At 47.1% G+C, this 129657-nt stretch overlaps 2 protein-coding genes across 3 annotated transcripts; both read right to left on the bottom strand.

Annotated features, from left to right (window-relative positions):
- Positions 1-56829: 56829 nt before the first annotated feature.
- AMOT (angiomotin) lies at positions 56830-115022 on the bottom strand. 2 transcript variants are annotated; one of them, XM_068205208.1, is made up of 14 exons: positions 103751-103917; positions 103231-103533; positions 89863-90028; positions 87546-88464; positions 79711-80164; positions 78162-78306; positions 76739-76831; positions 74055-74200; positions 64466-64615; positions 62741-62931; positions 60754-60876; positions 59881-60113; positions 58888-59112; positions 56830-57895 (listed from the first exon to the last, which is right to left on the bottom strand). In XM_068205208.1, exons 4-14 carry the CDS (start codon positions 88415-88417, stop codon positions 57795-57797), a joined length of 2733 nt encoding a protein of 910 aa, XP_068061309.1. In that variant the 5' UTR covers positions 88418-88464; positions 89863-90028; positions 103231-103533; positions 103751-103917; the 3' UTR covers positions 56830-57794. The 2 variants fall into 2 exon arrangements, with proteins under 2 accessions (XP_068061309.1, XP_068061310.1); XM_068205209.1 differs by lacking the exons at positions 103231-103533; positions 103751-103917 and adding an exon at positions 114842-115022.
- A 2885-nt stretch (positions 115023-117907) lies between these two features.
- On the bottom strand, positions 117908-129295 carry PGK1 (phosphoglycerate kinase 1). Its single transcript, XM_068205202.1, has 11 exons — positions 129131-129295; positions 126570-126620; positions 125558-125713; positions 125297-125441; positions 123155-123258; positions 122314-122433; positions 121388-121502; positions 120925-121104; positions 120212-120389; positions 119942-120040; positions 117908-118373 (listed from the first exon to the last, which is right to left on the bottom strand). Exons 1-11 carry the CDS (start codon positions 129193-129195, stop codon positions 118333-118335), a joined length of 1254 nt encoding a protein of 417 aa, XP_068061303.1. The 5' UTR covers positions 129196-129295; the 3' UTR covers positions 117908-118332.
- Between the last annotated feature and the right edge of the window lie 362 nt (positions 129296-129657).

Genomic DNA, 129657 nt, shown 5'->3' with positions numbered 1-129657 from the left:
TGCACCATATGCTTGGTATAAAAAGAAACATTCATCTGAAAAAATTAAAGCAGAGCATGGGCTGAATTTATCTGTTACTCTTTGTAGACTCCGTGGTTAGGTTTTAATCCCTGATTTTAAACATAAGTGTAACTGCAGTGAGTGATAACGTGGTGCTCCAACGTCTTCCTTGCTCTCTAGTAGCAAGTCCTTGCCTCACTGCTCTCAAAATGAGACTGTCTCTGTGCTGAGGCGGTTTTGTCAGCAGGAAATGGGCTGGTGCTCCCCACCCCATTTGCTGGTGGCAGATCTGAGCCAGTGCCCGGGGCAGAGGGATCTGAGCCAGCAGATCCTGACCTTTCCTTTGGCAAAGGCCAAGAGATGCCTCCTCACACATCCACAGCCAAGGCTGGTGTTTCTGCCAGGATTATTGTGGCTGTTCTTTGCTGGGTGTTCCTTAGTGGCAAGAGATGCTGAATGCTTGAAATGTGGGCTCACAAACTTTGTTGATAAATATATCCCTTTAGTACCATGCAGGGATGGCCATCATTCCTGGTCAAATGCCAAAAGCAGTTCAGGTGTATGGGAAATTCTGGACCCCCTATGCACCTGATCCATCCCTGGGCACACATTCACTGCACAGAGTTGGAGTTGCAGAGCCTGAGTCACTGGGATACTCAGGTGAGCACAGGAAAGTACTGAGTACAGGATACTCAGGTGAGTGCCTGATGCTTGGCACGGGAAAAGTCCCACTGGAGTTGCTGCACTTGCTGAAAATCAGGTGCTTACTGAAGTGCAAACCCTAATCTGGAGCAGTGATCAGGTCTGAGGGAGCAGGGAAGCCAAAATGCTGCTCTGGGTGTCCCTTGAGGATGTGAGCTCTGCTTATGCCACGAGATAAAAGTGGCTGGGAAGGCTAATGACACAGACAGGAATGATGACTCTGCTCCCACTGGGGCAAGGGGAGATTTCCCAGCCTTAGTGATGAATTTACAACATACAAAACTGGTCATTTGGAAATGTAGCCATTTTCCCCCTCTTAGCCCTACCTGTTCGCTTGTTCTCTGGGGCAGGCACTAGTCTGAACAGCAGCTTCTTTCAACCACACTCACCTGAGAGAACAGGAATTTGTTTGGAACAGGTAGAGAGGACATTCAGCCCATTTTCATTCTCTTCTGACACTCCAGAATAAGACAAGAGAAATGTTCTATTTTCTTATTCATCCAGATAAGATTGCTGAGACAGCAGGGCCAGAAACCCCAAAAATTTTACCTGGCTGAGCCCTAGGAAAGCTTCACCACAGACAGTGAATATAAAGACACTTACAGTACAGCTTGTGTGGAAAACTGGCATGGGGAAGGATTTTTTGGTTAAAAACTGAGCTCATCTCTGTTAAGGAGCACTGAGGTGCTGGGTCTGTACCTTCCCAAAGATCACTCATGAGGCACCACTCAGGAGGGGCACCTCCAAGGCCCCAGTGCTTGTAGTCAAATCCTGCTCACACCTGGTTTCCATGGCATCATACTCAGGATATCAGTGCCTTGTCTACACCAGGGGTCTTATCAGTTTAACCCAAATTCCCTTGTTCTTTTTGTCTCTGAATCAGAACTTAGAGACCCTAAATCCCATAATTTCTTGCTGGTTTGGGTTCATATTGGTTATGTGCAGCACAAGTGATAGAGGCGGTGGATAAACCCTTCCCTCAGAAGTTGGCAATGTCCATGCTGGATCGTGCTGGAGGTCACTCTACCAGCCAGGAGAGACTACAAAGGGGGCAAGCAGACAGCAACACTTGCCTAGGAAATGCCCCCAGACCCTCACATGCACCCCTGGCACTTCCCAGCCAGAGATTCTGTCCTGGTATTTGAGATCCCGCCGTGTTGTTTTCTTCTGTAACTTTCCCCCGCTTGTTTTTGAGCTTTGTAATCTTCTAGCACCCACAGCATCCTCTGACAAGGAGTTCCAATACTAATTCACATATTCTCTTAAAAACTCTTTTTAAAACTGATTTTCTGCTTGTTGTATTCCATTCCTGGAGTTTTGATTGACTCCCCACAGGCAATCCCATGACCCTGGATGTTCCTGACTTTAGGATGTGTCAGCAGGATGTGCTTGTCAGGGTTGCAGAAGAGTTCCATTGGCATAAGGCTTGGTCTCTGTATTCCCAAGCAGCAAAATCCCACTACATTACTCAGCAGTATATTCATGCTATAAATACACTTTTATTTTTTTTTTCGCATTAATTCATCCTTATTTACCACAGCAGATAACAGAACTCCGGGCTCAGATCCACACAGCAATAAAAAACGACAGAAATTTCTCTCAGATTATAAAGATTTGTCATGTTGTCACTACGTTTATTTTCTCCATCTATTTCTCTCCTTTCTGTGCATTGCTTTATGCTCTGCGGGGCCCTCAGGGGAGGCAAAGAGGGTATTGTTTTGAAAAATATAAGGGTTTTTTGATTAAAGGATGCAAAATTAATTTGCTTCACAGAGCCTGGAAGCATATTATTTGACAACTGTACTTCACTGAACAAACACAGCACACATGGCCAAATTCATCATGTTGATCACCAGACCCTGGCCATTTGTTCTCCAGACTGGGGCATCTCTTTTGCAATTAGAGAATGTGAGTTTGGTAAAACACATGGAAACAGGGGTTGTTTTGTTCATAGCTTGCACAAGGTTGGAAGAATGATGTGGCTTCAGCTCCCACTTGTCATAGTTGAGATGGAGACAACTCAAAGCAACACACTCCATTTTCAGGAGGCTTCAAACTGGTTTCTTTATGCATTCTTACAAAACTCATCAGTTTACACTTTACTCATTGGTCACAAAAGACAAACAAAGTGCTTTTTGGAATAGGCAGTTGCACGGTTTCTCTTATTTATCCTTCTGAATGATCATCTTCACAGCATGCTCTTTGAGGGTCCATGCTTCAATCCACCGATTGTCACCCACTCATCCTACTTCAGCTGTGGAGCCACCCATCCTGTTCCTTCCTATATACTCCAGATAAGAGCGCAACGAGCAAAAACCCAGCGAGGGCCATTCTCTGTCAGAACACACATGTCCCTTCCTTCACATTATTAATTCCCCTGAGCCAGGCCACCTTCCAGTAATCAAAGCTTTAACCCATATTTCTTTCTTGGTTTCTATGTCAATGACCTTGGTAGAAAATTCTTTCAGGGGTAAATATGGATCCTCTTATCAAACTTCTCTCCGGCTCACAGAAGTCACTGTGAAGCCTCTTCCACACCCACTGAACTGGGAGGAGTGTTGGAGCACAGCACTGACCACACTGGGGACACTGGACACCACAAAGACCAGTGCTGGAGACTGCACCACCCTCACTGGTAACCCCAAATTAGGTTCATTAGCAGGTTTAATTTAGGGTTGGGTCCCAGCTAAGCAGCAGAGATAGAAAAGTCACAGTGGTTCTCTCTGCAGGGTAGACTTTTCCCATTTAAAGGATTGGGAATTGAAGTTCAGAGTCACACCTGAATGAACAGCAGAGCACCATCACTGCCCTCATGCTAGTGCCAGGCACTGCACTCTCAGGTTATTTTGGATATCTGATGCTCTCAAAACAGAGCACAGCCAGTCCTTGCACAGACACCATTTCCAAGTGGGAAACAAAGCTGAAGACAATTTGCTTTTTTGGGGTATTTATACACCAGAAAATGAGGGAGGGAAATCTGTGTGGCTGCCCTGCCCTGGGAAGGCACATCTGTGCTGTGCTGTCCCTGTGGATGCAGCTCCACTGGGACATCCCCTTGATGCACAACAGTCACATTGCCTGCTAAGCCTCTGTTTTGCTTTGTGTTTTTGAGTGCAACAAGGAAGAGCCCAAAATTACTCACACAGGCAGAAATGTCACTATGGAAACAAGGAGACAGTTTAGCCTAGTTTGGCCAGTATTGACAGAGCTGCTCTAATAACCCAGAAGATGGTGCGACCCTGGCTGTCTGCAGAGAGCTCCTGAAGAGCACAAATCCTTAAATCTTCTAAAATGTCTCTACATTGGGCCTCACAGACATTTATCAACTCTTTCCTATTCTCACAGTGCCTTCCCATCTCTAAAGGACTTTGGGAGTGCACAGATGGGATGGGACCTGAGCAAGCCTTGTGAAGACACACTCTTTTCCCATCCCAGCCTTTCCACTGGATCAGATGTGTCTCTCCATCAGTATGTGTTTAGAAATCACATGATGTTTACATGCACTGAGCAGTTCAGGTCTGTTTTCTGCAGCCCCAGCCTGGGCTCAGGATGGAGAGTGGCCCATGGCACCTCTGAGCACAAAATACAGTCTGGTGGAGCACCAGCAGTGACTCCTGCCACAGCAAACACATCTCGTGTGTACAGCACAACCAGTTCTGCCAACCCAAGTGAAAATAATGTTATAAAAACAAGTTGGATGAAATCCTGCTGCTTGTGAGCCCTGGAGAGAGTGCACATCTCCATCTCCCTTCTTCCCGTGATTTATTTGCCTCCATTTGCCTCCATTCTCCCTGTGATTTTATTTGCCTCTCTCTCCATGCAGAGAGCTTTCAGGAAGCTGCTGCTGTAACCATTTTTCTCTGTAGATGTGTTCTCTGTGGGGTCTTACCCCGTAGCCAATTGTCTGAAAGATGAATATGAGAAATGCATGGAGATGAGACCCTTCCTGCAGATCAGCACCAGCTCTCCCTGCCAGCACAGACTCTCACACCTCCTGTGGTATGAAACTAATTTAAGTTGAAAATACAATTAGAAGCAGCAATTCTTCAGAATGCCAATGTTTTAAATACCTTCCAGACAACTCTGTACCAGAGAGAAACTCAATGTAGCATCCAAGTGGATGGTCCCCAAAAAAGGCTGAGTGAGGCTCCTAAGGACCCCCTCAGGGACATTTTGGATCTTTATTCTTGCCAAAGGTAGGGAACATGCTCGGGGCTCCCACCAATCCCAGAGACCCTCAGCTTGAGCCAGCTTCCCTGTGGCAAACAAAGTAATGAGTCTGACTGGGATGGTTTTGCTGGTTTTTTTTTTTTTTTTTGCTTTTGGGGCTAAATTATTGGTGAAGAAGGAAAAGAGAAGGAAAACACAGCTTTTAACCATTGTGGGCACATCAAACCTTCTCCGTCCTAGAATACCAGGTCCTAGAATACCAGAAGTGTTTGGTGGCCCCAGAGCTCCTGCAGGGAACCAGGACCAGACCTGCTGCCTGGGAAGTGTTTCCAACCATGCTGGGAGCTGCAGGGGAGAGCTTCAGGGGAGCTGCTCTCCCCTCAGTCCATGAGCCACACTCAGCTGTAGCTCAGCCTTTGAACACAGAACTTGCTCCACTGCTGTCAGTCACCATCCACCCCCAGAACAAGGTCTTTTCAAGCCTTGCCCCAGCTCAGGTCAAAGTTAACCTGCAGGGATGATTTTTGTCACCCTCTCTATGGAAGCAGCTATGCCAGTGCAGGGGTTGGAGCTGAATTTGGGAAGAGGAGTAAGAGAGACACATTCCCACCCGAATTTCCTTAGCATGCATTAGAGGATGCTTTCAGTACAGCCAGAGAGCTGTGATCAAAGGTTGGCACCATTTCAGAAAGACACTATTTCCTCCAAAAAAGATATAGTTTTTAAAGATAATTAATTGACCCATTTCAGCTTTTGCTTTTATTCTTTTTTCTTTTATCTGTTATTTCCTCAGCCCATCACTCCTAATCTGTAACTGTGTCATCTTTTACACAATCACATTTCTTACAATAGGCATCTTAAAAGAAAATTAATCCTAAAGAGTCAAATCTATCCTGGTCCTTTCTAGGCTTGTGTTTCTGATCTGATCCATTTTTTCCATGCTGCTCAAAAGCAGTGGAAACAAATCTTCCTGCAAATCACTGCCTCCTTCAGCCTGTGAGTCCTCGTATGATTAATTTCGTTCTGTATAGGAAATAAAATGAGGCGAGATGATTTTTTTTTTTCCCACTAAGGCAAGTTTATATCGGGACTTCCTGGAGTCCAGCACTTCTTACTCTCCTTACTCTCAACGTGATACTACCAAAAACACACAGGAAAGTGAGCTGGTGAAGAAGAACTGTGAAAAATGTGAGGGTTCTGCCAGGTTTCTCCATGTTAGGAAACACAAGGGTTTTGTCTCAGGCTGCTCTAGTAAACAGAATGTAAAAATGCAGAGTGAGAGATAGAATAATCTCCCATAGACAATATAATTTCTGTGGGAGGGAGACGTCTGCACTGTTAGTTATACTGAACATGCTCTGCTTTGCCTGCATTGTGCTTTCGAGTCTTGAGTCTCAGAAAGATTCCCCTTGGAGAACATTGAAATTAAAGACTGAATCAAGAATGAATTAATTGTGCTCAGTAATTGTAATTCTCACATTCCCTGGTCCTTCAGAGCAGTGGGAAAAGCAGCTGCTGCTCTGCCCTGGCAGGTTCTGCTCCCTGCAGCCAAGAAAGAGCTGAATGTTGGATTTTAATGCATATTCCAGTCCCAGCACCTCGGGCAGCACGTGAAACTTTGCTGATGCCAAAGTGGTCCCTGCCCTGGGATGAGCCTGGGCAAAATGCAAGGTCCTGCTGAGCTTTGCCAAGGTCTTCTCTACTGCAGAGGCACTTCACATCGAGCCAGGAAGGCTCTGGCGAAGGAGCATCACATACAAAATGGTATTTCAGCATGTCAGCTTTCAGCCCTTTTCAGCTCTCCAAGTCCCTTTGCAGACTGGAGGTCACCCTGGCAGGTTGACCAGGGTTGCCACCTGATCCACCTTCCCTCTGGTGACCCCTCCCATGCCAGCCTACCATGGCAGTGAAAGTTGGTGGCTTCAATTTAAGGTCCAAATAGTGCTGTGACAGCTCCACTCTCCCACTGACTATCATCCTTCCCAAGCCCAAGTCACTTGCCACCAAATGGGGAAATTATTCACCTTTGTTGGACACTTTGGTGTGACACTTAGATGTGAGGCAGGCAGCTCCTCCTCTTGGAGCACCATGTGGCTTCACACACAGCATTCTCTGGGCCTGGTTTGTGGCCAAGAAATCAGTGGGAATGTCTTGGGTGCATGGTGAGCCCTCAGTGTGCCTCGTCCTGGGGAGAGACTGCAGCATCCCGTGTCATCAGATGTGGCAGGGAGCACTCTGTAAAACTGGATGTGAAAATAAGAATAGTCCCAAAAGGCATGTGTCAGCGTTATTGCCCACAGAACCTGCCTACTTTTAATTTTGGAAGCGTTTCTGCTGTGCTGCTCTGAGCTTATCAGATCTTCCATTCAGCTGTCTTCGACTAGTCCAGAGGTTACTGAGCACTCAGGATGTGCAGTGAGGGAGAAGGAGAGAGAAAAGTTCTGGAACTTGAATGTTCCCTGCAAAGAGGTGCTGCTTGTCACCCACAAATCAAGGGCTCTTTGAATTTCCAAGGCTCACCTCCTCTTCCAAAGTGGCACAGAAAAGTCCCCAAGCTCTCAGAAGAGCCTTATGCCCATTGACTTTACAGTACATTGGAGAACAATCCATAACGAACATAGATTATTAAAAAAGTCACAGAGATCAGCCTGAGTGAACATTTTGGCTCTGGATGCAGCAGTGCCAAATTAGAAGATAAGCAGACACACAAAACTTAACTTTTTTCATAAGAGCACACTTTAAATGGATGTCATCCCTATATATTTTTAGCTTTTAATGTGAAATGTCACTACTTTAAAATTAACTTCACTTCTGACATATAATGATGCGATTGTTCATCACATCTTCGATTCTGCATTAGCTGTTGGAATTCAAGGCTCTTTTTTCCACTTTTTTGAGTGTGTCTGAATAACAAAGTTCAGTTAAAAAAAAAAAGAAAAAAGGTTGTCTTCATATGCATTTCCCATGCGTGTGTAAAACTCACAGGCAGCTTCAGAGCTGCCTCCTGTTCTGAAAGCCCTCCACGAGCTTTTATAAACTCTACAATATATCGCTGTCATTTCGTATCTAACAGCAGGTGCTATTAAAGGACATAAAACATGTCAACGTAACCCTGGAGGAAATGGGAGAGGAGCGTGGTGGTTGCAGAGCTTTGTGTGCAGCAGGAGTGACAAGTGGTGGGTGTTTGGCTCTGGCACGTTCCCCTGGCAGGCTCCTTGCCTTGAGGGGTGCAGAGTTACAGCACCACTCATGTGGCACCAGCTCTTTACGTATGAATTGCAAATTTAGATCCTCCCTCTTTTGGGGGGAGGTTTTACAGAGGAAAAAGGCAGGGCACTACTTCTTGTTTAGCAAACAGATCTCCTGGTGTTCCCAAAGGGGGAGGGAAAGGAAATCCCTAATGACACGGGAGTCATCAGTCATTGTCACACGGCACCAGCTGGGCTGTAAAGGCATCATTATCATATCAGTGTCACCCCTGGGCTCCGGGGAGAGGGTGGGGACAGACACTGGGACAAAGTCAGAGAATCCCAGGATGGTTTGGTTTGGAAGGGACCTTAAATCTCACCTCATTCCAACCCCCCTGCCATGGGCAGGCTCCCCTTCCACTAGACCAGGTGGAAGGTCTTGGAAGTCACACCAATGAGTTTTACTGCAAGCTGGAAAACTTCTTCCCAAGCAGTAAACTTGGAACAGATAGAAGCATGAAAGATTCTGAATTTAGATCCCATCTCTGAATTTCACTGAAGCTGATATATCCCTGAGGCTCTGGGCTTGGCAGAGCAGAGGGTGCTGATATTACCTGCATTTCCTAAGTGCAGGATCTCTCCTCTGCAGTTGCATTTCAGACATTTGACGAGATAAAAAAATTCTCAGTGGTTCTCTACACATGTATGTGCGTTTATACAGATATATATATTAAAATATATACTCATATGTGTATATCCATCCCTAGTATGAATCTAGAGACAATGTCTCTCTAGCCCAAATTTAGAGAGCAGAAACTTGGTTTGCATAGAATGGATTGGGTTGGAAGAGACCTGAAACATCTTCTACTCCCAAACCCCCTGCCTTCCACTAGACCAGGTTGCTCAGAACTCCATCCAACCTGGCCTTGAACACTTGCAGGGATGGGGAAGTGTTCAAGTGCTCATTTCATCCTGGCAGCATCCGACAACGGAGGCTTTGTGCCTTTAGGAATTTTCTGCTACAGCTGGGCTCTTGCTTGTAGAGCACATGGAATGCAAGCTACAACCTAAAATACTCAGAGGAATTAAAAGCATAAAGGCTGTGGAGTTGTAAAGTGAAAGAAGGAAAACATTGGTTCACTGGTAAAAAGAAGGAAGGATTTCTTTCCTATTTCATTCTTACTGCATTGTGGATAGTGTCCGTGAAGGCAAAATGCAAATGGCACCAGGGAGAACAGGAACTTCCCCTAAATGAGGGATTCTCACTCTTTAAGGGGAGAGCAGCTCCCTAAATGAAACCTGTCATGATTTTGGTGTAAGAACAAGGAAGTGCAAAGGATGGCAAGAGATGTCAGTGTGAGTGAGGCATGGGGTGTTGTGAAGCTGGGGAGAGGATGCGCTCTCGAGCCAGAAGGTTGTCAGAAGACAGGGGTGGGGCCCAGAGGGGCTGCAAACTGCCCAGGACTGGCAGGAGAACACTTGCCTGCTGCAGGAGAACACTTTCCTGTCTCCTGTGCACAGCTTGGATAATACAAAGGAGGCTCTGGGGGAGATAAATTACATTATTAGCTGTTTCTCACTTACTACCACGCTCTGCCTGGAGATTGCTCTCTCCCAGGGACAGGGATTGGGAAGCTTCACCCTAAAGGTGTTGGACCCACAGAGGGTCTGTGGGGTGTGGGTGGCAAAACCCACCCATCCTCAGTGGTACAACAGAATAAATGTACACACATACACAGAGGTATATATGTGCACTTGGGCCTGTTAAAATGCAAAAAGTAAATGCTGTTACAGAGCCACGTTTTTGTGGTGTCTTATGTTCTCAGTATTATATAGAGGACAACAACAAAAACAGGGAAGGAAGCAGTGATTTTTGCTCCAAGCAAAATAACTGCAGCTTTTGACATGTATTTAGCTGGGAAAAGGCAGAATTATATTAAAAAAGTAATAAGAACAGAAAAGCAAAAGCCAATTTTTCAAGTTAATGAAACAACCATAGCAGCCCAACTTTTGGTAGACTCCTTTGAAGAGTTATCACTCTTGCTTTAAAGCTGACTGTAAAGCACATCCTTTATCTTTGCTCTCCCAGCCACCTGCTCTGTGTAGATGAGTCCAGCTGCAGTCCAAGGAATTGCAATAAAACATGCAAGTGGAGCAAGGCAGAGGAAAGAGGATGAGTCCATGTCACATGTCCAAGGATCTCCTGGCACAATATGAGGAGTCAGTCACGGGTGCTGGGTGCAGCTGAAAGCCCCAGATATCCCCAGTGAATGTGGCCTACAAATAAAAGTTGCCCCACTGTGCTGGGATGGCTCCAGAGCCTGCTGGGGTGCTCACAAGTGGGAAAAAATGGCATTTTCAGTGTCATTTACCAAAGTGATCCATTTCTGCAGCCTGCTTCATCTGAGGCTTTCCAGATGCTGCTGCTGTGCATTAATCACCGACAGAAAGCCTGAGGATGGCTGGGGGAGCTGTGTGCTGCTGAGGCAGAGAGGAAGAGCTGCTGCACACAACTGGAAGGGTTTGCAGCATGGCTTGACTGCAGCCGTGCTGCAATTTTTAATGTGCCTGTGATGTAAGGGCACAGAATTACAGAATGCTTTGGCTTGGAAGGGACCTTCAAGATCATCTAGTTTCACCCCATGGGCAGGGACACCTTCCACTGTCCCAGGCTGCTCCAAGCCCTGTCCAGCCTGGCCTTGGGCACCTCCAGGGATCCAGGGGCAGCCACAGCTGCTCTGGGCACCCTGTGCCAGGGCCTGCCCACCCTCCCAGGAAAAAATCTCTTCCTAAAATATCCAGTCTAACCCTGCTGTCTGCTTTTTTTGCAGCAGAGAGCAGTGGGTGACACTGAGATGAGGGTGTTGGTGGGTGCCCAGCGTGTGTGGGTGCTGCAAAGCAGCATTTGAGGCAGCAGATTTTGGGGTCCCAAAGGGAGCAGGGTAGCTCCTTCCTCCTCACTGGAAAAACAAGAGATCTTCATAAAGACAGAGATTTCTTTCTTTTTCTCACAACTTGCAACAGCACTGACAGCCAGGGCAGGGGGCTGCAAACAGGGAAATCATTTGGGAGCTGGAGGAAGCCCAGGGAAAGCCTGGCGAGGTCAGGGGTGGATGCTCTGGCAGGGCTCAGGGCACCCTTGCAAACCCTGCCTTTTGTCCAGGTGGCTGAAACTGCAGCTTGGCAAGACAAAATCTGCATTATCCAACCCCACCGAGTTCCTTGGACGGAGGCCAGAGGTTTTCTGGCTGAGTGCGTGCACATTCCTGGCCCATAAAATGTTTTGGGGGACTATGGGCTTTGAAAGTGGTTTTGATGCATGCTGGCAACAGGTTTTTTAATGGGGTCACTACCCAGAATGGCTGTGATGGTCTTTATATTGTAATGTATATTCTGAAGGTATAATTTGCTGGAATTGTAACATTTATGAGGAAATCAATAACGTTTTGAAAATTCTTTAATGTTTTATGTCACATATAGCGCTTAAGTAAAATAATGGGCTTCATTCTCATTTACCAAGAATGATACCTTCATATTGAAAACCAATGTTTTAAAAAATTCATTTCCACATCAGACTTGAAGCTGGATATTTAATATATAGATATTAGGGCTTTTGATTAATATCTTAGTTCCCCTGTTCACAGAACAGTGTTATTAATAACGACAAGCAAAATGGAGGCATTCTTCATGCAGGTTTTTAATGGAACATTTTATTTGAAAGTTTATCTTGGAACAACAGGCATTTCATACATGAAAAAAATTGGTTAGTTTGCAGCCAGTTATCCTACCAAAAATCTCTTGCTCAGAAAGGTTTTGCTGAGCTAAGGGCTATTTCCTTCATCATTTCTCCAAGGAGGCAAGGGCATCTCAGCAAATTCTGCTGAATAGAGCGTTGACAAGAGATGCAGATTGACATTACAGCCCAGAAAACGTCTACAAGCAGCTGTCACAGCATGTTCTTATTATCAAATCTCACATTTTATTGTCACCAAAAAATCTTTATGGCCCTCCCTGACAACATTTCTGTGTCAAATGGGAGGTTCCTATTCCCAGATCTAATGAGCCCTGAACCTGCCAATGGCCCCAGGCAGAACATGGCCCAAGCTGGATTTCAACAACACAGAATTTTGATAGAAATTTTGCTTTTTAGATGGGAAGAAGGGCACATTTCTGTGAAAAGTGTCTTTGCAAAGCTGGGGAGGGAGCTGGGAGTGCTGGGCTACGTGCTGCTCTGGTGGCCAGAGGTGCATCAGGCACACAGCTGAGCACATGGCTGTTCCATTGACTGCATAAACAACAATATAGAGGATCTGAGGATGCAGACAGCCCAGCTGTGATTTGTGCCTCCCACAGAGCCCATCCCCACCAACCCACCGCTCCCCAGACGCCTCTTTCAAAGGCGGCAGAGTCCAAAACCCTCACTTGCCAAAAAAGTTTGAAACTGGCAGGAACCTCTCTCAAATCCCTTCTCCACAGCTGAATTCCCATATCCTCCCGGCAAGTGCCTCATGTGCTGTGAACGTTTTATTGGCTCATTCCCTGGAGCAACCTACACACGGCTCCTGCCCATCCCTGCTGGCTCCTGCCCTGGGGAAATGAGCCTGGAAACTCAGGAAAACCCTCCCAAGCTCTCAGTCCAGCCAAACAGCAGTGTCCTGTCCAGTTAAGCAGAGGAAGGTGAACTTCCACGTGAGCAGAATAGGAAAATAACAAAAAATTGCAAGGAATTCAGGAATATTTTTTTTTTCTTAAAATACCTTTCCAGGTGATACTGGTTTCTTAAAATGTTTCTCAGATTTTCTCTTGCTGGACCGTCCTGGCTTGCTGGACATGCTGCCTGAGCAGCTTCTTCACAGGGCTGATGCAAGCCCAAATCCCCCAGCCCATCCTTTCCCTCCCTGGGGAGAGAGGCAGGCACGCCAGCAGAATTCAGTAAAATGAGAATTTTCAGGCACACCGAGGTGATTGCAGCCAGAAGGACCAGAGCAGAGATTTAATCAGGGCAATGTGCTTTTAATTTGGTTTTTCTTTCCCTATTTGTAACAGGCCCAGTGAACAGCTTGGGAAAAGGAATAATTAATACATGAGGCCTGAGAGCAGCAACTGCAAAAATTTCATTGAAAGCCAGGTTTAATTGTGCCTGCCAGCTCCCTTGCAGCAAAGTGCTGCCACACCAAGAGCTCTGCAGGAAAAATGGGACCATTTGCTGAGCAGCTTTGATGTTCTGGGCTTGCTCAGGCTGCCCTGGAGGACATTTCATAGAATCACAGGATGGTTTGGGTTGGAAGGAGCCTTGAAGATCATCTCATTCTGCCCTCTGCCATGGCAGGGACACCTTCCACTGTCCCAGGCTGCTCCAAGCCCTGCCCAGCCTGGCCTTGGGCACTTCAGGGATCCAGGGGCAGCCCCAGCTGCTCTGGGCACCCTGTGCCAGGGCCTCACCACCCTCCCAGGGAGAGATTTCTTGCTGATATCTGATCTAATTGACAGATTTTTCTCTGCTGGGGAGCCACAGAGAGCTCCAACTTCTCTGCCTTGGTGTCTGAGACAAAAACTGGGATGAGATGCTGTGGAAGCTTCCATGTGGCCTGAACCCAGAGCAGCACAGAGCTTTAAAGAAAATCAAGACCCAAGGTCTTGCCACAGGCTTAGGGGACAAAGCTGATGTTGTTCTCTTCAGACTTTTTGAAAACTAAACTTTTTTTTTCCTGTAGTGCAGTGGGTTGTTTGTTTTTTTTTTGTTGATGAAAATCTAGGAAGTCCGGAACCCCTTCAAAAAATACAAAATTCCCTTTCTCCCTTTTTTGCAAGCCAAAGTTACTGGAGGTACTAAAATGAGATTCACCAACATCAGTCTTCTGATCTGTATTTCATGAAGAATAAACTCACCTTCAAAATTCTCCTGGCTCTAGGCAAACCTGTAGGAAGCAAACAAGTGAGAAATTTTTGCCTTCTGATGATTAAGGCATCATTGACATGATACTTTATTTAAATTATGACCTGTCATAACTACAGATTGCCCTCCACCTGCCCCAATAGTCCCTTTCCAGTCTGTGTTGTCAGAGCCCTTAGGAAGGGATCTCCCATTGCCCTCCCCACTCTGCATTTGCCCTGCAAATTCTGTAAGTCTCTGGAGCATTTCAATCACGAAAGAGAAGAGGGAGGCCAGGAGCTTGTTGTGCTGCACAGAGAAAATTGCTTTTCTTTGCACCATTTTCGTCAGATGCCAGGGAAGGCAGTTTTGCTCCCCCTTCAATCCTTGTGTTTCATAAACTCTCTGCAGTTCTGCTGGAACAGAAATCAGCTCCCAGAAGACATTTTAAGAGCAAACGGTCCCAAATTTCTTGGCAGGAGCCTGTTACCAGTGGCAGAGCAGCTTTTAAGGCCACAGTGCAGGGTTGCAGCTTTAGCTCAGGGTGAAGCAGTGGCTGTGTGTGAGCAGCAGCAGCAGCTCCAAGGCTGTGTGAACGCTGGCAGGAGGCACCGCAGGGGCTGCACTTCCCTCTGATCCCAGAGGAGAAGCAGAGTGTCACACTGTGACACAAATAACTCACAGAAGCAGGCTGGATGCAAAAGGAAAGAAAAGAACCCAGAAAAGTAAACTTTATTTTCTGACTCCACTATATATACAACAGCAAAAGTGACAGTGGATTGGAGGGTGAAACTGCCACCTCTCCAACCACGCTGGTCACACCAAGAGTCCATCAATCCTCTCTACCCACAAAGAAGAATGCAAACCAATCATTATTTACATGAACAGTGTGTGAGAAAACTCAGCTGAAATATGTAAATATCAGAAGGCATAGGAACTTTTAGAAGAACTTTAAAACTTTCAAAAGAACAGGCAACACCCAAGTCTTGGACTAACACCTGGATAATAAGAAATCTCAGCGTGGAAACATTCCAGTAGCACAGGGCAGAGCTAATACTCATCTCCCAGTGCTGGGTCCTGCCAGTGCTGGATCCTCCCGGCTGCAGCAGCACAGCTCTGCCTGCTCCTCAGACATCACAGGAACTGGCACGTTGGAATTCCCAGTCAAGGCATCCCCACGGCCCTGCTGGTGCTTGGCTCAGGCTCTAAAACTCAGACTGGGAGGGGAAGACCAGGACAGAGAGCACCAACTGTGCTGGCAACCTGGAGGCAGATGCATCATCCAGGGAGGAAATAACATTCAGTGGTTAGTCTGGGGACATGGCTCCAAATTTCTCTGTGCTGCTTGAGCTCAGTAACTGACTGTGACAAACGTTCCTGGGTGGCATCAGTTTTTCCCAACTTTGTGAAGCATGCCCTGCTTCAGATGGGCATCAAAACCCAGAGCAAGGCTGGCTATTTGAGGTTTGTTGTCTGGAGAACTGGGAAATTATAACAGCAAAGGAAATTACAGCAGAGACAAAGAAATGTAATTTTTGAGCAAGACGTTGTTACCTGCAAAATCCAGGTGGGCCCTTCCCTCCCCACCTCTCCCACTGCAGTGTGCAGTCTCCTGCTGTAGCAATGATATGATTGTGTGTTCAAACAGACCTTTTTAAAGGAGGAATTAGCTACTTTCCACCTTCAGGAGAAAATGGAGGTCAGTTGTGCAGGGTGACACGGTGAGGCTTGGCAGGGACAGCAGCAGATGAGGGACCTGGGCTGCCAGGTCCCCAGCCAGACTCTGGTCTCTCCCAGCCAAATTGCTGGTGACTCAGTCATTTTTTTCCATTTCCTTCTGCATCTCCAGCAGTTGTGAGCTGTAGGGCTAAGGGCAGTGTGATCCCCAGACCCAGAGTCCAAGCAGGTTTCTCCGTTCCTAAATTCTCGGGTAGATTACAAAGTAATTTTTGTTGTCATTTTTGGGTTCATTAGTAGCCTGTCAGACAAATTATCCCTGATCTTGCTGATGACACTTGGTTGGGCTCCAGCTCCAAGCAAACCACAACACTGCTGGTGGCTGACTGTGTTATTCCCAGCCAGTTGTCAGCAGGAGAAGAAAAATCATTACAAATTTTGTCACTTTCATTTGGTCCAGATTGGATAGACTATGATGGAAACTTTAATGTCTCAGTAAAACAGAGCCATTGACTGTAAGTGGCATTAGCTGGCTTTTCCTCTCTGTGCTCTTTAGAGCCATCTCTGAATTGTTTCTGAGCAGCAAGGGTTGGAGTTGGAAGGGTTGTCTGCTGGCAAACACGATCACCCTTCACCTGGCTGTGGGGGTTCCTATGAGAGACTGGATTTAAACTAAAAGAAATTTAGATGGGGAAGGTATTGTTCCCTGTGAGGGTGGGGAGGCCCTGGGACAGCTGTGGCAGGAGCTGTGGCTGCCCCTGGCTCCCTGGAAGTGCCCAAGGCCAGGTTGGACAGGGCTGGGAGCAGCCTGGGACAGTGGGAGGTGTGGAACAAGGGGTGGAACAAGATGAATTTTAGAGTCCCTGCCAACCCAAAGCATTCCATGGTTCTATGATTTAACCATCAATGTGTGGTTGCAGGGAGATAAAATGAGAGTCAGAAATGATCAGCCTAAAGTCTTCTGCCTTTTAATTTATTTGTGACCAATGAGTGACTCGTCATTACAACCCGCTCCCATTTTAAAGAGCATTTGGCAGGTTTCCACCCCCTAATACCATATAGATAATTCTCTCACAATGTACCATAGATAATGCAATTAGCCTAGAGTTTCCACAGACATGTTTTATATTATCTACTTAAAATAATCCTGTTTCCTTGCTGTAATCTAATCTAGCTGTGACTTGGTGTGCCCTAAACAAGATATATGGTTGAAGACAAGATGGAAATAATAAACAAGGGGAGGACAGGAGCTGTACCCTTGTTTTCAATTGAGACACTATGGATTCAGAGTAGATTCAAGGCTACATCTGCCTTGGGTGGTACATTTGTGTGACAGTGAATATTTTAAAGGCATTGCTGATCACAGAACCACAGAAATATTAAGGCTGGAAAAGCCCTCTGTGGTCATCAGGTCCAATCTCTGCCAGCCCAGCACTAAACCATGTTCCTGAGCACCACATCCACACATTGCTTGAACAGTTTCAGGGACAGCGACTCAACCACCTCCCTGAGCATCCTGTTCCAATGCCTGGCCACGCTCTCAGGTGAAAAAATGTTTCTTCTCCAAACTCAGAAATATCAAAGCACGCTGCTGGAAGAGTGTGACTGAGCCCTTTAGTCAGTGCAGCAGCTCCTGGCTTTGGGAAGAGGGCAGTGGAATCTGTGCATCTTGTGAGAAATGCTACTCACATCCAAAAAATCTAAAAGGTTTATTAAACCCTTATCAAAAATACAACAGAAGACTGAATGGAGAAAATATTATGGTGCCGGGAGCAGAGGATTTTCCCCACCATGTGCTCACCCACCCAATGGAGGTTTTGCCTTTTAACCCTTTAGCCCCTCCCAAAGTTCTGTCCATGATTCCTCCTTCACTGTCCAGTGTTGGAGATCACTTCCTGACACCTTGATTGGGTTCAGCTGTTGCCATGGTGATGAGCTGATCCTCCCAAATGTTCCAAACCCAGGCCACCCCATAATAACAACGCAAAGAGGGTAAAACATAACTGTAAATCTATGAAACTCTTAACGTATATCCATGATACTTGCCTTTTAATTGTGAGAGTCAGCCATCACCTTACTCATCTACCACAATCTGAAGGGTTATTCCTGCTTCAGAGGACCTGCCAAAATCTGTGAGAAAAGGTGGTGAAGCCATGTCCATGGCCTCAGCCATCACTTCTGCCTTCCCCTGGCATCCAGCTGATCCTGCTGGTGTCCCGCGGGGCGTGCAGAGGGGTGAGCACTCCGAGGAGCATCCTTCAGCAGCTCCTTGGCACTGCCAGAACACAGCTTTCCCTTCAGCTCAGCTGGCACCATGATAAGTGGCTCCACCATTCCCAGAGCACAGGAAGGGCCCAATGCAAAGCAAAACATTAACAATTATTAGTATTGGAATAAGATTTGATGGTATGGTTAGCAGGTAAGTAAGGATTGATGGGGCGTAGCTGCCAAGCTGAATGTGTTTGCTGTGGGAAACACACATTTTCCACATTTCATGTGCTGGAGATCTGAGTGATCATGTGAAATGTCCTGTACCATACCCAGGAATTGCCAAAAATGTGAAAAACTCCCCCATCTGCACCACAAAATAGGTTTGAGGGCTTTTGTTCCTGTATCATCCTCTACATCATCCTATATCATCCTGCTGTATCATCCTATCTGCGTGCTGCAAAATTAATTCGTGTTTGGCTAAAAACATGGATGGGCCTTCAGTATCTATCAAAACTTCCCAGTCCAACATCTGCCCTCTGCAACCACAGGCATCCATCACTTTTCTCCCTCCCTGTCTTCAAAACATCTTGTCGTGGATGGGCAGGAAGTTTGGAAATTTAGATGGTTTATATGGAAAGAAAGAAAATCTCTTGTTCACATGTCAGACAAATTCTGCCTTGCATTTTCATGCACCCTGTGTAGGGGTCAGTGCCACAGCTCCTGTCCCCAAGGCAGGGACTCCTTTTTGTGCCCAGGGCACTCAGCTCTGTCAGTGAAAATCCTGGGAATGGGCACTCACTCCTCCTGCCCTGAGCCACACAACCTACAAATGAGCTTTGCTTGTAGACATGTATATTTTATAGGCAAACATTCAGCCTGCACACTCCAAACATCCTTTAGAGCTGTTGTTACAGCTGGAAAATCTGATGGATGTAGGAGGGCTCGCAGGTATAATACAAGCAGTGCTTTTGCCACAGTTTAAAGTCAGATTAGTCAATATAAATGGAGGGCCTGGTTGTGCTTGTAGCATCAGAGATGCATCATCTGTTCAAGCTTCTGAGGGCCCTGTTCAGCAAGGCACTGGAGCATGTGCTCAGCTGCAGGAACATGAATCCCATCCCTGCACCCTGTGCGATTCCTGGCTGTGCTTAGAGATAAAAACACCTCCACAATGGCTTCAGTTCTGCATGAGCAGGGGTGGGCTGGCTCTTCAAAGAGGTTTAAGTTTCAAGATGTTCGTGTTTGTGTAGAGGAGGCTGAGCACCCAACCCTGCTGTCACCTGCTGTCTCCACAAGCCACATTTATCCCCATCTGCCTGAGCAGGCTGACACCTGCCTCGGACCGTGATTTCCACTTGAATCCATTCACTGGTTGGCTTCCCTGGGCTCCAGTGTCCCAGTCCAAGTGCACATTTCCTTCAACTCCCCTCAATGAGAAAGATGGTTTTCCCCATTTATCGAGCTCATGGAGATAAAAGAATATATACCATAAAAATAATTCCTGATTTAAACTCCTGCATTTCTCCCTCTCTTTCTTTTTTTTTCTTTTTTTTTTTTTTTCTTTAAAATTACTCCACCACCACTCAACTGCAGTGTCTCTAATCCATGTGTGGACAAGGATGCAGGAAATCCAAAGCACCTTCATAATATACAGTAATTTCCAAAGCAATAATAGCAGACACGTATTATGGCAGATGCTGTAAAGCAGCAGGAAAATCTAATAACATGTAAAGGAAGAGAAAACCGTACTCCAGAAAGCTTTTTCCGAGTTGAAGAAGGATGATGCAAAATCCAGTGGGAGCAGCATCTGGAGATGAAGAGAATGGGCACGTGGAGATGCTGCAGAGAAATGCTGAGCGCATCCCTGGCACGGCTCAATCACCACTTCATTGCTGGGGAAGGGTCGCTTTGTTCTGCGGCTGGGAGGGGGTCCCAGCCCTTCTCCGCGTGCCAGCAGCAGTGATGTCCCGAAGGCAGGCGCTAATGGCAGGATTTGTCACTGCCAGCACACTGCGTTACCGCGGTTTAGTGTTTAATGGAGCGAGCAGGGGCTCCGCGCTGCCTCGGCCCCCGGCTGCCGCTCCTGGGCGCTGGGATGGGCGCTTTAAGGGTTAATTTAATGAGCCTGGCAGTGTGACAGCGCTGCTTGGCCTCACTCGTCGGGAAATCAGAGCTGGGCCAGAGCTGGGGTGGGATGTGCAGAGCCCCAGAGTGGTGACAGAACCCCAGTGGGATGTGCAGAATCCAGGTGGGACGTGCAGAACCCCAGGGGGGACGTGCAGAACCCCAGGGGGGACGTGCAGAACCTAAGCTGGGACATGCAGAATCTAAGCTGGGACATGCAGAATCCGGATGGGATGTGCAGAACCTCAGGTGGGATATGCAGAATCCAGATGGGATGTGCAGAATCCAGCTGGGATGTGCAGAATCCAGATGGGATGTGCAGAATCCAGATGGGATGTGCAGAATCCAGATGGGACGTGCAGAATCCAGATGGGATGTGCAGAATCCAGATGGGATGTGCAGAATCCAGATGGGACGTGCAGAACCTCAGGTGGGATGTGCAGAATCCAGATGGGATGTGCAGAACCTCAGCTGGGATGTGCAGAACCTCAGGTGGGACGTGCAGAACCTCAACTGGGATGTGCAGAATCCAGATGGGATGTGCAGAACCTCAGGTGGGATGTGCAGAACCTCAGCTGGGATGTGCAGAACCTCAGGTGGGATGTGCAGAACCTCAGCTGGGATGTGCAGAACCCAGGTGGGATGTGCGGAACCTCAGCTGGGATGTGCAGAACCTCAGCTGGGATGTGCAGAACCTCAGGTGGGATGTGCAGAATCCCAGTGGGATGTGCAGAACCTCAGATGGGATGTGCAGAACCTCAGCTGGGATGTGCAGAATCCAGATGGGATGTGCAGAATCCAGATGGGATGTGCAGAATCCAGATGGGATGTGCAGAACCTCAGCTGGGATGTGCAGAACCTCAGGTGGGATGTGCAGAATCCAGATGGGATGTGCAGAACCTCAGGTGGGATGTGCAGAATCCAGATGGGATGTGCAGAATCCAGATGGGATGTGCAGAACCTCAGCTGGGATGTGCAGAACCTCAGCTGGGATGTGCAGAATCCAGATGGGATGTGCAGAATCCAGATGGGATGTGCAGAACCTCAGGTGGGATGTGCAGAATCCAGATGGGATGTGCAGAATCCAGGTGGGATGTGCAGAACCTCAGGTGGGACGTGCAGAATCCAGATGGGATGTGCAGAACCTCAGGTGGGACGTGCAGAACCTCAGCTGGGATGTGCAGAGCCTGGGAGCTGCAGCAGCCCCAGGTGGGATGTGCAGAGCCCCACTGTGATGTCTCGTGGCACAAAGGAGGCAAAATCTGGCCCCCAAAAAAAGGGAGCAGGAGCCAGACACAGCACCCACAGCCCCAAGGGACCAGCACAGAGCTCATCCTGCAGGTCTCTCCCTGGCCCAGCAGGAGGGATTGGAGGATTTATGGTTTCTGCAAGTTCTCCCTGATCAGGGCAGGTTTATAAGAGTGTGTATAAACATGAACACTCTGTGATGAGCAAATAATGAAAGTATCTCTGTGGAAAAAGGAGAAGAATGTACAAATGGTTGAGCAAGCAATGAGCAGTTCGAAAAAGTAGAGGCAGAAGCTAAAAATCCTGCTGCATGATGGTGTTTCAGATGCTGGTTGACACACACAGCAACCCAGCCAGGTAATTTGCTGCCCTTAGAACTGAAACAACTTCATTTTTCTTGCTTGAAATGTTATCTTGGTGCCAGCTGCTCTTGTACTGCCTCTGTTGTGCCCGGCCTCCCATCAGCCACACTGCTCTGCTGTGGGGAAATGTCAGTTTGAGAGACCCTACAATCTATTACTGCCCCAATTAATCCAAATTCTTCCAGCTACTTCAGTTATAGGATCAAAAAGGGCGCAGAGAGCCTCAAATTTAGTATCCAAGTCACATAGCACATGTTAAAAAGCTTGGAGAGTTAAGCCAGCTTCAGCTACTCTGCTTTAATTTTTTAAATGCCAAAGCTCCCCAGAAAGCATCTTTCAGAGGAGAATACCTACTTAAATCCTAAACACTCTGATAAAAATGTTATTTAAAACATTGGGATATGTGAAAAAGAGGCACTTGAAAGTGAATAAAACATTCAGCAAAGTAATTGTGCACACACATAAAACACTCACCCCCTGCACACTCTGCTGGTTTTGCATTCTAAGCTTCAAATGATGGCCCATGAATTAGTGCTGAATATAATGTGAAGGTTGTGGGATGAAATAAAGCACAGCAGCAAAAAAAAAATCCCCAGAAATAAGCCCTGCCTGCTGTCCTGAGCTGTCCCCCAAACACACATTCTTGTTCCGCCCATGAATTGTAGTGCCGGTGTACTGTCCATCAGGGATTTCATTTCATTATTTCATCAAGGGAAGATCATAAAACCTGATTTTACAGCTACTGAAGAGAGGCTGAAAAGTGCCCAGAGAGGAGATGGAGCACACTGTTACACCTGATTGACTCGAGCCAGTTAGATTGATTTCATCATGAGGGGAATAGTTATTAATGCCTCCTCAGCCGCTAAATAACCGGAATGATTTAGAGGCTGTGCCGGTGATACAGGAAGTCACCCCCACCCTCAGCAGCATCCCCTGGACAGGTCTGGTGAGCCTGAGGAGTTCATATCCCCCTGCAAGGGTGAGATTTTCATCTGTAGCACATTTAGCATAACATGTCGCTGTATTTCCTGCCCCATCTTCACACTCAGCCTCTTGTAGAGGCCACCTTGTGTATAAAATTAACTTCTATTGATGTGTCAGGTTTTGGCTTTTATATTCCTCAGATTCTGAGCTGCTTTAGTGTGAGGGTCTGGGCTTCATATTATGGGATGGGGAGCTCTCTTTACAGAGCAGGGAGACAAAACAATTCCTGCTCCAGCTGGGGACCAAGGACAAACGATCCAAATCTCAGGCCCAAGAGCACAAACAACGTGGAATGAAGAGAGAAAAACAAGGATGGGACTTCATGGGCTGAAGCTGGAATTGGACAATGAACTCCAATATGAAAATGGAGCAGAACTGATCACAGCGAGAGCCCCCGGGAGCGCTCGTGCATTTTGGAACCATTTGGGTTCATCTTGGGTGTAGCCCTGGCTGGGCTCTTGTGCTGCCCAAGGTGGATCCATGGAGGTGATCCTTTTAATAAATCCCTGCTTTATTCTGTAGCTCTGCCCAGTCTCTGTTCCAGGTCAGCCTGCACAAGGCGTCAGTTTCTGGTGACCACTGTCACACTACGACACGGAATAACTCACGCACTCACTCAAGATGCAAAAGTAGGAAAAGAGGAAGTTTTATTTCTGACCTCGCAATATACAGAAATCCAAAAGTGACAGTGGACTGGAGGATGAAATTGCCACCTCTCCAACCACACTGGTCAAACCAAGTCTATCAATTCTCTCCCCCCACAAAGAAGAATGCAAAACCATCATTGTTTACATGAACAGTGCGTGAGAACTCCAGTAGAAATATGTAAACATCAGAAGGCATAGAAAACTTTTAAAAGAACTTTAAAACTTTTAAAAGAACAGGGTGACAGACCATGAAGGGACAGAAGGCATCTGGGAAACCTCTGGAGCAGAGCCTGAGAAATATCCCACCTGCACCTTCAAACCTAGTGGAAAAGTCTGGGTGAATCACCTGGATGGCCCCAGATCTCATTCAAAGGCATCTTCATAGATGGCATCTTCAAAGATTCTGAAATAAATGAAGAAGAAAGGCCAGCCCAAACCAGCTCTAAATCCCGCTGCTGTCAAATTGCTTGGGAAATGTAACTTAGGAACCTTTACTTTAAAATAAAATCAGACATCTGATTTTTCTCTTCTGAATTTAAACCTCATGGCCATCCCTTGTGCCTTCCTGCAGGCGCCCAGCTCGGATTCCAGAGGTGATGGATTGTCTGTCCCTGCTGTGAAGGGCAGCTCTGCTGCTCTAAACTAGAACTGTCCAACAGGTTTAGTCTGAACCTTTTTTCCTTTCACCTTTGAAAATATTAAATCTAATACTAATACGAGGTCTGGTTTTTAGGCTTCTTGTTCCCTGCTTCCCAGGTGCAAACTGGGCTGGACCACAGCAGGGGTCAGAGGGGCAGAGCTCAGCTTTCTCTCTTCTCTCAGTCTCCATAACCTCTCCATCTTTCCAGTCTGGATTTTATTCCATGCCACTTGGCACATGACAGCCTGGCTCCTGCAGGGAAGCAGTGAGGGAATACCTTCCTCAGGCCCACAGGGGATTTTGCCCTGCCCAGACTCTGTCAGTGCCTCAGCTTTGTCCTCTTCTCCATGGGAAGGACAGGTTCACCTGCCTTCAAATCCTGGGCTCCTGTTCCTCAGCCGAAGGATGAGTTTCTCTGCTGGAATGGCGGGAGAGGGTTACAAAGACCACTGGCTGGTTTGATTTCCTTTAGGACTTCTTTAGGGTGACACTGAGAAGGCAGCATGGCCACCCCAAGTCCTTTGGCTCCAAGCCAAGCTCAGACACTGCCAATCCCAGGGATTCCTGTGATGGTTTGCTTGACTCACAGACAGAAACTCTGCCAGAAATCCTCTCAAAACCCCTACTTTTGTGTTGAGAAGTGGAGGCTCAGGGCAGGGCTACCAACCCAGTTTTAATTTAGAACCTCCCGATAAGCTGGTGCCACTTCAGTGACTGAGCTGGACCCGTGCTCCAAGGAGCTTCCATTGCTGTCTGCCCCTGCAGTTGATGTTTGCAAATATTTCTATATTTCCATCAATCATTGTGAGACTTCTTGTTTCTCTTAGCGTGCCATGTGCTGGAAGCATCCCCTCAAAGGGCTGCCAGGGCAAATTCAGAACCCAATCTTGTAATGAAAAAGCTTCAAAAGGGCCTCAGGTTTGAACACATTGAAAATTAAAATAAAATTCCCCTTGGCATTTGAATGTGCTAAGTTGATCCCTGAGCCACACTGTGCCCACAGCTCGTCCTGGAATTTCTCCTTTACTTATGGAATCATGGAATGGTTTGGGTTGGAAGGGACCTTCAAGATCATCCCATTTCATCCCCCCTGCCGTGGGCAGGGACACCTTCCACTGTCCCAGGCTGCTCCAAGCTCTGTCCAGCCTGGTCTTGGGCACTTCCAGGGATCCAGGGGCAGCCACAGCTGCTCTGGGCACACTGTGCCAGGGCCTGCCCACCCTCACAGGGAAGAATTCCTTCTTAAAATCTAATGTAAATCTGCCCTTTTTCATTCCCCCGTGCCCTGTCCCTCCATCCCCTGTCCCCAGTCCCTCTCCAGCCCTCCTGTTCCCCCTTCAGGCCCTGCAAGGGGCTCTGAGCTCTCCCTGGAGCCTTCTCCTCTCCAGGTGAGCACCCCCAGCTCTCCCAAAGCAGAGGGGGCTCCAGCCCTGGAACAGCTCTGGGGAGGTGCAGATTATGGGATGTAACACTCAAATGAACCCTGAGCTCTAAACATGGATCAGGACCCCCAAAGCAAAGTTTCTTATCTGGCTTTGGTGATTGCCAGCCCAAACTGCCTCTGCTCTGAAGAGACCAAAGCTGAAACTAAGACGTCAAATCATTACACCAGCTCAGGCTTTGGTTCAGGCTTCCAGCCCATCCAGCCCTGCTGTGGATTCACTCTCCTGGTGGAGGAGATGCATTTTTCCAGGAATTAACAGCACTTTGGTACTAAGGTCTGGCCCAGCCCTTCCCTTACAGCAGCACTACACAAAGAGGGATCTGAGGAGAGCTATCAAAACCAAGAGGTCAGAAGGGAAGCAGAAGAGCTCAGGTACCCAAAAGCAGCCCAGGGCATGGCTTGCATTGCGTGACAGCTGGTAAGATTAAACTGTTCAGAGAAGAACAGCAAAAGCTTTTATTGCCTTTTTGTTGTTTTCCCCCAGTACTGTTTTAATCAGTTTAGTAGGAGAAATGTCTGCAAGGCATCTCTCACCAGTTTATTTCTTTTACTGGTAAATATGTATGAAATGACAGATTTTCCTATGGAAACTTGAATCCTGTGGCCACTTGGCAAGCTGTAGAAAATTAGGCCAGGGGCTTGTAACAAGTGATATGCTCATTACCTTACCCATGCTGAGATAGCAGGAAATACCCACCTGGCTTTGTGAGAGAATTTCTGAGGACAGATGTGTTGGTGTCTGCAAAGCCCTTAAAGTTCCAGCTGCAGTGCCAGTGTGTTGTTTGGAGCTGGGCCCTGTTGCCCATGAGGACAGCAGCAAAGCTGGGGCCCAAAGGTGCTTTTTTAAAATTCCCAAGCTCCTGACCTTCCTATTTCAGCAGTATTTAACATTGCACTCACATACACACACATATATAAGATTTAATCATTTTTTCCTGGTACTCATGCAGCTGCACTATTCTGGGAATCACTTTATTGCAGCATTCAGGGGCAAATTAGTCTTGCCAATAATTGCTGTGTTGTGTTTTCTCCTGCTGGATGTTTCCATCTCTCCCTCCCCTGTATTTAAGCACAGAGCAGCACTTCTCACTTGCTGTTCCTCTGCACTGAGGAGCAGAGCTGTGACTCTTGTCTGGCACTGTCAAGGCAGATGGACACCTGGGCTCTCTTCCCAAATAGGTTTCTGCCAGATTAAAGGATTCCATGACTTGGGATTTGGTTGCTCTGAGATGAGCCTGGTGCCACCCTGCCAGCCCTGGGGATGGTTAGCCCAGAAAAGGGATGTTCATGCTCCCAGTCCTCAGAGTTCAACCAGCCACTTCTCCCGCTGTGTGAATGCTGAGGCACCCGTCCATCCCTGGAGCTGGTGCCCTCTTTCCTGCTCACTCCACGCCTCCCACAGCTCGTGGAAGCCAGCACTGCACTGTGGGGTTTGCATCCCCTGTGCCTGTGGCACGCTCCAGGCGCTGGGATGCCTCAGGGTTGGGTGTCTGGCCATGCCTGGGGTGGGAGAGGCACAAAGTTCACAGAATCACAGAATGCCCTGGGCTGGAGGGATCCACAAGGATCATCAAAGTACACAACTCCCAAGTTCAGTGCTTCTTCCAAAATCTGAGCTGTGAAAATTGGGTGATAAGGGGAAACACCTTTGGCCTGTAACCAGGAGTGTGTTTGCTACCTGTGGGATGAACAAAATGATGGTTTTCTGCTCCTGAAGATGGACCCCCAGTGCCTGCACCCAGTGCCCTGCCTGGGGCAGCTGGGTCAGGGTGCAGAGCCTCTCCCCACTCTTTTTATTCCCTCCCTACTGAAGTCAGAGCAAGCTTTTCCCTTCATTCCCCCTCTCTTCCCCATCAGGTAGGGCTGCAGAGATTCAGGATTTATTTCTAGGCACAGGCAAGTGGTTTATACCAGAAAGCTTAATATTCCTTGGAGCCTCATCCCTCCAAATCAAATTTTGCTCCTCACCAAGGTCTCACTCCACTCCCTGTGTGCTGTCCTGCATTGCAGGCAGTCCCATCAGGGCTCTTACTCAGACCTGCAGCTGAAATAAAATCCTTCTTTGGACAGAAAACACTTTTCCCAGAGCTAGCCATGGCACCACGATGGAAGCAGAGGATGTGGATGCTCTCCTGAAGGACCATGGCCACCCTCCCTCAGCCTTCAGCCCTCGCTGGGGCTGGGCAGTGCTGGATGGGGACCAAACCCTGTGCTAGAGCTGCTGGAAAGTGCCTTTTTCAATGTCAGGGCTCAGTCTGTTGGGGAGAAAAACTCTTTGATCAATTTTCCTGGCATTTGCAACAGAAATGCAGCACAAACCTCTTCCTGTGGGAATTTTCTACTCGTGATACCAGGCTGTTTAAGATGAGCTGGAGATCAGCATGACAGAGGCAGCTCAGCTTTTCTTTGGGTCATAAAAATATTGTCAGGCACAATTGGAGGTCAGGAAAATATGTGGTGGAGCAGGCAAGAGCCTCCAGCCTCTCTGTCCTGGCTGGAGGGGCCACGGGGTGCCCTGTGCTGGGGGTATTACAAACCACCCCAGAAAACCCCTATTGCAGTCCACAATATTTTGGCTGCAGCTCTCACAGGAGTGGCTGGCACACCTCACCCCTAATCCATCCCTTCCAGCAGCCCTGCCTGCCTTGAGAACAGACCAATTTGACCCCGTTGTTCTTCAGGCTCTTGACCAACATGATTCCCAAATTACAGCCCTGGAAAAGATTTTGACACCCTCAACAGGAGTGGGGGGAGTGAGGAAGAGACTGAGACCAGCCCCCCAGAGCTGTAAGTAGCTAATGAGGAAACTGCTAAGGATGAGGTTAAACCTGGGTGTGTTACTCTGAGCACTGAATTCTGGGGTCTGGGAAAGCTCATTTTTGGGCTTCAGGGACTGTTTTCTCTGCAAACAAGATTTACAGTGTCTACAAGCCTAAGTGTTATCAGCAGAGGTATGAAACTACCATGTCTGCTTATCAAACCCAGGAAACTGTGATCCTTTAGGGGAACTCCACCCTCCCCAGTGCCACTCCCTGCCACACCAGCATGCCCAGGGCCCCGTGGGTTTTTTGAGGGGAAAGGCTGTGTGCAGCCACCTCCAAAACCAGCCAGTGTCACCTCTGAGTCCCCAGCAGGGACAGCCAGGTAAGGCACTGGAAGTTGTGTGGGGTCTCCGCCAAGGGATGCAACCTACAGGGAAGGTGACCCCGTGGAGGGAGCAGTGATGGATGTGGCTAAACAAAAGCCACCCCTCATGATTCTTGGTAAGGATGGGTTCATCTCCCCCAAGAGGTGCGAGGTGCCACTGGCTCCTCTCTGTGTCCCTCTCCCCTGGGGGACACAGCCAAGGGACCCCAGGGTGACGCAGCCCCTCTCCCCCTTCCTCTCCTCTTGCCCTCCTTCCTCTTGCCCTCCCATGTTAACATTCCCAGCTTCTCTCTCCGTTCCTGAATAATTAATACAGCTGGAAAACACAAGTTGTAGGTGTTTGATTTCCTTCCTGGGGGAATGTTGTTGTTCTGTGCCATGGCTTTTCCCCCAAGCTCTTTCTTAGTGCCCCCCTGCACATCCCTGAGGGACTGCTCGGGTGCTTCATTAGGGGCCTAATTACCTTGAATTGAAATCTGGTCTCCTTTTCCTTTTTTTAACACTAACCCAAAATTAAGGCATGACTAAAAAAAACACAAAAAAAACCCCATTTTAGTTTCCTGCTTGAAACTGGAGGGGGATTGACTGAAACAAGCTGCTGAAGCGGGCTTAAAATTGGGGATAACTCACCTGTATGTCACCTCCTGACACGTGGAGCACAGCACACACCCATCAGCCCCAGCCCTGCTCCAGCATGGGCATCGAGCAGTGAGGCAGGTCTGGAGGAAAGCATCACTGCTCCACGGCGAGTGGAACCCTTCCCAGTCACTCCTAAAAGCCAAATCACTTCTAAGGAGACTTTAGTGCTTCCCGGAGCAGAGCTGGAGCTGTATTTCTGTGTCATCTTCTCTGGTAATTGTCACTTGTTTGGGCCCGTGGCGGCTTGGCAGCGAGGATGGGTAGGCAATAATGTAGCAGGTTATTAATTATGCTGCTTTAGAAACTCTCCATCTTATCTACAAGCAGATCTTTACTCTGACAAGGAGCCTGTGCACGCAGGCACGGGCAGCTACAAGGTGATATTAATTGTAGCACATGGCTGTTAACAGAGACACAGCCCCGCTCCCACCTCCAAAGGGATTAAAGGAGACCTGGCCCAGAAACGGGGGTGAAAAATGGACCTAAAATGAAATTCTTCACCACGATGCTATTTTTAAGCCAGAATTGCATTTTCGCTCTACAGGCACATCAGCCCCGCAGCAGGGGCGTTAGATTAAACTGCAAAATTTAAATAAATGACACTTTAAAAATGCCCCGGAGCCAGGCAGCTCCCGGAGATGAGATGTCTGCGGGGAGAGCAGCAGCGTGGTTGTGGCGTGGGCATCTCTGCTGCCTGGGGAAGCTGCTCCTGCTCTGCCGGGCCCAGCCCAGCTCCCAGAGCCCCACCCGAGCCGGGGCAAAGCCTCTTCTGGCCCCGAGCAGTGCTCAGGTAATCCTTGCACACCTCGGAGCAGCTGGAAGGCTTGGAAACTCGCTTTTAAGGTGACCATGGCTGAGGTGGCTCTGGTCAGAAATGACCCGGCGCAGGAGCTGCCACAGCTCCCTCTGACCCGTTCCCAACCCAGGGCCATCGTTTTCCCAACAGAAATCCACAGGGGTTTTACTTCTGCTCTCTTCCTCCAGCTGGGTTTTGCACAGGCTCAGAAATCTGGCTGAAATATGGGAAAGTCCTCAAGACTCAGAGAGAATAACTTTGATAAACTTCTTTGTTCTTATTAGCATTTTCCCAAGAAATGTTTTGTCCTCTCTGGTAGGCAAAGTGTCCCTATTTCCCCAAAATACCCAGGCTGCCCTCAGCCCCATCCTCCCCTCCTCGAGCTGTTGTGATAACACAGACACCCATTTTTACAGAACAGCTCACCCTTACTGATGTCAAATGTTGTTAAAATAATCTTCTTAGAAAGCTGCTTGATTTATGTTACTTTTTACTGCTGGGCTTTTTTTTTTTTTTTTTTTTTTTTTAAAGAAAATCAATCCTTTTGTGTTTTCCCCTTTGAAAAATTCCTCCAGTAAATTTCCTCCTCTGAACTGCTCTGACAGAAATCACTTTCCTGCCCTTTCTGCTTTTCAAGAAATGGGAAAATCAGAGACAATAAATGACAAACCTCTGAGCCTCATTGACAGAAATGGGATGGTTCCGAAAAACAACTATTATTTATAGTTATCACTATTTTCCTAGTTTGTTCCTAGTTTTCAGCCGTGTCTCCTGAGCTGTGCTGCATCTCTGGGATGGCATTTTTGGCCTTTTTTCTCTAGTTACTGGCAGGGACACAGGATGACATCCCACGTCCCTGTGATGGTGCGGCAGCTCAAATCCCCGTTTTTACTGGAGCGCACCAGGGGCTGCTCAGGAATTCCCCAGCGTGCTGCTGGGGGATCAGGCAAGTGGTTAACTGGGATCCCCAGCTGCTCCAGAGGCTGCAGGATGGCTCAGTGCCTGCACCAGGCTGTGGGAGCTCAATTGCTTCTGTCCTTGTAGGGAACCGGTGCCATCAGCCCGGCTGCTGCACGTGACAAGCAGCTCCTCAATCATTTTATGCAAAAGTTCACAGTAGGACAGTTTTATTTTTGGATATGGCACTGAGTGAAAGTTTGGCAGAAGGAGGCAGGATTGGGATGGAGGAGATCAGACAGGGCTCCACCCCACGTCTCTCCAGCTTGGGGAATTTTAGGTTTGAGCGCTGACGCCTGTTTTCTTTGCACACAGCAGAGCTCTGGGACTGAAGCCCCAAAGGAGACACTTAGGAGGCTTTTGGGAGAGCCATATTTTTTCCAAATCCCCCTCCAACACGTCACTGGGAAGGGACACCAAGTGAGCCCACCTGGAGGGACACCAAGAACCCCACCCTGTCCTTCCCAGCTCACACTGTGTGAGGTCACCCCAAATCCTACCAACAAAACACCCCTGCAGAAAATAATTGCCAAACCTCAATCCAACCAGGAGCTCTGCTGTCATCTCTACATCCATCAGATGCACCTTGTAGGAGGGGAGAAGGCCTGAGATTAGATTGCACTGCAATCTTCAAGAAAAACTGCTTTTTGATGACAAAAGTGATGAATTGCTGTCTGTTCTGGGAAGATCATATCCGTGTGTGGCAGTCAGAGCCGTTCAGTGCTCTGAGGCTGAGGGTGATGAATCAGTAGAGTGGGGCCTGGAACTCATCCAAGGGAGGAAAAATATCTCTATTTTATATATATATATATATATATATATATATATATATATATATATACACACATACCTCCACACATGGGTATCTTGAGTCTGAAGCCCATTTTCTGCTGCCCAAAGAGCAGCTGTTCTCCATTAAACAACCCAAGGTTTCACCCACTCCTGCCCACGCCTTTGTTTGCACCCAGGACAGGATGTTATGAGGATGAGGAGGGAAGTTAATGATGCCCCCATATAATGAGGTTTCATTAATGAACTGTTTATCTCAGTGACACATTTTTCCCCAGACTGTGACTGGTTTAGGTTGGACAGGGCTTGGGGCAACCTGGTCTGGTGGAATGTGCCCATGGCAGGGGCTTGGAACAACACAGGCTTTAAGGCCTCCTACAATTCTGTGCTTCTATCATTCTGCAATTGTAGGATTTCACAAAAGCAGGTATAAAACACACAACCCCTTCCCCAGGCAGCACTATGGTTGAGACATTAATGGAGAAGAAATTGCCAATCTATTAAAAGACATCTGCTTTTAAAGATAAACCCAGCTCACTTTGCTATTTCCAAGGCGACTCTTTTATTCCCAAGCCACCAGCTGAAAACTGCTTGGAGGGAGGCTGGGGGTGAAGCAGGAGAGATCATTCCTCCTGTGCCCCTGCCCTGTGGAGCTGCTCCCCTTGTCTGGGAGGAAAAGCTGCTGCTCTGGCATCTGCTAAAGCCTGGGCAGGTTTTAATGCTGCTCCTCATTTATGGTCCAAGTCCAGGAGTGGCTCTGGCCACGTTGTCTGTCATGGCAGCCTGGGCAGCCTGCCCATGTGGGAAGGGGTCAGGGTATGCAAAATCTCCTCCAGCATTGCTGCAACAGGTTGTAAAATACTGACAGCACCTGCAAGCCTGGGATCTGACAACACCGGCTTTTCTCTTCCCCAAACAGAAGAATAAACAGCATTTCACAGAATCACAGAATAATTTAAAACACTCAGAGCCTAAGATCTGCTGTCAGGGTCAAATGTCAGGTTTCCAAACATCTTTACAATGGCCTAAAGAGTTGCCAGGAGGTTTTGGGGTTTTTTTAAGCCTTTGATCCCTTGGACAGAAGTGATCAGGAACATCTCCTGGGGGCACAATGCAGCCCCACTCGTGGAGGAACCTCCTTCTCTGAATAGCATCCTACAATGGTGCTTGGAGGGACCCTAAAGGTCATCCTGTTCCACCCCCTGCCATGGCAGGGACACCTCCCACTGTCCCAGGCTGCTCCAAGCCGTGTCCAACCTGGCCTTGGGCACTGCCAGGGATCCAGGGGCAGCCATTCCCTTCAGTACACCAGGAAATTCACAGGCTTTGCAATGCAGTAAATCTGGATACAGGCTGTCTTCATAAGACAGAGGTTTGGGTGGATAATTTATAAAGGACATAATAAAACAGACTGTGCAGTTTAGATCTTAATAAAACTGTGATGCCTTTTGTCTGATTTTTATGGACAAATTTTATTAACTTAGTACCTTTGTACCAGAGAGGTCTGACAGGTTTCTTATGGCTGAGAGCTCTCCTGGGCAGCAGCAGAAGATGATGAGAAATACTTAGTGCCTGACAGCAGGAGATCACAAACCCACCCTCCTTGCAAATCCATCCTCCTCAGGTGGGTCAGGGCTGGGATGGAGCTGCAGGAGAGGGGGAGTCACAGAATTAGGGAATGGTTTGGGTTGGGAGGGACCTGCAGGAGAGGGGGAGTCACAGAATTAGGGAATGGTTTGGGTTGGGAGGGACCTGCAGGAGAGGGGGAGTCACAGAATTAGGGAATGGTTTGGGTTGGGAGGGACCTGCAGGAGAGGGGGAGTCACAGAATTAGGGAATGGTTTGGGTTGGGAGGGACCTGCAGGAGAGGGGGAGTCACAGAATTAGGGAATGGTTTGGGTTGGGCACCTTCAAGACCATCCTGTTCCACCCCCTGCCATGGGCAGGGACACCTCCCACTGTCCCAGGTTGCTCCAAACCCTGTCCAACCTGGCCTTGGGCACTGCCAGGAGTGGGGCAGGCACAGCTTCTCTGGCCTGGAGCCAGCCCGGCTGGCAGCCAGGGCTGGCAGCACTCAGGGACAGCTGGTGCCGGGGAGCACCAGGAATTAGGAATGGTTTGCTAACAAATCTCATTCCAAGGCATAATCAGCAGCGCTCAAGCACCCATCCGCAGCCTCCCTGCGTCCCACCCCCACACCTCACATCAGAGAGCGTTTCCCAAAAGTGTGGAGATGAGTCCTGGCTGTGTGGCTGTGACAGAGGGATATCCCTGCTGGAGGATTCATGGGGATGGGTGTGGGATAAGGCCATGGCTGGGAGGCCCTGGGGGCACCCCAAAACCAGCTCTGCTTGCCCTGCCCATCCCAGCTCCTCCCTCCAAGGAACAAAATCCAGGTGAGAGCAACAGGTCCCAGTGCACTGCCCTGCCTCATCCCAGCTGGTTCATGGGTTGTTTATCTGCTACTAATTATCCAAATGGTTTGCATCTTCTCTAGGACTAGGCCCAGCTCCCTTTTGTGAGTGATGCACCACCCCTTTGTTCTGCCTCGTTAAGTTAATTTAGGTGAATTTCTGAGGTGCTGATTCTGACACTTGTGTGCAAGACTTTGCACCCTCCACCATGGCCATGGGATGGGGGAAATGGCCTTGGGGAGCTTCCCCACCAGGAACATCCATGAGATTTTATGGTGTTTTCCTTGGAGGGTTCATCCCCACACATGACACAGCCCTTACAGAGATCATCTGTGTGTTTTTTCTCTGCTCTTTCCTGCAGGCAGGACAATGCCAGCAGACATGGGAGGGTGGTGGGGTTTGATTGGGACCCACAGCCCATCCCAAGGCATCCACACTGCTGAAGGACACAGCCAACATCCTCCTCCCTTGTACTCCAGGGTTAAAAAAACGGGGGGGGGGGAAAGGGAAGAGAGAGCAGCAGCATTCTCGTTTTGTTGCCATAGCAGCCTTCTGGATTATTTAGACTGATAGCATTTGTAAAAATTCAACAAAGGGTAAAGGATCACTTGGAAATGGGAGCAGATGTAACAGTGCGTGCCATATGCCACTGGGAAAAAAATCCATTGGCAAGGGCAACATCATCAGAACGAAAGCCTAACCCATATTGTGCCACGGAAAATGTCACTTTCTCTAGATTACAGGGTAGAGCTATGAAGCAGAGAAAATTCTGCTCACATGTATAATTGCTGAAAGCCGTCCTCGGCGCAGAGCCACGGGGAGCGGGGCTCGCCTCCCCTGCAGGCCCTGATGAGCCACCATGTGACACAAAGGAAAGGTTGTTAACATTAAAAATTAATTAACCCTCGCACGCAGCTTGATGGAGCGCGCTCCTGAGGAACCCTGCCCGCACAATGGGAATTCCAGGGGGCTCTGTGAGTAGCAGAGCCCGTGGAAAGGCGCTGGCTTTGCACCCTGAGCTCTGCTGCAGCAAGCCCTGCAATGCTGACGGAGCCTCTCGGAGCTCCAGATCAAACCCAGGAGCTGCTGAAGGCTCCAGGACACCTGATGGTGCTCAGAGAGTTACCCGGAGCAGGAGTCAGGGCAAAAGCCCCCAGCTCCAGAGAGGGAGGGGCTGGAGGCGAGGTTGGTGAGGAGTGGGGAGGCTGTGGGTGAGGAGGAGCTGCTCCCCAGCATCAGCCTCGTCCCAGTGCTCCTGGAAAGCACAGCCAGTGCTCCTCATGAATCCAGCTAACGCCAGAGTCCTGCCAGAAAGGCACTGAGGGATGAAGAGAGGCCAGCACATCCAGTATGGATGAGGCTGGACAGGGCTTGGAGCAACCTGGGATAGTGGAAAGTGTCCCACAGAGGAATGGAATGAGATGAGTTTCAAGGTTCTTTCCAGCCCAGACTACTCTGTGATTCTCTAATACTTGGGACGAAGAAGCCTGGCAGGGGAAAGCTCTGTCTCACCCCCAGAACCCTTCTCTGCAGCTCCCTGTAATGGGAGGCAGATAAGCAAGAGCTCCCATTGCCACTAGCCCGGGACTGCATGGGGCTTAAAAGGCTCTTATTTATCAGATCCTCATTATGAAAGGGGCTGTTAAATGCCCAGACCTTCCTACAGCAGTCTGGGCATCAATCCTGGCCATGGCCCCTTGCTTGCTTCTGCTGCTGCAATTTTAAAATAAATAAATAAATAAATCAGAATGACCACATAATTATAGGAGATGGAGACACACACATTAGGCTGGAGCAGCAGGGAATAATTATTTGCTGTCCTTCAGCACCCCGAAGCAGACAGGAGTGGAGGGGAGGCTTGCTGAGGGTAGGAGCTTTGTGTTGCCCACCCTAGAACTGGTACAGGACCAAGCCCTGGCAGCCAGGAACGGGAAGCAGACACCAGGGATGGTGTTTGGCACAACCACAAGAGCCAAAACCACGTCCAGAAGGGAGGGAAGGACATGGCCAGAGGCACAGCAGGGGTGGAGAAGATGGGGAACGGAGCAGAAATATTCCAAAGTGGAGCCCACAGAGCGCCTGAGTCACCCCGAGCAGGGAGCTCTCAGCCCAAGGGCAGCGAGACACAAGGGCCAGCCCCCGCAGCTCCTCGGGTGTCCATGGGGGTGGGACATCACCAAAGCCAGCCTTGAGGCCAGCAAAAATCACCTCGTCTGCAATTTCCAAGGAAAAAAGTTGCTTTATTAAATTACCAGCCTGTGGAAAATGTATATCCTGTTCCTCTCGAGAGAAGAGAGACACATAAAATTTGGGCTCGTTTTTACAAGATACCTTCAGTGCATGTAAATCACTCATGGGTTGATTAACTCCTCTTCTTAGGCAATTCTGCAAGTTAAATGACAAAGCTTCCTCTCCTCCTGAAGGCTTTTACTGAACTTGTAATGAATCCAGGTATACTAATGTCTTTCTTTTTTATTATTATTATTATTACAGAGCCAAGGCAGCACAGCAGCGTTCCTGCCTGGGAGCTGTTTGTCATTGCACAGGTCACCACTTGCTGTTTACTTTGTTTTCTCCTCAAATACCAGCAAATTAAAAAAAAAAAAAAAAGGAAAGAGAATTTTGTCAGCCATGACAAATGATGCCATTTTTTGATGCATATGCAAAACAGCAAATTAGGCATTTGCTGATGCTCTTCCATTTACGACACAAAAGGGATGGGATGCTGGATATGGCCTCTGGGAGCAGCACAGGAGGGAGGGGTGGGCGGGGTTGCCAGAACCAAAATATGATAAATATATTGTAAATCCCCCGAAAACTCAGAAATTCCCCAATCTGGCCACAGACAGTTCATATCTGTGATAGCAGTGGCAGAACAATCCCTCGGGGCTGGGAGCCAGGCAGCTCCTGCCCATGGGGTATTCATCTCCTGGCCCTGTCTTGGTTCCAACCTTCACGGCTTCTCCCTGCTGAGATGCTGAGGCACTGAAGGTGAAGGTTTCGGGCTGCTCAGGAACTATTTTAATTCAAGGCATAATTATTTGTAAGAGCAATTATGTGCTTGGTGAAGCTCAGGCAGAGACACCTCCCAGGTCATGTCTGAAGGGAGCACTGAGCACCCCGGGTGGCACCTGTGGCATTCGTGACCACCCCGGTGCCTGGGGGAGTTTTGTTCCCCTCGTGACTGGAGGAGGAGGATGAACATCCGTGTTCCTGGCTCTGCACACCTTCATCCCAACTGCTAAACCAGTGTTCTCCCCTGGGAAGCTGCCTCCAGAGTGGAGGAACTTATTTCATCTCCTCAGCTTCACCTGCAGCATTTTGCCAGTGAAAACACCACGGCACAACAAAAAAACATCTTTATGTGTGTGTTCTGCTCGTGTCTCAAAGTCTGCAGTGTAAAATATAATCATTTTTAAGCCCACTTGCAGCAACGTTTCTCTCATGCAGGGCAAAGAGGTGGGGCTGGGGCTGCTCCCCTGCTCCTCCTCCCTGCAGAAACTCAGATAAAAGAGGGGGAAAAATCCTGCAGCTTCCTACAACAGGGTCAGGCAAAGCAGGGATGTGCTGTTTACACAGAGGAGTGATCCTGTGAGCTGCTGGAATGTTTTCTTGGATTGACAAATCATAAATACTGATTTCTCTGGGCTCTAATAAGAGCAGGGACTGCGGTGAGGAGGGATGGACGAGCACCCACCCTGCCAAGGGCAGTTCCTCAGTGAGGCTGGCAAAGCCACATCTCATACAGAAAGTCCAAGTATCTCTGTGGTAACTTTGATAAATGATGGAATACATCCTCAAAAATAAACTCTGTCAAGGAAAGCTGATAGCAATAAAGGAGTTATGAGAGGAGAGGAAATTTGCCATTCAGAGAGAGATAACCTTGCAAATACTCTGTATTCCTGCCACAGAAAGAACAGAGCCGACACGCTCCCTGCTCTCCCGCCTATTCCAAAGAAGCCGAGCTTTTCCACAAGCTGTGAAAAGGATCGTGCTTTATCTGCTCCTTCCCAGGTTCAGCTGAGGTTTCAGCAGGAGCTTGCTGAACCATCAGTGCCTGTAATTAACACTTGCAACTATTTTTACAGCGGGATCTGGGCTGGGTGTTGGAGAGCCCCCGGAGAGAGGCTCAGGCGTGCGCTGCTTGGGGAGGAGCATCACCCTGACCCCGCAGGCTGCTCCCGCCCTTCCATCCCCACCGTGCTCGTGGAACCCTGGGGGAACGCTGCAAACCTCTAATCTCAGCCTAACCCTTAGGGGGACCCGGCTGGGGACCCCAAACCCAGGGCTCAGTGTGGTCCCCACTCCCTGCCAAGAGCACGGCCAAGTACTGCTGCCCCTGAACGTCATCACCAAACAGAGCTTGGGACATCAAGAGGTTGGAAAATTGTCCAAAAAAAGCTTCCAGGTGTCACTTGGACTGGAGGGCAGCCAGCCTAGAAGGAAGGGGCTGGAGCCTGAGGGCTCTGCTGCGAGCTGAGGTGCGGGAAGGCTTTGGGCTGTGCAGAGCTGAGCTCTCCTAGCAGGGAGTTTGGGAGCAGGAGGAGATTGTGTGCAGGCTTGCTGAGGGAGGTGAGGAGAAACTGCCTAAGGATGAGATGCTGGTTTGTTTTGTAGCAGAGTAAACCCAGAGTGGCTTCACGGAGATCTCCAGCTTTACTCCAGGTCCCTCAGCCAGGACATGCTGCCCACTGCAGCTACAAATGTGTCCTCTCCTGACATGGCAGACCCTTTCCCCAAGCAGAAACAACACTGTGGACCTGGAAGCTGTGGATTAAGTCTGGAATTGAATGCACAACCCGAGGCCGTCCCTGGGGCACCCCAAGTCTTTGGTGCCATGGGGCTGATGGTGAACACAAAACCAGAGGTGATGTCCAGTGCTGTCACCCAGGCTGAAGGATGAAGAACATTTTATTATTCAGTTCCTGGAGTGACCCAAGTGTAGATGGCAGGTCATGCTGGGGATCACTCACAGCCACAACAATGACATTTTTTTTGCCTCTTTCTTTTTTGCAGGCTCTACAGAGCCAGTGACCACTCACCCTGCCCCAAAGGGCACTTGCTGGAAAGCCACAGACCTAGCAGGAATAAGTAAAAAAGCTTTCAACACATTTTTCTTTTTGGTATAAACCCAAAAGAAGCTCCACTGTGAGTGGAAGGAGGCAGGATGGGAGGCATGGAATGGGAGGAAGGTCTCAGAGCTGCCGTGGGCATCACTGTCCCACAGGAAAGCTGCAGGCACCACCTCCAACTAATTTAATTTGGGGAGGGAACGGGCTATATTTGTATTTGTGGCAGTATTTCACACCCCTTTGGTGGCAAGAAGGGGCTCCCTCTCCTCCCTCAGCAGCCTCATTCCCTGGCAGCCACGATCCAATGATTCTGCTTTTTAATCTGCCTGGGAAAAGGGGGATAATTAGTAATGAAGCACACGTGCTAAGAACATGCAATTATAACCATTGGGTTATAATTTATGTCTTATCCTTCTGTGCAAAGTAATTAATATAGTAAAAGATTATTTATACCTAAGTGAGTAGAAGGCAAAGTCAGCTCTGCTCAGCAATGGACCCAGCTGAACAACCGTGCCCAAAAGTGGCTGGAGGCTGGAAAGCCAGGTAGAGGCAGAGAAGTTCCTGAAGGAACAGGAACTGGTGTTTGGGAAAGCCTCCTCTTTTGGGCGTCTTACAGTGGAGGAAAAGAGAGACCTGGCTCTGCCTTTCCTCTGCCCCCCCTGCCGCTCCTCTGTGGGGCTGCCCTGTGGGGTGGTTCTGACCCTGCTGAGGTTTTGGGCTTCATTTTGGGTTTGAGATTTACTGAAGAATAATTTAGAGTCTTTGTTCCCCACCCAGCAGCCAGTTTTCCTTGTTTTCTGGCCACGAGCCTGGAGCAAGCAAGGCGAGGGCTGGCCCATCCACAGGCTGCCACCAGCAGGGAGGGGTAGGGCAGAGAGGGGGCAGCAGGGACAGGGGATCCCAGCCAGCCACCAGTGCCACTGGGAAAGGAAACTGGGACCAGGAACCAGCTCTAAATACAGTCATGCCCATGCAACAGTCTGAGACAATTAGCAGGGACTAATTTTTTTTTTTCTGACGATGCAGAAGCAGTCAAGACCTTGCAGTTTAATGAGTTTTCCCCCTCAGCTCTGGCCTGCAGCTGGTCCTCACCAGCATCAGTTCAACATGTACATTTTTATTAAAAATCGCTGCAAACTCCTGCCAGGTCACAGAAATAGAGAACCATTAATCCTCAGAGTCCCAGGGAAAGCTGGAACATGCCCAAGGAGCCCTGGGATGAGGTTTCCTTACCCTGTCCCTGCTGTTTCTGGAGCTCTAAGCCCCAGGGGCAGAGGATGAAGGCAGCAGGGATGAACAAAGCCCTTCCCCTGGCAGGACCCCCTCGTTCCAGGCTCAGAGGCAGATTTTGTGTGCCTTGGCTCTGTTTCCATGGCAATTTGCTTGGGAGCACCGCTGCAGAGGGAGCATCCCCAGGGGATGGACCTGGGAGCAGAATGGGCTGCAGGACTGGCCAGGGCAAGGGTGGTGCTGCTGGGGGACTTGGGCATGGAAAACATGGGGAAGGAGCAGGCACTTGGACTTCCACTTCAATTTTTTACTTCAATTCAATTTCCAAACTGCTGCTTTTCCCCTGTGCTGGTGGGATTTACAGCCCTGTGTCCACCCCAGCTCCCACCCGCTGCTCTCTCCTCTGTGTCCTACCTGGCCATGGAGGAGCTGCTTTAGCCAGGAAGTCCCAAAGGACCAAACACTGCTGCCAGCCCATGACAGGGACAAACCAGCCAGGCAGGGGCATTAAGACATTGGCTTGGCCACCAAAACAGCTGAGGGGGTTCACCACAGTCATAACCCACGTCTATGCAAGGCAAAACCTGGATGCAATATAAAGGTGTGCCAGGAAACAAACCTCGGCAGCAGAATCCACATTTTAGAGCCAGCAGAGCACCCAGCTCCAGCTGCTTCCTGACCCTCTCAAACCCCTCTGTGGTTCTGCCAGCCCCAGAGGGGATCCTGCAGGGTTAAAAGAGAACAGAGGGACAAAAGGCTGTGTGCTGAGGCAGCTGGATCTGTGCTGGGTGACCCAGGGGAGGTCATGGTCCCATGCAGGCAGCAGGTCCCTCGTGGCCTGGCTGGGCAGGAGCCTCTCCAGCCATGGGATGCTGCTGCTGGAGTCACCCCGGGGCAGGGGTCACAGCCAGAGCCTGAGCCCTGGCTTCTGCTGCTGGACAGGGTTGAGCATTTCATCCCTGGAGCAAAATCAGGTATGAATAAGCAAAAAATGACTTGGGGCAGGTGGCTGAGGAACAGATAGGCTTTGCTTTCTTTTTTTCTGGCCCAGCCTGCTTCCAGAGCAATTTGCAAGAATCCTTTGACAGTCATTCTCTCTGCAGGAAAAATTGGCTTTTTTACAGATTATTAAAGGATTATTGCTCTTTGACAGCGCTGTAGACACACAGCTGTTGTGGTGGTAGTGCAGATAAACAGTTGTGTCCATCTGGCTGTGGCTCTGCCTTGGCTTGACCAGCCCTGGGGTGTGACATTGGACTGATGATGATGAGTGTGAGCATCATCACCTCCTGGAACAGCACTTGCCCCTCAGCTTTGTCCATCGTGGCTCTGCAGCTCATCAGCACCATGGTGGCACTCAGTTTATGCCTTTGGCACCAAGTCCTCACACACACATCTCACCTGGGGCATTTGTGCCTCTCCTAAAGGACACTGCCATGAGTCAGGGTGATTTCTTCTCCCTCCAGGCCTCCTGAAATCCATGAAACTTATTCAGCAGGGATCAATGAGCACTAAGGATTGCAAAAGGATGTGCCAAACACTAGCAGAGAGGTGAATATTTTCAATTCTTTCCAGCACTGTAAGGATGAGGGATTCAGCAGCAGGCTCTCGGGGGCCCTGGCTGGTGGTGGGCTTTGCTGCCCTGGGATTTGCAGAGACACAGCCACTCCCTTCTCCCCCTTCAGTAAGGATGGATGAAGCCCTGAAAGCCACCCAGCTCTGTGCAGTGCCTCTGCTCAGCTGCTGCCCTGGGCTCGAGTGCTTCTCGACAGTTCTGGTAGCCATGGGAGGTTCTTGTCAGCAGATGCTCCTCACTGCTGCTTCCAGAAATGGTGCTATAAAGCGCTGCAATGAAAAATGGATAGAGAGAGGCCTCCAAACTCTGCTCTGCCAGCAAACACCTGCTCTGGGTTTCCTTCCTGCAGCCTCTTTTCAGAAGAGGCATGAGAGGCAGTGGTGATGCTGCAGAGCATCAACCCCTTGAAGGACTATCCAGTGCCCCAGGAGCAGACCTGGGCTGGGTTCTGCTGCTTTACAGCTGAGCTCAGCACAGGGCAAAGTGCAACCTGTGGTGTGAAACCCCATTTTCATTCACAGCCCTGCCAGGAAGCTTATTCATCTGCTTTGCCCTGGAATAGCCCCGTGGTGCAGCCTGTGGTCTGCAGTGTGTGTGCTCCCAGGGATGAGGGGGGAGTAAATGACTCAGTGGTGCTCCTGCTGAGCAGCATCTTCCTGTCCATCATCCCCAGCTGGGCTTTTCCCATGTGGAAACTGGCGCAGAGCAATCAGCAAGCCTGGGATGAAGGGAGGGGAAGCAGAAACAGCTGATGTGCCCCGGACAGCCTGTCCCTCCTGATGATCAACACCATTGATGAACACTTGGTGCATTGACCCAGAGGGAGAGCAAACCCCCTTAGGTCTGTGGTTTAATGGCCTTGTTTTCACAGCTATGCTGAGACTGCTCTGACCCCAGTGGAGCTGCTCCCCTCGCTGCCCAGAACCCCCTGCAGGACCCGCTCCTCACCCCGTGCAGAATCCAGAGCCAGCAGCTGTGAGGCGGTGGCTGGGCAGAGCAGCCCATCTCACATGGGGTTTTTTTCCCAGCCACAGCCTCTGCTCCTGCATCCTCTGCTCTGACCAACACATCCCTGCACCCAAACACCCAGAAAACCAGCAGGAAGGGACAGGTTTTGGACCACAGCCCCGGCTGGGAGCGCTGGTGGCACGGTGCCCTTGCAGCACTGCTGTTTGTCCTCCTGCCAGCAGCACCGAGAGCCTCCAAGAGGATTCTCCAAGGCCAGCAGATGCGGGGGCAAAAGCCAAGCAGCACTCAGAGCTGACAGCTCTGCATCTGGCTTCTGCTCTGAAGGAAGTAATTAACAGGAATAATCACCCAGGAGCAGCAGCATGCCTGGGAGGGCAGCAGGGTTCGTCATCACCACCTGATGCTGGACAGGGGGATGGTACCACCTTCTCCAGGGGCAGCAACAGCAAAAGGCAGGCTAATGCAAAAAACCCTGGAAAATGAGAGAAAAGGAGGTTTCAGGCAGAGCCTGGGGAGTTTCCCTCCACACCAGGCACCCGGCAGATTAAATAATTCAGTGGTGGCCTGGCAGGGAAGCAGCACCATCATGTTCTGAATCTTTCATCTTGCAGAGCAGGGATCAACTGCCCCAGCTCCTGATGAGCAAGATAAGGAAGAGGAAAAGTTCCCCTCTGGGATTTTTGTCTGTCCCCATCACCGGGACCCCTGAGAGGGAGCAGGGGCAGAGCTGGCACTCGTTACCTCCTGTCCCATTGGCTCTGCAGCACGGTGGCATCTCCCACTGCACCAGCCTTGCTGTGTGGTCACACAACTCCTCCTCACCTGGCTGACACCTGCAACACCCACTAGGGAGCAGAAAAATCCTAATAAAATTCAATGAAAGCACTTAAAGCATTCCTAGGAGCTTGCAGGCACCCCTCTTCCTTGCTGCCAGCCACACTGGCAGTAGGGTGTCCTCCCCTAATGCCACCCCATGGGGGGACAACATCAGGTACCAGCAGCAGGATCCAGGAGCCTTTCGAGGCTCAGTGGGGAGTGGCAGCCACTCTGCCTCCTCAGCCTTGCCAGAAGTCTTGCAGATGGATGTTAAAGGCATTTAAGTTTTAATTTTTTATGGTGTCTGACAGTTTATTTTTTAATTAAAACTGTGCCCGTGTGGGAATAGCTGGAGCTGTTGCTGTGTGGCTGCGCTGCCCTGGCAGATGCTCATGGTTGTGTTTCACCCACAGGTTTGGGAGAAGGAGCAGGACGGCCTCTGGGGGCACAGCCCTTTCCTAGATATTTCAATAAAAATGCTCAGAATGCCATCTGTGCTGAGTCAGTTTCCTAAGAAAGAAGAACTGAAGAAACTCCTCTAGGCTCCATCACCTCCAAGATACCAGACACAACAAGTCATTAAACCCCATCCTTTACACTTCCAAATGACATTATACACGGTGCAGCCCTGGAATGGCCTTTCTAGTGCTTCTGGGGGGAGGAAGGATGAAAAATCAGCCCAGGAGCTGCTGCCCCATTTCTGGAAAAGAAGAACTGAAAAGCTCCTGGTTTGGGTGCCCCAGCACAAGGCAGTGGGCACTGCTGGAGCCCCTTGCTTTGCCTTTCACACCAGCCCTGCTCTCAGCCAGTTGCTAAAACCAGGCATGAAACAGACTTAATTACGTTAGCAAATGGCTCCCAGGAAATAATTAACTCTTTTATGGAAGTGACCTCATTAGGCACCATTAAAGCGGGCAGAAAGGAGCCATCTGGTGCCTCTGACATCACCGCTCCAGCCAGGGCTGGGATGCAGCCACGTCCGCCCGCCCTTGCCGCGGTTCGCTCAGGGGTTATCTTCCTGTCCCTACAGCCTGATCCCAACACACGTGTCCACATCTGTGCTGAAGGGCACCAGGCGACCAGCACAGGCACAGGACAGCCCGTGCCAGGGGAGTTCAGGAGCAGTTCCTGGTCCAGGAGATGCGAGTCCCGCACGGACCTGCAGCACAGCGGCTTTGACAGAGGGAAGGTGGAAGAACACCCATGAAATCCTGGAGTCAGGGCTGCCTAGGCTGGGAACACATCTAAATCAATAACCAGGCAGCCCAGCATAAATGGAGATAATTAATTACCTCTTACTGCATTATTTATTATTGCAGGGATTTATCATTTTCTATGATGATTCGTTATTTTCGGCTTGCTCCCTTCTGCAGCTCCTAATCCCTGGTGCTGAGTCAGCTCCAGCCCTGGGCAAATGTCTCAGCAGGGAAAAGCAGCCCTGCAAAGCTGCTGGGAAAGCTGCTGGGTGTCCAGCATGCCTGCAGCTCATGCTGCTCCTTGCCAGGGAAAATGAGCAGCTGCTTTCTTCGCAGGGGATGCACAGGCCTGGATGTGCTGCACCCTCAGCTGCCCATGGCTCTCGTGGGGGTGAGAAGAGGGGCTGCACCTGGGGGGCACCTTCCTCACAAAATCGGAACCTGTATTTGTGGGAAAGTTGTTGAAACTGAAGGAGGACGGTGGGTGTTGGTTTTCATAGCTTTTACAGAGATGGGGTAACTGAGAGGTGTTTTAAAAGATTTTATTTTAATTCTCAAAACCTAACAAAAAGGTCACACTATATTATACATCTATATACAAACACTAAAACAAATTATACTAACTTAAAAAATAAAATTAAAATAGCATTATTTTTTTAAAAAATTAAAATAAATACAAATTTCAACAAATTTCAAAATATAACCTTGCAAAAACCATAAATACTTTAAAAAATTAAAACTATAAAAATACATTATAACAAAACCACATAAAGAAAAATATATAATTAATATTAAAAATAATAGCAACATTATATAACAAAAACTAATAAAATAAAAAACACTTATAAAATATTATAACCAAAAAATAAATTAACTTCTGATGGAATGGCATTGAGTTTTACATCTCTTGTGTCTCACTATTCATCGAGACTGATAATAGAATAAAATCTTTTAAAACGCCTCTCAGTTGCCCCATCTCTGTAAAAGCTAAGAAAACCAGCGGGCGGGCAGTGGGCTGGGATGGGACCGCGGGATGAGCCGAGCTGGAGGCGGCAGATGGAGCAAACCCAGGGCCCTGCTGCCCCTGCCTGGCCCCCAGCTCCCCCAGCAGCCCAGGGACCCGCCGATGGAAATCAGGGAGCAGCAGTGCCTCAGTGTCAGCATGAAGAAACGCAGCTGGAAAGGGACCCTCGTTTCTCCCCACCTCCCTTCACGGAGGCTGAAGTCGGCTGTGGTTACGTTTTACCAGAGAAAGCTGCAATATTTGCCCCATTACCTGCCTGGGAGCTGCAGTGAGCGGCCCCGGGGGCTGGGGGCACTCCTGTGAACACAACAAATGCCAACCAACAAACAAGTTACTGCACCCATGTAAGAGCCCGTCTGAAGCCCCTTGTTCTCCATTCTGCCTTCCGATTGCCACGAGAAAGAATCCCTTCCCCCGCTGCAGTTCCGGCTGAGAACAGGACACAGTGCGGGTGGAACCGCTGAACCATCATGCTGCTGTTCCGAACAAGGCCTGACAAGAACTTGGCAAGGAGTTGGCAAGGACATGGCAAAGACCTGACATGGACCCAGCTCGGGACAGCCTGATGCGCGGCCTGCTTCTAATCTCCGTTCTTAAGCCGAATGAACTTTTGGGGTGACTCCCGTGGTCCTTCATTGAAGACCCCTCATCTGCCTCATTACCACTGTGACAAATAAAGAACGAGAACCCTCCTCCCAAGGACTGAGACCGAGACCCCTACTATAGGGAGGAGGGGAATTTGGTGGTCTGACCACTAATGACATGACCTGTTTCCCTTCAGTAATTTCAATGGACTTATTCTTCATTGTATTCGTCTTGCTTTGGTGGTTTCTGTGGACTCACCTGTTCCCTCATGGCGATTACAATGGACTTTCATTGTTACACTTGTTCCCCCCCTCTTTCCTCTGTGGACTATAACTGGAACCCCGAGTCGACCAGAACTTCGGAGACTCCCCCGACACGACAGACGGATCCCCATCGTCCGGACCACTGAGGATCTCGCCTGTGTTGGTAGCTATTCCCATACCCCTCTCATCTCTCTCCCTCTCTATTCTTTTATCTCCTTTCTGATCCCCACTATCGCATTTACTGTTTTGGCCCCTAATAAAGGTGCATTTGTTGTGATTAACTGATAGTCCCTTGTTGTTTGCCTTTTTGTACTTTTGGGATCGGTGAAAAGAACCATCACGACACCCCGCAATAAGCGGATCGTGACAACCCATCGCCGGGGACAGCCGGGGACAGACGAGATTTGCAGTTTCCTGGCTGGAAGCTGCTCCAGTCTCAGCTTGCACAGCTGGACCCCGCTGGTCCCTGTGCCCCACGGCCCCACAGGCAGCGCCCAGAGACCGGGGCTGGCCAAATCCGGGTGCCCTGGGCTCAGCCCGCTCTGGCACCCGCGGCAGCAAGAGAGCCTGCAAAGTCTTCCTTGCTTGCCCAGTCCCTCTGCACTTTAAAACACACTTTAAAGCTTGGGTAGAATGAGAAAATCTTTTCTGGCCAGCTGGGAATAAAGTGGGTGAGCTGATTACTTTTCTCCAGGTGTGTTGGTCCCCTGTGAGGCACAGGAGCTGGCGTCAGGGCTGGTGGCTCGTCCTGCTTGTCGCTCCCAAAGCCCCGTGTCGGGAGCAGGGAGGTCGGGAGAAGGGGTGGGGCATCGGGGAAGCAGCAGGGAGCAGGACGAGGGATGCTGACAAATGACACGGGGCTCAGAGCATCAGTTCTCCGGGCTGCAGAAGCCAGGGTGGCTCCGCAGCTTTCCCGGCCAGCTCCGGGAAGAGGCTCGGCAGCGCTGCGAGCGATTGCCATCTAGAGGTTTTTGGGAAAGCAGTGCCCTCGACCCTACAAGCGCAGCCCGAGCCGTCAGCAGCAGCCCAGGTGACACGAGGGGCTCCTCCAGGACTGGAGGTGGCCGTGATGTCCCAGGACACCCCCGGCCCTGCGCGGTGCCGCTGGGATGGCTGTGTCGGGCCAGACCGCGAAAGAAAAGCTGATTGTGCCTGGGTTTGGTGGAATCATGGAATGTTAAAGGTTGGAAGGGGACCTTAAAGATCATCTAGTCCCCTCTGCCCTGGGCAGGGACACCTTCCACTGTCCCAGGTTACTCCAAGCCCTGTTCACCCTGGGCTTAGGATCTTGACGGGGATCCAGAGGCAGCCACAGCTTCTCTGGACACCCTGTGCCAGGGCCTCACCACCCTCACAGGACGGTTTTCTTCCTAATAGCTAACCTAAATTTCTCCTCTTTTAATTTTTACCCCTTCCTCCTTGTCCTGTCACTAGAGGACGATGGGCCCAAGAGGCTGTGAGGAGAAAGGACCAGCTGGCACCAGCCAGGCGATGTGGGCACAGCCTGGGGCACCCGCAGGGATGTTCTGTGCCTGTTCCCAGGCCATGGGCACCTGCCCAGTTTTGACCTCTGCCCAGGGGTGGGTGTGGGCTCTTCTTTGTGAGATGGTGAAGTGCGAAGCTACTCTAAAAATTCGCTCACAACGATGCTGCCCCCAGACCCACATCATTTCAGTGCTGCATTGCTTGCAAAGGGTTTTTTTTGTGGCACGGTGGCAAAACTCATCTGTCCTCTCACAGCGTGTGCAGCCTCCGTCCTCGGGTTTTGATGTGCTCAGCAAGAGACGGGTGCGGGGTGGGTTTGATCTGATGGGTTTTTTGGTTTTTTTTTCTTAAAACATTTGAGGCTTCCCTGCTCCTTGGTGTCCCCACAGAGCCCCCGCCCGCTCTCCAGGGCAGCGCTGCCTTTGCTGCCTTCAGAGCAGCGTTTCGCAGCTGTGTGACCCAGCGAGGCACCGATCGCTTTCAGAAGCACTGATGAATTTCAGAAGGGTCTTGGCGAGTCCGTGAAACCGCGGCTGCCTTGTGGCAGCTGCAGCCCCGGGGCTCGTTCCCTTATCGTTCCCTTATCGTTCCCTTATCGATCCCTTATCGTTCCCTTATCGTTCCCTTATCGTTCCCTTACCGATCTGTTCATCTGCGGGGCTGGGAGCGCTGTCCAGCAGCGCGGACACCGGTAGGGCTGCTGGGGTGAGACATGGGACCTGCCTCTCGTTCAACTGCTCTGTGAAGCATGAAACGCTCATTTTTTAAAAGCACGGATGGCTGAGAGAGTCAGCAGTCAGTTCCTGCATGTTCCATGCTGTGCTGAGCTGCAGGTGGAAATGTTCCCAAATCCTGCTGTTAAGCTTCTGTATTTTGCTTGAACCTCTCGAGGAAAAATGCTGCTTTCCAAAATCCCGTTCTTCCCTTCCCTCATTTTAAAAAAAGAAGTGAGAAAGGTGCATTTGGCACAGGCTCCAGCCATGCCTCTGGCGCAGCAGCCACTGCAGCGTGGCTGGGGGGTCCCAGGGTGACCTGTCCTGGCTCAGCCGGGTCTCCCTGAAGGGCTGGACTCTGGAAAATGCGCTTTTCTTGCCGGTCCAGTGCCTGAGGGCTGGGCGGTGCCCATTGGCACACCTGCCCTGCCGAGGAGGGCCGCGAGCAGCATTTTGTGTGGTTGCAATGAGGGGCACAGGGAGCATCACTGTGCTGGCAATGCCTGGTGGGCCAGGCACCCCAAGCCCCTGGTTTAGAATTATAACAAACAAATACATGTGTTAGCATCAAAACCTACATGTGGTGCATGGTGGATTCAAGCCTGGTTTGCTCAGCCACTCCATAAAGAGCTTTGTTTTCCCATCCAGCCATGGGGTACTTTTTTTTGTTTGTTTTTTGTTTTGAAGACTCAGCAGCAGCATTTGAGGGCTAAACCACCAAACCACCACCCGTGAGTGGAGCTGCTTATCCTCACTCCTCCTGGTGCTTGAAATGAAACAGAAATCTAGGTTTCATTACACAACAGGCTGTGGGAAGGGTTAAATTTGGATTTTTGTGATGTGGGGTGTCACTCAGCAGCTTTGGTTTGGCTGTGAGAGGAGGAGAGCAGACTCTGCCCACTGTGTCTGTACAGGCAAAGCCATTTCACTCTGAAGGTCAAACCGAGTTTGGTTTGCAGCACATGGCTGTGCCAGCTGGGCATCTCCAACTCCTGTTGTTTATTTACTCTGCTTTAACCTCCATTTTCTCCTCACGAGTTGTTCGCAGTTGCCACTAATGCAATTACTTTAATTTAAATTGATATTAGGAAGAAATTCTTCCCTGTGAGAGTGGGGAGGCCCTGGCGCAGGGTGCCCAGAGAGGCTGTGGCTGCCCCTGGATCCCTGAAGTGTCCAAGGCCAGGTTGGACAGGGCTGGGAGCAGCCTGGGATAGTGGGAGGTGTCCCTGCCCATGGCAGGGGTGCTTGGAACGAGATTCCTTCTAACCCAAACCATTCTGTGATTTCAGGATTTGGGGACCAGTGGAAGTTTCTGGTTCTCCTTCCAAGGACTTCATCTGGCAGTGAAAGATTTCCCATTAGAAATTACTTAGAGAGTGCAGGATTATGGATTGTCCAGACTTTGGGGTTTTAAGTGCTGAAGAATTCCAGGAATGTCACCTCTTAGCAGCAGGGACAGCAATTTCTGCCCCAGTACACATCCCATCTCTGAGCCAGGCAAGCCCCACACTGGGATGGCTGAGAGGGCACCAGAGGCTTAGAAAAAAGGGAAAACAGAAGGATTGGGAATTGCTTAATTAGAAACAGTTTTCTCCTTTAATGTTCTGCAATTACTTTGAGGTCAGGAGAATTATTAGTAATATTAATAGCTGTATTTCCAGAGAACTAAAGTTAAGAGTACCCTAATTGGGTTGTACCGTCCAGCACTAATTGCTGAGTGCCAGCAGGCAGCTCATTAAGTCTTCCAGCCCTTTTCCCTTGGCAAATCTCATTTCTCCTAAGTCCACATCCCAGATAATGTGGCTGCAGAGGGTTCAATGTTGGGATAAGCACACCAGACCAAAGAGGCTGAGGCTCTCAAGGACTCTGCCTCTGCTTTCAGCCTTCCTGCCATGCCACTGACATCTCGGGCCTCTTGCCTTTGGCTTGTGTCCCCAGGTGGGCAAGGAGAGGTGGAGGTGGGCCTAAGTGCAGATGTTTTAGCTCTGAACAGGCTGAGATCTCATTCCACCCCCTGCCATGGCAGGGACACCTGCCACTGTCCCAGGCTGCTCTAAGAACCATCCAGCCTGGCCATGGACACTGCCAGGGATCCAGGCGCAGCCACAGCTGCTCCGGGCACCCCGTACCAGGGCCTGCCCACCCTCCCAGGGGAGAATTTCTTCCCAAGATCCCCTCTAAACCTACCCTCTGTCACTTTGAAGCCATTTCCCCTTGTTCTATCACCGCATTCCCATTGTCCAAAGTCCCTGTCCAGCTCTTTGGATCTCTTTTAGGTGCTGGAGGGGCTGGAGGGCTGGGTGCTCCAGCAGGGAAATGCTGGTGGTTCCCACAGGAGGACAGGACAGGGATTTTCCTCCTGCCAAAGGAAATGGATGTGCAGACAGGGATATTGTGGCTGTGAATGAATATGACCCAGGCATCATCCTGCCCAAGCCATGGTGCTCTGGGGTGACAAGCAACCAAGGAAAGGAAAAACAACCAAAATACACTCAAAATACTGAAATAAAGAACTGAAAAGCTGCAGGCAGGAGGAGTTCTTTCTTATTTTTGAGTCCTGAAATGCAGCAACAGGAAACAGAAAGGTAGAGACACAATGAAGTTCCAAACCTGCCCATTTATCTTTGAAAAAAATGACTAGGGAGGGAGGAAAAGAAAATTTCATCAGGTACAATAAGGTTCTAAAAATTACCAGTTTTTATAAATTGTATGTATTTATGTTTGTGTGTGTGTGGGGGTGTGTATATATATATATATAAGCCTTACATTTAAAAGATTAGTGGTCCTTCTGGCAAGGTATCAATGAAAATTTTCCTCTCCCGTTTACCTCCACAATAGAAAGTGAAGATTATCTCATTCCAACGTCACTATATATAAATAACACTGTAAAAGCACCTTTACAGGGCCAGTGTTTTGCTGCCATTTTATATTATTCTTCCTTACAGAATTCAGATAAATGCTCCAAAATACATAAAATGCTCCAATTTTGCCTTGGGGAGCAGGAAGGGGAGGCACCAGTTGTTGCTGGGAAAGGTCCTGTGGCATTATGGAATTTTGCTTTTCTCTGGAGGTGTTTAACAGCAATAGCAGGCAAGACTTTACAATAAATAGAATAATGCAGCCCTTGGGAATGTGCTGTACTCACTGTGCACTGTTTTAGCTTCCAACTCCCTCCTCCCACCCATGGGGCTGGCGTGGAATCAACCACTACCACTATTGCACTTAGAGAGGATTTGAAGCAAAGGAGCTTTTTCATCTAAAGGCTGGAGCCAACTGAGAGGGAGGAAAAAAACCCCAACCAACCAAACCTAAACCACCAGCCTTTTTATTTTTATTCCCCTTTAAGCCCCAGCTCTTGGAGGGCCGAGTAGCAGATAATGGGATTGAAAGAGGTGCCTTTCCCATGCAGGTGTTCAGCAGATGCAGCAGCAGAACAGGGATGGCCTCTGGGAGATGTTTAGGTCCAAGTGGGCTGGTCAGCAGGAAAGGTGAGGGCGCGTGGAATCCCAATGAAATCCCAAATCCTCCCTGCGTGGCTCCTGGCTGCTCCCCACAGAGCAGGGGCTGGATCTTTGCTGCCCACATGGGCTTGTGAAATGCCCAACTACTGCTCTCACACCCCCGTGCAAATGGGCCACACTTGTGGCCCCACTGGAGCTGTGGGGTTTTGTCTGGCCAGGTTGGTTTGTTGGGTTTTTTTGTTGTTGTTGGGTGTTTTTGGTTTTGTTTTGGGATTTTTTGGGATTTTTTGGGTGTTGTTTTGTTTTTTTTTTTTTTTTTTTTTTGTCTTGTTTCTGCTCTGGCACACCAGAGAGATTTATAGAAACAACATCAAAAGGCCTGAGAGTGGAGGGGATGGATGTGCTGAGCTGACCACTGGCCCCTGGATTTGTCAGGCTGGTATTTATTACAGCAGGGGAGGTGACAGCTATGTTAAGATCAAACTCAAATGTCAACAGTGAAATTGCATAAAGGCTGACCACTTTCAAGCAGCTTCCCAGTAATCCCTGCTCCTTCCCTCCGACAGCACCATGGGAGGGGAGAGATAAATTAGGAGGCAGGAAAATGCACCAAGAATACAGGAACAAAAAGCACATGGGTCTAGTGAAGGCTGTGATGTGGAAAATACTCACAGGGCTGAAGGCTGCCCATGTGCCCATGCTCTCAGATCTCTGGAAAAGGGACCAGGCATCAAAGGAGAGGTGGCTGTCACCGCAGCTCAAAGTGCTGCTAATCTGGCTGTTAAAAGGTGTGACTTGTGGGCAGCTGCAGGGCCGGCCAGAGGGAAAAATAATTCGGGATGCTTAAGGGAGGAGACTGGAATGACAATTACTTTATCCGGTAAAATCTCCGAATAGGAGTTGAAAACCCAAAGAGAGAGGCCAAGCAGGAGAGAGGAATAGGGAAGGTGAAGATTGTTTTTGTTTTGTATTCCATAAGCTTCTCATACCAAACAAATTGACCGCAAAACAAGCAAATCAGTGGAAAAAAGCTGAAAACACAGGATCCATTCTTTAAAAATACATGGATACACAACATTTACAAGACTTCTTAGTGCATATTTACACTGACTATTTTGTTTTCTTTCTAGAATTAAAGCTGCCATAAACCTTCAAAGACTTAAGGGCTGTTTCAACAGCTGAATTACAAAACAGCTCAGTCACAAATTACAAAATAAACTTGGATGGTTTAAATAAAGGGGGAAAAAAAAAAAACCACGTGATTCACTTCAATATGGATTTATATAGGAAAGATCATTCTCTTGACACACTGTCTATGGTTGTGCAATGGTAAACTTCAGTATTTCAGTTCATGCTTTGATAAGTTGGGTCCTAAAGAGAAGCAGCTGACTGGGCCCTGTTAGACCACAACCCTGCTGGGAGGAAAACTGCTCGAAGCCATTTGCCCCCAAAAACTCTGCAAGTTGATGGTGGTGGAAACCAAACTCTAAAACCAACTTCGAAGAAGATCTTTTTGAAAAGAAATGTATTTTCTTCATAAATACAGTACAATTACATTTTACAATGTCTTTTTACTTCCTAGACATAAAAACACTAACTTTTACAAAAGAGTTCCTATACAAATACATGAAAAGAGACCCTCCCCCCTCCACAGCCCCCTGTCCCCCACCCCTGGCACGGAGCAAACCCAGGGCAGCAGGGGGAATGCCAGGATCAGCTGTGCCAGCCCCGGGGAGAGGAAGCTCGGCTACCCCGGGCTGCTCCTGCCCTGAGCACTCCGGGTTTGGGTTTGTCTGGTGTGAAGAGCCTGGGTCTGGCCAGAGCCACCACGGGTGTCACACGTCCCACACGCTGCTGGGGCTCCTGGAGCAGCAGGTGTCCTTGGAAATGGGCCTGCCCCAACTCAGGCAGCTCCAAAAACCAAAGCACAGGCGATGCTCAGCTTTCAGCACAGACCACACGGGCAGAACTTCAGCCCCAGCACACGTGGTGACCTCAGTGTCCCTCTGCAGACTCCTGAGGAGCATCTCACACCTCCCCTTGAGTCCTCAGACACTAAATCGCTGCTCTAACCCCCCAGGAGCTGCCAGGCAGGAGCTCTTTAATTTAATAACTACGTTGGGCCAGGTGGAACAGAAGTCTCTGGATCTCAGGCAGTTCCCTGAGCAGTGCACCCACAGAGGAACTGCCCAAGGGAAGGACTTGGGAGTTTGGCCTTTCTGTAAGCAATGAAAGGAAAGAGGAAAAATAACTAAACTTCATTTTCTTGTTTTGCACTACAAAGAATATGTGGCTTTCTTTATAAAAGCTACACTTCTGCTTCTAATACCCGAGTTTAAGAAAAACTCTTAGTCTAAAATTTTGGTTTGCAAAGGTCATTGCAATCATTGTTAAAACCACTTTCTACTAGAAATAAGCTCTACAGAAGGCAAAGGAACTAGGTGTGCAGTTTGTCTCCTTAAAGCAGTTTCTGTTTTAAAAACAAAATAAAAATCTGTACAGAGACCAAAGACTATAGTACACATCTTCCTCAAAGCAAGCAGCTCGTTTACATTCACATCAGGATGGCTCTGAGGAAGCTCCAGGGGAAGAATACATTCCTGATGGCTCCCAGTTTGTCAGCACAGGAAAATGACCTCCAACTTCCACAGCAAAGTTTTGGGTTTTTGCTTTTTTGGAAGAAATTGAAATTACAAAATAGGGCGGAGAGCCCAACTTAAGCAGTGTGAAACTGCACCATCTTCCAAAATTACTTCAGTGGGTAAGGAACTGCCAAGGCTCCTGCAATCCTGATGGTTCAGGCTGTCAAAGACAGCCTGGCTTCCATTGCTGAAGGACACAGTTGCTGTATTTTATTCACAAAAAGCTATTATGTCCTTTTTGATTTGTAAAAATAAAATGCAGTGGGGCCCTCCACTTGAAAACAGTGAGCTGCAGGGAGGATAAACCAATTATTCTCACCTGAACAGCCAATACTGATCGAGGAAAATCAGTTTTCAGAAAGAGGTTTTATCTGTAAAAGATCCAGATTTTCACAGACATTTTAGAATTTATGTGAACCAAGTGAGTTGTAATTGTTTATTTAGAGCCCTACAGTCGTAAAACTTCTTTCCAGATGCAGAGAAGTATTTGTAAAGATGGAATATAACTTTTCCTGACTCTAAAGGAAGAGAAAAGCATTCAATCCCTCACACCACCACTCAATGGCATTTGATTTCCCTTGTTCATTTTAAGCCAAACTCACAAAATATAATATAGATACTTATGCTGAAATGGCAAAAAGGTGGACACCTTGAGCTAATGAGAAAAGCTGCATTCTCAACAACTGTGGAGGTGGAAGAGAAATCAAATCATCCAGGGTGGGCATTACTTCATAAAGTGGGATGGAATTAAGCCAAGAGAAATAAAAGCAAGGCATTCTCAGGGATGAGAATGAAGTGGTGGTGGACAGAGTGCCTAGAAAAGTCTGGGGAATGGTTCAGAGGGAAGGGAGGTCTGAACTGTCTGGAAAGACATTGTCCTGCAGGACAGGAAAGGCTGGCAGTGCAGCTCTGCAGTGCCTGCAGCTGGCTGATGGAAGGGCTTTGTGCCTGGCCAGTGCATCTCCCAGCCCACCCCTGGCCACCTCTGCCTTCTGCACGACTGGGAATATGGCCTGAAGATCCCTAACCAGCAGCAAAGCGGCTAGAAACGGTGGGAAGTGTTTTCCTTGGATTTTAAGTGATTCTTATCAGAAGGAAAGCTCAGGGCTGACCTTTAGGCACCACCTGTGCAGAGAGAGGCATCTCCTCTCCCCTCCCACTGTGGAACTCCTGTGATCCCTGGTGGTCTGGTAAGGCCATTTCATTTGAACACCACAGCAGTAGTGTCAAACAGGAATTAAAGACATTCACTAACTGTGATAATTATTTGCTGGATTTCCTTATTTCTGGGGTGAAATGATCTGAAATGAAAATTTTGCTACTCTAATGCTGCACAGAAAGCTGAAACTAGCCAGGTTCCCAGTGTGTGACCACTGCCTAATGAAATATTTTAATTTTCAAGTACAAAAAAAAGAGTAGGTTTTAACAGAAATTAATATTGAAGTGTTTTAATAAAATGCAAAGACAGTAACAAAAAAATACTCATGTACTTCTATTGGTCTTAATATCTCCTTATACTTTCTGTAACCAAAGCACAGCTGCATCTGTGCTAGTTCCCAAAAATCTGGAAATGAACCTCATGACTTAAATATGTCACTTTCTTCTGTAATGCCTCTGGGACTTTCTTTAAGTTGCTCTCTCCACTCAGATGAATTAAAGAAGTATTTTGAAAGGAGAGAATCTGCCATTTGAACCTTTGCATGGAGTTTCTCTTTAAAGCTCTACCTCTGAGGCTTTGCTATGTGAAAAAGAAGCCAGTCTCTCCAGAAAGGAGGGATATACAAAGTTGAAGGGCATTTGAAATATAGAAAAGTCTGCTACAGAGAAAGATCTCCACAGATGCAGTAGATTAAATTGTTACATCTACAACAGGGCTTCCCACTTGAGCTATGGTAAATTTGAAGTAGTTTCACTAAAGCCAATGGAATTATGATGTCAGAAATCTGATCTAACAGATCAGGGCTGGGCCAGTAAATTCTCCTTATTAATTTATGTAAAACATGAATGCAATACATTATTTACTATCCACTGTAAAAATTACTGAAAAAGTATTTAAGTATAAAAGTGTGCCAAATCTTGCAAAAGGAACTACAAATATGAAATGCGACATTAATCACCAGAGTCATTTGTTTTAATAATGAAATAATTTAAAAAGAAATTTGGGAAGTAAAAAAAATGTTACTACACTGAAAATGGAAATATTTTCAGCCTGTGAACATGAAACACTTATTCTGAGTTCTTACACTGAGGGGAAAGAGGAAGTGAAAGGGAAATCTCCCTTGACCACAGCTCAGATTTATCGGAGCTTCCCAGAACACCATTAAGTGATGCTCACAACCACGTCCCTGGTTCTGATCACTTTAAGGCCATTCAGCTCACCTTACTACATTCAAGCTAGACATGTAACCAGCACCTGTGGGAGCAGGTACTTCTGCTAAAGAGACTTTAAAAACACTGAAATGAAATATCAGATGTAGTGCACCTAAGGGCTAGTTTTTTTCTCCAGATGTTACCAGATCCAGTATTTAAAGAATATAGGGGGGAAACTTTCAAAGAACAAGTGTTATGGGTTTTTTTATAATTTAGAACAAATTATAAATTAACCTGTCCAAACTTTTGAGACATAATATACAAGAGCAAACAGCTGAGTGTTCTTTTATTACTCAGGTACTACATTTTTTTTTCCCAATAAAAATGTCTTTTAAAATTTTCTTGCTACTGTTATCCCAGCTCAGATCCTGGTACAGCCTTTCAGATGAGGTATTCTACCATCTCTCCATCTGGGAGGTCCTGCCCCACAGTCTGAACAGGGGCTTTTCTTTCAAGAGTGCTGGAGTGGAAGAGTGGCCCATCTATGTGATGAGGAAAAACAAGAGACAATTAAAGGTGTAACTTCAATGAGGTTAGAAACATGACATTAACATTTTAAGTCTTGTATCATTGGCCAAAGACAGCTAATAACTTATTTAGTTTTTAAAAATTCAATTCCCATGTATGCAGACAGACAAATAAAGCTATTTTATCAAATTCCCTTTGGGTACCTCCCACTGATACACAAATCTACACAAAACTGGAGGTGACTGCATGTAAACCAATGCAGTCAGGGTAGATTTTCACCACCAGACCTGTTCTCCCTTGATACCCATTAAACAGCACAGCAGGGGCAGGAGGCAGAGCCCAGCCAAACGCTCTCTGCCATGAAGAACAACAGCATTGTAACGTGTCTGTAAGGAGAAGAGGCAAGGTTGTGTAATCTGCATTGATTTGGCAGAGTGGGCTGGAAATGAGCAGCTCTTGCCAGCTGGGAGCTCTGTGGGAAGCAAATTCAGCTCCTGGGACAGTCACTGTCAACTGGATCTCCAAGGCTGAAGTTGCTCCTGTGACTGGGATGGTCCCAAGACAGCTTTATTGTGATAGTTCCCTCTCCTCCTTCTCCCTCCCCGCCTCTATGAGTCCACCTGGCTTTGGATGCCCACTCAATGCAATAGCCAGTTTGAACAGCCCATTTTCATGTGTTTAAACCCCACATCCTACTCACAACTTACTTCAGAGCAGACACTGACTCGGAGACTGCCCAGGGATTTGCATGTCCCTGTTCTCAGTTCTCAGATCTTGCTGCACCTCCCTGCCCAGTGTGCCCACACTTATGCTGCCAGTCTTCAGGCTTTTGTTTTATTCCTTCAGTGTGTTTGAGACCACTCAATCACACTTGTCCCTGAAATCAACTTGTCCTCACAAAAACTAACCCCAGTTTGCCTGGAGGGAGAAAGGGACATCGGGGCTGCCCCACAGATGGTGAGTGGGTGACAGGGTCCCCCCTGGGACTGGGGCTGAGCCCTGTTACCTGTTTTCTCTGCACTGTAGGTCAGGTTGGTGCTGGGGAGTCGTGCTGGGGTGGGAGCTGCAGGGGAAGGAGCAGCTTTGCCCTGCTCACTGCCCCGGTCTGTCTGGGTGCTGCAGTCTCTGCTGCCTGTCTTGGAGTGGGCTGACAGCAACGGCGTGGAGGGAAGGACAGGAGAGGGGGTGGAGGGGATGGATTCGGAGCGATATTCTGTTCCCAGCAGAACACCTGTGTGGGAAAAGGGAAGGAAATGTCACAGTCACAGAAAACTAACTGGTATCAGCTCTGCACCACTCTGCACTGATTGCTCCAGGACCTGGAAAGTGCTCCCTCCCTCAGGAGGCAGCAGTGGTTTGCCTTTGCACAGCACCTTCCTCCCCTGGGTGCTGAAGTACCCAAGGAATAGCAGCGTCCCCATGTTGCTGCTTGCAGTGGGTACTAATCTGCACGCTCTGAAATCACCTGCAACAGGTCTTCATTTACATTTCAGGGGTTTTTACTCTCAGTTTTGGGCCAAACTTCTTCCAGGAAAAAAAAAAATCACCTGGATTTTGCTTTGTTACAACTCAAAGCAATGCTGTTGAGCCATTCCAGATAGGAGTCATGTTAGTGCAGGCACAACAGTGCAGGATAGAAATCCTGATTAAAATCTCTGCTCCAATTCAAGAACACTTTACACCATCATCCAGCTGTAACACCCAGCTGAAAGCAAGTGTTTGGGAACCCTGAAAACTGTATCCCAGACATCCCTAAAGTCAGGTGGCAAATTGGGAATAAAGGTTTACGTATTTAATGGCAGAGCCTCAGTATCAGAAGTCACTATTTCCCAGAAGTGATTAAAATAAGCAGCTATTTCAAATGTGTCCCATCTTGCAGCCAGCTTTACTGCAGGCCAAGCCAGCTGCTCTATCTGTCCAACACATCCTCTTCTGCTGCTCCTGCCTCCCCTCCAAGCACTGACTCTGAATCAGAATTGCCACTGGTATTTGGAATTACCCAGGCTGCCCTTCCAGCTCTTGTCCTCCCTCTTCTCCTCCAGGATGGGGGTGCTGCTCAGGGTTGAGGAGTGGGACAGCAAGCCTGAGCCAGCGTTGGAGATGGACATGAGGGACTTGGCAGGTCTCATGGAGGAGAGCTGCTCTGTCTTGCCAGGCTCCTTGCGGGAGCGCTGCTGCAGCACTTTGATCATGGCATCCTTCTCGATGATCTGAGCGTGCAGGGTCTTAATCCTTTGGGGCAAAGAAAAAGGACAGTTTAGGTGTCTCCCATCTCCCTGGACTGAGGCCTCAGTGTCCCCATGGCTGTGACTAGGGCTCCCTTAGGCACTTGGAGAGGTGGAGGGAGGATGCCAGGAGATTGTCCTGGGCACTGGCTGCTCTCTGGCCCACAGAGCAGATCATGTGAGAGAGTGTGGTACACCACCCACCTCTGGCTATTGGAAACTGCTCTAAACAGCCATGGAAAGAGCTCTGAGACAAACCTGAGAGTGATGGGCAGGACACGAGACCAACAGAAAAAATTAACACACTTTGGGGAGTCTGCACTGGGGGCCTAACCCCAGGGAAAACAGCTCTGTGAGCCTGTTAAAGGGTGGCTGGAGCCTGGGGTCTGATGAAGATGCCCTGAAGAGAGAAGAGGAGCAAGCTAGATGCAAAAAAATCTAAGAAAATACTTTTTTGCATTAGCCCTAGTATCAAGACATGTTTTGGATTGCTATGTTTATACTTCCTTGGCCAAACGAGTGTCTGGCATTTGACATCGCCGCTGCTGGTGAAGACACAAGAATTTCTGGTTCTGAGGTTTCTACCCAGGCAGTTAATTTCAAATCTCTGTCCCAAAGAAGCCAGATGGGACCAAAGTGCAGTTTACCTTCCCTCCATGTCAAGACATCTCCTGTTGGCCAGCAGGATCTCCTCCTCCTCCTTCTGGATGCGAGCTTCCAGTGAGGTGTCGTAGCTGGGGTTGGGCGAGTGGCTGATCACCGTGGTGTCCCTGGAACAAGCAGGACAGCAGATGAAGGACCTGCTAAGTTTGCTGCTTTCCCCTCAGCAGCACAAAAGTACTGCTCAAATGGAACAAACATAGATATCCACTTTTTTTTTGAGTTTAAGCTGGCTCAGCGTCTTCCAAAAATCCAACTCCTAACTTCATTTGTGTCCTAGTGAAGAGGGATTAAAAAACATGCAGGTCATTACAACAACCTCCTGTCCATTTTGGGCCAGTGCCTCACCTAAACTGAGTCACTGCACTACTCTAAAATAATCAAGGATGCAAATCCAAGGACATAAGGAGAGGAAAGGAATACCAGGCACTTTTCTTCGACTTCAGATACAAAGCTTTTTCCCTTCCCCTTCCAACAGCATCATACAAGCAATGTGAATATCAAAGCGAACAAGGCATGGAAGTTTCTTAAGCAATCCTAAGCAGTTTGGCCCAAAAAATCTGGAATAAGGTGAAAATAGTTTCAGACTGATTCCATATAAAGCCTAACATGTTAACACTGTGATAGTTGGTCAGTCCAACTAACCAAATAATGAGTATTTCGTTCCATGTGTGACTGTGGCAGGGCATGAGAAAATCATTCACCGAAGAAACCCAACCTGACCCAGTTCCTGCCTGGGCTCCAAAGCATCCTTCCTGCAACCTCAGCTTCCCAAGGGATGCCAGTTTCCACTGTTAAAGACAAGGGAAAGAAATCTGGACAGTGTAGATGAGGTTGCCACTGGAATTAGTGGAATCTAGATGGAAATGGAAAAGCAGAGGCTCTTTCCTGACTGGACAACATTCTTGTTCATTTAGTGAAACCTGAGCAGGCCTAACACATCCCCTCCCACTCCATGATAAACAATAGACCAGGCCCCAACTTATCAGCCCACGCTGAAAATATAACATGGCCTCTAAGCACAAGCAGCAGCTGGAGCCTTTAGGGAATCTCTGGGGAGGTGGAAAACAGTGCACAAGAAGCATCAATACCCTAAAATAACAGCTTCCTTCTGGAGCAAGATAAGATAAGTCTTTAAACGCTAACACGGCAGATCTGCAGCTTCACCCCTGTAATTCCAGTGTGATCTTACAAGCTGGGAAGCCAGTTGTGATAACATCCCCATCTGGATTTGGCTCATGAAACAATCTACAATAAAATCTGCTCTCCAGAACCATAAACTAGTGAGCAATGAAATTACATGCAAGCAAGGCCTAATGCTAAGGAGTTGCACTCCAGTAAAAGCTCTTGTTTACCAACCAGCTGAGGCACTTGGGCCTATTCACAGCCATAATAAGTGTTTCTGTACAGTTGTCTTGGAATGGGAGCTTGTTACCAAATTTCAGACACCCTCCCCACCCCCACAAGCAGTGCTTTTCATACACAGCAGAATGTTTTGAGCAGAATTTCCTAGTAGATGCTTCTGGTTAGTAACCAGACAATACCACAAAGTAATTTGCAAAAACATTCTGGAGAACAAGGAAGCCATTCAGGGTGAATGATGTGAATCACCAAGCTCACCCCATCTCACATGACTGCAGCAAGGACTGATTCCTGTTTTAAAAATAAAAAAACCCCAAGCCTCTTCTCCTTTGAATCAACAGCTTCTAGGAATGGCTCAGAACAAGTCTAGTCTGGAAAATGGATCCTGCATGTGGAGGAATCTTTCCCTGGAAAAGCATTTCTAATTGCTGGCAATTGCACAGCTCCCAGGAAGAGCGGCCAAGCTCCACTTGCCTGCAGAGTTCTGAGGAGCTGTTCAGACCACAGGGTGAGCAATCACAGGAGGATGGCATGACAACTTTCCTGGGTGGGAAATATGACATTGAACTGGAAAAAGAAAATAATCCCAGTCCTTTGAAAAGTCCCATTTACCTCTGAGCAGCCACGGTCGCAGCTGCATCCAAAGCAAACTGTCTCATCACACTTTCCTCCAGGTATTTCTGTTCCCACTTGGTCATGTCAGCTTCCAGAGCAAGGATCCTCTCTTCCTTCTCACGCAGGAGCTCCATCAGCGCTGTGGCGTTGTACTCGGAGACGTTGGCAGCCTGAGATGTGCCCTGACGCTGATTCCCAGGAGGAAAAAAACAAACCAAACAAAAATACAAGTCTCAGGATGCAGCTGGAAGGCTCAGGGTTGGCTGGTTTGCTTTTTGTCACTGGTTTGACACAAGAAGTCCCCAGAGGGAAATGCAGTGGCTTTATGCTGTGTTGGGCAGGCTAACAAAAAAATGCCTGACATGCAAAACACTCCTCCCAAGGCCTTTTTTTCCCAAAAGCATATGGAAACTATCTTTTTTTTCCCCAGATATGTATATTTGGGCCTTTCCAAAGTCCCAAATATACATCCCAGATCTGGACTGTGCTATACAGGTGTGATGTGCACAGCCCTTCCATAATGCCTGATACAACACACACTGACTCCCATGTGTTCAGCAAGGCACTGACTAGTATCATCCCTTCCAAAAAATATATCCAAAATATTTTTAAAGCATTTGATTACTAAATTAATATGATCAGTGTAGAGTTGGGGACTGAAATAATTCAGTTCTAAAGCAAGATTTGGAAGGCAGGCAATGTTCCCTTTCAAAGTAAGGAAATGTGGAGATTTGCTCAGATAATAGTTCAAGGAATAAAAATAGCAGTTTTATATGGAAGTCTCAAGTGGAATTATCAAGACATTTGACTTAAAAAATAAAATAAATGGTTTAAATTAATATAAATAGGGCAGACTAACTACTTTATGCCAAGCTCAGAATTTTAACCATGACAGGAAAACAATGTTTTGTGTTGACTCAGGCTCAATGTAAAAAGCTGTGGGGTTTAGAGTACCTGAGCTTCCAAAAGTGTAACAGAAAAGTTTATCAAATTACTTTTACTCCTACTAAAACCAATGCAAAACCCCAATATTTAAATATCTATTCCTATGCAGAGATGGAAGTTAGGGGATAAAAGTAAGCTGAAACTACATGTGTTTTAGAACACAGGTCTGCATCCTTTTCCAGTAAAATTCAGACACATGACAGTTCATCTGTATTTAACATAGGCTGAAGTTAATTCAATTCTTAACACACCTGCACAATCTACTTCTCATTCATTCTTTTCACTGCAAAAAGACTCATAATTATATTGCAATACAGTCTTTGTGAAACTCCCATCTATTTCCATCGACTGCATTTATAGAATGGGCTTTGCTAGCTTAGTCTTGTGTGCTTTTTTAAAATTCAAAAGGTTTTTGAAGGGCCTCTTGTCAGGCCAGTTGTTAATGAATTTTATGTAAAATCACAAACTGTGAAGAAGAATTTAAAAATAATTTCAAATAACATAACCATGGTATTTAAAGGTAAATCAGCATGTAGCTATGAGGCTGTTCCTGCATCTTGTCACAGGATGGATCCCCTATTGCTCCTTACCTAAATTCTCTGGTTTAAACAGAATTAAATCAGGTAAAGGCAATACAATGGCCAGGAAATCCACAAATCTGACTAGTGAAAAAGAAGGTTTTTAACAACACAAGATGAAAAATGCACTGCCTTTCTCTTGTGTGTGGGACAGGGTGCAATCTCCCAGGAGCCCAGCAGGGCCAGGCCCGGGGGGTACCTGCTGCATGCGGAGAGATTCCAGCTCCCTCTCCAGCCGGGTGCGCAGCCGGTGCTCCAGCTGCTCCCTCTTCTCACACGCTGCCTGCAGCTGAACCAAGGCCTGCTGCATCTTCTCCACCTTCTCGACATAGACCTGCTTCTTCTTCAGCTGAAACAAAGCAAGAAAAGGCACCATAAACAATGGGAACGAGCGAGTGAGCTTTGGGCTTTGCCACCAGCTGGGAAGATGATGTCCAGGTGACTTCCAGCACAGAAGGAAGCCCACAGGAAAGATGGAGAGAGACAGGACAAGGGGGGATGGCTTCCCACTGCCAGAGGGCAGGCTTAGAGAGGAACGTGGGAGGAATTTTCGCTTGTAAGGGTGGGCAGGCACAGGGTGCCCAGAGAAGCTGTGGCTGCCCCTGGGTGCCTGAAGTGTCCCAGGCCAGGTTGGACAAGGCTTGGAGTGCCCTGGGACAGTAGAAGGTGTCCCTATGGCAGAGAGTTGGAATTGGATGATCTTTAAGGTCCCTTCCAGCCCAAACCATACCATGATTCATGACAGATACCATGCTGTCAGTGGGCCCTGGCCTCCTGCTCTGGCCTGGCCACTCAGGATGTTACAGCTCTGTCCCAGCTCTGCTTTCCTGCTGGGTGTATTTGTCCTTTTTGTCCTCAGTGACCCCATGGTAACGACGGGGAAACAGAGGAAATTATCTGTGGCAAATGTCTGAGAGCAGCAATGGACCAGAAAGGGCACCAGGGACTGAAACAGTGTTTGAGTGACTTGATACAGGCTTCCAAGGTAACTGCAGCAGTGTTTAGAGCTGATCCCCAAGATGGGAACACTCTCAGTGCAATATTGAAAATTGCTGGCAGCATTTTTACAAGATTAAGCAGAAACTGAATCAAAATCTGTAGCATCCTATTGCAGTCCAATCACAATAAAATAATAGGATCAAAGCACACACGAGCCATGGCCCGGGCTCTCCCCATGCCAGGTTTATCCAGCTTTATCCCAGCAGTCTGGCCATTCTTCTTGAGAGGTCCTGCTCTGTTCCTGCCACTGCCCTTCCATCCTCCTCCACTGTTCATCCTGCAAACCAAGCTGCAGCTCTGCCTCACAAGAAGCAAGAAAAAGTACCACACTGAGCCCCCCAGTAACTGTCTTAGCAAGGTTAATCCACAGTTCATGTAGGATAAAAAGGAACTAAAATATGACCAAAACAAAATAAAATAGAACATATCCAGGGCCCGGTTTTATTCAAATATAGGGAATACTGCACACCTGTGAGCATTATTTTCTGTTTAGGAAAAGATTAACAATTGCAATAAGCTGGCCCTGTGCAGCAAATCTGGGGCATTGCTTTTGTAGCTCTGATTGTCATAAACCCTGAAATACAAAAATAGCAGAAAGAAGGCAACTTTTCCCAACAGACAGAGCCAAAGTTCTAGACAAGCACCACAATGCAAAACACAGACTCCCTTATGTGAGTTCAAAGAGCTGCTCTACAGCTTGATGGAAGAAAAGTCCACTGAGGGATATTAAAGACAAAAGACACCACTTTTGGCTGAGGAAGTCCTTCTTGGAAGCAGAAAGTATTCTGGGAAAGTATCAGTGCTCGCTGGCCCCATGCTGACAGGGCTCCCTAGGAATCTGCTCTCAGTTTCAGCAGACACAGGATGCTTTGATCTGAACAACAGGAGCTGTTCTTACATCGCACCTTTGCTCCAAAAAGGTCTTATCATGTCTTTCTTAAAAAATTTTCCCTTTTCTCACTCCTGTTTCTTCAAGCAATGCAAAGAACAAAGACTGAAAAATCAATATTAATCCCAGACATAGTATCCTTTTCTTCTCTCCATAAAGTCAGCAGGCATCTAATCTCACAGCATGAATATTGCTGCCTTAGAGGATTTTCCCCAAACAAGAATTTTATAATAAAAGTTACAACAAACAGTGAGCAATCCAGCCAAAGGACTTCCCACCAGTGCATGTGCAGTAGAAAGGTATTTTTATTCTTTGATTGCTCAAGATTTCAAACTTGTTTGGTATGGGAGGGATGAGAACATTTTAATGTAACTTAATAGTCCACTGCTGCTCTGCAGAAAAATCAATAAATGTGTTATACTTAATAAATATTTTTATTCCAGATCATAGTACTTGATAACACCAAATTCAGGTCTGTCAGACTCCACCGAAGTCTGAATGCACCAGTTTTAAACATAGATTAACAGCAGCTCAAAGTAGCCAAAAGTGATAAATATAGGGTCAGCAGCAGAACTCAGAAATGGAGAGCACTCAGTATCTTGGGTTTTGACCTGAACGAGAGTGAGGAACAACTTGATAAACTCACTGGCAGTGAAATACCATACATCGAGCTGAAAAATAATCTCTTCAAAACCAGCTCTCCTCCCTCTCTCTTCTTTATAAAAGAAGTTAAGGATGAGGTGAGGGACATTTGGTCTCATTACCTACTACAGAGCATTTACATTTCTGAGCAGGTTTTTAACACACAGGCAAAATCCTGCAAAAGCAGCCACCACCAACATTTTACAGTTTTGCAATTAACAAACCTGAGTATGCAGATGTGTGAATTAATGTTCTGGCCTGCATTCAAAGAATACCAAGAGCCCAGCCAAAAAGCAGAAGTAGGACACAGAAATTCCACTGAAACATCCACTTTGAACATTCTCCCATCAGCCAAACCTGCAGGTGAAAAGTTGCAACACAAGCTGTTGCCCAAGTTCCCAGCACTGCCTGCACATGCCTGAGTCAGGCACCAGACCCAACGTACAGGCACAGCTTGTTCAGTGGCTTTGTAGAAAGACAACATTTTTTTTTCTCCCTTCACAAGATGCACTTCATCTTCCAGCATCAGGAAGAATTAGGAATGTTGGAAGATTGAGGGCTGGTGTGTGTATTCTTTTCAACAGCTTAAAACTGGAATTAATTCACAAATTCTTCAAATAATTTTCAGGTTTTTGGAACTCAGGCGTTCAGTAAGCTTTAAAGGCATGGGATGTGCTCCAGACAAATCAACTTTCCAAATGTCTTTTGTCAGAATGATCCTTTCTCTATATGATAAACTTATTTCATGCACTTGCTGCCCTCAGTTAAGTCACTGTATTCTGGCACTCTCACTCATTTCCAGCTCTGCCACTCTGCTACTGCAAGTATTTTTGAGAAAAATTTACTTTTCTGTGAACCAGGATTCTCCAGAAGTGGTAGAAGGGAAATCTAAATTTATACATTTTTGGTTTTCATCTCTCTGACAGCATCTAACTCTCACTGTAAAGAGGATCAGGAATGATTCTTCCAAGCACAGAGGGATTTCATTACCAGAAATCAAGAGTATGATCTTGTTTTCCTAAGACAGGAATTGGAAACAATTTCCTGAGTATTGCCAGGGTGCTGAAGACATAACTAAGATGGGAAGAAGGAAAAAAGGCAGCGAGCTGAGGCTTGTTCTTGGTCATTTGCCATGGATCCCCCACCCTCTCTCTCCCAGCAAAGAACCAAAACTGGCTGCTCAGTGCCAAGGGCCACAGCAACATCTGCCAGGGCAGGGATGGCATCAAAGGACACAGGAATTCTCTCCTCTGCATCAGGTCTTGCAGAGAACACGTGCTCTAGATAAGAGTTCATTCCTGAAGCTTTACAAGGATGCAGTCACGCCCTTTGGGATGTAATTTTAAATAAATTTGACGAGACAGTAATTTTCCTTTTGATGGTACAGCATTTAACTAAGATGCAAGCTCATGTTCACTTAATGTATCGTAACTGCTTTGCCTCCAAGGTGCTTTGAAAACGCAGAGCCATTTTGCTAATGAGAATATCTTTATTTTAACACCTATTTACGATATAAGATCTCAAATAACCTCAGTGCATGTCTGGAAGCACAGCAGGATGACTGTATCCATTCCCAGCATTTCCTACAGCACAATTTTAATAATGTCCTTATCATCTCCAGGCCAGTCCCTGACTGCTTTGGAAAATGTCCTAACCAAGCATCAGAGGTCAGGCTATAATTCTGACTAAACCAATGGAAACAGGAGCAGCCACTCTCCAGCTGCCATTTACTATAAAGTTTACATAAATTCTGCAACAGGACTCAGGACAAGAAAAATAAAGATGACCATGACTGGCCTGGGCTCTGCAGAAATCCAGGGCACAAAGAGCAAAGCAATGCAGGGAAGATCCCTGAAAGATTCCCTGGCTGCCTGATCAAGCATTCCCAGCTTCATTTAACTTCCCCTCTCCCTTGGCATGTACTTGCATGATCTAAAATCAATGGCCAAAGACAAGTTTTCCTCTCAGAAACAGGGGATATTTGATTATTACTACAACTGCCCAGCAGAAAGGGAATTAACAACATTCTAAAAGCCAAACAAATCCTGATCCTCATTTATTTAGGCTTTTACAAACCATGCAATGCCTTTCAGGGACCCCAGGTCCTTGCAGAAGGAGGGCTCTGAGGAGGGCACGGAGGTGTCAGGGAAAGAGAGCAGGGGCACTCAGGAATGAGGAATTTTCAGTCAAGGCACAAGGGACAAAGGAGGCTGTAACATCCTCCAACTGGAGCTGCCTGTGCAGGACAAACACAGCCCTGGACACAGCAGGTGAGGGGGAAGGATCTTCTTTTTGCAAAGAGATTCGTTGCTTCCAGATGTGTTACTCAGCAAAGTTTTTTTTTTCTTTCTGGGGAAGAAGAGAAGACTTCCTGCACTGATTCAGAACTCTCCCAGGCATTTTGTCAAACCCAGCCATTACCCTCTTCATCTTGGACAGCTCCTATTTCAGCAAATTGGTAACACTCATCAGCATCTGCTTGTCTCCCACCCACTATTTCTGATGTCTTCAAAGTCCTTTGTTTAATATATTCAGGGCGTTTTCATAACATTCTGGGTTTATCCTAAAGCTGAATCCATTCAGATGCAGCTGAAAATGTGTTTCCCCACAAGAATTTGCCTGCTATGGCAGAAATGTAGTTAAAAAAAAAAAAAAAAAGCCAGCAAGCACGTTTAAATCACCTCACCCTCTTGCAGTTGGAATATATTCCTCTAGGATGCCTTTGAACCCTCAGTTTGTTTGAATTCAGGCCCAACAAGGCGCCAGTGGCCTCAGGAAGAATTCCTGCTGAAACAATTTGGTAACACTATCCCCGTGCTAGGGAACAGTGTTTGTGGCATGGGAATGTCACAATGTCGTCGCCCCATTTGTTTGTGTTAAAATAAAGTTCTAACTCTCAAAGCCACCACTGGAAAATCACTAACAGGCAGAAGATGTGAGACAGTGACATGGCAATAAAAAGGCAGTTCTGTCACAAGAATGCAGCTCATTAGAGGGAACCAGTTACAGAGGAAACGGGGAGGTTTCTGTCCTCTGCACCCAATCCATCCAGGAGTGACAAGCCATCCACGAAGTGTCCCTTTTAGAAGCAACTCTTTCCTGAAAGGAGTATTAAGGAGCTCTCAGGGTCTATGTGAAACAAAGCTGTGGAGACCAGGAATATCTTTTTATAGACCCAGGGAAGTGACTGGAAAAAAAACTAGAGCAGGCATCAAGCAGACAGCTCTCCTTTGGGTCTCCTCCTGACAAGTCAGAGCTCTGTTCTGAAAGTATCTCAGGCACAGCATAAAAAGTACAATAGATGTCATTGGGAAATGTATTTTTGCATTTCCCCCCAGACAGAACCCTCAGTGTCATCAGAAATAGAGCATTTTTTCTCTCCACAACAGCACAGTGAGAAATGAACACAGTATCTCAGCTGGTATCTGCTTCATGTGGAATTCTGATGGCTGAAGGATCTTAGAACTTATAACACAAGCAATTTTAGAAAAGATCTTTCATTCAAACTTTTCTCCTCCCTTATCCCCCAGTTTCTACTCATTAGAGAGGTTGTCTCTCTTCCCACTGCAAGGTGTGTGTGTGTGTGAGGATGGCAAAGAGCTGATATTTTTAATCTTCCTCGTGGTTGTCACTGTTCTTCAAAGCTGCCTCATTGAGGGACTCAGTAAAAAAGTGATTTGTAAAGCAGTGGAGCAAAGGAGTACAAGTTACACAAAATCCCCACAAACCTTTCTTAAGTTGAAGTGTGGTCTTCCATGGTATAAATTAAATAGGGTAAGCAGAAATGACCAAGTTTGAGGAAAAAAAAAAAAAAAGTAAAACCAGTAGCACTTGTAGCCTCTGCACTCAGCAGTTGTGGTTAGATAAAGTATTTGGCACCAAACTCCCCCCTGCAACATTCCAAGTCTGGTAAGGACTGGCAGCAAGTCAGCATTTCCTCAGTGTCAGGTGGGTCAGGATGGTCCTTTCTGCAAAGCCAGCAGCTCTGGCCCTGGCCCAAAGCAAAGCCCAGCTTAACTGCTCCATCTGCTCCAGGCTGTCAAGGTGTATGGGAGCAGCTGGGGTTAAATCCTGTGTGACCAGCCACAGCCCTGCTGCCATCCCACTTGAGACCCTCACAGCAATCCATGCTCCAAAATGAGAATTGTTCACTGCTTCAGCTCCAAATATTATCACTAACAGTTTCTGACTGTGATATACATTTTTAAGCCAACATACATTTTACCTCAGATATGTTCAATTTATGTCAAATATATTACATGTAATGAAAATAATCTGAAGCTTTGATTTTAGAAACCACAGACCAATACTTCACTAGAAACAATTTTAGTAAGCTGCTGATTTATGCAAAACTGTGGAACATTTACTAAAGGGAAGAAAAAATAGAGAAGTGAAAATAGGGGTTAATAACTGTGTGTCTTTATGGAGAGTAGAGAAGTAGTAAAGTTTAAATATTATATATAAAACATATACATACTTAGCAATTCTGTTCGTAGACACATTTAAGTTTGCTTAAAATATTTATGATCACTCACCCTATTTTGCACTTGGCAGAAATAAACCCCACACTATCAAAAACTTTAACTGCAGCTTGTTGTAAATTTGAAGAGCCATTTCACCCCTGCTAACAGGAGAAGCATTCTGTGAATGTCTACTTTTGCATCCAACTGCCTCACACCGTACTTCAGTATCTCCAAGATCACTCCTTTCTCCATCACATTTAACATCCCATTATCTTTCACTCTAATTTGGATGCTAAAATCCAGTATATGTAAAAACCCTCAAAGCTCCACAGGTGTACACAAGTGTCTACATATTACAGATTTTGTCCAGACTGGCAATTCAAGCCAAAGGTTTTGAAAATAATCTAAAGCTCCAATTCCAATGCAACATTTAAATTCAGTAACAGTCATATATGGCTTATAGCTCTCCCTAGAATGGAAATACTCTTTTTATAAAGGATCTGGTGCACACAAGGCAAGGTTACTCTGCTTAATAGGAAGTCAAAATGGAAAGGGTAAAAAGAAAAGCTGAAAATTTACATTACAGGAGGCAACAACTGAAATATGCATCCCTCCCTGAGGCCCTGAGCCAGAGTAGCTGCCAAACCTGAGCCTAAGAAACTCCACCCTCTGCTGCAGGACCAGTTTGGAAGCTCCTGACACTTACAGGGTCTAGTCACTCAGATTAACCTGGTCAGAATAAAGAAATAATCCACTAATTGTTCATATCTCTTGGTCACTGAATGCCACTAACTCAGAATGGTGTTCCCAGCCCTTTCTAAAGGTGCCTTGAGCTCTGAGCAGCTCCTTGGCAGCCTTTCAGAGTAACCAAACAGCCTGGGGATTGGAGAACTTTCCACAGTTCAACACAAATGAGGCAACAAATGTGTTATAATCCTAAGTATTTCATTAAAAAGTGATTTGGGAAACCTGCAAAAGTGACTCTGTACCCTTTGTTTCCCCTCGTTCCCTCTCACCTCTAGGAAAAAGCAGAGTTAATTCCTGCTCCCTGAGACACTTCCATATTTATCTACAGCAGGAAGGGTGGCACTTCCTGCACACCCTGGGATTTGAGCAAAGGTTGGATGCATGTGACCACAAGCCCTCATGCAGATCATTTCACTCTGGATCAGCCTATGTGTGCTTTTTAAGCTATCATGCAATTTAGTCCAGAGTGACTTACCTATTTCACTATTCTTCCTAGGCAGAAATACTTTGCCACAGCACTGAACCCAACTTTTCTAGTGAAACAAGAGCAGTCTTTTGAAAATGAAACATACAATTATTATTACCTCTCAAGGCTTCAACTTTACTGTGAGGGAGCCAAAATGAGTGCCTCTACAGAGGTTCAACCCAGCCAAGTGCTGTGTGTGCTGGCCCAGCTGATCAGAGCACCTCATCCACATTGACTCCAAGCATTTTCCAGGGAAACCACAAGGATGTCCCATGTACTTGGAGTTAATGATCCATCAGACTTTTAAATAAGGTGCTGAACTTTGAATGAAAGCCAAAGAGCTCCAATACATTGCAGAATCCATGAGAGAATAGTTTGAGAGCTAAAGAGAGCATGTCAGATGTAAATCACCCTATAACCTAATGCTCCCTCTTCCCTGAGTCAGCCATGCCAGGCTAAAAGAGGTTATGACAGCAGGTAAACCCACAAGGACATCCTGAATGAGCAGAGCAGGTCCAGGGGAGATCCACAGGGACAGAGGGAAGGCTTCCATGAAGAGATAAAAGGAAGGGCCAAAATAAAGGACACCAGGGAGAGACACAGGAAGTTTCAGGGAAGGGCTATTGAGTTAAATCCAGTGCTTAGAGAAGAGCAGGCTAAAACTCAGAAATGAGCTACACCTGTACCTGGGAGAGGAGGGTATTCACTTAGTATTTATCATTCCTTCTCTGTTGGCACAATGGGATCCTGAAGGGAGAGTGAACTAAAAGCAGACAAGGGGAGGGTTTGAGGAATGTCTCTGGAAGCAGCAAAATTCAGGTGGACATAGGCACAGTGCCCAGCTGAGGGTGACGCTGAGTGCTGGTAGCCAGGGAGATGGCAGGGTTGGAGAACAAATCTGCAGTGAGGAAGTGTGTTTGGTCAGGAGATTTCCTCCTGAGACTCTCCACAGAGGAAGAGTAGGAGTAAAGGAAGCAGAGGCTGGAATGGGAAATGGGGCCTTCGAGAGGAGAGCAGAAAGCAGGGGGAAAGGATGGACACCGTGACGCAGAAGGGCACAAAGGTGAGAGCCGTGAGTGGCAGGGACAAGGCTACAAAAGAAACTGCTGTGAAAACTGCCCAGCTAAGCAGCTCAAATGCATTATCCCCTCTTGGGAGGAAAGGCAGAGAAAACAACTCAGGTCATGCCCAGCTTATTACAAATGCTGGCACACACGGTGATCTGCCCTGTCCCCACACCTGGCAAAGGGACAAGCTGCATTCATCTGATATTACTTGAAATTCCATCCAGATCTGAATTTCTGCCAAGTTCAGCAGGTTTCCAGGGCTGAGATTCCACTTCAAGCCCACTTTTACAAGTTGAAACAAAATGAAAACAAAATATGGCTGCTTCAACAAAAGCATTTCCAAGGAAATAGAGATTTGTGGCTTATGTGTTTAGCTAGTCAACACAAAGCTAAGCTGATAGAAACAGCTTTGAAGAAAGCAGATTTCCTTATAACTTCCACAAGATAAATTCATTCCCACAGCCACTTTTGCTGGAACACGAGCTACCCTGACACCTCTCTCTCAGCATTCTTACCTCTTCCTCCAGTTTCACCACCTTGGCCTGAGCATTGTTCAAGGCCTGGTCTCGGATCTCGATGTGTCTCCGCTGGTCCTCGTTGGTGGAGCGGGCAGCAGCCAGCTCAATTTCCAGTTTCTCTTTTTCCCGCTGTGTTTCCTTGTCTATGGATAAAAAAGTGACAGTTATCAATGCACAGCACTTGTCTCTCCCCAGTTTTCAGGAGCCTTTCACTCCAGAGGTGAAGGAAAGATTGCACTGGAACTTCTCACAAGAAAGAGAATGCAAATCTAGTGCTAAGAGGGAAAAGAAAAGGACATGGCTTTCAAGGAAGAGAAGAATCTGTAATCCTGAAAAACAAGTATGGTACCTTCAAGCAACAATGTGCCACAAAGATAGTGAGAAGGAATAGAAGGTGCATCACTCAGTACAGTTACTCAGGTAATTTGCTGTGATTATGCAGATGGTTAGTGAAACTTGGCACCTCTTCACCCCTGAGCTTTCAGCAGTGGAAAACAGAGTAATTTTAATATCTCAAGCTGGGGAGAGAGATAGCAGATTGGTGTTCCTGAAAAACTTGTGTTCCTTTTTTCCACACTGACCCCCAAACTAGAAGGGGGTTCAGTCCTTTCCATATTGAGGAACACCCAGCAATATCTTCAGAGGAGTCAGAAAACGAATCAGCAGCAAGAACTCCTCAGTCTTCCTCTACTGCCTGTAAAAATGACCCCCAGGCCAGAAGTGAGGCACATACATCTGTTCTGTCCCTTCCCAGAGCAGACCTGCCACACCAAACACAGCAGCTCATCCTTTTCTGCTGCTCTCCAGGAAGAGCTGGATGCTGTTGGAGCAGCAGTGCTGAGTGTTGCAGGAACAGGGCACTGACTTCATAAAAAAAAATAGATAGGATAAAAATAATTGGAGACTGGAGAAATTATCACAAAGGGTGTAAGGCAAAGCCACAACACAGAGCTGATGTCCTCTGTGTATGTTGCCATTCCCAGCTCAAGCCAACCAGCTCCAAAGATAACATTAACCCACTTGCTGCATACACAACCACAGAATACTCCCTGGAGTGATCTACACCCAGCACTGATGACACTAGAGAAACTGCATTCCAGAAACCAATATCCCACGACAAAGGAATGAGGACAAGGAGTGGAAGGCTTGAAAAACAGGAACGAGGTGCTGGGTGTTAGGACAGACTGCATATGGACTACACAGGCCGTTTGTGCAAGCATGTGCATAACTATATTTACAGGACCACAATTACTCCCTTTCTTCTGCCAGAGAAGAGCCAGGAGCAAAGCTTTAGCAACACAGAGTAGCTGAAGATTCCCTTCTGCCAGGGAATCAACACAGCCCACACACAGGTTGCAAAACAAACCTGTCCACCAACAGCACCCAGAACTCTGCAGAGTAAACCCTGAGTGCAGCTCAGAGCCAGCCCAGGACATAAGGACAAATGTCATCACATGCTTATTTTTTTTTTGCCCATCTTTTCCCAGCATTTCTCCTCCACCCAGGAATGAGTTGCTGCCAGTGTGAGCACATAGCACTGTACTGCAGACACTGAGCTGCATTGAGACAGGGTGGCATTATGCCAGCAGGTATCAGTCAGTGCTACCAGGCTGTTTGTTAATCTGGAAATGCTTGCAGAGACGCTTTTGGAGGTTTTGTTGCACACTCCTCTCCAAATGAGAACTGCTTCACTTGACAAGTGCCTGCAGCACCCCTAGAAATGCTGGGAACCATGAAATGCAGGACTGTGGCTTCCATGTTCACCCAAAAGGAGAGGCCCCACAGCGTTGACCTCCCCACCTTTCTGGGTGCACCTATGAACCTCAGTGTCCCCCCAGCAGAAGGAGAGACTAAACTCCCAGATTTCCAGTACCACCAGGAGTTTGGAATTCACTCTCTGACAGCCATTTGCTTGCAAGGCAAACCTCAAGGAATAAGCTAAAGATCATACAAGAGAGGGACACCAGAATCTGTCAGGGTAGCTGCAGTGTCTATTACACCACAGAAAAACTCTGTTTTGCAATTTTATTGCACTACCTTTTTATATAACAATTGGAGAAAAGTGAGCATTGTCAGAAGGGTGGAGCACACTGTGGGATGAGAGAAAAGTTGGCCCAACGCCGTCAGCCTCAAGACGTTTCAGAACAAAGGAAAAGCAGCATTTCACACCCATCATTTTGGTTTGCCCTGTGATAAATCCACTGCTGTGGACAGAATTCCTGACCCTCACCCAGCCCAGCAGACTGCAGGAGTGCTCATCCCCTTTATTTTTGCTGAACAGGATAGGGCAGTGGCAAATTACAGAGGAAGGAGATAGGAGACCTAGCAGGCTCCTCTCCTACTGGTCTTAACTCATGCCAGGACTCCTGTTGGCTTGGGAAGGGTTTAATTTCAAAGCTTTCAAGGAATAAAATAGATGGATAAAATATGTAAATTATGGGGTAAACACTAATTTTACGGTTTAACTGAAAATTACCTATGCTCCAATATCTCTAATGAATCCCATCAGATGGACTTTAGATACTGACAGAAAAGGAATTCTTGAATCCCTCCTCCCTTCTCCACTGCCAGCTTTGGGCTGCCACTGCCCTGGTTTCTGTGCTGATCATCAACCTGCTACACTGTCCTCCCTCCCCGGTGACTGGAGCTTGCCACTGGCCCACACTGGCTGTGTAACTCACTTTGTGCAAAGAGCTGGGAGATGGTTTTCCGATTGTCTTCAGACCCCTCAAACTCCTTCTCTGCCAGCTGCTTGTTGGCTGTCTCCATGCGTTCTGCAAAAAAAAAAAAAATCAATAAAAGCAAATGAAATAATTAAAAACTTTCAAGCATTAAGTTACATCTGCTCAGGGTGTTCCTGATGCTGGGGGAATGGATCTGCTAATTCTACAGCCTATCAGAAGTTGGCACTCACTTTTGAAATGTTTTTAATTATGTCTTTAAGGAAATACACTCAATGAGACAAAACAGGTTAAAGTTCCAAAGAAATTATTTTAAACATTTATAGCACAGAGATTTATTTTTTCAATTTATACTTTTTTTTTTCCACACAAATAAATCCCACCATGCAATTAAAAGATCTCCTATATATCTCCACTAAATCTTAACAGTAGATTAAATCACTGTTGTCCAATTACCTGACTTGAGGGAATAGTGTAAAACCCTAAAAACAGCTTAACAGGTCTGCTGCTCCAAGCTGCTAGAAATTTGTATGTCTGTGAAAATCAGAATGAAATGTTTATGCTGTGTTTTATTACAAATAAGATTATTTAATGCAGGCTTTGTGTACAGTACTGGGAAATGTATGGCTTTACTCCCTGGATGCAAAACAAATTCTGGGAGTCTTAATAAAAGACATGAGGCAGTGACAGCATGCAGGACAATCAGAAGCCTTTCTTTAAAAAATTAAACTTACAGTTTAAACAACTGCTTGTGCGCCTTCAAAAATCTCAAATTGCAGATGATTTCCACCTTCCAAACTAATGCTTAAACTTTTACCCCCGGTAAGGTCAAATACCACTCAACACCACTCTGCTGCCAGCCGTGGGGCTGCCTCAGCCTCTTAGCAAGAACCAGACACCAGTAACATCTCACTCTGGAAAAGGAAGGGAGATCCAAAAAACCAGATGCCTACATTGATAAGGAATGACAAGACCTTCAGGAAGAACAGACACTCTGCAGTTGGTATGTCAGTGCAAAAAGGGTCACTGGACAGGAAATAAAGTGAGCGTGCCTGGTGTGGGATTAGGCAGTCAGCAAAACCTCTTTCCATTTGTGTAAACTGAACAAATTGTACAAATTGTCTCTAGGATATAAGACATGAGAGAATTCCAGGCTTGCATCTGGTTTATGGTATTTGGCTTATCACATGTTTCTTGTCAATGAGAAACAGGCTGGAAATGAAAGACTACAGCCCTCTCCTAAACCTGTCTTTTCCATTCCCCCAGCAAGTGCTTAAAATCTCTGACTACTGAATGCACCTGAGTATCCTGTCATATTCCAGTCGTGTCAGACACTGAATTCTGCAGCAAAACTCTGTCCTGCCAAGTAAGCATAACAATAAAAACCCCCAGCATTGAAGAACAGAAGTTTTACTTCATTTACCTCTTAGATCCCTGTTGAAATCATGAAGCCTACGAATTTCTCCTTCCAGTTTGTTTCTCATGGCTTTTTCCAGGGCATCCCGCTTAGAGGATGATTTCTCCAGGTTTTTGTACGCCTCTGAAACTTGCTGAATTTCTGTTTCCAGCTGCAGTGGAAGTGAAAACAAGCATTTATATTTTTCACTAACGAATTTCATTGTCTCAGATAGGAGATTACTTTGTCTCAAGTGTTCTTTATTGAGGGAAACCTACACTTCTACATTAAGTAAAAGAAAGCCTCAGGTCCGTGATGATCCCTCTATAGAAAGAATACCACTGGTGAATAATTTTGCAATAAAATATGCTTTACTATTCCTTTTAGGATATGCTTTATCCTTCAGTGTAAAGCTTCTCTCATCATCTGGAGCAGGAGATCCTCTCCTAACTCTCCTTGCTGGGCATGATTTGCTATGGAAGTGTGGATCCACACCATAGCAAATCCCATCAGCACTGTCTACAGCAAGTGATCAACAGGGAGGTGGAGAAAAGTGCATTTGTATCCTTTTGTCATTATCAGGAAGCTGTCAAACAGTTCTCTCAAGTATTTCCTGGCCAGAAACCTTCCCAAAAAATACAACCAAATGAACATATGTCCCTGGTAAGAGGTAACATGGGGAATAATGAGTGTGGAAAGCCACACTGGTCACCTGAACTCAAAGACAAGCAGCCACACAATTTTCAAGTCCCAAACACTGCTCAGTGCAAAGAGCACAGCAAGGCCCACAAAGTCCTAAATTGCTAAGTAGCATCAACCTTGCCACAGCTACAAGGCAAAAGCAAAGCTGACCTACTGCCCAGCTTTAAACCACTGGTCATCAAGAAGTTATTTCTGTGAGGCAGCATGAAAATACCTCCACATATGCACGTTAATGAGGGTTCTCACTGGGGTATTTCCTTTTAAATGTCTTAGCATCATTTATTCTGCTTGTTCCATAAAGCCAAAGGTGGCAAATAGCGGGGTCCAAATCAAGATATTAAGTTTTCATGGAAATTGTGTGGTGTTGAGAGAGGGACAAAAGGGGTGTTAGTCCCAGTCCTGCAGTCCAAATGTCTTTAGTGTAGCCATGGCAGCACTACTTGCCCTGCACACTGTGGTGCCAACCAGTTTTGTAGCGTTGTCCCCTGTGCCTCCTTGAGTGGCTGTGGTCTCGTGCCACCCCAAGCAGGCCCTTCCTGCAGCTCTGAAGTCTTTTTGGGAAAACGAAACCTGCTGCTATCCTGGACAAGCCTTAACTTAGCCAAGCAGTCAGCCTCTTCAGCAGCTGAGGAGGATGTGCTTGTGAGCATGGTCAATGAACTGTTAGCAGAAAATAAAGGCTTTGATTCTATCTTCTGCCAAAGTTAAGCTGATGCCCAAAGGTACAGGACACAGACTAATCAATCTGCATACGAAAGACTCTAAAGTACATAATCAATCCCTTCAGCAAAGGAGTCCAACAGTTGCAGGTTAAATGATTCAATTAGGGACTAGACCAGAGACAGGAGAATGCCTGAATTCCACAACCACCCACCTTCTGCAGCCTGGCCACTTTCTCATAGCACCCATCCAGCTCCTGCCGTAGGGACCGGTTCTCCTCCGACAGGATCTCCACCATTTGTTGGGCCCTGGACACGATGGCAAAAGGATCTACTTGCATCTGCTGGTAGGGGGAAGGGATCTGCTGGGCCCGGGGCATCATGGAGTAGGAGTCGCCTTGCTGCTGCTGCGGGCCCAGGAAGGGCTGGCATAGTCGGTACAGATCTCCCTGGTGGACTGGGTTGGACAAAAAAGGCTGCTGGGTCCGTGGCAGAATGCCAGGATCTGCCTGGCTGGGAGTCAGAGGTTGCTGGTGCTGGGAAGGGGACAGCCTGGAGGGTGGCGGAGACTGGAGCAAAGTCAAAGATCCCAGGGATGTCAAGGAAGAAGTTGGGCTGTGGTGGTGAGGTGGTCTCTGTTGTAACTGCAGCTGCACATCTGGGTTCTGCCTGGAAAACAGAGAGCACAGGCTCCATCAGAGTCATGCAGAGGAAAGGGCACAAACCCAGGGACAAGGTGTGTAGCTCCTGTGCACAGGTCTTCCCATACAAAAAGCTCAAGTGAGCCTTTCTTCCATTTCAGAAGTCCGTTTTTAAAAAGCATTTCAAAATCAAATCTTTAGCAGAAAATTTATTCTATGGGCACGAGGATATTTCCTCTTGAGATTATCTTTTACAGAAGTACTAAGAGAAAGTGCATCAACAACTACTGGCCAAAATTGTTCTTGTAACTTTTCTCCACACTTTGTGGATAAAACTGCTCAACTAAGGACTGCTAGGAACAGGCTCTTTTGTTCTGGCCTTAAATGTGCCATCTGTCATTGAGAAAACAATTCATTTTCTTCTGCAAGTCAGGATAGAGAGTTGAAAGTACTGGCTAAGCTTGATGATAGTATTCCAGCATCACTGATCTGAGCTTTCTGAAATATCAATCAATAAACTGCAGCCTGGTTAAATGAGACAAATAAAGGATCTGAAAACCAACCTAAGAATCCAAAGCAGCATTTTCATTCCAATCTGCCCTGTCCTATTCAGGATGTGTGTTTACTGCTGCTAACGTTAACCTCTGCAGGCTATCAGAGACACATCTAACAATCTATAACATGCCTGAGTCCACCACAGAACTAAATCCAAGCTACACCCTCTCACATTTCCCAGGCTCTGGAGATCCCCAGCTCAACTCCTGCTGCATTAGCCAAGTAAGAAATCTCCCTGAGAAGACTGTGTGGATTTATCATGCTTGGATAACCTCAGGAGGCAGGATTTGCTTTCTCCTCCAAAAACATTCAACCTTTAACTTCTCTGGATGTTCTTTATACTAACAGTTGAAGTCCCTCCCTCTCCATGCTGCAGCCAGTCTCTTCTTGAGCATGGAGCTCAGGCCAGAGCAGACCCAGCCTGGCAGCTCAGCGTATCCTGAAACACTCCTGCTGCTCTGACAAAATTTCCCACCCTTTGGGATGCACTTCAGTCCTGCAGCTGGAAAAGCACACACTGTTTTTCCACCTTGAGCTGCTACAGAATACCCCCCTGGCTGCCTGTGCTCCCAGGAGGTGCTCCTGCCCTGCAGAAGATGGACAAGGCAGCTCACAGCATTCCCACAGCACCAGGAGCCTTGGAGGAACTGACAAAAGTGAGCAGAAAGCTGAGCTGGGAGCTCAAGGGTTAAACAAAACGCTTCTGAGCCCAAGTACAAACACTCAGCACCATCCTTCCTGCTCTCCAAGAAAGAGAATCACTCCTCGTACCCACCACTCACATCTGGGCATTACTCACATCTGGCAGCAGCGCAGGGGAGTTCAGCAGCTCTCAGCCCAGCACAGGGTTCACTATTTCAGCATCATGCCCTTCATGTCTCATTGCCCTGCTTCCCAGCAGAGAATCCTCCAAGCTCCCGCTCAAATTCCTTACTGGGGAAACAAATCTAGCCTTTGTTAACTAAGAAAAAACAAAGAATCGCTGCTCTAGCTACTGTTTCTCTCCTTCTCACATTCAGGTGACTGTGGTCCCTGCCAGCAGCATCATTTCAAGGAGCTGTATTTCCCCAGAAATGATCATTTGCAGCATGAGGATTTCAGGGGTCATGCAGTAGAGCGATGTGCAAATAATTTCCTCAGGAATGTTCAGTTTAGTAGCAGCAATTTGGTTCTTCTCCTCCCAGGGGGGCAGCTCTACTTATTGTTGCACTGATTTCATTAACTGCATTTGCCAGTTCTCATAATGAAGAATGAGGCAAAACCATCACAGGCCATGCTCAAAGTCACCTGGTTTGTCTCAGGTGGTTTCCAGCTGCTTTCTTAGCTCACCCAGTTGTGTGCAGAGTTAAAACTTTGCATCCTCACAAACCACTCATCTTCTCGAGTTTATTCTTTACCTATCACCACAGCTCTGCTTTGATGTTGTAATCAATTAGGGAATAACCTTGCTGTGACATTTCATCTGTGATAACCTACAGAGTTGGATCAAAAAGAAATATGTTGCCAGTCTGCCTCATGGTGCAAAAAACCAATTGTCAACCTACAAAACTCTTTTCCAGTGTGAAAACAACCTGGAGCAGTTACTCAGGGAGACTGGTGTCAGTGAGTTAATCTTATAAGCCTCATGAGGATGATTTAGATGCCAATGTTAACAATTTGAGGTATTTGACTAAAAACATCTTGTTATTCTGTCAACAGAGACCCAGTGGCAGAACCTTGCCATCCTAAGCACCAATGAAACAAACAAAATAATGGTCAAAGAAACACAACAGCAGCACTTTAATTCTGACGGGACACTGGAACTGATATGCCTTGTAGTGATCTTTTTTTTTAACCTATTGTAAAGAACAACTCTAGGAAATCATGGCTGAGTATTTCTAAACAGGATACATTTCCAAGAATTCCAGCATCTTGGCACTCACATCCAAAGCCTCTCATAATCTTGAAATTATACCAATTTTGTCGGCTCAAGCTAGAACATGAGAGCTTGGAGCCTCTAGTTCTGTGGCATTAGCAACAGCATTAGGGCTTCCAAAATGTCAGAAATGCATTTATATTCTCAGCAGAATGAGATAGCAGAGCTGGGTTAATATATTCTACCTTTAAAAAAATTATATTTAAAAATACTAGTAACCTCACAGTGACACCAGCCTTTCTAAGATCTGGCATGCAAACTTTTACATACACATTCAAAGAACTTTTTGGCATTCCCACTATTTACAATTTTGTCTTATAAAATATTTACATACATTTTGTGGGTAAAAAATACCTGGCTCTGGGATTTCTTTATATTAACAAGAGAAATGAAGAATTTATTTCTCTGGTAAAGCAATTTTGGGCTGAGAGAGTCAGAAAGGTGAACAAACACAATTTGGATTTTTCAAGATTTTTGTGCTACACTGCAAACTGTAAAGGTAAAAATGAATATTGGTGTCACTTAACAGTATTGCTGATAAAATGGTAGCAGCAAATTCCCTCCAGGAGAGAATGAGTCCTCAGGTAACCCCGCAATAGCAACCACAATTTTATCTGAACCATCGCTTCAGAAAAAATGTAGACTCTCAAAACACATATACACCAAAATTACACAATCTCCTTCCATTTGCCTCAGTGTCACAAGAGACCTGAAAAAACCAAACGCAGGGGGAAAACAAAACTCAGAGCAATTATCCCCACAAGTGTTTGGGTTTGAAAGCATAACCTTAAGGGTTATGCTTTGTGCAGCACGCAGGAATTTGTGCTCTCTGGCATGGACCAGAGGAACTGCACAGAGGCCAAGTCCAAAGCAGGATTTATGGCTCTGCAACCACAAGGGTCACCTCAGCTGCTCGGGCAGGAAGGCAGAGACAGGGAGTGAGGGCAGCTCCGCAGCCACGGGGCGCTCAGGCTGCCGGCACAGAGGCCACACACCAGGGCTGTGGGCAGAGCAGCACAGTGGGGAAGGCAGAAGAATGAAGGGACCAGGAAAGGTCTCTGGCTCGTTAAGGTTTTTTCTAATGCCTTCCCAGCTTCTCCTGCCTGTTTCATGTTCAAGAAGCTCCAGTTCCCCTCCTGCACAAACCAGGAAATGCTGACCGCGGGAGGGAGCGGGCTCCACTCCATTACACAGCCGAAATCAAACCCAGGAATTTTTGTTCTGCTGCCCAGTCACACCTGATTAGCCCCCACTTTGATGCTGCTCAGGGGAATGCAGTGCACAGAGTGATTTACTAATTATGGGACAAATTCTGCAGACCTCCCTCTCAAAAACCTTCTGTGAAGTCAATGGGATTAATCACCACAGCAGGAGCTCCGTCACTTGGGCTCCAGACAGAGGATGGCTTGAATCAGAGACAAGGAGCTTCCTCTGCACCCAAAAATGCATCAGACAGGAGCTTCCTCTGCACCCAAAAATGCATCAGACAGGAGCTTCCTCTGCTCCCAAACCTGCATCAGACAGGAGCTTCCTCTGCTCCCAAAAATGCATCAGACAGGAGCTTCCTCTGCACCCAAACCTCCATCAGACAGGAGCTTCCTCTGCTCCCAAACCTGCATCAGACAGGAGCTTCCTCTGCACCCAAAAATGCATCAGACAGGAGCTTCCTCTGCTCCCAAACCTGCATCAGACAGGAGCTTCCTCTGCTCCCAAAAATGCATCAGACAGGGCTTCCTCTGCATCCAAAAATGCATCAGACAGGAGTTTCCTCTGCCTCCAAAAATGCATCAGACAGGAGCTTCCTCTGCACCCAAACCTGCATCAGACAGGAGCTTCCTCTGCTCCCAAACCTGCATCAGACAGGAGCTTCCTCTGCTCCCAAAAATGCATCAGACAGGAGCTTCCTCTGCACCCAAACCTCCATCAGACAGGAGCTTCCTCTGCTCCCAAACCTGCATCAGACAGGAGCTTCCTCTGCTCCCAAAAATGCATCAGACAGGAGCTTCCTCTGCACCCAAACCTCCATCAGACAGGAGCTTCCTCTGCTCCCAAACCTGCATCAGACAGGAGCTTCCTGTGCTCCCAAAAATGCATCAGACAGGAGCTTCCTCTGCTCCCAAACCTGCATCAGACAGGAGTTTCCTCTGCTCCCAAACCTGCATCAGACAGGAGCTTCCTCTGCACCCAAACCTGCATCAGACAGGAGTCTCCTCTGCACCCAAAAATGCATCAGACAGGAGCTTCCTCTGCACCCAAAAATGCATCAGACAGGAGCTTCCTCTGCTCCCAAAAATGCATCAGACAGGAGCTTCCTCTGCACCCAAAAATGCATCAGACAGGAGCTTCCTCTGCTCCCAAAAATGCATCAGACAGGAGTTTCCTCTGGTCCCAAAAATGCATCAGACAGGAGCTTCCTTTGCAACCAAAATGCATCAGACAGGAGCTTCCTCTGCTCCCAAAAATGCATCAGACAGGGCTTCCTCTGCACCCAAAAATGCATCAGACAGGAGTTTCCTCTGCACCCAAAAATGCATCAGAGAGGAGCTTCCTCTGCACCCAAACCTCTCCAGCCCTCGCTGTGCTGCCAGAGGAGCCCTTGCAACCCCCAGGACACGGAGCCCAAGGCACTTGTGCTCTGCTCTTAGACTGGAGAGCTGTTTTCACGACCAATGCTGAAGTGCAGTTGAAGTATTTGGGAGAGAACTCGATTCTGGAGCTTCACGTGTGGCCAGCCCTCTTCTAAACTTTCTCTAAAATTTCCAAATAACAGCAGAGATGCCTCCGGCATGCCCGGTATTTACATTAAACCAGCATCATTACCAACATACACTGTTCCCAAACTTACACCGCCCAGGAGCAGGTGAGGCAAACTGTTTGCAGACTGGTTTAAACTTACCACACAGCCCATTCCTTTCCCAGACTGGGGAGGGTGAAGCATGAGAATGCTGTGAATTCCCCAATGTTTATCTTGCTCAACGAGTTTTATTTAACCGCATCATTAGGTCACCCTCAAATTCCCCCGAACAATGAGGGGAAAAACCCGCAGAAAAGGGTGTGGCTTCGGGAGCAGAGAGAAGGGGCTTTGTTTCCTTGACGCACAATTCAAAAAATGCACACATTTACCAATCCAAATGAATCCCGATAAGTGCTGAGCCGCGGTGCAGGAAAACTGGAGACAGCAAGGACGCTCCTGGTGCCAGGCAAAAGCTCTCCCCGGAGCTGTTTGCCTTTAAAATCCCCACACCATCACCCAGCTGCACCTTTAGCAACACAGAAGGTTGCTTGTCTAAATGACAGTTTCTCTTACAGCATGTGGGAGAGGGAGGGGAATAGAGGACTCGCTCCCTTCCTTTGCTACGCTGCTCTGTAATTTATGGATTAGTCTTGCAATTGTTCTACTGCTCCAGCATTTGCCTGCAAAGGAAACTTCTCCTCTGTGCAGCTATTTAGGTTAAAAAGTAACCTCATTAGATTCCTAGTGCTTTGAAGACAAATTTCAGTTGCTTCCCCTACTGGAAACCTTGCCAGCTGAACCTTTCTCCTCCCCCTCCTTCCCCCCACCATGTTCTTTCAAAGCAGCCAGGATCCATCCAATACAGACAAAAATCACCCTGTCTAGAGGAGCTGACTGTTGGCGTGTTTTCAAATACCTCTCCCTTGAACAGCAAGCAGGCTACATCTCACTGCATATAATATAAGGAGTATTCTGATGCAGCAGAAGCACCGAGGAGCTGTTTCCCTGTCCCGTGTGCACAGAGGTTCGAGGCCTTTGAATTTGCAAAACCATTTGCAACGAGCTTCTACAATCATTACCCCCCCCCAAACCCTTTACTTCCCCTTTTCCTGGCCTCTTTATTATTTATTTAGCCAGATCAAAGGGCCTTTTCATCAGGCTTGTATGCTGCTGAAGTCATTTCAGATCACAAACAATGGTGGACAAACTCTGAAAATAGCTCCTCATAGGGCTCGGAAGGTTCTGAGCAGATTCAAACTCCCTAAAGCTCAGACTCTGCTCCCAAACAGTGACTGGTTTCTTCATGTTCCCCTCCAAATATGCAAACACAAATTCACAGAGACCTCTCGTTTACATCCTCCTGTTGCTCCTCTGAATTAGCCTTTTAACTTCAAAATGAGGCCAAAATCATGACACCAGATACCACCTGGTGTCAGGCAGAGATGAGATGGTACAGGTACAGGTAAAGTAAAGCTGGGGTTTTAGCCCATCTTAATAAACCTTTATCTTCCCACATGGACATCAGTGTCTGGCTCAAGCCAAATCCAGCTCCTTATCTAGAGGGAACGAGAACAGGCTGAGATTTCAAATGATGCAAGAGAAATGAGCAAAAGATGAACAAGCAAGCCTGGGATGAGGCACAAAGCATATTCCATTTTCCTCTCCTACACTTCAGTCCACTGAAAAAAAAAATTCTAAAAGCTCTACAGGAAGCTCAGAGGTGATTTTTGCTACCTGCACCATTATTGCTTTCATTCACTTTTCTCCTTTCCTATGTGATGCAGTTTTAAGAAAAATCTTTTGTCTGGGAGATGTAATTAAAGAACAACTTAAGTCTTGCAATAAGTAACTGCAAGTTACTACAATGAATCACCATAACTTTGGCTTGTGTAGCAAAGCTTTTGTGAGGCTCTGGAGCCTCAGCATTGAACTTCCCCATACCATAAACTCAAGCTGGCTTATTTTGGACTTTTTTTTTTTTTTTTTTTTTTGGTAAAAAAGCATCAGGCCTCTCTAGTCAGCTACTGAAGCAGGTAACAGTCCTTGCAGACAGTCTGCAGCTGAACACAAACATGTCATCTCACATAATGAAGATGGGGTCTTTGCTGAAGGAAAACCTGCCTCAGGAGTGAAGGTGATGGGCTGAGTTTCATACTGTCATTCCCTACGTGGCTGTCACAGGGCTTGTTTTAAGGTCTCGCTTACCTGACCGAGCCATACTCGGGGGGATGCTGATACCTCATCATAGGCCCATCAGATCTGCCCTGCTGGCTCATGCGATGGTCACTATAGAAATGCCCCGAGTCCTGAGGTTTGCAGTTCATAGACGGGGTGGACACGTTTTTGTAAGGGTACTCTGGGGGAGGCCCCCGCTGCTCCATTCCTTTCATGCTGGGCTGGGAAGGGGGCTGCACCGAGTTCTTGTAGAACTCATTGGAGCCAGAATTTTTGTAAGGGTCGCTGGACTGCTGGGGAGAGAGCGGGGACAGCGGGGAGAGCGGCGCGCTCGTGACGGGCGCGTGGGCCTTGACCCCGCTGGTGGCCAGGGACAGCTGCATCAGCCTCTCGCTCAGGGAGCGCACGTGGCCTTGCTTGAGGTCCTTCAGTCCTTCGTCCTGGTGCACCTTCCCCGGGCTCACCCGCTGCACCGTGGGCCGCCCTTCAGTCCTCATCTTCTGGTTGGTGACGCCCGTGACGTAGAAGGCGGCCCCGACGCTGGCGTGCGGCTGGCCCCGGAAATACTGCGACTGCACCTTGGCCTCCTCGTAGGTCGGGAGGTCCTCGCTGTTCTGGAGCCGCGGCGAGAGCTGCTTCTCCATGATGCTGTTGTCCACCTGTATCTCCTGGCCCTGGGGCTCCTGGCGGGCAGCATGAGTCACGAGCTGGTGGTCCTGGGAGCTCAGCCCTTCGTTCTGAGAGGCCGGGCTGCCGGTGCTGCTGAAAGCGGGGGCATTCCCTGTGGCTTGCTGGTGTAAGGCGAGAAGGTTGCGGTTGTCATTTGGGTTCCCGTATCGGAGCTGCTCCTGCAGCAGGCGCTGTAAAACTGTCGTAGCTGCTTGCTCTTCTGAATTCCTCATCTCAAACTGTGGTGCCTTTTGGGTGGAATGTAAAAGCTGCCCTTGACCTAAGGAAAGGAGACACGGTTATTAGCGCCTGAGTGGATTGAGGGAGAGATATTCGTGAGCAGGGGCTTGAAATACAGAAAAAAAGCAGGTTAGATTACCAAAGGTTCCCATAACAATGGGGGTCATCAAGGCCCATGGAGACCTAAGAAGGACGTGCATGCCCGGGGGGCAAAGCCTCAGAAAGGTGATGAAAGGTGACTTGAAAGTTTATAGGCAAATCAATCCACTGCAAGCTGTGGGGATGCGTGCCAAATACCTCAGACAGCATCTCGAGCAAAAAGGAGACGTGGAATTCACAGGATGATGGCAAAAATGCCTGAAACCTGTTTGCTTTATACTTGGAGTTACCAACAGTGAAATACACTTCCCATATTTGTAGGCAGACAAGGATTGAAGTGTGAAATCAGCAACTTGTCAGTTTTAAGGGAAAGAAAAAAACAAAAAAGAGGCCCATTGAGATAGCATATGGTTCAAAAGAAGTAAAGAAATCTCTCGGCTTGGATAAAGCAATTCATGAATACGTAGCTAGCCAGCAGGTTTTCAGAGTTATGAAATGCCCACAGTGAGATCAGCACCCCTTCTCCCTGCTGCAGAAAATCCCAGGCACGGTGCAAGTGAGGACTCAGGAACTTCCTGCTGTACAAAGGCAACCAAATCCTCACACATCTAAATACCCTCAGCGGAATGCATGCAAATGCAAGGGGAGGAAAAAGAGTTGTCTGATCTAAGGAACAGAAAAAGCCCTCTGAGTGGCAGGAAAAAACACTGCGTCCCAATGAGAGAAACACAAAGAGCCAATGTCAGGCACATCCTAAGTACAGATTAAGCCAGTGACCAACAGCAATTACATTTTGCTCAGTCTCCCAGTGGAGTCAGGAGTGTGTCATGGAAACTCAGGCCCATTGGCCTTGCCTGAGTTGAAATATCAAAAATTAATGATACCTTTGAGACATGTAACTGAAAGCAGAGCTACTTTTGAGCTAGAACAGCTCAGAATAGACAGTAAGCCTCATTGCTGGCCAAGCTGTGGCTCTGCCCTGACAGCAGAACACGTGTTGGCGTTCTAGCATTTTCTTTTGTCACTTTTTTCCTGTATTACGTTATCCCTTAGCAGATGGCAATTTGTTCCCAACAGAGTTTGTTCTGTGGCAGAACCAGGAGGCCTGAAGGGTCTGCTTTGTGCTGCATCTCCACACTCTCCCCGTTTGCTCCCTCAGACCAGCCAACCCTTGCAACACAAGGACTCACACTGAGCACACAAAAGCCTTCTGCAAACCTTAATGAAGAGAAAGTTAAAATCCACCTCATTCCAGGCTGCCCACCACGGCAGGAATTCAGGCCCTGTTAGCTGACCTGGAATGCGACTCCTTTGAAATCCTGTTTGAAGTGGCACATACCTTTGTCCTTCACTTGGAGTTCCCTGGTAAGGAGGAGCAGTTCTGCCACATGGGGGGACACACTCAGCCTTCCTCCTGCAAACCCAAGATCTCCACTCAGAGATGGCTTCAGGCTCCTCTTCGGCAGGCCAGATCACTTGATACTCTCCTCGCTCCCAAAATAATTCTGAGGAAAGCATTGAAAACAGAAATTTAATCAGTAGAGGAGACCCTAGAAATAATAAACCTCGGCCCACATTTCAGATTTTCCTTTTGTAGCTTCTTGTTTTCTCCCAGAGCCCAACAATTTTGATCCCTTTAGGATGAATGAACCCCTGTGTCCCCAGCAATCTACTCCAGCTGCTGCTTTAATCATGTCCATTTCTGCTCCAAGATTAAATGTTGCCAAGTAATGCTTTGTCCCATCTGTGCCTCCAAGTGAAACAGTGATTAAAACCCGCTAATTCTTTAACTCCATTGTTTTATTTTTTGCTCAGAATGAAAGCTACAGCACAGATGAGGATGCCCTGTGCTTATGGCTCCTTTGCCAGTGGTGCTGAGTATTTCAAACTGTGTCAGCAGAAATCCTCTGCTGGATGGTGACACTGTGAAATGCCTGATAAACTTCAACACACTGTGCCTCAGAAATTACTGTGAGAATGATCAGTTTGTGAATATTAGCTTTATTTCACAGACTGGGAAAGTCAGGGGAAGAAAAGGACACTGACAAGAGTTTATGCCAGAAATACATTGCAGAGCACAGCTCTAATTCCCAAAACACTCTTTAATTACGTTACTTTTCTCCTTCAGAATATGAAGCAGTAAAGAAACTTTAACTATTGAGAGGAGAGGCAGGAGAATACAGAACAATGTGTATTTAGGCATGTTACAAGAAGCAGTTACTGAAAGTGTCCTAAAGAAAAAGGCAATGCAAAAGATGTGGAACATATTTGTGCACTCAGTGTGTTCATACTTTAAGGAAAGGCAATGAAATTGGAAGTAACAAAACTAAAAATATTCATTGATGCTAATAATTTAACTTAATTTCCTGGAATGTTGCAAAAAATACAGTCAACAGATGTAGTGAAGGAATGCAGACGTGGATACTTCTGTCTCTGACTTATTACGGCACAAATCCACACCCAACAAAAACTATCTCAGACCTGCAAGTTAAATACCTGAGGTGTCAACAGCAATTTCAAGGCACATGAACAATATCTAAGGAGAGAACAAGGCAGTGTTGTGTGGTGTGGTACTTCAAGATGGTGGTTGAAAAAAGCAGCTAATGTCAAATTCTTAACTGGTGACTTAGCTCGAGAGGGATATATTGAAAACAGCTGCCAGCAAATATGCAGTAAAGAACCTTTAAACCAGGCATTAAAGATAGCAGATAACTAGAGCAATTTCTAGCCTCTTTTCCAGTGTTGCACAACAGAAGTTAAGGATTCCTCATCCCCCTCACACCAGAATCATCACTGACTCTTCTTTTTATAGGTTTTTTTTTAAACCAAGCTGCCCTGAGCAACTCTTTTTATTAGAGCATAAAAAGGCTTTTATTATGCAATATGATGCTGCCTTTCCACCCAAAGATTTCTTTTGTCTCAACTGGAAAAATCTAAGGAGGTGGGGGGGATTGTTTATTTTTTTAATACAAAGATACAATCCAGCTTGAGATTCTGCCTCTCTGCCTTAAAGATTTTTTTTTTTAACAGACAAATCCAATCTGTGCATGTTTAACTCCTTCAAATGCTCCAGGAACCATTTTACACGCAGAGCTTCACTCCTCAGCACTACCAGCTCATTCTGCTGAGCTGATGGAGAGAGGGCACAGTTCACACTGAAAACATTTGCTGGAACTGAATACTACTAATTTTAGTGTGGGTGTAAACTAGAAATCAACCTGGAAACCCAAAGCAAAAGGTGGGCTGAGATACAATATGAAGCTATTCTGGCCAACAAATCCGCTTTCTTTAAATACCAACTGGTAGCCAATTTTTCACAGTTTTATCCCATTATTTTTAATTAACAAAGAAAATCTTGTGCAACTAACTTGGGTGGCAGCATTCCTGGAATCTGCTTTCTGAGCAGGCTGGAAACTCCTGGCAGAATCAGTGAGTTAACTTTTCTATTAACAAAACACAAAAATGAACAGTACAATTGGTGCTGAAGTCCATGTGTTATTTATTTGGACACCAAAATCTATTTTTTGTCAGACTCTTCCAGCAATTTCAGTTTTCACTGTGCCAAAGATGGAAATTAGTGAGATGCATTGGAAAAATTGTTATGATAGAGCTGGAAGAAAATTGGGAAGGTTCTGTAGATACTTTGAACAAAAATATTTGGGGATTTAGCCTACATCTATTATGATTGATAGGGCTGAAACCAGACTGCAAACAACTCTGCCGAACTGTGCGGATTGGAGGATAAACTCTCCATAGCCACAAAGCCTGGAAACACCTTTTCCAGTGGTAAATTCAGGTTTAGAGCAAATCTCATCCAAGCAACCATGGTGAGATTTCCCAGGCTGAATCAATTTTGCAATTTGCTCGCAAGCATAGCAGCTCCATCATCTTACACCTCATTCTAAACTCTGGTCTGAAATTACTCCTGGTAATTTGAGGGAAAAGCTCTTGAGGAGACATCAGAACCTAGAACTGGTAGAACTAACACAGGAATTGCAAATAATGCTTCACCATGCTGAGATCAAGAATGGGCACAAAATGGGAGTAGTGCAGGTACTATTTAAGGAAGAAAAGCCTCGTGTTTGCAGGGCATTGTGTAAAAACCCAGTAGCTGAGGCTTCTGACTTAAACATCATGTAATTATGCACAGGAACCTTGCCAGTCCCTCGTGAGGAAGGAAGATTAATGAAGAATTTAAAATGATAATACTGCCAGGCTGTAGGGAACCAAAGCAGCACATTTCTGTACAGCATGCAAATATTTTCCAGCATTATAAAAATAAACAAGCTTAGACAAGTGAGCGACTCACCACTGTTTGATGAGTGGCTCTAATGCTATAGCTCAATTAACCTGCATGGAGCAATAATAACCTCACAAGCAAGGAGAAGCATCTTTCTTTAGCTTGTGAAACAAAGAGGAATGCAAGAGTCCCTGTGAGGACAGCCTGTGCATACTTGCCCAGAATTACTGCTTAGCCAAGGAGCTAATTAGCTTACACATCAGGTGGGATGGGAACAGGTTCACCACCTCATCAGGGCTGCAGTACAGTTAAGCACTTTCAGTTTTACTCCTGAGTTTTGTGTCACTCACACCTGAAACAATCCAGTGACAGACTTCAAACTCCAGCAGCAAATTCTGTAAAGCAATTCAGTGGTTTCTTAAAGGATGTGCTCGTGATACTGCCCATCCTGCCTGGCAGCAGGGGATGGGATGCTACCAGGTAGATGAAGTTTTCGGCTGGTTTTTAGGTGCAGGGTTTTCTTCAGACAGACCTGCACTCTGTAATAGAGGAGGGGGCAGGAAACACTGTGGAAAGGACCAGCTGTGAGGTCCCTGGGCAATGCTCCCATGCTGAGTCACCCCTGGGTAATGGAAACACCCTGCTGCTCCATGGCCCACGCAAAGCCCAGCAGGCTGATCCCTGATCCTGCAGAATTCACTCAGCCTGTGTTGCTGGAACTGGGGTTGTTCTGCACAAAGGCTCACTTTGGAGTGGCTGGAAGCATCAGGGACTCAGAGGTAAGGTCCCAAATTATTTAATGAATAGTGGAGGTTATCACTCAATGCTCTTTGCTTCCTTTCAGTCCTACCCAAGGAGGAGGAGGAGGAATGAGAGAATACACACCAGGCTAGTCCTGGAGAATAAAGGTTCCCAACGTCTGGCGCCAACACCCAGAACTGCAAGGCAGCACTCAACAAGTCCCAGCGCTGTGAGAGCGCTTTAGCTCTACCTCCTAAGCAGGAGCAGGTTCCAGACTCCAACCATAAACACCTCCCCAGCTCCCATTCAACCCTCCGGCCCTGCCTGCCTCCATCTGCTGCCCTTGGCTCAGGTGATCCTGAGGGTGGCACCGAGCAGGTGCATGGAGTGCTGCCAGCATTACTCATCTTCATTCCAGAAGGGCAGAGTCACCGGGCAAACAAGAAAAACTTCCTTCTTTTAACGAAAAACAAGAACAATGTCACCCGGAGGGGGGCAAATAAGATGCATACCCATTGTATTAGATCATCCTGCTACAGCAAGGAAAGGCCAGGAGAACAACCAAAGACTGGTCCTGGTTTTAAGAACTCTCCCAGCCAAACTGAGTCCACCTGAGCAAGGATTAGTCTGTCCCTAATCCTGCCCCTCACACACTCGTGTCACTGGGACCAGGCACAGGGAAGCCTGGCAGGCTGAAGAAAAGGCAGCAAGTTGCTTGGCCTGGCTGGAGATAAATAAGTCAAGACATCAACATGGGAAGATCCCCTCTAAATTACATCTCAAAGGAAAAAACTGACAAGACCTTACTTGACCTTTGAATTACTGCTCCCCTCACTAGAAAGTATCAATTTCTTCACAGGGAAGTTCCTATAATCTTCACTAACATAATTTAGGCTTTATATTACAAAGGAAAAAAAGAATAAACACTTACAAAGCCCAGAATAAATAGGAATGTGTAGTGGCTTTTAAGCATTTTGAAAAGAATGCTTTGGGATTTCAAGTTCCTCCCTAAAATTTTAAAAGTGACAGGAGCAGGACGATTTATTCTGAATATACCAGTCTAATAGAAAAACCAGCTGTTTTTCTTGAGAATATTTCTACATGAAGACATCACACCGCTCAATTACTAAAACTGTTATGCAGCACTACCTAACACTGCTCACACATCTGCAGAGTCACAAGCCTTTAGGGGCAGGTACTGCCATTTCTACATAATTAATGAAACAAAAATTCCAGCACAGGCAATGGAAGCTCTGCTACCAATTCCAGAAAGGCCAAGATCTCACCTTTTAGATGTCTTCTTGCTAAAACCAGCTCAAGCTCACGCAGCTTTAGCCACACCAGGGCTCATTTCAGAGGGCTGCCTCCCAGCACAGAGCGAGCAGGATTCATCTGCCTCAAACTTCAGCAATTCCCAGTCATTATCCTTGCAGAACCGGGGAATTGCTGCAAGCCCAAGCTGCAGTTTTAATTCAACATCAAGCTTTGTTTTGTGTTTTGAGAATGCTCCACTTCTCGCTGCTGCTGGCACTCAGGCAGCGCCCTGCTTCTGTCGTCAGCAGCCCCTGTCCCACAGCTATCCCAACTATGCCTCAGCACCAGTTTCATTGCATTGTGTGGTTTCTCCATTCCTTCCCTGATTTAGTCCAGGCCTCTCCTCGGGGCTCTCAGATAATGAAAACCATGTGAGACTAAAATGTAATCTTCAAACACGCAAACCAGTTTCATGTGCATTATCAGAAGGGAGCAAAATGTTGACAGTGCATCATTTGTCCCTACAGATAGGATCAGACTCTTTTAATTGCTGCTGAGATTAAAAAAAAAAAAAAAAAAAAAAAGATTGGAATCACCATCTACATTAAAAATAAAGTCAAAATTCGAAAGCTTAAGCAGTCCTGAAAACAATGGAAATATGATCCTCAAAGAGATATATCCATTTTGTGCCACCTTAAGGTAGTTTTTCCTCATATGTCAGTTGTGACATCCTGAAAATTTATATCATAAGTTGACACAAATAAAAAAACTTAGGTGGAGGAGGATGCAGAGAAGAAAACAACCACTATGGCCTAACTTTAGCATGGAATTTTCTGGCTTTTTCTAGTAATACCACAATTTAAACTATTTTAAGCCCCCACATGGAGGAGCTCTTCTTATTTCAGAATGCTGTTTCAAAGAATTTAAAGGGACTAACCACAGAATCCAGAAAGCAGGCAGGAATGGCCCCTCCTTTGGTCTCAGATCTGTCTTTTATTTCCTTTAGAAAAAGAAACAGCTAAAATACAGATAAATTGCCAGTTATCAGCCAGAGATGCTGTGGCCCAAGGAAGGGCACAAACCCAGCGCAGGACTGGGATAGCCCAACACCACCAAGAGATCCCAGTGGGTACTATGGGTTAAAAACATGAATTAAAACTAAAACCCTAGAGAAGAGCCAGCCCACTGCATTTTCAGACAGCAAGGATGTTATAAAAGTGGTTTTGGTGTTGTTCTTTTATCATAACCACCTGGGCTTTCCATGTGCACCTTGTAAAAAACCTTTAATTACCTGTAAGATGATTAATTGAGCCTCACCACCACACTAGGAGGAAGATATTACTCCATTCATTTTAGCACAGTGGTGACTGGCTAAGTCCTGGCCTACACTGATGTTTTTTGTTGCCACAACTATGTCACTCAGGGAATTGATTTCTTTCCACGCGAGTATTCCAGCAACCACTCTAAAACAGATGCAGTTACAGTAGGAAATAATTGGTTTTAGGTGTATTGCTTAGGAAACCTCGTGTAAACCACACCAGCACGACGACTTCTGCCTTGCTAATAGAAACTTCATCACTGCTAGGAAGATTTTCTGTAGTTACAGGAGCAGCAAGCACAGATCCTGCCTAAATGGATCAGGGACATTGGCACCCCAGGACTTGTGCAAGGAGAAGGCAGAAAACCCTTCTGAGTGTTTTCTACAGCTGGAGAAGATACTTCTGAAAAGGATCCTCAGCAGCTGCAGAAAAATAGCTGAAGATTCAGAGGCCTAATGAACAAAATGAATTTCACTGAGTGCACAGAAACCAGAGGTAACACACAGCTCCTTGAGCACAAATCCAAGGTGATTAACTTTCCCTGCTCCCCCTCAGAGCTCAGTCAATGCCAGCAGGGCTTGTGCAGGAAATGCACTCAGCTCTCCCCTGCCTGAGGAATGCAGTGCCGGAGCCTCTCCAGGCAGGAAAAGCTGCTGTCCTGGGTCTCCCAAGGGAACCCATCCTGCAGTTTGCCTGCCCCAGCACCACGCTGGGCCCTGACCTCCATCTCAGCCTTTTGAGACTGCTGCATGGAAGTTCCCTTCAAAGCCCCTGAGCAGCAGGGCATGGGGCCAGCAGTGTCCCACACACAGCTTCTATTGCCATCCCTGCTCCCCCAAATCAGAAATCCACTGGGCTTTCAACACATGCTAAATCCACTCTTCTCCCCAACAGTGCTAAGCTTTTTTTGTAAGTTCTTATTTTCTAAAGAAGATCCAAGAGCTCCACACCCAATCCCAACTCGACAAGAGCAAAAGCTGCTCTTTCTCATGTATCTTTGGAGTGCTCTTTTCTGCCTGCTCTCCTCAGATCCCTCATCTTACCCAAAGGAAGGGTGGAACAGGCTATGTAACGGCTCTTGGTCTCTTCAGCCTTCATCATTTACAGTAAAAAGTGTTCCAAATTTGTTTTTACCCAACACAAATATCAGCACTCAGCTGTGATGACTCCGGAAAATTCCAGATTACCACCTCCTTGTGCACCTCCACAGGCTATCCCAGGATCCCAGACTGGTTTGGCTTGGAAGGAACATTAAAACCCATCTCGTTCCAACCCCCCAGCACAGGCAGGGATGCCATCTCACACTGGTTTTAAGATCTGGCTCTCCAAAAATACAAAGGAGGTTTCAGCTTTGTTTCTTTTCAGAAAGACAATGGGAAAAACAAGGAAGATATATTTTCCCAAGCCCCAGAACAAGACAGGCTAGCCCCAGTATGAAGCAATCAAATTTGTTTCAGCTGAACACAGAACCACCCAAATTAGAACAGCAGGAAAAGTCCACCAAACCCTGATGGGAACAAAGTCACTGAAATGTGGAATTACTTTCCTTGAGGGTTACAGTAAATAATCCTAATATATTAAGTAATTCTTTCAAAAAACAAGTTGTGTAGAGACACAAAACATTTCAAAGAAAATATTGCTGTGACACAACTCTTAGACAAGGTCTTACAAATGCAATTAATTCATTAAACAAAATCCTAAACTGGCTTAATTAATAAACATTCATATAAGAGAACTGTTCAACAACATCTTGGTCTACAATTGGGCACTGTAAGTGCTTTGCTAATATAAATAAGCCTTTAAAAACCAATTTTATTGGATCAGCAAACTTTTTTGTCATTTACACAAAGTCTGGTTCTATACTGTGACCAATACTGATGAGCCTTAGCCCAACAGTGGTTACCAAGGAAAATGACCAACGACCTCTCCAAACTCCCAAGGAATTTCAAATATTTAGTATTAAAAAAAAAAAAAAAGTTATTTTAAGTTGAGACACAACCAAACTAGACAAGAGTCATTCTCAGAGAGGACAAGAAAGTAAAAAAGCAGCAAGTCTGAATGGCAGCATTTGTCTCTGAAGCCCTCTGCAGGACCAAGAATGCAGAGTGCCTGCCAGGAGCAGAGGAGACACTCAGCTACTGGGAACAGGAGGGAGCCCTCACTTCTCCAGGGCCAGCCAAGCCCTGTGGGAGCTGCTCAGGACAAGGGATGACACATCCAACAACCACCACGAGGGACAGCCACAGCTGCATCCCAGGGGAGCCTCCAACACACCTTCTTCCTGCACCTAGCTGAGCACCTCACACTAATCTCTCCACTCTACTAAGTTTGTTTCCACAGGCCTTTGAATTCTGTTCCCAGGGCTTTTTTTTTTTTTTTTTAATTCATATTTCATTTTCTATTTCTATTCACTCCTCATGCACCGAGCTCCTGCTGACATCAAATGTCTGGTTTGCCCTGAATGGCCATTTATACACAGGTGTGTTTTAAATCTATTCTTACTTTAAAAATTACATCCAAGTGTCCATGTAAACACAAATTCCATCAACCACGAAAAACTCCTTTCACTTACAGGCATAGTAGGCAAGTAAGAAAAGATTATATTGCTTATTTAAAAATTCATTGCTCCTAGGAACAACTTCACACTATTTTCCCCCAAAGTTGTTGGATCTTTTTCCTGTCCTGAAGACAACATTTCAAGGCTACTCTGGAGAGCCAGGTAATATGCCAGATTTTGATATCTGCTGACTTTAGAGCTCTCCATACAGCCCATTACTTTCACATGGACACAGTTCCAGTATCAGATCTGGACCAAATGCTTTTGGAAAGGCTGAAGGTATGGCCATGGAGGCTGCAGCATGAAGTTCTTCCTGTGGCCAGCACTGCATTCCAGAGCTGCTTGGGAATACACTCTCTCCTGTATAAAAGGGTTTAACAACTCCTGCAGCCAAACTGGACTCACAGGGCAGGTAGGTGCCTGCTCTTTCATAATAGACAATGATTTAAGTCTACAACATGATGCTGCTGCCACATATGGGGCATGGGCAGAGAGAAGACCAGGCACCAGGGCATGTGGAAGCCTAACCTAGAAAGTACCTACTCATCAGAAAGTAAGAAAAGCAGAGAATTCCTAAAAGGAATGAGCTTAGAGAAATAGGTTGTGGCCCAGATTCAACACAATGGACTAAATCACTTTGACAAATCCTCTAGTGCTTCCTGCAAGTGTATAACCCCAGCAACAGGCAGTTTGGAACACTTCTATAAGGAACCAAGTCCTCTCTTGTATTGCAGTGGACAGAAGAGGAGAAAGAGCCTGGACCTTATTGCCAAACCCCAAGAATGGCTGTTCTCACACTTTTATAAACACTTGGTCTCCATGGAAGGGGGATACCTAGCAGCAAACATTGGCAACCAAGGACATTCCACTCCCACTATATTGTCCACAATGGCAAGAAGGAAAAAAAAAAAAAATCCATAAGGCTGCTTTGATTAGGAACCCTTTGAGAGGACTTCTTCAAAAGTGAGTGTCTGAAAATACCTTGAAATGTGGGAATGTGCAACAACAGCCAGATAGGGGAAAACAGGCACCTTACTTTATTCTGAAAGCATTTACACTTCAGTCCAAAGTAGGAACATCCATTAATCCAAGAACTTTTTGCCAAGAACAAGGTCATCATTTTTTAAAATTCACAACAGAACACAGCACACAACATATTCTGCACCAAACAGAGAATCTCATCATTTACAGGTGCTTGGAGCCAGGTTTTAGTTTAATGCATACTCTGAACTTGTAAGAACTTTTTTATACTGGGTTTTGTCTTCCCTGCAGGTCAGAGCTCTGCAGCTCTTTAAAAGTCACAAGTAAGAATGAAACAAAAAGTGCACAAGGAGTTCTGCCCCACAAGGGGTATAAACAGACAAATTCTTTCACTGCCAGAAGTGTTCATACATTAACACACTCTTGGACTGTTGAGAATTCTAAAATTGAAGACCTATTCCTGTGTATACATTAATACAACAATCTAAACCAAGCTCATATTTTACTCCACATTAAGAAAATTAAGCTTTAATGAGCTCAAATTTTCCTTGAGCTGTTTGCTCATTGCAGTGACAGTGAGCCTCAGCCATGAAGCAAGGCATCATTGTGTTAAGCCCTAGGAAGAATTAAATGGTGCAAGTTGTTCTATCAAAATAACCACAAAAATATATAAATCACATTACACTCAACTGGAAACAAAAGGAAGAGCTAGAAGTGGGAGAAGCATTTATGCTCTGAGAACTTGGGGGCTGCAAATTCTCAATTTCACTGTCATGGTTCTGAAAACCTAGCAGCAAAGCAATGCAACCTTATTTCTAAATAAACAAAAAGATTGGTCAGTCTGCTGATGCAAGACAGACTAAAGAGAACAAGAGAACTATTAAATTATCTCCACTTCTGGGATTCTGGCTATTCTTTTGCAAAGTGAATGGCTTATGCTAATCAGGATGCATCTGAAATGCATCATTCAAGCCTTCTTGTGCAAATACAGTTCTTATTTATCCCAAAAGATCCCCACCAGCTGGCAATGTTTGCATACAATGTTAAACCCAACCTCAAGAGCCCATGCATTATGAGTCATTTTACACTTAAAAACATTAGTTCCCTTCAGAGTTCTCCAAGACGGTGTATCCCACCAGAAGAATCTTAGTGGAATTCAGCAATAATACACTATGTTACCATCCAACTTCCTCTAGCACAAAGAAGTTACAAGTTTTCTGTTGTTCGATGGGTTTGGTTTTTTTTTTTCCTCTTAACAGTGCTTTTCCTCCAGATCATCTCTGGGGAAGGAACAAAAGGATTTGCACCAATCCCTTCTACATGAATCAAATATTTATGCTATACCCTCTTGAAGCACTTTCATCTAGTAACCTATGGAATGTGATCTCCTGACCTCAACACTCAGGCACGTCTAAATCAGCTGCCCTTTGAGCTGTATTAGAGGCCGCAGAGAATTTTTATACATTTGTATCACAGGCATATGAAAACCTTGTGGGCCAGCTGTGCCATTCTCTGCTACAAAGCGTTAGTCCAAAGTGTGCTTCGGGAAAGGGGAATGCTTTGATTGTCCCATGTTTATGGCACAATCTGATGCTGTGTGTCACCAGGAGCAGGCAGGATGATGAACCATGCTATCAGCACATTAACCAGCCAGCAAAACTGAAATTCAAGTGTCATGGCAAACTCCAAGCCCCGTCACATGGGCCACCCTGCTCAGTTCCCTTCTGCCCCCAGCCCCCTCCCCAAGGCAGCCAGCGCTGCCTGCAAAACACCTCCAGAATCCAAAAGGCAAAGCGCTTGTGGGATGAGCAGGCACCCCATTCCCTCCATCTGGAATCCCACCCTTTACTCAAGAATCATAAATCCATCTGCGTTGTCTTTGTGGCTCCCAGGAATCTTTGAAGGATGGGGTTATGTTGCAAATAAGTGTCCTGGAAGTAAAAGAGAGGGAGACCAGGTGTCCCAGATGAACCTGCAACTTCAACTACGGCACAATTTTTTCCAGGGTCAGCTCATGACCCTGCTCCCTTGAGCAGCAGTCACTGAGGTAACCCTGGTGAAAGTCTGACCCAGAGATTTAACCGGGTCACGAGCCTGATGGTAGGGTTCATGTTTTCACAACAGCCCCGAAAAACTGACTTGATGTTGCCCATCGCTCAAACGGGAGCAGCACGAGGGCGTAGGGAAAGCCCGAGAACACACTTCTTGTGTTCCCACCCTGACCTGGTAGAAAAGGTTCAGTGCCCTGAAACAGTGAAGCAGAAAAGTGTGAGACAGCAGCCAAAACCAAGACCCTGTCCTCTGCCCCAGGATGGATCCTGGTCAGTCACTTGCCCCAGTCCCCTCGCAATTGCCCCACTGGCTGCTGCACCTCAGCAGAGACTGAGGCACCCCCAGGCTCCGAGGGTCCAGCAGCTCAGAGCACGCTGACTTGCTGCCCCACCTATTCCACTTTCTTTTCCCACAGAAATCTCCCCAGAGAAGAGGAAAAAAAAAAAAAAAGCAACTTAAAAAAGAAAGAGGAACAGGGAGCGGGACAGACCAATATGTAGCATTTCCTGTATCATCACAGGAAAAACCCACGCAGTGGGGAAGAGCTCAATGTCAAGGCTGGTTTCACCACATGAACAGGCAGTTCCTCCTGCTGGGGGATGCTGTGTGATTCTACAGGGAACAATACAATCTTCCCTGACACAAGGAGTCCCACTAGCCTCCACACTAAATTCCACAGGTCCTTCCCTTGCAGAAATGCCTGGTAGCAAAGAAGGAGGAATGTGGGTACAGAGCTGGGGGAGAAGGAAAATGAGACATTCACTGTGGTATTATCACTTGTAAACCAGGACACACTCAGCACTTGGCCCCTAGAGAAAGGAGTATTCTGCAAAATATGTTTCCCTGCACAGAGACTGGGCCTCCATCCAGTTATTATGTGCACATGTCCCTGCTGCGTTTTCAGTCTTACTTCAGAAAAAAGAAATCTCAAAACAAAGAAAACATCCCCTCATATTCACTCTGCACAGTGCCAAGCGTGCTCCTGACCATGTTCAATAATCTGTTAAGGCTGCTAATTATGGGTGCAACACTTCTACACCTTGTGACACAGCAGTAAAGCACTTAATGTAAAACAAGTTCCAGTGTGAAACAAGAAATCAGCCGATCGTGGCAGCCCTGTTTGCACGTGTGACACATAAATGCACATAGATGCTCCTCTGTGCAGCACGACCAGCAAAGACAATCTCAACACGTGGATTACAAGCACAATGACTGCAATTATTTTCTCAAAAGAAAAGAGCACCACAAGAAAGGGCTGCTTTCAAACACAGCCTGACACAAACCCACTTCAGCGACTTCCACAAGTTTTACTAAATCCAATAACACACAAGTACATCACTATTCATTTTGGCAATTTACTACCACCGGTGAAATAGGTGGATGAGCATATTTTGGGTTTTTTTTTTTTTTTTTTTGCAATAATTTCACAAGATGAAAAGCAAACTTTACAGGAGAGAGAAGTGATGGATAAAAGAAGCTGACAGAGAAGAGAGCCAGTCTAACTCCCAGGTTAAGGCTGGAGAAAGAATGCAGAGTCCCTTGCAGCATGAGCACATCTCTTACCTACTGATCTGGTGAAGACAAAAGGGTTTTCTTCCTTTCAGAAACTGGACACTTGTAGCTCGTTGGGTCAGTCACACAAAGCTTCCCTGCTGCCAAAGGTATTCTTTTTTCCCCTCGGGTTTTTGTTGTTGTTGTTTGGTTTTTTACCCCAAAGAGTAAAGGGCAGAACAGTGGATTCAGCAGGGGCAAAGGGTGGAATTCGAGATTTAACGGGCTGGAGAACTGCAGAGCTCTCTCCAAAAGATGCTGAATTTCAAGGCGCTTTCATTTGCAAATCCTTCTTCATCCTCAGTGTCAATAAAACTGGAGGAGGGGGAGCAAACTTTTTTTAACCGCAGAAATAAACCGGACTCCACAAAACGGGGAATGTGATAAGAACTGGATTTGTGGCTCGACTTTTTCTTTTATTAAAAACAAATATACTTTCAGAACAGGCAATCGAGCTGGAAGGGGGGGTAAAAAAAAAATCCCAGAGTCAGCCGGGACCTGCCCGCGGTCGCTGGGAGGAGGATAGCGGTACCTCGAGAGCGGCAGAATAAACACAAAGAGGGAAAAGTCCGCGTCCCGGCGGTGGCAGCTCGGCTGTCAGTGGCAGCGCCGCCCGGGGCACTCGCAGCGCCCGCGGCCCCGGCAGCGAAGGGCGGCCCGCGGCATCGCGCCCGGGCGGGCTGGGCTGCGCTCGCTGCTTCTCCGCGGTTACCTGTGCGCGGCGGCGGAGCGGCGGCGGAGCGGCGGCGGAGCGGCGGCGGGCGGGCTCGGCGGCACGGAGCGCAGCGCAGCGCAGCGCAGCGGGCGGCTCGGCTCGGCTCGGCTCGGCTCCCTCCTCCGCCTCCTTCCGCTGCTGTGGGCGCGGGCGGCCCGCGGGACGCGCTGGGCCGGGGCGGGCAGGAAGCGCCGCCGCCCCCGGGCCCGCCCCGCCCGCGGCGCCGCCCCCGCTCCGCTCCGCCCGCCCGCCGCTATTGTGTGCGGACACACGGACACGCGGACACACGGACCGGCCCGAGCCGCGGCGAGCGGCGCTGCGGATCCTGGCCCCGCACACGCACCCCGACAACCCCACCCTGTGCCGGGAGCGGTGTCCAAAGGCTCCCGGAGCTCTGGTAGCCTCGGGGCTGTGCCCATTCTCCGGGGAGCCTGGGCAGTGCCCCAGCACCCGCCGGGGCAAGAACCTTGCCCAAATACCCAACCTAAGCCTCTCCTGACACAGCTCCAGCCGTTCCCTTGGCTCCTGTCCCTGCTCACAGACAGAGATCGGAGCTGCCCCTCCACTGCCCCTGGGAGGATGTTGAAGACCACAATGAGGTCTCCTCCAGGCTGAACACACCAAGTGACCTCAGCCACTCCTCCTAAGAGTTTCCATCTAGACCTTTCCCCATCCTCATGGCCTCCTTTATACACTCTTCTAAAAGTTTCATGTTCTTTTTTATATTGTGGTGCCCAAAACGGCTCAAAGCATTTGAGACAAGAACATCCCAGTGCAGAGCACAGCACAGCAGGACAATCCCCTCCCTGGCCTGGCTGGTGATGCTGTGCCCGGTGCCCCCCAGGACAGCCCTGGTCCCTCTGCAGGAGGAGCCACCTGGGCAGCTGTGGAAGCACCTACAGGAGTCAGCCCCACCAAAACCAACCTGCCAAATGGGCTGAAATGTGTTTATAGCAATGTACACCAGCCCAGGACACACCTCCCTTTTTGCTGGCCAAATGCTGAAAATAAATTAAAGCAAGGCAAGAACTGATCATGACTAACTGCATATGGGCAGGGTATTAAAGGAGATCCCTGTATATAATGTTCTACTTAAAAGCAAAATGTACATCACGTGATCTTCCAAGGCTTAGGCTATCCTGATAGGAAACATCCACAGACCTCTACTACTCTGCCACAGCTGGAAATAATGGTCCATGTGGAAAGATGAGACTGAAGACACTTCAGTTCTCCCCAAATACAACTCTGATTTTGCTGTGTTTCAGCATTTTATCACATGATAAAAGATGGTGGCTACATTACATTCAGAGGTGGCTTTTCCTGAAGGCTTTAGTGCCTGGAATCAGAGTGTGGAATTTCAACTCCTAAAACAGTTTATCTTTAAACATTCCACAACCTTTACAGCAAAGCATGGACGCATCACCTTTGTGCTCGGGACCCCATTCAAAAGCCTGTAAAAGGATCCCAAAATGCTGCTAAAAAGAAAGACCTAAGGCAGTCTTGTTTTGGAAGATCTAATGGAGGATTAGTAATGGCAGTAACACAGTCAGCTCTGCAGTGGAACCAGTCTTTGCATCAAAGAGGCAAAGCTCTTGTTCTGAAAAGGGCCAAGCAACACCAACTTCTCCTCACCCTGTCCCTGTAATCAGGGCAAGTCCCCAGCCTAAACAAGGCCAAGAGATAACAAACTGGTCCTTCAGTAGGGACTTATTTGTGTACAAACAATCTACCCTGCCTTTCTCACAATCCACCTCCTCCTCCAGCTTTTGCATAGGGAGCACTGGAATCCTCCCCCAGTGAGGCCATTCCTGTCCTGAACTCCTGAGGAGGACAATCTCCCAGTGACAGCTTTCACTTGGCTCCTGGTCATTACCTTGTAATTTCAAAAAAAAGAGCGAAACAAAAAACTGAATGCAGCTGTCACGGTGCGTCCACAGCTGATTTAATACATAAAGGCCTGATCATGCAAATATGAAGCCCACTAAGCAGTGCCAATTTGGTAAGGTTTGAGGCTAAGATGCCACCAGTTTCCAAAAACAAAACCTGAAAGTGCAAAAACTGGCCACATGTCAAATCCTTGCACTGTGAAATTTGGCCTTCCTGTGAGGAGAGATGGCATGATTCAGCCATTTACCTTTTAATCACTCTGAGCAAATAAATCCTTTCCGACATTCCCAAATGCTAACATTGAAAAGAAAGACTTGGACAAAAATTCAGGAAGTCAAATTACAGAAATCCCAAATGCAGCATCTATAAACATCTATTTCTTCCCCCCTCATAACCAACATTCATTCACTGGAATGTTTTAATGGAAGAAATGCAGAAACACATGTAAACAGCTCATTAACATCCCATAACCTTACAGTTTGAAACGCCAAAGGAAAAAAAACCAGGCAGTGGAGAAGCAGCTACTGAAGGCAACATTTGCTGGATGCTGTGGGGCAGCGTTGTAAGGGAAATTAGCACAGCTAGAGCGAGGGAAAGAGTTATAAACTGTGCTTCAGTCACACATCCTGTCTCCCTCCCACACGCTCAAAGAAAATATGGGAGTAAAGAGAGGAGGCAGAGTCATCAGGAAAGCACAACCATTGCTTCATGCAGGCACTGGGGAGCAGCGAGCCTGGCCCGAGGCGTGTTAACCTCGGCTCCTCTGCTGCCTATTCCAGCAGCACTGCTCGTGTTCAACCCACACAACTGGAGATACCAGCCTTATCGGGACTGCAAAAGAACAAAGCTGCACGAAATCCAAACTCTCTTCCTTGAAACGCTCTCCCCCTGTATCCTCCCTTCACCCAGCTCCCAGCCCGGTGCTCAGGAGCCCCAGCACACATCTGAACGGCTGCCAGCGGAGGAAGCGAGCAGTTTCCATACACACATCACGCCACAATGTGGGAATTCAGGAAACAACACAAGAAAGGGGTTCCTAATAACTGTTCCAGCGTGCTCGGGCCAATTCATGCAATCACACAAAGGTCACGGTGGTTGTGCTAAAAAGCACAAAAGATAAGCGCTACAACGGCAACTAATTCAAAGTAGGAGAATAAATGTCAGGCTTAGGAAAACCTGGAGTTGCTCCACCTACAATTTTTTGAGGTTGTCCTTCACATTCTTTAAAATTCCTCCATCTTAAAGTTCCTCCCTCCAGGAATGGCTGTAACTCTGGTGCCCTTTGTCCGCAGCAGCTGGAGCTCAGGAAGTTGCTGATATTATCCCTCCTGTACAGACACACCACAGCTCAGCTCAGCATCCACTCAGCACACTGCACAGGGGCCTGAATTAATTTCCGTGCATCTCTGATCTCGGGCCAGTTTAACAGAGCTTTTCTTCTTGCACATAAAAATAAAGTGTTAGCAGGGCTCAGAAGTGGCATTTAGCTCTTGGGGCCAGACAGAACGTCCCCAACAAAGTGAGGGGTTCTTTGTCTACAAAATACATTATTGGGCAAAATAATGACCCTACAGTAAACAGGCAGGAATACAAAGAAACAGGAAAAAAACCTAAGAAGAGGAGCTGAGGATGTTTGCCAGAAATGTGAGCATGAGCAAGGAAGAGGAATTTCTGAAAAAGTTGAGTGTATTTTTTGTCATAAAAGCCAAAGTCAGAATCCCAGAATGGTTTGGGTTGGAAGGGACATTAAAGCTCATCTCATTCCACTCCCTGCCTTGGGCAGAGGCACCTTCCACCATCCCAGGTTGCTCCAAGCTCCATCCAACCTGGCCTTGGACACTTCCAGGTGAGTTTGACAGATACTCATTGAATAAAAGGAAGTAAGTGAACCAACACGACATGTTTGGGAATACAGATCAAAACAAGACCAAAAGGTTTCAAAGCCTTGTAAAAATCACAAGAAATGTGTGGAGAAAGCACCAAGGTACCAGAAGGTTGAGTGGTTGCTCCAGAGTCAGGCTGAGACTTCAGTCTGCACTTGCAGAGGCCCTGCCTTGCTGCCCACATGTACAGTGAGCTCAGACATGCAGTACTGCAGCTTTTGCTGCTGCTTCACCACCTGGTTTTAGCACCCAGCACCTTCAGGGTGGCCACGGCCATCCTTAAGTCATATGCAGAGGATTTGGTGTTGCTGCCACATCCAGCCCTGAACTGTAACAAGACCTGGAAGGCGCCCTTGGGTCCTGGAAAGTAACTACAATTTCTGAAGGGAAACAGAATCAGAGGAGAGATTGAGGCGTGAACTACTATTACTCACCAAGATGGCAAGAACAGCTATTGACAGATCAAGAACACCAGAAATTACTACCATCAAACTTGACATGGAATTGCTAGAAAAATTCTATTCTCAAAACACACGAGCAGAAACAGTTACACATTCCTTATTCCTCTGGCCTTCACTAAGTAACTGCTGTGTATTTCTACACAAGTGTATTATTTTACCAATTCTACACAATAAAACTTTGATGACCACATAACTTCTGGGAGGGAAGTAACTGATACAGAAACCTCTGCAAAGCCAACTTCATGTCCTGTCTCTACTGTGATTTACACTGTAACACGGCCCCAGCTCATCTAAGACTTTTCATGCTGCTGCATGTGAAGAGTTTTAAAAGTCTGTCAGTCTGGGAGGTGCCTCTAATGGATTGTAACTCAAGTGCAGCGTGGTTCCTGGGGTGAAGAAAAGGCCTGTGAGGAAGGGGGAGAAAAGGAACAGCTTACCACAGTGAAATGTAATATAGAGGTCAGCAATGACATGGCACCCGTGAGGTGATTGATCAGGTACCACCTGTAAGGAGAATTATTCTAACTGCTGAACCTTGGCCCCCGTCTGTGCAGAACTGCAGAAGAGAGCTGTGTATCCAGGAGAGTGGTAAACAACTGCCAACTATGGAAAAACAAATGTTTCAGCTTTGCCCTAAACACATTCACACCTCAGTGCCCCACAGTTAAATATAGTTTGGGCAAAATAAGGTTAGTCTGAATAAAGGGATTTCCTTACAAAACACTGTTCTTCTGTAAGCCTTTAACTGATGTCTATTGTATGTTAACAACCTGGATGTAGGAAAGTTGACCACTCCCTTGCTTCTCTGCACTCTTACCTCTCAAGTCTCCTTAAAAAGAGATGTGTCTTTAAAATCTGCTGGAATTAATTGAAAGATTCCTTCAGCTTCCAGTGGATTTGGACCAGAATGAACTGTAAGAGTGGGGCATGGAGGCACTGAACTTCAGCACAGTATTTGTTTGCTCTCAAGGACTAAAGATTGTGTGAAATTACAAGTGAACAAGAGGTACAGCAGGTTCTGCAGCAAAAACCAGACTTGCTAATCTTGGTATTTCAATGACCATAAAGCCTAAGAGGGGACAAGCATGGCTGATTTCATACCAAAAAGCCCAACCTCTTCAAAGCTTCTAGGCCTTAAAATGATGCAGCTGTATTGATAAATACACAGGGATGGGAGACAGGGGGTGCTCTTTGATTTAAAGCTCTTGCAACTCATTTTTAATGCTGATGTCAGAAGCAGACTCCAAAGTGAGAAATGAAAGAGGCCCAACCAACAGCAGTCTCTGGCTGGGAGCAGCCTTCTACTGCCTGGGAAGGATAAAGGCATGGTCTCAGTGAAACACTGAGTGCCATGTGCATACAAGAGCTCTGCTAATTGCAGGAGCAGAACCATCTTCCCCTGCTACAGAGAAGCTGTATTGTAACCAGCTTGTTCTGAACATGAAATTAAAGAAGAGAAATGAAAGGACAAAAAGAATGTTAGGTACAAAAAACATATTGAAACAAAACAGATTTATTGCTCTTAAATAACTGCTTCAAAAAGTGCCAATTAGAATTTTTATGAATACATAGATATGCTCCTAAAAGCAGTCTTTCCCCTGGAGTAAGCTACAAAAAGAGTGACAATTAGAGAGAGCAAGATATCAAGTTACAGGTAATTGATTAACATTTCATTTTCATATAAATGAAAAACTAAAAATAGAATTATGGAAAAAAGTCTGATTAGATTTTACAATTTTCAAAAGCTGCTGCCACATTCTGGAAGAGCACCAGCACTCTCTGCTGGTGATCTTTGTTTAACAGTTATCAAGACAAAAATTAGGGATGAAAGTGCATTATGTTCTCGATATGAAATGCTATTTTTGTTATAAATTGATGATTAATTAGGTCCCTAATAATTTAGCAAACAGCAACTCTAGGAGCTAGCTGTGCTTTTGGAAACAATGCCGTCATTACTAAGAACTGCATTTACTCTGGGCAATCATCACTCACTGGAATAAATTTCACTGGAATAAACATCTGATGTAAATGCTTCTCTCAGCAGAAAGCACTTCTGTGGTGCTGCCACACAAAGACAGGCTGGTGTGAGAAATTCCCATGATGCCAAATCCCTTGGCTCCACCCTGACTTTCCATCAATTTTTGGGCTATGCCAAGAAAAACAGCTCTCCTTTAAAAAGTCCTAGCCCAGCTCCAACACCTTCCCCAATGGGAGCACAGTGGGAATGCTGCTGTGTTTTCATCAAAGCAAACCTGCTCCCAGCCCTGTCTCTGTTCCACCCTTTGCCAGGAAGCTGGAAAAGCTTTGATTCCCTCTCCCCAGGATGCACCCAAGCTGTGTCTCCGGGGCAGCCTTACACACCTGAGCCAGAGCTTGCACAGGGACAAAGAGGCAGCAAAAATAAACCCCAAGCCAAGCACCTTAGTGCCAGCTGCCCCAGCTCCCAAACTGTGCTCGGATCAGGCACCAGGAAGAAGGGGTAAAAACTGGCAAATGGAATCCATGTGCAGCTCATGGAAGTGTGGGAAACAAAAGAGACAATGTTAAGGACAGAGTATTCATTAGCAAAGGGCTCAAGTTTCTTGGCTTCTGCCATCTGCTTCCCAAAGGCCATTTTTCAAGGTAGGTTTTTGTTCTTCAGTTTTGAATGTAGCTGTGGAAAGACATCCTACTCTTTCTTAGCTAATGAACTAAAGCTCAGTGCATGTTCAATGGCTTAAAATATTTTGTCTTTTTAATTCCCTGGGGACAAGAAGGGAATGCAATGTCAGAGGTGGGTTTTTTCTCCTGGGATTTGGATCAAATTTTTACCTGACACAGCTGACCCAAAAACCTCAGACACCTCCATAAATATTCATTTACACTATGATATTAAATACATAAAGAAATCCTGTGTTCACAAAAAAATACACAAGACTTCATAATGCTGTATATATCTGTGTATTATGTGTAGTGAGACACAGCCCTTTTGACTGTTTTCCTTTATGAAGTAAAAATTGGGAAGAACAGCTCCTGAATTAGAGAAACAGCTCAGAGCCCTAAAAAGAACACACTCTGTGGTAAAAATAAGTGAGATTTAACATAGTTGTAAGTCAAAGTCAGGAATAATTGTTCTAATGCATTCTGCTCCTGACAGATCTCAAATTTAGAAGAGCTTCACATCTGCTGAGAGTCCCAAGGAACTTTTTAAGCATTCAGGGATCACTGACACTTGGCAGAGTGGGACAGAGTGACAGCCAAAAGCCAAGCTCAGCTCTGAAACACTGCATGAGGAACAGACATTCCTGCCTAAGGGGGCAGAGCAAGTTTCCCACTGCAGAGGAAAAGAGTTTTCAAACCTGAAGTTTTCTGCTCTTCAAGGAATTTAATATTGTGGACATGACAGGATCCAGCCAGAGACCAGTGATCTACATGGGATGAGAAGATGCTCAAAGCCTTGAGAACCTGAGCACCTACAGGACATTAACATGATTATTTTTTTAATATTATTAACTATACATGCCAGGCTGCTCTTAAATATTTCCTTCCCACATTCCTACCCACACCTTTACCTTTGTGCCATAGGAATTCTGTATTCAGCTCTGCCCCTTGATCATTAATGCAGACTCCTGAGCTTCAGACTTCAAAGCAAGGCAGGATTAAGAGTCACAGGCTCAGGACTGGGACAGCATCAAACCCTCCCTGTGCAGGAACCTCCACCTTGTGTTGGACTCCACAAACACCTCCTGGGTGTCAGGACTGGGAAATTCAGGGATTTACGTGGAGCTTCCCACAGGTTAAGTTAATAAGGGAGCCCAACAGTGCCTCATCTCCTTATTTCATGGTAAATGAAAGGAAACGGGAATGTCTTGTGGGGTTAGGGAAAGAAAGATGTGAGTGCTCTACAAATGTGCAAGGGCAGAAACCAAAGGCTTCATTGTGTGGAAATGCATTTCTCCAGGAAAGCTGTTCTCCTCTCCCTCTCCTAAGCAGCACACGAGAATGTTCTTAGGGAACCCATCACCTACAACCCTGCTGGTGGTTTACTTTTTATTACTGACTTTTCTATTTCCCCCCCTCACTCTCCCTCATTCTGCTGCTCAAAATGTCAGCACTCACAGCTTCCCCATTTCTGCAGGTCCTCCCCTGCCATGTGCAGCACATCCCAGTACCACCAGCATTACTGGGAGCTCCAGCCATGCCTCACTACTCCGAGCTTCCAGCAATGAGACTGACCTACAGTCAACATGATACAAATGAAGAAAAGAAAATACAGCACAGATATACCAAGATACAGGTCTGTCCAAGATCCTAAGGAACTTTGGGACTCATTTCAATCAGCATCCCTTTGAGTTACATTTGAAAATTACACCAACTTGGCCAAGATTAAGGCACATCAGGCATAGGGAAAAAGGCAGTCTGGGCTTTTTCAGCTTTATTTGTAACTGCTCTTATATCACCAACTTACCAGGAAATTGCACAACACCAGACCAACACAGGTGCACGTCCTTTAGTGGTAAGAAAGCTGCTAGAGATCACCAGACTCCGGAATTTTCATTGACTACATGGTCTACACCTGCTCTGAGTTAGACATTGCAATGCTACAGTGGGAGAAGCTGTTGTAGAGACACACACTGCCCTCATCAGCCTCAAGATCCCTCATGAACACTGGGCTCAAGTGATGGTAGATGGTGTTACAGAGCAGAGATTTACTTGCTGAGAAGGTGAACTGCAAAGCCAAACCCAGAAATTTCTCTGCCTAACGAGAAGATTGCAATTAGGTCATTGCTGAGCACTGGGTAACCACAGATCAGAACAAAAACATTCCCACAGAATAACTCAGATGTGACAGCAGGTACTTGGAATGAGAACAAGGACTTCATCCACGTAGTCCTGCTGCTGAATTATGTGGATAAACAGTGATCCCGATGTAGCCAGCCCCCAGCAGGACATGCAGGTGTCGGGATACACAGACCCAGTTTAGCACAAGCAAATGAAATTCCCAAACAGGAAAGCCCATGTCCAACTTTGATGAAATTTGAGAAAGAGCTCAGAGCAAGTTTCAGGTCAGAATTCTATTTAGGATGTAGATGAACTAGATCCAGGCCATAACATTTTTCTGTATCTTCTGGACTCCAGTTTGAACAATGCTTTCATTTCGGAACCCTATTTCTGCTAAAATACCCCATCAGTTCTATGCCCAACCCTGCTCAGCTCAGGCTGGACATTTTGGTAAACACAAGACCTTTATTCAAACACCAAGGAACTTCAATAGAACACTCTCCAGGCTGCTTTTGGTCACTGAGACTCCCTCCCTTGCATCCTGCACATGGAATTACCTGTCCTTGGGGCAGACAGGTCAGGAGAGGGGAGATTTGTGGGTTAATGGGATACTGTTCTGATCAGGGAGATTAGGTTACAAGGCCATGCCTTGTAACACACTGCCTTCTTCAGTGTGGCACTTCAGTTTACAACTGGGGATTTCTCCTTTATTAGATTGTACTTTTAATTATTTATGGCCTATATTATATGCAGAAGCTGCCCCAAACCTAAGCCTTAGTAAGGATAATCAGAATAATCCTATTTTTCCTTCTTTTGTAAAGCACATTGAGCCTTGCTGATGAGAAATGCTAGGATGTGATTAGATGCTTAATGAAAAATTATCATTAGGAAGTGGAATAAAAATGAAAAAATAACTAAAATTGAATTTTCTATTTTATACTGCATTGGGGCTGAACTAAAAATCATTTATCAGAGGCAATGCTGAAAATTTAAACTTGAAAACTGAGTGGAGATCTTCTTTATACATGTTATGATGGGAGAGTGCAGGTGAGGATGCCAGAGTCGGGGCCTGGATGTTGTGAGCAGTCTGAACAATCCCCAGGAGTCTGGAATATGGAGGTGCTGGGCTATCCCCCCATGTGCAGCCAGCACCAAGAAAAGCAGCGGGTGTTCAACATCACCCCAGCTCCTCCACACTGATTTGGCTTTCCAGCCCTCACCCTCCCCAAAAAGTACCCGGGAACTGAGGCAGGAGGGGGTTGAGCTGCTCAGGCCATGCGCTGAAGTCGCGGTGAATATTTATGGCCCTGCCTGACAGTCTGTGAATGAAATCCACAACGACCGCAGCGGAACGGCCGGAGCAAGGCACGGGTGCAAAGCTTTTAACCCTTTGGGATTATCACCCTCCAAATTTGCTCTCTCGGAGATCAGAGCAGGAGGATTTGGAGACGTTTCTGTTAAATTCAGAGCTGGGGCAGGTGCGGGTGAGCTCCTGCGGGTGGCTGGGGCCGGCGGGAGAAGGGCAGAGCAGGGACCATCCCCGGCGGCTGGGGCAGAGCCTACGGCTAACAAAACATCCCCAGCACCACCTGGACCTGACAATGGAGCCGGGGAGGGACCGGACAGAGGAGCAGGGACGGCTCCCACACAGCCCCGGCAGCCCCCGAGCCCCGCCACCGCCCCACGGCCAACCTTCCCCAGAGGCACGAACAGCGCGGGCTGAGCCCCAGGACCGCCCCACACCGCCCGGGGAAGGAGGAGGAGATGCCCATGAGGGCAGCGGGAACACCCGGCAGCCCTGCCCCGCCTCGGGGCGCCCGTCCGGGCGGTGCTTGAGGGGACAGCGCCGGCCTTTCCCCGCGCCGGGCGCCGGCCTCGCCCCGCGGCCGCGCCCTCGCCCCGCGCAGCGCCCTTACCCCGCGGGCGCCGGGCCCCGCGGCCGCCCGCACATCCATCCCGGGCCGCTCCCCGCGGGCTGCCGCGGCCGGCACGGCGCTGGGCCACGCCGGGGAGCTCCGGCAAGGGCCCCCCGCCCGATGCCGTGGGGAACTTTCAGCAGGCGGCTGCAACTACGGCGCCCGGCATCCCCCGGCGGGCCGGCGAGCGGTGCCGGCCGGGAGCTGTAGTTCCGCACGGGCGGGGGAGCCGCCGGGCGCCTGCGGGCAGCGGCCTCGGCCGAGGGGAACCACGGCACCAGCGCGGCTGGAAAAGACCTCTGAGAGCATCGGGCCCGGCCTGTGAATGATCTCCACCTTGTCAGCCGGCCCAGAGCGCTGGGTGCCACGTCCAGTCATTCCCTGGACACCTCCAGGGATGGGAGTCCACCACCTCCCTGGGCAGCGCTTCCCCATGTTTAACAAGCTTTTCCGTGACAAATGCTTCCCAATATCCAACCTGAACCTCACCTGTCCTATCACTGCTAGCTTGGGAGCAGACCCGACACACACCCTCGTGTCTGGGAATTATGGAGAGCCAGAAGGTCCCTCCTGAGCCTCCTTTGCTCCGGGCTGAGTGCCTTTCGCAGCTCCCTCAGCCACCCCTGGTGCTCCAGCCCCTTCCCCAGCCCTGGACATGCTCCAGCCCCTCCATGTCCTTTCTTAAGTGAAAGGCCCAGACTGACCCCAGCACGGGAGGAGTAGCCTCACCAGTGCCCACTCCGGGACAGTCACTGTCCTGGTCCTGCTGGCCACACCACGGCTGGGACAGGCCAGGTGCCATTGACCTCTCGCCCACCTGGGCACACCTGGCTGCCGCTGAGCTGGTGTGGACCAGCACCCCCAGGGCCTTTCCCACCAGGCACTTCCCAGCCCCTCTGCCCCAGCCTGGAGTGTTCCATGGGGTTGGTGTGGCCAAAGGATTTAAGTTCTTTACTTTTTATTTCACCTGGCACTTAGTATCAGCCCCTTAAACCTGTGGTATGCATTACCTTCATCACATCATGAGCTTTCTGCAACTGCTTTCCTTCTAATCTTTCTTCCACAATGTTTCTGACAGGGATGATTCCTTGTCCCAGAAACTCTCAATAAAAGCAATAAAAATGTAAAAGCTGACCTGTCAAAATATTAGCAGGCAAAACTTAAAGAAAGGCCCTGGAAAATCTGTCACTGAGATACTCAGCTGCTGGCCATCGAGTGTTCAGCTCATATGGTCTCATGTTTATGTGTGTCATCCATTTTTATTTACAATTTATTTTTATTTAAAGCCGAGTATCTCTCTGGCCCTGCTGTGCCGTGGTTCCTGTGCTGAACACAGAACAGTACACAAAACAAGCCATATGGAAACAAAAGGGTATTTTAGAGATGTGAGTAGGGAGCATGCAAAGTCAGGTGGAAAAATGGTTTTAAGCAGAGACATCTGTGTGCACAGAGCAATATTACTGCTTGCAGTATTTAATTACAAATAGCTTTGTTTTGTTGCTTTTGATGGAGAGAGAAAAAAGCCAGCAGAGGTAGTGGCCACACACCAATCTTCCACTGTAAACACCCAGAAAGGAGGGCTGGGGAAAAGTCTGTTATTGCTCCATGGGAGTCCAGCAGCACAGGGGCACAAGAGTGACACAAAAATGGGCTGTGCTGTCACGAGGTCTTGTTTTCCAGAGCCAGACAACGAGGATCTGTTACAAGACATGGTGGAATGTTTGTTTTTGTAGTACTGGATTTCCAAAATCCATGATCTTTTTGTGGCTGACAAGCCCCTTCCTTTCTTTGCCTCGTTCCGGCAGCTGTCGGAGGTCTGCACCCCTGCCTGGAAAACATGAGCACAGCACAGCAAAAATGTGCATCATTCATGTGCCATCAGACAATGCTTGGGAGAGTTACAAAGGAGAGGAGGAAGAGGAGAAGGAGACCACAGCGCTGCAGTAATTTGCATTATTTCTACTTCCTTTGCAATAGTCACTTTTAACTTTAAACTCTAACAGCTATATATTTCATGGCAGCTTTACCACACTTCAGCAGTACTGGATTTTAATTCACACCCCCTCCATGACCAGGTAAAATTTGGCAGCGTCTCTGTTCTAACACATACTTTCATTTTGTTTGGGTTATATTTCATATATAGAAATTAGCTGAAAAGCAGAATCTGTGTGGTGACCTGCTGCTTACCTCAGGGATTCCCTCCATGGTTCATCCTTAATACTTTGTGCTGTGCAGAACCTCCTGGGAGCACCACTGCTGGGATTTCACTGGGAATCAGACCAGGCCATGGCTGCCCCGCACCACTCACTTTTCCTGGACCCAGCAGGAAGATCCACCAGCACTTCAGCTGGAGCAGTGCCTCTCCTCAGAGCAGAGCTGTGACTGCTGCCATAACCCAAAGCCAAGGCCAGGCTGAGGCTGGAGAAGTCCCAGGTTTGGTTTTGTGCTCACATTTGGGTCCTACAGCCAGCACAGGGCAGCCCACGTGGAAATTCATCTCCAGGCACTGGAACCACCTTGCTGGGCCTTCACTGACAGTATCTGCAATTCTGCCACCTGCTGAAGGCACACACAAACCTCAGTGTCCAACTGTGCAGATTTACCATGCTACTTTCAGTGCTTCTAGGACCACAAACTGGAACAGAGGCACATTGCTATTGTTTGCCAGGGACTTCATTTGTACCTGTCTCAGTCTTCAAAATTCCCCTGTATTGACATTAAATACATTAGTTTCCCACTATGAAGCAAGTTCTCTAGATGACAAGCAGCTGAACTTGCATTTTTCTTACTTGACTTGCACATTCAAAATTTCATCTTACTTTATTATGAGGGGCATTGAAGTTTTAACACAACAGCACATCTGTGGCAATGTACTCCCTTACCAAACAAGTTCACTTTGATGATGATGATGATTGGGTGCTTATAGAACCATTGGACAAACACAAAAGGAGATTTAGAAATATTATAATTAAGAGTAAATAGGAAAAATATCTGATTCCAGATGCTAGAAGATATTTTAATGCAGACCATTCTAAAAATCTGAAATAAGGACAACATACAAACTGTGAGCACTTGAAATATGTTTATTCAGCAGCTATTACAACCAACCTCCAAAAAACTGGAGTCCCCTCTGGTTTCTGAACCGTGTCAAGTGATGAAAATGCCTCTAGGATGGAAGCTGGACAGTGCACTCCTTTCTGAGATATACATCTAACAAGGATTAATTAATCTCTTTGAAAAGGCAAAATATAAATATATACACTCTAAATTCACAACAACAGCTTCAACTCACTACGTTAATTCAAGTGGGGTAACAGTGGACAAACCCACATCATGTAAACGGCAGTCAGGAAAATCTCTGCTCTCTGCTGCTCCAAGGTCCCGTTCCGGTTTACATTCTGGGATCTGCCTCTGGCAGAGCTGGAATACGGAAGCGCTGAAGTGCTGGATCTCAGGGGCTGTGCACGGGACCGGGCGTGGGGCTCTGCTCTCTACACGTTGCTCAAGGCATCCACGCCAGGGAGAACCTTACCTGGGGGCAGATAAAACACAGCAGCAGCAGGGTTAAGGACCTGTCTGTGCTCAAACAACTTTACAACATTCTAAGAGATGTAATTTTAAAAAGTGAATCAGGAATTATAGGTTGAAAATGGAAGAGTTTGGCTCCGCGTTGACCATGGTGGTTCCATGGACCTACTCCACACACTAAATCCACTCAGATGTCAGCAGAGAGATTCCTAACACAGCCCAGCCATCAACCTTCAATTAACAGTAATGGCACATTTCTGTCCAAGTCTCTGCTAGGGTCAGATCCAAACACCCAACATCCTTTTCCATTGAGTTTGTTGGCAAACAGATTTTTGATTGGATTTAGCCAGTTGCTACATACTTTTTTAAGTCCCTAGTGGCATGTAAATAGAATTCTGAGGAGTGTGGTGGAAATTTTAAGAATTAATTAAGAGGAAAAAGCCTCCTACGAGTCTCAGGTCTTTAAGCAACTAAAACACGCAGGTTGAGACATTTACATGTCTCTTTCCAACTGATGGAATCAAAGAACATTGTCATCTTTGAGTACAAGAGCCTAGATTAATACAGTGCGACATTTTCTAAAGCATTTTCAGCTTTTTGTCCTACTTTAATAATGAGCAGACACCACTCTGGTTTTGCCTTTCCTCAGAAAAACAACCTTCTAAGGCTCAAGCTGTGCAGCAGGACTGAATTGTAACACTGTTCACAACTCACTAGTTTGCTGAGTTTTCAGGGAGTTTTCCCCCTTTCTTCATCTTCAGAAGCTTTTCTAATTAGCCAGACTTCCGCTACATTTAAAAGATCACACACACAAACCCATATTTTGGGCCAAAAACTTAGACAAGTTTGTGCTTTTGAATACACAGCGTTTCCTTCGAGCCATCTGCATTCTTTCCCTTCCCCATCACTCCCTAGGCAACAGAAACAAAAGCTCTGTCTCCCATCTTACTCCTGCAAACAGCAGCTGCAAGGCGGTTTATTGAAGTTTCTCCTCTCCAGAGGAGCTGACAGCATTGGGTAATTTACACACACTGGGAAACAGCAAATTACCAGAGGAAATGAAAAGTCGTTTAGAGAACAATGGAACTCGTTACAAGAATCCCTTCAATCCTCACCATTTTGAATTCCAAGTACCCTCTGCAGGCTTGCCGGTGAGCACTAGAGGGCTCCTCAAAACCAAGGGAATTGCAAACGGCAAGAAGAGACTTCTGGCAAGAATTCCAGACTGTTCTGATGAGGTTTCCCTAACAGAAAGTGGGCATTGTCAACAGGCTAGCTGGCATGTCCTGAGGGATCAGTGACAAAACCCAGCCCACTCTTGTTTTCTATCCCAGTATTTTTGCTTTCTGGGAGAAGCATGCTGTGCTGTTTGCGGGAATATTCCATTTTCCTTCCTCTGTGAGGACTACAGAACAGAAGAGGAGTTTCTAGCTCCAAAGCTACACAAGTAACTCCACGTGGTGGGACAGAAAAGACATTCCTCTGTTGATGTGCCTTCTTGACTACCAACACATGGTAGAGCACACAGAACTCCACATTTACTCAAACAAACGAAGATAGAAGAGGATTTACCCTCTAGCAGCTCCAGGCTGGCACCACCTCCTGTGCTGACATGGCTGACTTTATCCTCAGTGTTCCACTTGGCACAGCATGTAGCTGTATCTCCACCACCTGTAGCACAAACAGAATCCATGAGACACACATGAAATTCAGATTTTGTCCAACTGAAGGCCCAAGCTGAAGGACAGAGGAGAACTTGAGGAAAATAATTTGACCAGTATTTTTATCACAGTGCTGGCCATCACAAGCTTCCTCCATGCATTTAGGAACACAACTACTTACCAATAATGGTGATGCAGCCTTTTCCAGTTACTTCTACCACTTTGTCCATCAGGGCTTTGGTTCCTTTGGCAAACTTGTCCCACTCAAAGACCCCAACTGGACCGTTCCACACGATTTGCTTGGCCCTTCCCACAACTTCAACAAACTTCTTCACACTCTCAGGGCCACAGTCCAGCCCCTAAGGGAAGTCGGTAAAGTCAGTCACTGCTGACCCCCAGCTCAAATCACCCATGCCCAGCCAGAAGCTTGCCCCTCACCCCAGACATAAAACAAAAATTTCTCTGTATTCACAGACAGATTTGCCAGCAACTGCTGCAGGAGGGTGGAGTCTGGCGAGGGGATATTTATCTTCCTAACACCAGGAAGTCAATTTTAAATCAATGTCAGATTCTCAAAGCCTTAGCTAGAAAACTTTGCAAACCCTACTTAAATTCTAGTCAAAAAGAAGGGATTTCTACTGCATTCAGATCTGTATGTTGGGAGAGGAATTTTGCTGTTTTAATCCAAATCTCACAGAAGCTACTTTAGACTTAAAAATTCAGAACAAACAACAGGGCTTCAATTTCATTAAACCAACAAACTCTACACAGCTTGGCTGCCCTCCGAAACATTTGCCAAGGCTCACAATTACTCTTTCTACTCCTTTAAGAGGTGTCCTACCCATCCTTTTCCTTACTGCTCCTCCGGTCAGTCCCTTTCCCATTCAAACCTACCATCCAGCCAGCAGGAATGCCTGAAGCCACTGTGGCCTCCCCAGTCTGTGCGTTCTCATCAAATTTGTCAGCAGTGATGAAGTCAACAGGCAGAGTGATCTTCACACCATTCTTCTCTGCCTTGGCCATCAGGTCCTTGACAATTTTTGATCCCTCTTCATCAAACAGAGAGTTGCCAATCTAAAGGAAACATTGGGAAAAGTAAGAGAGGTGTTTGTTTAGCTCTTGGTCGTGACAGAAGAGAATGTCAGCACCCAAACTGCTCAGACAGCAATTCTGGAAAGACTGTTTTCTTAAAGCACATGGAGAGATAGAAGCAATCTGAGTTTTGCAAAGGGATTGTCACATAATTTCTCAGTGCTCCCTACTCTTGCAGAGAGCAAGTGCTCAATCCCAGAACATGTAAGAGGCACTCAGACCACATTCTTCACTAGGAGCAGACACGGAATTGTTCTTCTCATACCTCCATGTTGTTGAGCACTTTGAGGAAGGTGAATGCCATTCCACCACCAATTATCATCTCATTGACCTTATCCAGCATGTTATTGATCAGCTGGATCTTATCCTGAACTTTGGCTCTGGTAAAAGAGAAAAGGAAAAACAATGAATAATGAATATTGTGACTATGGTATGTCAAGGCTGTTCTAGAGAATGATCCAACAAAAGAATTGTTGGGAATGGGCAAAAAGAGAATTTTGCAAGTCAGCAGGTCAGCATTAAAATTCAACTTACTAGAGCATTATTCAGCCCTCCATTTCTTCTTTTCTATTTAAATATAAACCTCATTTGGCCCTTCAGAGCCTGATTTCCCCTGACTGCCCAGCCAAGTTAATTCACCTGATGAAATGCACCTCGCAAAGCTGCAGTGCTGCACTGCACACACACGTGATGAAAACTGGCTGCAATTAAATATTTCTGCACAGGAGCAGTCACTTGGTTGTGCACCTTCCAGCCCCTCTGCACACCAGTGCTGGGGCAGGGCAGAGCCCATGCAGCCCCAGCAGGGCCCGTTGCATAATGAGAGGTCGTGTCAATGTACAGAGTGCTGAGCCTGAGTACTTCTGTACCCTGAACTGGGGGGGAAAGGGCACTGACAATGTCTGGGCCATCACATGTCTAACTGCTCTCCTGGCTCATCTGGGCAAAAAACTGCTGGGGACTGTCTCATTTTGGGGAACATCAGAGGTCAGGTGAGACAATGAACAGCCAGACTGTATCATCACAGCAGCAGATGTATCAGTTAGCTCCTCTCTAATCCACATCTCACATCTCAGGAGTCAGCTACAAAACTGAACTGCAGGTACACTTGAAAGGAGAGCACTTGCTTAAACAATATGTCATTTGTTAGGGCAGTCAGAGAAATACAGTCAGAACGTTCTTGAGTCTTACCCTCCAAGAATTGCTAAGAAGGGTCTCTCTGGACTCTCTAGGGCCTTGGCAAAATAATCCAGTTCTTTCTTCATCAGGAAGCCAGCAGCCTTCTGAGGCAGATTGACACCTACCATGGAGCTGCAGAATTAAAGTAAAAAGTGAGGAAAGGAAAAATTTCCTTTTCCCTTGAGACATGGGGATGTAGAAATACCCCCATGTTTCACACCATTACAAAGCCAACCCTTTAGTCAGCTGCAGCAATGAGAATAGCTACCACCCACATGAAAACACACACAGGGGCTTTGTTTTCCTGGTTTGGTAAGACAGCTGTACCTGCTCCATTTCTGACATTGGTTTGCACAGAAATATTGATTTGCAAGACATCTATCATCTCAACTAGTGATCCAAGACACTGGAGGGCAAAATAAGAATAGCCAAGAGTTGGGATTTCTTCTTCCAAGAGGACCACTGCAGTCTGCAAGTACACATATCCAAACACACTCCATGGAAATAATCACTCTGGAGTGATTAATCTTCTTGGAAAAGAGGGCTGTTGTGATTGTAGGACAGTTTATACAAGCCCTAAGCAAGTAATTGTTACATCTTCGAAGTCTAAAAAAAGTCAATGCAAGTCTTAAGATCTTGTTTCAGCTTTCTCCTGTACCCAGAGACAAACCTGAAAGAGCATACACTGATGACAACTGCCTCCAGTAAATCCACTACTGTGGAACAAACACAGCACAGTGATAGTGGGATAAGCCCAAAAGGAAGTTAAAACTCCTTGGGGGCAGTATTTGATGTGTTTCCACAGCAGATACTGTTGTGCAGTTCTGCCTGTGGAAGGGAAACACGTACCCACCTGTGAGCTCGGTGCGCAGTGCCAAAAGCATCATTGACATAGACATCTCCCAGTTTGGAAAGAGAGGCTCTGAAAGCCTCCACCTTTGCAGGCTCAGCCTTGATCTAAAAAGAGAAAGAAGGACAAGGTTGTACCCTGAGACTTTGACTCTGAATCTAAGCTCAAAGTCAGCTACTTGACTCAAACCCAAAGCAAAGGTCAGTTTGAGGAACTCATCAGTTCATCCGGTGGGTCACTGTCTTCATTTGCTTTTTCCCAGTCCAGCAGAAGCAACAAAAAAGTTTAAATGGTTTAAATTCCACTTTAAACTCCCCTAGAATGCTATTGCTGAAGACTGTTCCCACTTCTGAACTGCAACACCATGAACCTTTCAGTGTCTCTCCAACAGATTTCCAGTGTTGTGTGGTGAACACAGGTACCACAGGAAGGGCGTGGAGAGAAGGCAATGCTGAGATCAGGCTAAACAATTTCATGCTCACTCACTGAACAAAGCAAGCACAATTTCCAAGAGACACAAGTAAAAGTTTGAGCTCCTGAAGGACTGATTTAGCAACTGCATTGAGGATTAACCAATGAACAGTCTGATAAAAGGCCTGCACACTACAACAGGCCACAGTGAAAGTAGCCAATGCTGGAAATGCGGGTAAGTGTAGTATGTAGTGGGTAAGAACAGGTGTATTTCTGTTAAAAGACATCCTACTAAATCCTCACAGGATGGCTTATGCAGTTCTTCCCAGCATGAAGAGACAGCAAAGCTCCCTAGGGCAGCAGGTGACTGCTCAGAGGTACCTGACAGCCACTTGCTGTACAGAACAGCCCAGACTGGAGTCAGGCCAGCCCCTCTCCAAAGGCTCTCCTGCTCGGTCAGCTCATCACCCCACGGGAGGCCTCTGCCAGCACCCAGATGTGACACCACAGGGACAATGGCAGGAAGGCAGTCCAAGAGATGGCAGCAGGGTTCAGCACAGCTCTGGGGGCCTTTTTTAGCAGAGCCTGAGCAGGAGACAAGTCCAAGGGACCACACAGATTCCAGAACAATGCTGCCAACTGCTCCTTCACTCAGCACAGAGACCAAGTGCTCCAGTTAGACCCGGTGTCACCCATGAGCAGAACACAAGAGGCTCTGACAGAAGGAACCACTACCACTGCACCTACTTTGGAAAAACACAGTTTAAGCACCAGTCAGCAACCTGCAATCCTGTCTTGCATCACTGTTTCCATAGCACTGCCTTTCACCTCTGCTAGGAGAGGGAGCTCTGTCGCTGGCACCTGCTCTGTTGTGCTTTCATATGCACACACTCAGCTAAATTACCGGGGAACTACAGAAACACACAAAACCAAGGGATTGTCTCCTAGAGAAAATGAAATTCTTGCCCCACTCCTGTCCCTGCCACTATACTTGCAGTGGCACACAGTTCTAGCAGTGAATAATTCCACATTTGCTCAATTTCCCCCTGCCATCTGCACAGGCTCACCAACTCTCTGCTGTGTTCCTATGCTGCAGGAGTCCTGTGTCAGCCCATAAAGGGCAGCACTCCATGTCAGCATTCCCTCCAAGCACTGGATCTGAACAGAGCCAAGGCCTCTGTAAGCCAGCGGGGTCACCATCGCTAAGAAAAGCAGCTGTCTGGAGCAAGCACTCTGCTGACCTTCAGCAAAATGTCAGAGGTGCAAGGCAGCTTGGTTCTAGAGAACTACTCTGAAGAGCAGACAGGCTTAGAGGAGGGTTGGATAATCCCTGTGCTGCAGAAATACTAGCCATATAAACCAAAAAAGAAGCATCATTCTTATGGGCCTGGTGGCAACAAACTGTCTCCAAAATGCTTTTCATTTTAGACATCCAATACTGAAGCCCAACAAGCAGCAGTTTTTTTTTGCACAGCTCTATTTTGTTTCTTTCTCCTTTTTTGACAGAGTCATCTATAGCCTTACACTTGAGTTGTTTCATCTTGGAAATTCACTGTATTCCACGCAAAGCTTTTGCACAACAGTGGGACACACTGAACTAAAGATCTCTGACATCCTGTTAAGAGCAGGTTCACAATCAGTGCTTTAGAGAGGCTGCTGGCTCCTTGTCAATCTGCAGCATAGAGCAAGTAAGACCAGAGCAGGCACACATGAAAGCCAGACTTGAAGTTTCACCTTGTTCCCTGAAGCATCCTTGCCTTTCCCTTCCTCTTCAACGTGGAATCGCAGGTTCTCCAGCAGGATGACTGAGCCAGCAGCAGGATTGGCACAGGCCTTCTCCACCTCAGCACCAACACAATCCTGCAGGAACAAGACCTCCCTGCAAACACAAGACACACACTGTAACCTCACCAGTGGCTTCCTGGTGGAAAAAAAAACATCCAGGTCCCCTGGCAGGAAGGGCCTGATGCACACCAGGCTGCTTTTCCACTTTACCTGCCCAGGAGTGCCTTCAGCTCCACAGCTACCGGGGCCAAGGAGAACTTGTCAGGCATGGGGACACCATCCGGGCGACCCAGGTGACTCATGAGAACAACGGACTTGGCCCCATGGTCCAAGCAGTGCTTGATGGTAGGAACAGCTGCCTTGATTCTGTAACAGCACAGAAGAACCAATTAATAAGGATTCAATTAGAGTTTACCAGGCAAACACATTTGTACCACTTACACATGAGCCCTGGGAGCGGTCCCTCAAAAATGACAAAAGAAACACAGCACCAGAGCTGGACAGAACAATTCCTTAAGAAAGCATCAACAAAATTCTCCATCCCAGCCTTTTTTCATACATTTCACTGTTATCTTCCAAGCAATGTAGGACATGGAATTAAAATGCATTTTGTAATCTAAGTTCTGCTGATTGCTCAGCTAAGAAATGCCAGGACACACCTGAAGACTACCAGGCTCCCTGGGTTACTCTGGGATCCTGCACCAATAGAGAAATGACGAGCAGTGAGAACATTGTGGTGAACAAAGCTGGCACCTGCCTGAAAGTGACAGACCAGCAGGCAAGACACCTGGCATCACTGTTTCTAAACTCCAGCGTTTTGTGTGCTGCACTGCAACAATTATTCTAACAAACACAAGTTACTACAGCCCCAGGGTAAGCAGGAGGCACAGAGACTTCTGGGATAGTAAGAGAGACAACTTTCACACACAGCCTAAGGGATGTGGCTGTGAAATGGTCATGGCCAACTTAGGATCTCTAAAATAACATACTTTTTCCCATATGCTTTCCACAGTAGCCACAGTGAGTATCAGCCTTGTATTTAAGTGTAGGTTGCTAACAGCTGCAGGGGGTTTAATTAAAAGTGGTTGGACTTTCTCTGACACCTTTAATTTTCTGGTTTGAGCAATGACAGTTTAATCATGGTAATGTTCCAGGCACTGGGATGAAGTCAGAGACACAGCAGACTTTGGGGCCTCAGTTTGGGATGGAAATTACAGCTCACCTCTGATTGTTGGTTATTTTGTGATCCTTCATTGGAACATTGAAGTCAACCCTAAAAAAAAAATCAGAAGCAAAATTAAATATTCAACAAGTTTATTACTTATTTAATTTTAAATATTCAAAAATGAGCAAGAGAACCTGCCATTAAAGTTGCTGGCTAGAAAAGTAGTTTTACGATTAGAGTTAGATGTTTACCTCTGCCCTGTCAACAAGTTCTGCTCTGAAATCAGTGTGTTATCAGCCATTTCTGCTTGTGATTGCTTGTTCACAAATGGAGAACAACCACTGCTAGAATAACTCAGGAAAGCTGGGCCACCAACACGTCCTAATGCTCAGGACCAGAGCAGCAGTAATGCTGAGCAGGAAATAAACCCAGACAGAACTTTCCATTTTTAAACAATATGATTTCAGATCTCTAACGAGGGACATCCAAAGGAAAGGGAATGAACGACGACTAGTGACCCTGTGCTCTCTAATGAGGTTTCAGAAAACACACAACCTGGCTGGACTACTGTGGCCAGCAGCAGTTTAAGGAAGCTTTAATTTCTGTCCTCCGCAGCTCTAATCTCCCTTCTGTGGCTTAGCACATTCTCCCTAGAAGACCTGACTTGGATCTTGAGGTAACTTCCTGACTCGTGCCAGCTGAAGGGCTGGCAGGGAGGAGTTTCACCAGCGTTCTCCTGGCATCCCTTGTGCCCATGTGCAGGAAGCTGCGTTGTGTAACCGCGGAGGCAGAAATTGCTCAGAGCTACGGGAGGGAACACCCATGGCTGGAGCAGGGAGCAGCAGAGAGCAGAGTGTGCATCCTTCATCGTTCTGTACGTTAAAAACATCCGAGTTCAGCAAGCTGCGTGAATGAATCCCCCTGCAGCCCACTCAGCACGTGAAACAAATGGAAGACAAAAGCAAAACAGGAGTAGCTGAGCAGAAGGAAATTCAACTGGCAGCCCCACAGCACAGTGGTCGAGTTCTAGAAGGGGCAAAGAAAAGCACCACTATCGGGCCATTATCCTAAAAGGAGGGAATAAAAGGACAGTTTGCTTTACAGAGCCATCAAAACTACAATAGAAAGGTCCAGCTCAGCCTTCTGCCCCCCTGCAGACCATTGAAATCTGAGCTTCCCTGAGCCCTCTCTCCTCCCCATTCTCAACTTTTCCTGAAGCTTCGGCTCTAGGACCCGAAGCTAAGCAGGATGCGAGTAGCCAAAACTACACGAACACGAGGAGAAAAAGAAGTATCGATTTTAGTACTACTGAGAGCACGTGGTGACTCTTTTCAGAGGGGTGAGATGCAGGCACGGAGCCTGGCGGTTCACCTGCTGTGCTTGGGTAGCCCCTGACGGAACGGTAAAATTAATTAATTAGCATTACTTATCGGAGATTTTGAGCGGGGAAACCCAGCCCATCGCCTGCCAATGCACGGCTGCTCTCTGTAACATGACTCAGAAATGGAAAAACCAGTCAGATGGCCAAAAAATAGTCAGGTACAGACTCCTACAGAGACAGCTCTTTTGTTGTACCAGACTTAGAAAGTGCACGGAAATCCTGAGCAAGCTTCTTCAGTACTTGCTACATCGGCTGGTTTCTGCTAATCAAATCAGGGAACTAGCTCAAAATGAGGTTGAAGAGAAAAAGTGTAAAAAGAGAAAGTTGTCTGTCAGACTGCGAATAAGAGGAGCTATACTTTTGCTATCCCTGCCTACTCACAGAGCAGATAACACGCACACAGTAGCCACGTTATAGTGACCTTGAACAAACTACCCCATAATTAAAGTATTTCCAGCAGGACATATCACGATGTACCTTCATGCCCTTATCTCCCGGGATTTGGCAACAATTTTAACATGAGGCTTTCAGGCACTGATGCTTTATAAATAAGCAACGAATGCCTATTTTAAGGTTTCAGACCAGGATGGGCTGAAAACCTGCGGTGACGCCCCACCCCTGGAAGTGTCCAAGGCCAGGCTAGAAGAGGTTTCGAGCAACCCGGTCTAGCCAAAGGTGTTCGTGCCCTTGGCATGGGGATGGAAAGAGATGGGCTTTAAGGTCCCTCCCAACACAGGCCATTCTGTGATTCTATTCCTGCTAAGAAATGAATTATTATTGGTATTTGGATAGCTGGGCAGAGCCGCATCTTCAGTATTTTATTGCAATGCTTTTGAATTTGCAGTAGGGAAAAAAAAATAAATGGGAAATAAGCATTTTTGGGGTAGTTCTCTGGAATAAAAGCACGGCAGGCTGGCTGGATTTCTCCTCAAGCCTCCTGTGGCCGACACACGTGCGAGCGGGGTGATCCAGGGCGGCGGAGCCGGGCCGGGATTTACACCCTGCCCGGCCGCCACGTCCCCGCAGGCGAGCCGGGCCGGCTCGATGATGATGCAGGAGCCTCTCCAACACCCAGCGAGCGAAAAAAAATGAAACTAAAACCGCACAAATCGACACGTGCCAAGCTCGAGCAAGGGGCTGCTACCGGGGGGCACCGGCCCGGCCCGGCCGGGCCCCAGCGTGGAGCATCGAACAGAACGGCCGTCAGGGAACGCACATTCCCCCCGCAATGCCTCACCTCATGACGACGCGCTTGCCCTTCACGTCCACCTTGTCCAGGGTGAGTTTGTTGGAGAGAGACATGTTTGCTGCCGGCCGCAACCACCCCACTCCCGCTGCACCCGCTCCGCTCCGCCGCCTCCGCGTTCTGCCGCAGCGCCGCCCGCGCCACCACCACCCAGCGCGCCTAGCCACGCCCCTCCCGTCAGCGATTGGCCTGTGCTGTCCTCTCTGTGTTTCTATTGGTGGAGCTTCCTGTCCGTCAGCGGACATCCCGCCTCTCGGGGGCGGGGCTGCGGCGCCGGCCCCGGTCACGTCCCACACGCAGCCGCCGCTCCCTGAGGGCGCTGGGAGAGCGCGAGGTCCTGTCCTGAGCAGCAAATTAACGGTTCCGCACCTTATCTGAGGGGAAAATCACCCACAGATGGTGTCTAAACCTGTGTCGCCTGGTGGGAATCCTGCAGATGAAAGGCAGGCACTTCACGGCTGAGCCACAGGCCTGGGGCAGGCCACGCATCGACTGTAAAGGAGGAGACAAAACCCGGG

Source organism: Anomalospiza imberbis, chromosome 14, assembly GCF_031753505.1.
Source record: "Anomalospiza imberbis isolate Cuckoo-Finch-1a 21T00152 chromosome 14, ASM3175350v1, whole genome shotgun sequence".
Classification (NCBI taxonomy): Eukaryota; Metazoa; Chordata; class Aves; order Passeriformes; family Viduidae; genus Anomalospiza; species Anomalospiza imberbis.
Note: the sequence above shows the minus strand (reverse complement) of the source record. Positions and strands in the feature narration are given on the sequence as shown.

Coding starts and splice junctions, on each gene's coding strand:
- AMOT (XM_068205209.1), bottom strand. CDS start 88,417: ATGAGGAATTCAGAAGAGCAAGCAGCTACGACAGTTTTACAGCGCCTG. Junction 80,165..87,545: donor CCCGAGTATGGCTCGGTCAG/GTAAGCGAGACC, acceptor TCTGTTTTCCAG/GCAGAACCCAGATGTGCAGC. Junction 78,307..79,710: donor AAGTGGCCAGGCTGCAGAAG/GTGGGTGGTTGT, acceptor CTTCCACTGCAG/CTGGAAACAGAAATTCAGCA.
- PGK1 (XM_068205202.1), bottom strand. CDS start 129,195: ATGTCTCTCTCCAACAAACTCACCCTGGACAAGGTGGACGTGAAGGGC. Junction 123,259..125,296: donor AGGATGCTTCAGGGAACAAG/GTGAAACTTCAA, acceptor TTCTCTTTTTAG/ATCAAGGCTGAGCCTGCAAA. Junction 120,390..120,924: donor GCATTCCTGCTGGCTGGATG/GTAGGTTTGAAT, acceptor GACTTCCCTTAG/GGGCTGGACTGTGGCCCTGA.